The sequence below is a fragment of the Phyllobates terribilis genome, unplaced genomic scaffold, assembly GCF_046119375.1.
Source record: "Phyllobates terribilis strain yellow unplaced genomic scaffold, ASM4611937v1 Scaffold_4__5_contigs__length_816908805, whole genome shotgun sequence".
Classification (NCBI taxonomy): Eukaryota; Metazoa; Chordata; class Amphibia; order Anura; family Dendrobatidae; genus Phyllobates; species Phyllobates terribilis.
The window spans coordinates 621,029,020-621,173,198 of NW_027362764.1; the positions used below are offsets into that span (position 1 = coordinate 621,029,020).

The window sequence follows — 144,179 nt, forward strand, 5'->3', positions numbered from 1 at the left end:
TCTGTGTGAACTGTCCATGGAGTTGAACATTTTTGATTGTCGCTAACAGCTGCACTGCTGGAACACAGGCTGAAGGTTATGACCACTAGCAGACAACTAACTAACAATCTAACTGTCACTATATGAGTGGTCATAACCATGCATACCTAAGTTACTGCAATGCCCTGCACATGGGGTAAGCGACATAGAGAATTATAAGAATTATAAGAACTATACAACATTTATAATTGGAGATACTTGGTAATATTATTATTATTATTATTATTACATCTACTAAATAATGGGATATAATCTTGGAGATGAGAAGACTCCTTTAAATGACTTCTGGTCAGTAAAGGATAACCTATCGGTAGTTGTATCATGCTGGTGGTTGGTCAGTGTTAATGGACCCATAGAGTGTTATACAATTGTGAGTATGATATAATTTACACTTTGGTTGTAAAGAAGATTGTACTTAAAGCTCCTACGTTGCATATAACTTGAACATGCAACTTTTGGATGCTCAAATTTTTACAATTATTTACTTATGTATGTTTTCGTTTACTCGTTTAAATAACATAAAATTAAGAAAATGTGTTCAAGGCTTCTATTGAAATTATTTAGTTGATTTCAGAACAGACAGACAGCACCAAAGTTGCAGCTCAGTGAGGTGAATTTCCACAATTGAAATAGATTGCACATATTGCATTACTGTTAATGCTTTTGGCATGGGAAAAAAGTTAGTTCAGGGTTGGAATAAAAGATTTGGCCACAATACAATAAAAGCTGTGATTTTTTTAATTAAAGGTTTGTCTTGTAGGGAACAAAACCATGACATTTTGCACAATGTGAACTATTTTTCCCATGACAAATTACTCATGTACAAAATACCATGTATTTGCATTGCCTTGCATATGTTTTTTGTCCCACAGGTACCAATTTTACTAAACGATTGTGGACTCTGCAGCGCTATACATGAGATTTGCTTTTATTATTGAATCCACATTATTGTAATAAGTATTATAATGCATATCTAAGATTTTATATATATATATATATATATATATATATATATATATATATATATATATGTGGCACCCGCATAGAGCAAGGTAGCCAGGAAAGAGTGCAGATAGTTGGGGAGGCCTACAACTCCACCTGGCCAGGGGAGATCCTACTGCTTACAGACTGACCAGGCCCCTACTGCTAACCAGTACTCCCGGGAGGGTCTGCGTTATTCCATCAGTAAAGACCCTGAACTGCACCACACGTCTCTGTGTTTCATCGCCGCACCAGCACCATCAGTACTGGGACGCTCACACCATCACTCCCATCATCCACACTAGCTGCCCTGAGGCAATACTTCTCCCGTGGGGAGTTATCCCATACTTGGCTGCGCATACAACATCAGCCTCAGTGGTCTGCAGCGCAGGGGCGGTCCCCACTGACCGCAATCCACGGGTGGTGTAGTCGGACATTTGTCACATTACTAATACTGCCACTGGTTTGACCGCCCTGGGCACGGACCGGGTCACAGCCACGGAGGACTACAACCCCCAGCGATCCGGCTCCGGGTATCCCCTGCACAACACAGGCCCAGGGGCTGCGTCAACTTTGGCGTAGTCGGCAGGATCTCGTGCCCGCAACCACCGGGTACTGCGTGCCTGAAAAAGACTTTTATACTTACCTGTGGTGAAGTTTCCCGTCGTCCGGAGTCGTTTCCCGCCATCGGACGCCATCTTGGACCGTTTCCCGCCGTCTTCTGCCGTCTTCCCGCCATCCGCAGCTGCTTCCCGCCATCGGACGCCATCTTCAGGACGCCGCGCGGGAAGAAGAGGGACGTGGACGCCGAAAGCGCGCGAGATCCGAAGCTCCGCCCCACGCACCGACGCTGCGCAAGGTCCTGGAAGGGAGAAAGAGCGACGCTGACGTCATCGGAGCGCGACGCCAGGTCCTCGACCCCGACGATTGACTGCGGAGCCGCGGCCTACGGAAGAAGAGCATCACAAGGTAGGCCACGGTCCACTAGGGGGGAAGAAGGATGTCGGACACCGAGGGGAGCTCCACTGCCACAGCCACCGCCAGCGCAACCGCTGCAGCGGTCATGCCATTCACAATGCCCTATATCCCGGGGGCAACCTGGCTACCCCAGTACTCATACCCTAAGTGACTTTAGGGAAAAACTGGATAGCCTCTTCCAGGTATACCCCCTCATGAAAGAGCAAAAAGTAAGCATCTTGGTGGCCCAGTTAATCGGGGCAGCCCAAAGGGAGGTAAAGTCCTGGTCACCTGGGAAGAAGAGGACAGTCAGAGAGATACTAGCCCGTCTGAAAGACACATTTGACACCCGAACCTCAGCCGAGATAAAACTAAGATTTTACAGGTGCAAACAACGGGCACACGAAAGTATAAGAGACTATGCTCTAAACCTACAAGAGGCCCTGAGAGCCATTAAGCAGACAGACCCTGACAGTGTGGGAAATGAAGACAAGCTGTTGACCGAACAATTTATTGAGGGTCTACTGTGCAATGCCCACCAAACCCAGTTGCGGGCAATGGCCTTACAGGACCCTGACCTGGACTTTGCACAGTTCAAGGACAGAGCCATCCGGGTGCTCCGAGAACCGGCACCAGGTGGCGCTGTGACCCACAGGCGCCCTGCTATCACTTATCACCAGGACACGGCGCCCTTGTCTGCAGGGCCTGTGGGAGCTGATGCGCAGGCTTTGAACAATGACCCAGCAACAGACCTGCACCATCAGGTCCAAGAGCTGACTAAGAGCGTTGCCGCGCTAACCAGAACTGTGCAGTCTTTACAGGTCTCTTCTCCAGGAAAGATCCAGCTGGCATCCGGACCAGAGGACGTCCCGTGGCGCCGACTGAGGAGGACCCCACTGGCCAGAGGAAGACCCAGCGACAGATACAACGAGGACGGACAACCCATCTGCCGCCGCTGCAATCAACCCAGACATATGGCAAGGAACTGTCATTTAAACGGGCACAACCTGGGGTAGAGGGCCAACCCCCAGGCATAAGATCATCAGGCCCATCGAACTGGCATGACAAATACGTAGGGGGACGTCCGGTCTTGCCTGTGGTACTGGACGGCATTCCTATGAGTGCCCTACTAGACACCGGGTCACAGGTCACCACCATCCCGTACGTGATCTTTAAGCGGTACTGGAATGTCTCGGAGATAACCCGCTACCCAGATGACGACCTGAGCATTACCGCCAGCAATGGTCAGCCCGTGCCACAGATAGGATTTAAGGAAGTGACCATCAAGGTCGGTAAGGTTGAACTGCCGGCACAAGGACTGATCATTGTGGACATTGACCGTCGCGAGAGTCACCCAAAGATAACCCTAGGTACTAACGTAATTGAAAACTGTCTTGCAGAGGTGATTCTTATTTTGCAACAGGTTGCCAAGAACGCCAGTTCCAGCCAGCAGCGTGTGCTCCAAAAAGAGATCCGGGCACTGATGAAGCGGCAACAAGTGGAACTATCTGGTGGTGAGATAGGTAGCGTGAGAATGTGTGACCCGTTCCCTATTGCCATGCCCCCGAAAAGTGAGATGATGATTTGGTGCCGGGCAGCTATTGGTCTAAGAGGTAGAGACTACCAGGCAATGGTAGAACCCATCTACTCAGACAGTAGGCCCACCATTTTGACAGCACGGGGGGTGGTCGATGTACGCCATGGGAGGGTGCCCGTCCGCATCATAAATATCGGGGAGAGAGAAGTATACCTGCCCCGGTATGCCACGCTAGCCAAATTGTTCACCATCAACCAGAACTCTGTACAGGCCGTGGAACCCTTGCCTCCATCTCAACCAGAGGAAGGTAACGGCTCTAAGTAACCAATGGAGGACTGGTGTCAGCAACTGCATTTGGGTACTGACTCCACTCCCTCACACCAAAAACAGGGAGTCTATCGGGTGGTCCAAGAGTACGAGAGAGTGTTTAGTAAACACCCGCTGGACTTCGGGCGAGTAAAGGGGGTAGAACATCACATCCCCACGGGAGACCATCCTCCCATAAAGGAGAGATACCGACCCGTACCCCCTGCACACTATCAACACGCCAAGGGGATGCTAAAAGACATGAAGGAGGCTGGGGTAATTAGGGACAGCTGTAGCCCCTGGGCAGCTCCACTAGTCTTAGTGAAAAAGAAAGACAACACCATGAGAATGTGTGTAGACTACAGGAAGGTCAACCGTATCACACACAAAGATGCGTACCCATTACCAAGGATAGAAGAGTCCTTAGCTGCATTAAAATCTGCTAACTTCTTCTCTACTTTGGATCTCACTAGCAGGTACTGGCAGGTTCCTGTAGCAGAGGCGGACCGGGAGAAGACCGCATTCACCACCCCGATGGGACTCAGCGAATTTAACTGTATGCCGTTCGGGCTCTGCAACGCACCAGGAACCTTCCAACTGTTGATGGAATGCTGTCTGGGACACCGGAACTTCGAGACGGTCCTATTATACTTGGACGACGTTATCGTCTATTCCAAGACCTATGAGGACCATCTGGAACACCTGGCAGAAGTGTTTGAAGCCCTGGCGAACTATGGCCTAAAGGTAAAACCCTCAAAGTGTCATCTACTGAAGCCAAAGGTACAATACCTGGGACACGTGGTGAGTGCTGACGGAGTGGCTCCCGATCCTGACAAGATCACCGTGATCAAGGACTGGCCAAGACCATCCAGCATAAAGGAAGTGCGGCAGTTCCTCGGGTTGGTAGGCTACTACCGAAGATTCATTCCCGGTTTTACCAAGAAGGCAGCTCCTATGCAGGACCTCCTGATAGGCCAGTCCAGGAAGGCCAAAAACCAGAAGCCACCCTTCAAATGGGAAAAGCTGGAAGAGGAGTCCTTCCGCCAGCTGAAGATGGCCCTCACAGGGGATGAAATCCTGGCGTACCCTGATTACAGCCAGCCCTTTATCCTCCACACGGACGCAAGCAACATCGAGCTAGGAGCCGTACTGTCCCAGATCCAGCAGGGGAGAGAACGGGTAATGGCTTACGCCAGCCGAAAACTGCGACCCATGGAAAGAAACCCTGAGAATTACAGCTCGTTCAAGCTAGAGTTCCTGGCAGCGGTGTGGGCAGTAACCGAACGTTTTAAGCATTAACTTGCCTCTTCCAGGTTCACCGTGTACACGGACAACAACCCGTTGACACACCTGGACACTGCAAGACTGGGTGCCCTGGAGCAGAGATGGATGGCCCGCCTGTCCAATTTTGAGTTCACGATCAAATACCGGGCAGGACGCTCCAATACCAACGCGGACGCCCTGTCCAGGATGCCAAACCTACCGGACGAAGGGGAGGATCCAGAAGAATTGGAAGAGATCGAACTCCCTGCGTTTCACCGTCATGGGATTACCCAGTATTCCCACCGTGTGAGGGGCCAGCGATCCGCTACGTTCAACCCCTTACCCCACTACAACTGGGCGGAGACGCAAGACAGTGACCCTGCAGTCCGTCTGGTAAAGGAGATGCTGACCCAGGCTGATGCCCGCCTGGACCCAGATGCTCCAGAAGAGACCAAGCAACTGTGGACGGAAAAGAGCAGACTGTTTCTCTATAAGGAGAAGTTGTGCCGCAGAATGGTCAATTCCCGGACACATGAACTGATCTGGCAGGTGGTGGTACCGAGACGGGACGCAGCTATGGTGCTGGAGGCCTACCACAATGGGGCAGGGCACTTCGGATGGAAGAAGCTGGAGTTCCTGCTGCGTGAACGGTTCTACTGGATAGGCATGAGAGGAGCCATTGAGAGGTGGTGTAGAGACTGTGGACCGTGCAATCTAAGAAGAAGGGACCGTGCCAGCCAGAGGACTCCCCTACAGCCCATCATCACCAGGCAACCGCTGGAACTGGTCGCTCTGGACCATGTTAAACTGGCTCCAAGCAGAAGTGGGTATGTCTACGCCCTAACCATCGTGGATCACTACTCCTGGTTCCTGGTGGTGGTCCCTGTCAAAGACCTGATGGCTCAGACAGCAGCCAGAGCCTTCCAGCTGCACTTCTTCCGCCCACACGGGTACCCGGACCAAGTGCTGACGGACCAAGGACTAGCCTTCGAAGCGGAGGTCTTCCAGGAGTTCTGCAACCTGTATGGCTGCAAGAAGATAAGAACAACGCCCTATCACCCCCAAACCAATGGACTCTGCGAGAAAATGAACCAGGTGGTGATAGATCTGCTAAAAACATTGCCCCTGGAAGAACGCAGTCTGTGGCCTGAGAAACTGCCCGATCTGGTGGACCTGTACAACCACATCCCGGTAGGTTCCACCAACTGTACCCTGGCTTACCTAATACGAGCAAGACCTGGTAAGCTGCCTGTTGACCTGGATATGGGAGTCCTGACACCTGAGGACACCTCGCCAGAGGCAGACTGGGATACAGAACAGCAGCAGCAGTACCGGAAAGTACAGGAGAGCGTCGAGCGAAGTCTCTGTCAATCAAGAGAAAGGCAGGAGAGGACTTATAACCAATATGCTCCCGCTGTTTCCCTGGTACCTGGAGAGTAGGTCTTGAAAAGAAAAAGGCGGCTCCATAAGTTGGACGACCAGTGGGAAAAGGACCCGTACACCGTACTGCCCTCAAGCCACAATAATCCAAAGGTGTACGTCATCAGCAAGGATGGAGGAGAGACCACAGCCACTGTCTCCAGAGACCACCTGAAAAAGTGCCCCGAGAAGTTGCAAAGCACGGATGAAGATCAGGAAGACCCTCAACCCGTAGAAGAAAAGGAGGAAATGATCAGCACCGTACTCGGAGACTTTCCCCGGTCCTGAACACAAGTAAACAACGCTATCGTGGTGCCCGTCCTCACCTTTCTCCAGCCAGCCCCTCAAGTGCCTACAGAAGACCAGGTAGAGCTGGAAGAACAGCCGGCCCAGGGGGCAGAAGAATCCACACCAGCAGCCCAGGAGAATCAACCCTCTGCTAGTAGTGAGCCTGCCGTGCCCCTAGTGAGCCAAAGAGTGCGCAGACAGCTGCCCAGCTTGCCCATAACACCTCCTACACCCTGTAGTGCAGGACCAGTTAGTGAGCTCCGTAGGTCCACTAGAGTCGCTAGAGGTCGGATGCCCGCTCGCTGGAAAATCTAAGCTAATGCACTGTAAATTTACCTGTTTCTTGAAAATGTTTATGTTTTTTGTTGTTGCCTGTTATTAATTATGTTTCTCAGTTACCCTGCAGATTTATTTGGACTAACAGGTTATGGACACTGGATAACCGGAACAGTTTTGTAGATAGTTGCACATTGTGCCTCTTGCGAAGACGGCCGCAGAAGAGAAAACCTGTCTGGCGTGGCCTCCTTGAGGCCCGAAGTAGTTAGCTTCAGCCTTGCAGCCACGCCCAGGGCCAACGCAAGGGGTTTGCTTTGGACAGGTCCCCTACTTCGCTTAAAGCTTCACCTTGGGTGACATGGACGCCCTCTTGTTTCACAAACTTCACCTTGGGTGATATGGACACCCGGTTACGGACACGCCGTGACCTTTAAAGAACTAAAGCTTCTTGTAAATATGTTATTGTATTATTGTTATACCCTGCATTTATGTTTCTTTAAAAATATGTTTAGTCCCGGAGTACTAAAATTTACTAGGGGGGAATGTGGCACCCCAGGGGTCTGGTTGCCACAGTAATAGAAATATTATGTCTGAGAGCAAGTGGGAGGTTTCTCTGGTCAGGAGCCCTAAGCATGCAACACGGCCCACCCAGACCTGGGAGGGGAGGAATCTGCCCTTATAAACTGGGTCTGGGGCGGGATTAGGACAGAGACAGAGCCTGCAGAACAAGTAGAGCAGTCAGAGCCTGGAAAGGGAAAGTGACAACAGGAGCTCTGTAGGAGCAGGAGCAGGAGTGCCAGAGGCTGGAAGCTAGAAAGCTCGCCTTGGCTGAAGACACTAAACCCGGACACGGAGTCCGAGGCTGTGGGGACATCCAGGTCCAGCAGCAGAATCCAACCGGCAGGGGATTCCATGTCCTCTGGCCATAGAAGCCCGGAGGCACGGTCACAAGCAAGGGACCAGCCCCGCCATCGTGAAGCGGAGGCTAACGGAAGGCCCCAAGTCACCGGCCATACGGGTAAGCACCACACGGTATACTCAGGGACGTGGGCTACTTCTACCCGCATAGAGCAACGTAGCCAGGAAAGAGTGCAGATAGTCGGGGAGGCCTACAACTCCACCTGGCCAGGGGAGATCCTACTGCTTACAGACTGACCAGGCCCCTACTGCTAACCAGTACTCCCGGGAGGGTCTGCGTTATTCCATCAGTAAAGACCCTGAACTGCACCACACGTCTCTGTGTTTCATCGCCGCACCAGCACCATCAGTACTGGGACGCTCACACCATCACTCCCATCATCCACACTAGCTGCCCTGAGGCAATACTTCTCCCGTGGGGAGTTATCCCATACTTGGCTGCGCATACAACATCAGCCTCAGCGGTCTGCAGCACAGCGGCGGTCCCCACTGACCACAATCCATGGGTGGCGTAGTCGGACATTTGTCACATTACTAATACTGCCACTGGTTTGACCGCCCTGGGCACAGACCGGGTCACAGCCACGGAGGACTAGAACCCCCAGCGATCCGGCTCCGGGTATCCCCTGCACAACACAGGCCCAGGGGGCGCGTCATATATATATATATATATATATATATATATATATATACATATATATATACAGTACAGACCAAAAGTTTGGACACACCTTCTCATTTAAAGATTTTTCTGTATTTTCATAACTTTGAAAATTGAACATTCACACTGAAGGCATCAAAACTGTGAATTAACACATGTGGAATTATATACTTAACAAAAAAGTGTGAAACAACTGAAAATATGTCTTATATTCTAGGTTCTTCAAAGTAGCCACCTTTTGGTTTGATGACTGCTTTGCACACTCTTGGCCTTCTCTGGATGAGCTTCAAGAGGTAGTCACCGGAAATGGTCTTCCAACAATCTTGAAGGAGTTCCCATAGATGCTTAGCACTTGTTGGCCCTTTTGCCTTCACTCTGCAGTCCAGCTCACCCCAAACCATCTCGATTGGGTTCAGGTCTGGTGACTGTGGAGGCCAGGTCACCTGGCGTAGCACCCCATCACTCTCCTTCTTGGTCAAATAGTCCTTACACAGCCTGGAGGTGTGTTTGGGGTCATTGTCCTGTTGAAAAATAAATGATGGTCCAACTAAACGCAAACCGGATGGAATAGCATGCCGCTGCAAGATGCTGTGGTAGCCATGCTGGTTCAGTATGTCTTCAATTTTGAATAAATCCCCAACAGTGTCACCAGCAAAGCACCCCCACACCATCACACCTCCTCCTCCATGTTTCACGGTGGGAACCAGACATGTAGAGTCCATCCGTTCACCTTTTCTGCGTCTCACAAAGACACAGTGGTTGGAACCAAAGATCTCAAATTTGGACTCATCAGACCAAAGCACAGATTTCCACTGGTCTAATGTCCATTCCTTGTGTTCTTTAGCCCAAACAAGTCTCTTCTGCTTGTTGCCTGTCCTTAGCAGTGGTTTCCTAGCAGCTATTTTACCATGAAGGCCTGCTGCACAAAGTCTCCTCTTAACAGTTGTTGTAGAGATGTGTCTGCTGCTAGAACTCTGTGTGGCATTGACCTGGTCTCTAATCTGAGCTGCTGTTAACCTGCGATTTCTGAGGCTGGTGACTCGGATAAACTTATCCTCAGAAGCAGAGGTGACCCTTGGTCTTCCTTTCCTGGGGCGGTCCTCATGTGAGCCTGTTTCTTTGTAGCGCTTGATGGTTTTTGCAACTGCACTTGGGGACACATTCAAAGTTTGCCCAATTTTTCAGACTCACTGACCTTCATTTCTTAAAGTAATGATGGCCACTCATTTTTCTTTACTTAGCTGCTTTTTTCTTGCCATAATACAAATTCTAACAGTCTATTCAGTAGGACTATCAGCTGTGTATCCACCTGACTTCTGCACAACACAACTGATGGTCCCAACCCCATTTATAAGGCAAGAAATCCCACTTATTAAACCTGACAGGGCACACCTGTGAAGTGAAAACCATTTCCGGTGACTACCTCTTGAAGCTCATCAAGAGAATGCCAAGAGTGTGCAAAGCTGTCATCAAAGCAAAAGGTGGCTACTTTGAAGAACCTAGAATATAAGACATATTTTCAGTTGTTTCACACTTTTTTGTTAAGTATATAATTCCACATGTGTTAATTCACAGTTTTGATGCCTTCAGTCTGAATGTACAATTTTCAAAGTCATGAAAATACAGAAAAATCTTTAAATGAGAAGGTGTGTCCAAACTTTTGGTCTGTACTGTATATATATGTATATAGTACAGACCAAAAGTTTTGACACACCTTCTCATTTAAAGATTTGTCTGTATTTTCATGACTTTGAAAATTGTACATTCACACTGAAGGCTTCAAAACTATGAATTAACACATGTTGAATTATATACTTAACAAAAAAGTGTGAAACAACTGAAAATATGTCTTATATTCTAGGTTCTTCAAAGTAGCCACCTTTTGCTTTGATGACTGCTTTGCACACTCTTGGCATTCTCTTGATGAGCTTCAAGAGGTAGTCACTGGAAATGGTCTTCCAACAATCTTGAAGGAGTTCCCAGAGATGCTTAGCACTTGTTGGCCCTTTTGCCTTCACTCAGCGGTCCAGCTCACCTCAAAGCATCTCAATTGGGTTCAGGTCTGGTGACTGTGGAGGCGAGGTCATCTGGCGTAGCACCCCATCACTCTCCTTCTTGGTCAAATAGCCCTTACACAGCCTGGAGGTGTGTTTAGGGTCATTGTCCTGTTGAAAAATAAATGATGGTCCAACTAAATGCAAACCGGATGGAATAGCATGGCGCTGCAAGATGCTGTGGTAGCCATGCTGGTTCAGTATGCCTTCAATTTTGAATAAATCCCCAACAGTGTCACCAGCAAAGCCTCCCCACACCATCACACCTCCTCCATGCTTCACGGTGGGAGCCAGGCATGTAGAGTCCATCCGTTCACCTTTTCTGCGTCGCACAAAGACACGATAGTTGGAACCAAAGATCTCAAATTTGGACTCATTAGACCAAAGCACATATTTCCACTGGTCTAATGTCCATTCCTTGTGTTCTTTAGCCCAAACTTGTCTCTTCTGCTTGTTGCCTGTGCTTAGCAGTGGTTTCCTAGCAGGTATTTTACCATGAAGGCCTGCTGCACAAAGTCTCCTCTTAACAGTTGTTGAAGAGATGTGTCTGCTGCTAGAACTCTGTGTGGCATTGACCTGGTCTCTAATCTGAGCTGCTGTTAACCTGCAATTTCGGAGGCTAGTGACTCGGATAAACTTATCCTCAGAAGCAGAGGTGACTCTTGGTCTTCCTTTCCTGGGGCGGTCCTCATGTGAGCCAGTTTCTTTGTAGCGCTTGATGGTTTTTGCAACTGCACTTGGGGACACTTTCAAAGTTTTCCCAATTTTCCGGACTGACTGACCTTCATTTCTTAAAGTAATGATTGCCACTCGTTTTTCTTTACTTAGAATTTGTCTTATGGCAAGAAAAAAGCAGCTAACAGTCTATTCAGTAGGACTATCAGCTGTGTATCCACCTGACTTCTGCACAACACAACTGATGGTCCCAACCCCATTTATAAGGCAAGAAATCTCAGTTATTAAACCTGACAGGGCACACCTGTGAAGTGAAAACCATTTCCGGTGACTACCTCTTGAAGCTCATCAAGAGAATGCTAAGCGTGTGCAAAGCAGTCATCAAAGCAAAAGGTGGCTACTTTGAAGAACCTAGAATATAAGACATATTTTCAGTTGTTTCACACTTTTTTGTTAAGTATATAATTCCACATGTGTTAATTCATAGTTTTGATGCCTTCAGTGTGAATGTACAATTTTCATAGTCAAGAAAATGCAGAAAAATCTTTAAATGAGAAGGTGTGTCCAAACTTTTGGTCTGTACTGTATATGTATATATAAGTGCATCTCACTAAATCAGAATATCATCAAAAATTAAATTTATTTCAGTTCTTCAATGCAAAAAGTGAAACTCATATATTAGATAGAGTCATTACAAACAGAGTGATCTATTTCAACTGTTTATTTCTGTTAATGTTGATGATTATGGCTTACGCAGGATAAATGTGATCCCAAATGTTCTGTACCCCAAAATGTCTCGAATAAAAGCTTCTACTTAACCCACAAAAAATAAGTCCCCACTCAGGTCCGTTATCTGTCAACAGAAACATAGGGGGTGTCCACATTACTGGTAGAAGAAAGGTTCTAGAAAAGTTATGTGGCTCCCACCAAAAGAAATCCAGTTAAATCTGCACTCCCAAATCCAAATGCCCCTTCTTCCTGAGACCAGTGTGTCTAAACTGCAGTTAACGTTCACATGTTTGGCATTACTGTAGCAAGGAGAGCCCACTTAATTTACTTCATGCATGTTTCGAGAATCACGAGCTGAGCACAATGTACGGGCAATGCAATGTATGGGCACTGCAATTTACGGGCACTACAATGACATATTTGTATTTTTACTCTGCAACGTCCATTGCTGCTTGTTTCTGGAAAACAACCAGGAGTCAAAGTCATCACTACACCCGTAGATGAATTCCCAGAGGGGTGTAATTTCTAAATTGGGGTCAACTGAGGGAGGTTTCTGCTCTCCTGGCACTTAGGAGCTCTGTATATGGAGTCCACAAAGTATTCTACAAGAATGTGTTCTCCAAGAGTAAAAAAGCGCTCCTCCCCTCCCGAGTCTTGCTGTGTGACCAACCAATACTGTACAGCCACATATGAGTATTGCCACGTTCTTTAAAAATTGTGTAACAATTTATGTAGTCATTTTTACCTATTTCCCCTTGTGAAAATGCAAAATCTGGGGCTAAAATAACATTATAGTGGTAAAAATATAGTTTTTTTTTCTCACCGCTCCATGGTATAACATTTTTTTAATCACATGTGGTGTCAATATGCTCACTGCAGCTCTAGATGATTTCATTAAGAGGTGTAGTTTGTAAAATGTGGTCACTTATGGGAGGTTCTGCTGTGCTGACACCTCAGAGGCTCTGCCAAAGTGACATGGCACCCTCAAACCATTCCAGGCAAATCTGCACTCTGATATGGTACTCATTCCTTTCTGAGCTTTGCACTGTGCCTACAATGTGGTTTTTGATCACATAAGGGGTATTACCATACTCAGGAGACATTGTGTAACAAATGTTGTGGCCCATTTTCTCCTATTAGCCCTTTTGAAAATTAAAATCTTTAAGCTAAAACAACATTTTAGAGGAAATAATGTAACTTTTCATTTTCACAGCCCAATGTTATACTATTCTGTGAAATAATGGGGGGGTTTAAAATGCTCACTACACCCCTAGAGGAATTCTCGAGAGGTGTAGCTTCCAAAATTGGGTCACTTGTGTGGGTTTCTGCTGTTTTGGAACCTTGGCGGCTCTCCAAATGCGACATGATGTTCACAACCTATTCCAGATAATTTTGCTCTCCAAAACTCAAAAGCACTCCTTCCCTTCGGAGCCCTGCTGTGTGGGCTATCACTTCACTCCAGAAAAATTGCACTTACCCTTACCATTGTGAAAATGAAAAATTTGGGGCTCAAACAACATTTTTTGGGAAAAAACATAATTTAAAATTTTCACGGTCCAATGATTTAAAATTCTGTGAAGCACCTGTGGGATCAAGATGCTCACCACACCTCTAGATAAATTTGTGAAAATATAAAATTTGGGGCTAAAGCAACAATTTGTGGTAAAAATGAAAATTTACATTTTTTCCTTACACATTGTTTGAATTCCTGTTATGCACCTAAAGAGTTAATATACTTCTTTTATGTGGCTTTGATAACCTTGAGGGGTGCAGTTTTTAAGATGGTGTCACTTTTGGGTATTTTCTGTCATATAGGACCCTCAAAGTCACTTCAAATGTGCTGTGGTCCCTAAAAAAATAGGTTTTGTAAATTTTACTGGAAAAATGAAAAATTGCTGGTAAACTTTTAACATTCTAACTTCTGAACAAAAAAAAAATGTTTTTTTTTAGAAAAAGTACAAGAAATTGGCACTTCCACTCTGTTTCCAGGATTCTTCAATACGGTTTGTTAAAATGCCAAGATAAAAACACAACGCGTTTCGGCTGGGTCAGCCTTCATCAGGTGATAGCTCAATACAGAAACATGCAGCTTATTTATACCTTTTCAATGCTAGTAGTGGGTGGTGCTCTTTTGCATAACAATTACTTTCAGAGCACCTGTCTTCACTTTTTCTTTTTTCTATATGTGTGTGTATATATATATATATATATATATATATATATATATATATATACTAGATGGTGGCACGATTCTAACGCATCGGGTATTCTAGAATACCGTGTTTAGTACATGTGACTGAACTATGTCACACTGTGACTGACAGAACGTATTCATTAAACGTGACAGAGGTACATCACACACTGTGACTGACAAAACATGCTCAGTACGTCATGGGCAGTTGGTGAGTCACATGACCACATGGGCGGAGTCAGCCCTGCTATCTCCCGACGGTGGCGTACTTATTTTAAATCCCGCGGCAATTGGCCGGAGAGCGTGTTTAAATTTGGCCGGCGGCCGCGACCAATCAGCAGAGCGGTGTTTAAATTTGGCGCCAACATCGCTGATTGGCCGCGGCCGGCAGCCGCGACCAATCAGCGAACCGTGTTAGTGAGGACCGGGGAGTGGCGCTGCCTGTGCGGGTACTTCCACTGCGAGCAGCCGGGAGATGACTGGCTAGTGCCGGTCATCTCCCGGCTGCATCGCTGCTGACCTCCATGCGGCTACCGTCGGGAGATCAGCGGCTAGGGCCGCTGATCTCCCGACGGCAAGTGTGAAGGGAGGACTGGGGAGCGGCGCCGCCTAGGTCGCCGGTCGGGGTACTTCTGCTGCGAGCAGCCGGGAGATGACCGGCTAGCGCCGGTCATCTCCTGGCTGCATCGCCGCTGACCTCCGTGCGGCAGATGAGCCGCTAAGGGCCACCATCTTGTTCTGAAATCCCACGTCGCTGATTGGCCGCGGCCGGACCAATCAGCGACGCGGGATTTCCTGGACGGACAGACAGACGGGATAAGCCGATTATATAGTATATATATATACAGTACAGACCAAAAGTTTGGACACACCTTCTCATTTAAAGATTTTTCTGTATTTTCATGACTTTGAAAATTGTACATTCACACTGAAGGCATCAAAACTATGAATTAACACATGTGGAATTATATACTTAACAAAAAAGTGTGAAACAACTGAAAATATGTCTTATATTCTAGGTTCTTCAAAGTAGCCACCTTTTGCTTTGATGACTGCTTTGCACACTCTTGGCATTCTCTTGATGAGCTTCAAGAGGTAGTCACTGGAAATGGTCTTCCAACAATCTTGAAGGAGTTCCCAGAGATGCTTAGCACTTGTTGGCCCTTTTGCCTTCACTCTGCGGTCCAGCTCACCCCAAACCATCTCGATTGGGTTCAGGTCTGGTAACTGTGGAGGCCAGGTCATCTGGCGTAGCACCCCATCACTCTCCTTCTTGGTCAAATAGCCCTTACACAGCCTGGAGGTATCCCAAGGATATATGGAAACTTTGGTGTAGTAGTTTTTGTCTGAAAGAATATTCAATGCCTATTTCACATAGTCCTCCCTATCTTGTATTACCCCCCCCCCACCTTGTCCGCTTGTCTGATTACTAGCGTTTGTCTGTAGTGTTTTTAACGTTCTCCTCTCCCCTTTGTTCAAATTGTCAGGATCCCCCGCAAATGCATCTAACCTCTCAAATTCTTCCATTACCAGGGAATAAAAAGTCTCCAAATTGTGTCCCCTATGATGTAAAGGGTAGAAATTGTATTGGGGGTTGAACCTCTTGTTGGATAGAGGAGAGGGCTGGAGATACAATGCAGCATCTGTGACAAATCATCAATACTCACTAGTGAGTTCAATTCCAAACAAAGAAATATGGTCCAAAAAATTAAACAAAATTACTCCAACAAATAGCTTAGCAAAATTGAAAGGTAGATAAAAAGGGAAGCAAGCCCATGGATACTATTTGACAATAAACTGGATAAAACAAGTATATGAAGAATATATAAAAAATAGGAACATAATTTAGTTTATTAATTTATCAATCATCCTGTTTTTTATACAAAAAATTAAGAAATAAACAAAATCCAAACATTTATAAAGGAAGAAAAAAAGAAGAAAGAAAAACAACATCACATCACCTATCCCTTATGCAAAAGAGATGGTTTGTATAAAATTCATGTCTGTAATAGAGCTGTATTAGTATTTTATAAAATAATATATTTTTTTAAATAAACCTTTCAACACTATATATATATATTGTGGTCAAGGGCTGGCTATGGCAAATGTTAGCCTGGGAGGCAAGCACACAGCGGTGGCCCATGAGTCGCGGCTTATCATTATCATATTTACCTCTGGCTGCTTCATAAATTAGAGGTAACAAGGCTTTAAAAAAAAACTAAAATTGGTGTGATATTGGGATGGCACACACCTATGCAATTACAGATAGTTTGCTGTCTGTAAGGCTATGTTACACATTGTGTTTTTTGATGCGTTTTTTTATGTAAATTTTTTGCTGCGTTTTACAGTACCAGCAAAGTCTGAGATTCCAGAAATCTCATGCACACACCTTGGTTTTTGTGTCATCTCATCAGTAATTTGTGCTTTGCATGTTTTTTTGCAGAATAGAGCATGTCATTTCTTTCAGCTTTTTTTCACCCATTGGAAGTAAAGGGTGGTGAAAAAATGCTGAAAAAATGCATCAAAAATGCAGGTATCAGGTTTAGCAGCGTTTTTTGTGCCAAAACCTGATGAAATAGAATGAGATTTTTTTTTTCCACTAAACTTTATGTACATGGATAAACAGACAAAAGGACAGTGAAAAAATGCAGCAAAACCGCAGCCAAAAAAAACAAGCAAAATCCTGAACAAACCTTCCTGGCAAGAGATTAGGTTGTACTGCAGAAAAAAAAACCTGAAAAAACACCTAGTATGAACATAGCCTAGCAAAGCAGAACATGAATAAAACACTTTTCTGTAGGTATGCAGAGGCATCTAGGAGGGTATAAAGGGGCTGTAGGAACCCTGTTTACATGCATTTAAAGGTGATGGGCAGGGTTTATAAGGTATAAAACTGGTGACAGGTTCCCTTTGTTCCTAGGAATCCTCATTCATGATAATTGTAAATGGACAATAACTAAAGAAGGTCTGTCATCCTCAAAACTCAATTTAAACTATTTAAACAGCCATAGAAGGACTTAGTCCCATATAAAGAAAATCAGACATGTAGTGTAGATTTCACTTCTTTTTTTATTTCATATGCAAATGAGGTTGCCTCAGTGTACTGTTGGTGTGGCCAAGGGCTCACACACCGCTCCGCCCTCTCGATTAGCATGTCTCATACCTCCTCTTAGCTTGATTGACCATACGCGTCTGCCCAGAGCAAGCACTGCCTGAGTTGAATCCTTTCCCTTTCATCTCTGCATTGACACTGCAAGAGCCCAGCTTGGGCGCACACCATGTCAGTGCGAGTGTGCGCACACCATGTCAGTGCCGGTGTGTTTTCATCCCCCTCTCCCTTCTGCAGTTCCTATTCACTGAACTCAAGAATCACATAGTAATGGGTGGTTGATGAAGAGAGGTGAGAGGGATGAGCGTGCACCTGCACTGACCCAGAGATTAAATTCAGACAGTTCTCGCTCTGGGCAAGTGAGCTCTGTCAATCGAGCTTAGAAGAGGTGCGCAGCATCGTGACTGAAGGGGTGAAATAGTGCACTGAAACCTTAGCCATGCCAAAGGTGCACCGAGGAGTCCTCATTTACATTTAATTTTTTTTTTTTCTGGAAAAACTAAAAAAGTGAAATCTATACATCAGATTTTATAGGGGCTATGGACCCTGTAGAAATGTATAAGTAGCTTAAGTTGTGTTTTGGGGGTGGTAGATTTTCTTTAAGCAGGATATATACAGTTAGGTCCATATATATTTGGACAGAGACAACATTTTTCTAATTTTGGTTCTAGACATTACCACAATGAATTTTAAACAAAACAATTCAGATGCAGTTGAAGTTCAGACTTTCAGCTTTCATTTGAGGGTATCCACATTAAAATTGGATGAAGGGTTTAGGAGTTTCAGCTCCTTAACATGTGCCACCCTGTTTTTAAAGGGACCAAAAGTAATTGGACAATTGACTCCAAGGCTATTTCATGGACAGGTGTGGGCAATCCCTTCGTTATGTCATTCTCAATTAAGCAGATAAAAGGCCTGGAGTTGATTTGAGGTGTGGTGCTTGCATTTGGAAGGTTTTGCTGTGAAGTAAACATGCGGTCAAAGGAGCTCTCCATGCAGGTGAAACAAGCCATCCTTAAGCTGCAAAAACAGAAAAAACCCATCCGAGAAATTGCTACAGTATTAGGAGTGGCAAAATCTACAGTTTGGTACATCCTGAGAAAGAAAGCACTGGTGAACTCATCAATGCAAAAAGATCTGGGCGCCCACAGAAGACAACAGTGGTGGATGATCGCACAATAATCTCCATGGTGAAGAGAAACCCCTTCACAACAGCCAACCAAGTGAACAACACTCTCCAGGAGGTAGGCGTATCAATATCCAAATCTACCATAAAGAGAAGACTGCATGAAAGTAAATACAGAGGGTTCACTGCACGGTGCAAGCCACTCATAAGCATCAAGAATAAAAAGGCTAGACTGGACTTTGCTAAAAAACATCTAAAAAAGCCAGCACGGTTCTGGAAGAACATTGTTTGGACAGATGAAACCAAGATCAGCCCCTACCAGAATGATGGAAAGAGAAAAGTATGGCAAAGGCGTGGTACAGCTCATGATCCAAAGCATACCACATCATCTGTAAAACACGGCGGAGGCAGTGTGATGGCTTGGGCATTCATGGCTGCCAGTGGCACTGGGTCACTAGTGTTTATTGATGATGTGACACAGGACAGAAGCAGCCGAATGAATTCTAATGTATTCAGAGCCATACTGTGTGCTCAGATGCAGCCAAATGCAGCCAAACTGATTGGTCGTTGTTTCATACTACAGATGGACAATGACCCAAAACATAAAGCCAAAGCAACCCAGGAGTTTATTAAAGCAAAGAAGTGGATTATTCTTGAATGGCCAAGTCAGTCACCTGATCTCAACCCAATTGAGCATGCATTTCACTTGTTAAAGACTACACTTCAGACAGAAAGGCCCACAAACAAACAGCTACTGAAAACCACCACAGTGAAGGCCTGGCAGAGCATCAAAAAGGAGGAAACACAGCGTCTGGTGATGTCCATGAGTTCAAGACTTCAGGCAGTCATTGCCAACAAAGGGTTTTCAACCAAGTACTAGAAATGAACATTTTATTTACAATTATTTAATCTGTCCAATTTCTTTTGGTCCCTTTAAAAACAGGGTGGCACATGTTAAGGAGCTGAAACTCCTAAACCCTTCATCCAATTTTAATGTGGATACCCTCAAATGAAAGCTGAAAGTCTGAACTTCAACTGCATCTGAATTGTTTTGTTTAAAATTCATTGTGGTAATGTCTAGAACCAAAATTAGAAAAATGTTGTCTCTGTCCAAATATATATGGGCCTAGCTGTATTTTTTAACTGTAGTAAAGCATGGTTCGCTGTGCTTTTCTACACTTCTAAAATGTATTAAAAATTATACATGTACTCAGTGTAAAGGTGGTGAAATGTAAGTATAGGAAAGAAAAAATCTGAGACTATTAATTGACAGTTTAAGAAGAGATCTATGATAATGTAAAACTCTTCTTTAACTGTGACTTACCATAATAGTCTCAGATTTTTTCTTTCCTATGCATTAATGAAGTGCGATATTTACATTTGGGGACATATAGTTCTAAAAATGTAAGTATAGGTCTACTGCATCTGACCATTGTAGAATGACTCTGCAAAGCGGTAGCTCTGAATAACCTGTCCTGTATGACATCTGATGTCTGTATACACTACCGTTCAAAAGTTTGGGGTCATTTAGAAATTTCATCCTGGTATGCATTTCTCCCTCATCCCCCAATCCTGGTATGTATGGCACCCCTCATCCCCCAATCCTGGTATGCATGGCACCCCTCATCCCCCAATCCTGGTATGTATGGCACCTCTCATCCCCCAATCCTGGTATATATGGCACCTCTCATCCCCCAATCCTGGTATGTATGGCACCCCTCATCCCCCAATCCTGGTATGCGTGGCCCCCTCATCCCCCAATCCTGGTATGTGTGGCCCTATCAGTGCACACACAAAAAAATAAACACTTATACTCACCTTCCTTCCTCACCTCTGCTCCAGCACTGAGTCCTGTCTGCCAGGCAGCTCATGTCGGCATCTGAGCCGCGCGCGCTCTCAGATGCCGAGGTGAGCTGCTGCTGCAGGCATATTCACTCTTCTCCACGCCGGGACTATGGGCATGGAGAAAAGTGAATATGCATTCTCTTTAGTAGCGGGTATTGTCAACAGGAGCCGCGTCTCAGCGCTCCTCCGTGTTCGCTACTAAAGAGAATGAATATTCATTCTTCTCCACGCCCATGGGAGTGGAGAAGAGGGAATATTCATGTCCCATTAGCAGCGGTAACACATGGTAGCTGCTGCAGCGGCTACTGCGTGTGCACCACTCCTCCGCCGCCGCAACCTCCCTCCCCCCCATTACTCACCTATCCTCCTCGTTCCCCCGCTGCTTTAGGGCCCTCCCAGCTCACGGGCCCCATAGCAGTGGCATGGCCTGCTGCCACTGGCGGTACGCCGCTGCCTTGAGGACTTACCTAGCAGTGGTGGCTTGCACAAAGTGCGTCTGTGACTGCGCTTTTGCTGGTCCGATGGGAATCGCTAAAGAGTAGCTATTCCTGCGCATAACATAAGTAACCTCATTTTACAAACTACACCTCTCAATTAATTCATCTAGGGGTGCAGTGAGCATATTGACACTACATGTGCCAGAAATGTATACCATTGGGCGGTGAAGAAAGAATAATTAAATTTTTACCTCTACAATGTTGTCTAATAGGAAAAAATGGACCTCAGTTTCTTGTGCAATTTCTCCTGAGTGCGCCAATGCCCTACATTTAATCGGGAACTACTTTTGAGGCACAGTGCAAAACTCATAAGGGAAGGAATGCCATAATTTAGTGCAGATTGTATTGTTATGGTTTGACCCAATGGGAGAACACACTGCTTCTTTGTGTAGCATCATGGGAAAGTCTAAAGAAATCAGCCAAGATATCAGGAAGAGAATTGTGGACATGCACAAGTCTGGCTCATTCTTGGGTACAATTTCAAGATACCTGAAGGTGCCTCGTTCATTTGTACAAACAATCACACACAAGTACAAAAAAGATGGGAATGTCCAGCCATCATACTGCCCAGAAAGGAGACGGGTCCTGTGTCCCAGAGATGAACGTGCTTTGGTCCGACATGTGCATATCAACCCAAGGACAAAAGCAAAAGACCATGTGAAGATGATGGCGGAAGCTGGTAAGATTGTGTCAATATCCACAGTGAAACGAGTACTGTATGAACTTGGGCTAAAAGTCCGCTCTGCCAGGAAGAAGTCATTACTCCAAAAGAAACATAAAAAAGCCAGATTAATGTTTGCAAATGCACACAGGAACAAAGACCTTAAGAGACATTTTGGAGACGTATCCTGTGGTCTGATGAAACTAAAATTGAACTTTTTGGGCATAATGACCATTGTTGGGTTTGCCAGGGACTGGTGCACTTCACAAAATAGATGGCATCATGAGAAAAGAAGATTATGTGGCAATACTGAAGTAACATCTCAACATCAGCCAGGAAGTTAAAGCTTGAGCGGAAATAGGTCTTCCAAATGGACAATGACCCGAAGCATACTGCCAAAATGGAAACAAAGTGGCTTAAGGATAACAAAGTCAATGTTTTGGAGTGGCCATCACAAAGTTCACTTTTCAATCCTATTGAAAATTTATGGGCAAAGCTGGAAAGACAGTTGGGAGCAAGGCGACCTACAAAACTGGATCAGTTACACCAGTTTTGTCCGGAGGAATGGGCCCAAATTCAGACCAAGTATTGTGAGAAGCTTGTTGAAGGATATTCCAAACGTTTGACCCAAGTCATTCAGTTTAAGGGCAATGGTACCAAATACTAATGAAATGTACTTTTGACTTTGCAGTAATAAAAATGCCTTAAAACATTCTCTCTCTCTCATTATTCTGGCATTTGGCAAATATTAAAAATTATGGTAATCCTAATTGACCTAAAACGAGAAATGTTTATTCTGATTTCATGTCAGATATTGAGAAAAATATGCATATGTGTCTTTTTTATTGTGTATGTAAACTTCTGGTTTCAACTGTAGCGAGTGTTGGGCTTAATCAGTCCTGAATTTTTCCAGCCAAGTAAAAAGGCTTTCTTTTAAGTATGTAAATGTGAAAGGTCACCTATTCTCTGTTAGCCAATGGTGGATATCACAACCCTCTTTTCCTCCAGTTTATCCTTTTACCTTTCATGCTATGAAGCAGAGACTTTATGATGAAAAACTGGAATGTGGGTTTGGAGGTCTTAATGCCTAGAAAAAAACTAAGGCTGGTCTATGAACATTTTCCTGAGCCAAAAAAGTAATTGGGACTTTGGCCAAATAAAATAAAAAGTCTTGGCTATATTTTTTTTAACCATTAATTCACACTTGATTAAATACAATTCACACTCAGAAATGTCTCAGCAATATACTTTAAAATCCTAAAAAGCCACAGAAGATAACTCAAAAATAAGTCTGTCTTCTAAAATAATCGAAACAATGAAAAAGTATTGTGCAGGCTTAATCAATTAGTATTGAAAGTTCCAGAGTTCTCAAAGTCATTGAGTATTAAATGGAATGGATACAGCACAAACTTTCCTTGGGCAAGCTTCACTCTATGCTGTCTTTATTAGGGGTTCATTTATCATCCTAATGAAATGAAGAATAGAAAACAAAAAGTGGCCCATGATATTGAAGTACTGCATATAACCAGGCTCTCAAATGCAGAGTATTTATTCTACTCACAAAAGATCCACTGTCATGTAGTTCACTGCCCGACTTATGTTTCACTAGATTGCTTGATCAGGGTGTGGTGAAACATTCTACAAGTTTGAGCCTTTTAATTAGTTCTTTGACCACACACTGTTTCTCTCTCACAATGTTGAGAAAAGTGCAATGCACATTGTTGTTAATTGTGTACAGCAGTGTAGGAAAGTGCATGAGAAATATGTGTGCATAATATTAGTGGTTCCTAAACAAGGGAGATTGCGTGTTAGAATTTACTTGTACAATACATCACAACTGCAACCAAGTATATTTAATGAGAGGCATCAAGTATTCGAATAACCCCATATGCATTACATTTTAAAAATCCCACTGATATCATCAGGATTAGTTGAATAAGGTGAATGGGTAACTCCCAATTCTCGCCTGACAAATTGTAATTTTGTAATTGCCTAATCAGTTTGTGATTTGGAAACTAGTTGCAGACCCCAAAAAAGGGAACATTTCTCACTCCTGGTTGAGAAGCCATAACTTCTTTACATTTAAAACAGTGCAACTGTTTTGTCACCAGAAACAAGTGGATAATTTTTGGACAGATTGACAAAAAGCCTTTGTAATTGCCTAATCATTTTCTGCTTATTAATCATTGTAACCGTCAAAAAGGGAATTTTTTTTTCACTCCATGTTCAGAGGCCATTACTTTTTCACATTCAAAATAATACAGTTCACCCGTTTTGTCTCCAAAATTAAAGGGATAATTTTTGGAAAATGTATAAAATTGCCATCGCTTTTTCATTTAGCAAAGTGCAAAGCTCTTACGCCCCAAACAAGGATAATTGTTGTACCCAACCATGTGAAAATTCCACAACGTCTTCTGTTTGCACAACCTACCTATAACAGAAATGCATGCATATGCCCCCCAAAAGGGATACATTCTAGACCATTTATACAATTTAGGAAGCCAAAAAAGTATGATGTTGCTGTGTGTTGTTAAATGTGCTGCTGGTTACCTCTAGTCCGTTTTCCCCTAGCAAGATAGGTTAAAGTCATTTGTACATTGCATTTGCATTACAGAGCTAAAAACATGTTCATTTGACTCCAAGAGGAACTCAGCGTTGTTCACATATTTTTCCAGAAAATTAGAGGCACTTTAATTATGCGATTGACACAAATTTATTCAGCCGGGATTGAATGTTGGTAGAAAAATTGGCAAATTTAAATTTCAAAACATTCGCTCATCTCTCGGTAGAAGGTATTTCATAATAGCTAGGATCTCTTTAATAAGATCTTTGGACCAATAATTCAGCTTCTGTGATGCTATGATGATCACATGAATACATTCAATTTGCTTTTAACTATGCTTAAAATAAATATGTTGTGCCAAGTTTGGAAAATATAAGTTCTCTTGTGCTGGGGGTCCAACTATTGGGCCCCCCACTGATCCCAAAAATGGGGTTCTGAAGAGAATGTCGAGCATGCGCATCTTCAATTCATTCATTCTCAAGATAGCCGACCACTGTGATCTCCTTTCTGCAGCACTCCACCCCATTCTAGCAGGACTCTACAGGACCCCATTCTCAGGATCAGTGGGGTACCCAGCTTTCAGATCACCAGTGATAGGGACGTTATTTCCCATCCAATCTTATTTCATATAGTCGTCCAGTCTAAGGTTGTGCCCCCATGATCGCAATCGGGAGCTTGACTTTAATGATAGTAAGCGGTGCCCATGCTCGGTTGTTTAACCCCCTACATGCAGCGATCAATAGCGACCACAGTATTTAGGAGGCTAAGAGAGGGAGGGGGCTCCCCCTCCCGTACGATCGGCATCCCTGAGACGTCATTGCGGGCTGCCCATCGCTACCGTGGCTGCCTCCAGGTCAGCCAGCTATGGCGTGCCTGTTAGACCATGCTAAGAGCATGGTCTAAAAGGCGTTCTGTCAGTGTCTCACTGACAGGGATTATGCATTGCATTGCAATGCATTATACCAGCGATCAGAGTAATAAAAGTTAAAGTTGCATAGAGGGACTAAGTAATAAAGTATAAAAAAAAAAGTTTTAAAAAATTGTAAAAATATTTTTGTTTAAAAAATCACGAAACCAATAAAAAAAAAAGTGAAAAAATATACAAATTTATGTAAAAACAAAAATAAATAAAAAAAAGTATACATAATTGGTATTTCCGTGTCTGGAATGACCCAATCTATTAAACTGCCACACTATTTAACCCCTTCAGTGAACACCGTAAAAAAATAAATAAAAGTGGCAAAAAACTATCCTTTTTTTATCAAACATCCGAAGAAAAAGTGGAATAAAACGCAATCAAAAGACGAATATAAATAAATATGGTGTCGCTGAAAATGTCAACTTTTCCCGCAAAAAACAAGCCACCATACAGGTCCATCAGTGGAGAAATAGAAAAGCTATAGCTCTCAGAATAAAGCGATTCAAAAACAATTATTTTTTCCACACGCAGAACAGCATAAAAAAAATCCATAAACAATTCTTGAATTGCTCGTTTCATTCTGCCGCCCAAAAATCGGAGTAGAAAGCAATCAAAAAATATGATGTGCCCGAAAATCTTCCCACGAACAACAAGACTGTCGGCAGAAATATAGAAAAATTATAGCTCTCAAAATATGGTGATGCAAAAACTTTTTGTAAAAAGAACGTTTCATAGAATGTGATAGCAGCCAAACATAAAAAAACTATATAAATCTGTTCTCTCTGTAATTGCACCGACGAGAAGAAAAAAGCTGTCTTATCACTTACACCGCATGAGGAATGATGTAAAAAATAAATAAAACCAATTCCTGTCCTGCTGTTGATTTTTTATTCTGGCTCCCAAAGATTGCAGTAAGGTTCAGTGCACATTTATCCTGCGCTCTACGCTGAGCGCTTACACCCGAGTTTCCATGTAAATCTCTGAAATACATTATTCAGACGGAACCCCCGGCGGAACATTCCCTATAATGAGGCAGATGGAGACACATTGGCCACCGTCTGGCCTATGATCCAGTGGTGTCCATCTTTTTAGATGTCTTTTTAGGCGTGCTCAAAAGCGTGGTCGGCTAGAGTTTTTTGCACCTCTGAAAACTTGGACATCGCTAAACAGAGGCCAAATGGAGTCTGGAGTAACTTCGCCTGCCTCGTTATTGAATGGATCTGTTGGCGGTTTCATCTGAATCACGTGTTTCAGATATTTAGATGGAAACCCTGATGTAAGTGCTCAGCAATAAGCACGGGAAATGCGAACTGATCCAAAATGTTCTCTACCAAAAATGACACCACTAAAAGCTTCAGCTCAACCCACAAAAAACAAGTCACCACTAGGGTCCGTTACCTATTAACAGAAATATAGGGGGTGTCCAAGTTACTGGTAGCACAAATACTCTGGAAAAGCGGCATGGCTCCCGCCAAAAGAAATTTAGTGAAATCTGCGCTCCTAAAACCAAATGCCCCCCCTCCCTTTGGAGCCCCACAATATGCCTAAACTGCAGTTAGCATCTACGTGTTTGACATTAACGCAGTGAGGAGAGCCCGCTTAATTTATGTATGTGTGTCTCCAAAAGCTGGGCACAATGTATTTGGTACTACAATGGCATTTGCAATTTTCACTCTGCAACTTCCACTGTGTGTTTGTTTCTGGAAAACCTCCATAGCGTAAAAATCATCACTACACCTACTGTATAGATGAATTCCCAGAGGGGTGTAAATTCCACTAAAGGGGGGTTTCCACTGTTTAGGCACATCAGGGGCCTTGCAAACGTAGTCCACAAACTATTCAAGAAAAATCTGCACCCCAAAAGTCAAAATAGCGCTCCTTCCCTCCCGAGCCTTACCGTGTTGCCAAACAGTACTGTATAGCCTTATATGGGGTATTGCCACGTTCAGGTAAATTCTTCATCAGAGGATGGGATAAAATTCTGTGACTCACCTGCGGTGTCAATATCCTCACTGCATCACTAGATGTATTCCCAGAGGGGTGCAGTTTGTAAAATGGGGTCACTTGTAGGAGGGGCCTGCTGTTTTGGCACCACAGGGGCTTTGTCAATGTGGCATGACGCCCGCAAACCATTCCAGCAAAACCTGCATTTCAATACGGTGCTCCTTCTCCTCTGAGCTTTGCACTTTGCCTGAAAAGTAGTTTCCAAAAATAGGATATTGGCGAACTTGGGAGAAATTACATAACAATTTATGTGGTTCATTTCCTCCTAATAGCCCTTTTGAAAGTTAAAAACTTGGGGATTTTAGTGGAAAAATGTTATACCCACAGATGTTACACAATTCTGTGAATTATCTGTGGGTTTAAAATGCTCACTACACCCCTAGACAAATTCCTCAGGAGGTGTACCTTCCAAAATGAAGTCACAAGTGGCTGGTTTCTGCTGTTTTTGGCACCATAGCAGCTCTTCAAATGCAACATGGCGCCTGCAGTCTATTCCTGCCAAATCTGCGCTCGAAAAGTCAAATAGCGCTCCTTCCCTTCCGAGCCCTGCCATTTGCCAAAACAGTTGGGGCATCTGCATACTCAGGAGAAATTGCACAACAAATTGTATGGTCCATTTTCTCCTGTTACCTTTATGAATATAAACAATTTGGTGAAAAGCAACATTTTTGTGGGAAAATATGAGTTTTTTATTTTCACAACTTAACTTAATAAAATTGTGTGAAGAACCTGTGGGTTCAAGGTACTCACCACATCTCTTGATAAATCCCTTGAGGGGAGTAGTTTCCCAAATATGTTCACTTTTGGGAAGTTTCCACTGTTTAGGAACATCGGGGACTCTGCAAACACGACATGGCGTCCGACATCTACTGCAGCCAATTTTGCACTCCAAAAGTCAAATGGTTATCTTTGCCTTTCAAGCCCTGCCGTGCATCCAAACAGTAGTTTTCCCCCACATTTGGGGTATCGACATACTCGGGATAAATTGCACAACAAATTGTATGGTCCAATTTCTCGTGTTACCCTTGTGAAAATGCAAAATGTGGGGTTAAAGCAACATTTTTGTGGGAAAAAGTAACATTTTAATTTTTTTCCTTCCATTTTGCTTTAATTCCTGTGAAGCACCTGAAGGTTAATAAACTTCTTAACTGTGGTTTTGAGCACTTTTTTGAGGGGTGCAGCTTTTAAAATCGTGTCACTTTTGGGTATTTTCTGTCACATAGGCCACTTAAAGTTACTTCAAATGTGATGTGGTCCCAAAAAAATGGTTTTCAAAATTTTGTGTGAAAAATGAGAAATTGCTGATGAACTTTTAACCATTCTAATTTCCTAACAAAGAAAAATTATGTTTAAAAAATGATGGTTATGTAAAGTAGACACGTGGTAAATGTTATTTATTAATTATTTTTTACAGCATGAATAACTGGTTTAAGGATATAAAAATTTAAAGTTTGAAAATTGCTAATTTTTCAGCAAAATTCCGAAATTTTCACAAATCAACGCAAATCATATCGACCTAAGTCACCACTATGATAAAGTACAATGTGTCACAAAAAAAAAATCTCAGAATCACTGGGATCTGTTAAAGAATTCCAGAGGTATTACCTCATAAAGTGACTGTTAGGTGTCAGTCTGGTGCTGGATTTGAAATGGGTCCAGGACCTCCTGTGGTCTCCCATTTCAGTCCAGCCAGGGCTGATGCTGCTCAGCATCACTGTCAGCCCCAACGCCTAGCTGATCCGCCAGCACTGTTTGTCTCCCAGGTAGTTGTGCCTAGCAATGTTAAGCCTGGGTTGCAGAGGGAGACAGGGCTTGTGGAATCTAAGTCCAGGATTTGCCGCACTGAGCATGTCCGTGACTTGGCGGATCATGATTGGTGGGTTGGCACCCACCTGACCTGGTGACCTGGCATCGCTTGATTGGTCCACGGGTAACGTCACCAATGGCGCGTCGGTGGGCAGGGCTTAATCTTTAAAAGGCCCGCCCACAAACATGGCGACGCGCTCAGATCATTTGAGCTGGCTGTTTGTGGTGTGCACGCTTACTCTTGGGCTCCTCATAGAGCCATAGCTTTAGTTAGGCAGGTTAGAAAAAGTCTGTTCCGCCTGTGAGCTATATAGAGCGGGTTTGCTCAGTCCGGTAGCACGCCGGCTGAGTGCTCGAATACCTGGCGGGAATCACACCCGCACACTAGCGCCATCTCCTATAGCGTAGCGCCTGTATCGAAGTCAGGGCTACTGCTTCTCCTACGGTCACACGTCTCCCTGCGGTTCTTGGAGATTGTGTGAACCGTTATACTAGCGCCAAACCCCATTGCGTAGCGCCTATATCAAAGACAGGGCTACTGCTTCTCCCACGGTCGCACGTCTCCCTGCGGTTCTTGGAGATTGTGCGAATCGTCTTACCCTTCCGTGTGCATTAACACGAAGGGTTAAGATAGTTGATAGGTGCGTCGCCGGTCGCTCTCCCTCCGTGCAGTTAACGGAGATAGAGCGTACCGCTTTACCCGTTCCTGTGTGAAGAAACACTGAAGGGTTTTACATTTAAGTTGTCGCTTGCCTTTCCACCCGGAAAGTGTTCGGCAGCAGTCCTCCAGGCTGCATCGCGGACCCCGGGGTCGGTTGCGTTCCATTAAAATAAAGTTGTCTGCAACCGCCCTCCTAATAGTGACACTGGTCAGAATTGTAAAATTTGGCCTGGTCAAGAAAGTGAAAACAGGTTGGGGAGTGAAGGGGTTAAAAATTGTTATTGGTAGAAAACAGGACTTGTGCTGATGAGAATAATAATTATCATTCTGTGTGCATGAGGGTGTGGCTGGCCTGTCTAAACAGGCTAATAAACAACTGAATGTCAGCTTGCATGTAGTCGATTGGCAGTTGTTTAACGGCCATAAATCGGGAAATAAAACCTACTCTTACATAAAAACTAAAAATCTTTCCAATAACTTTTCTTGAAACAATGATAACTCTGAAGAAGATGCTATGTTTAATTGCAGGAGTCATTATTAGGAGAGGCGCTTTCAGTAAGTTTGTAAAGTTTCCTGAATTAGCATATGCAGTTTCTAACTCAATATTGGCCAAAAAGGAAGTATTATTTTTCCAATCCCATGCATGAAGGTACAGGCAGGCTAATACAACCTGATGAAGGGGAAATTAATATCGCCTTCTTCTTTAGAGAGTATACGTCTTTCCAACAATACTATGAACTTTCTATTTCCCCCACAGCAATAACTTATAATGTAGCCAGTAAAAAAACAACCTATATTTTTATTTAGAGGCGTTTACCCATCAATGAAGGGTCTCCCATCTCTAGGTGATTCTCTTAAGAGGGACATAGTTTAATATGTAAATAATCTCTGCTATTCTCATAATCTTGACCCTCTGAATAAATTACCTGACGTTCTAAATTCCTTTAATATTGTCCAGTTTCTGATGGTTGTTTCATCAAAATTTAAAACTTTTCTTGAAGGTTCTAAATAATTCAGCATTGAGTGATATAAAATCAATGTTGATGCACAAGATTCTTCTTTTTTTTTTGCTGGACAAGGCACTTTTAGGGTCAGCGGTGTCTAGGTAGGATCCTACTCCATACACTCAATTATAAAACAGAATCTAGTATGCATATTGGTGCTTTGAAGAGGACCTTTCACCAGTTTGAAGTTAAACTGGCCACATCAAGGAATAGTGACTGCACAGTTAAATAATAAAAAAAAATAATAATTTCTCTTTTCCGGAGATATTAGCTTGTCAGAATTTTCCAATTTATATTTTTAAAATATTTAGAAAACCATGTAAAGTCATGATAGTCATACTTTCGTATATGACTATCATTTCCTTTACACTTCACAAATACTTGCTACTTTGTGTTTGTACAGGGTCGGACTGGGGTGCCTAGGGCCCACCAGGGGAACTGACTCTAGGGGCCCACACTACAGCCCACCATAAACGGTTTTATTACTTGTTATGCTTTTCTATAATGCACTATAGTTACATGATTGGCCGCGGTGTGGAGTACCAAGCGGCAGGACTTTGCTCGAACAGTCATTCCGTACTGCCAGAGTCCCTTTAATGGTAACTTGCCACCTTGAAAAACGCTATTTATCTGCAGATATAGGGGTAATCTGCAGGTAAATAGGGTTTAAAGCCTGGTTAGACGGTTTATTGGAAAAGCGTTGGCTACACGGAGAAAATTACATTTTATTCTCCCTGTCACCACTCGCTTCCTGTTATTGGGTCGGTGCAAGGAGGCAGACATTACAGTCACCGCGAACTACAAAGTGAGGGTGCTGCAATAACGTCCGGCACCTTGATTGTGACACTTCCATGGAGCCCAAGCTCAGGCTGAGCTTCATTGAATGACTAACTGCCGCAGTCAGTGATTGACAAGGGCACTTAAATACTCAAAACAGCAGCAATCAAGGCAAGCTCTGATCACTGCTGTTACAGGCAGACGCCGGCTATGTAACACAGCCGACATCTGCCCGGTATGGAGCAGGCTCAGCTCCTGAACCCGCTTCATACAAGCACATCCCAATGGTGACAGTTATGACAAGGTTAGCTAATTTCACTTGTCTGTTCCTAAATGTGGAAAGACAAATGGAATTCCCTAACACATGTGAAAGAGACCTAATAGATTTAGTAAAGGTGCCTCAAGCATATGAATGTTATTACACACCACAATGCACAGTTACATACACACATCTTACAAAAATACATATTATTCCAGACACGCAGAGGCGCACAAACACACAGACACGCACAAACACATCAGTACATGAATACATCATCTGAACCACCATCAATTGTAATGTCAGGTCAGACCCATATATCTTTGTATCGCATAAACCTACAACTCCCAGTATGTAATTAACAATAGAAATACTGGGAGTTGTTACCAGTCATCATCAGACTGAGGACCATACAGGAACCACAGTACTGATGAGACACAGGCAGGATCACAAATGAACATTTACATCCAGGTATCTTACCTGAGACTTCTTCTCTGATTAGAGTCGTTCTCTTTCTGTTCTTCCTTTTGTCCAGTCTCCATGATGGCTTTTCTCATCCACAGCTCGTCTCTGCAGACTTCCATCTTCTCCGGTCTTCTGCAGCACATCCCCACACGATGCCCTTAAAGATAGCAGAGTTATTATAATGCTCCTGAATAAAAATATCTACACTGAGCCCCTGAATAAACCTAACTCTTACAATGCTCCCTGCACAAAACATGACATACACTCTACCCCTCTTATGGTACCTGCTCTCCACACTGTCCTCTCCTTACCATACTGGGCCCCCTGTTCACACTGTCCTCTCACACTGTGTCCCCCCTATACTGCCCAGTCTCTATACTGTGCCCCTTAATCACACTCCCCCTCCTCAGCATACTGTTCCCTCCTTTCTGTGCCCTCACACTGTTTCTCCCATACTGCCGTATCTCTATACCTTCCCCCACACTACCTAGTCTCTGTGCTGTGTCACCTCACACTTTTCTCCCTCCATACTGTCTCCTCACACTGTTCCCCCACTCTCCATACTGTTTCCTCATACATCCCCCTTCCCCATTCTGTTCCCGCACCCATTCCCACCCCTCCTCTAGTTCACCATACTGTTTCTTCACACATCTCCCCATTCTGTCTCCTAAAATTTCTCTTCCATCTCTCCCCAAATATAATAAATCTTCAGAAGACCACACAGACATGCAGAAGCACACTTACACACACGAAAACAAGCGCACACAGACATATACTAAGGGCTCTTTCACATGTCAGTACGTGACAGTTTCCACACGTACCAGAGACATTGGTACACGCAGACCCATTCAAATGAATGTGCACATGTCAGTGTGTGTCCACTTTCCACAGACCATGTGGTGTCCGTGGGCAAAACACGCTGACATGTCTGTTTTTTACCTGCTGCACCTCCCGCAAAACGTCCTGCACACTGATGACAGTTAGCGCTGTTCCCAAGCACCGGGTGCTGAGCGCTGCCCTCATCATAGATCCCTGCCGGCGCTGCAATCGGCAGCAGCAGGGTCAATGATGAGCGTAATAGTCTACTCCCGCCGTGTCCAACTGTAAAAATAGGAATAAAATAAAAAAATCCTTATACTCACCTCTCCTAAGTGTCACCCAGTGTAATCTGTGCAAGCGCTCACGCCGAGGAGAATAACTCCTGCAGCGAGTGGACCCCGGAGCTGCGCTCAACAAGCGTTGCCCTGTCAATCACTGAGCGCAGGTCCGGGGCCCACTCGCTGCAGGAGTCATTCCCCTCAGCGTGAGCACTTGCACGGATTACAGCAGGTGACACTCAGGAAAGGTGAGTATAAGGATTTTTTTTATTTTATTCCTATTTTTACAGTTGGACACGGCGGGAGTAGACTACTACTCTCATCATTGACCCTGCTGCTGCTGATCGCAGCACTGGCAGGGATCTATGATGAGGACAGCGCTCAGCACCCGGCTCTTGGGAACAGCGCTAACTGTACACTGATTCCCAAGCGCCGGTATGTGTCACATGGATGACACACAGGTGGACACATATCTCCAGTCACATAAATATCAGGACATGTGAAAGAGCCATAATATACACACACAGATACACATACTCACAGAAATGGGGACACGTACACACACAGGCAAGCACACACAGAAATGCACACGCAGTCATGCACAGACACACTCAGACAATCACACACAAAAATGCAGACACGCAGGGAAGCACACACACGTGTGAAGACACATATACACACGCAGACATGCAGGCACTCAAATACATACACACAAACACATGCTGGCATATACACACACTACACACACACACATGCATGCAGGCATATACACACACACGCATGCAGGCATAAACACACCACACACACGCACACATGCAGGCATATACACACACTACACACACATATGTAGGTATATACACACATACACTGTACACACATGCAGGCATATACACACACTGTACACACATGCAGGCATATACACACACACACACTGTACACACACGCAGGCATATACACACACACACACAGGCATATATATACACACACACACAGGCATATACACACACAGGCATATATATACACACACACAGGCGTATATACACACACATGAAGGCAGCATATACACACAAATTCATCAAATTCATACAAACACACACAAATATTACACTACCTGTACTGTACAGACGCGCTCCTAAGGCGGGAGACTGCAGTGCAGGGCGCACTGTGATGTCACTTTTAGCAGACGTGCGGCCCTGTCTGCTGAGTGTGACGCTGCAGTGCAGCCCCTGCTCTGCTCTTCGGCTCTCCTGCTCCCAGGCCCCTCCCGCTACTGTCCTGGGCATCGCGGCGGTGAGAGTGCGTGCGCACGCCCTTAAAGGGCCCGTGACCACTTTTTTTTTCCTTTTTTTTAAATTCTCCTCTGTATTCTCTGCAGGGGGCCCGGGACCCACCGGGAAATTTCCCGGCACCCTGCCAGGCCAGACCGAGCCTGTGTTTGTATATCACATAAAATACATCTAAGTTTGTGGGCATAATATGAATAGATGTGGAAAAGTTCATGGGGTATGAATACTTTTTCGAGTATGATGCTGATGTCATCACACTGCTGCCGGGGCTGCAGAAGCAGAGGAGACGTTGGGCGATCCATGGAGGAGCCGAAGCTTAAAGGTCATGTTATTTTAGATGCGGGTACGGGGGAGGACAGGGTAGTGTAACTACGAGGGCACATAATATGGCAATTTGCGACATTATGGGGGACATTGTAGAGCAATTAGGGACATTATGGGGGACGTTATTATGGAGCAATTTGGGACATTATGGGGCAATTTGGGCAAATAGGGAGGATTGTGAAAGGGAGCATGGTATAGTGAGGAGTAGTGGGGTGGGGGGACTTGGAAAGGGGCAGTTTGGAGGATATATGGAAAGGGGGGATATTATGGAGAGGGGTTTTGTGGGGGATATATTATACAGTGTGGGGGGATATTTTGGAGAGGGGCAGTGGGGGGTATATTATATAGATGGGGCAAAGTGGGGGGATATTTGGAGGTGTGTGTGTGTGTGTGTGTGTGTGTGTGTGTGTGTGTGTGTGTGTGTGTGTGTGTGTGTGTGTGTGTGTGTGTGTGTGTGCGCGCGCGTGGGGGGGGAGTATTTTGTGCAGGAAGCACAGTGAGGGGAAATTATTTATTCAGGGGAAGAGCATGGGAGATAGTTTTAGTTATGGAGCAGTATAATGATACTTTTGTTTTTAAGGGCACAGTGTCAGGATGTGCTGCTGAAGAAGATTAAGAGGCAAGTCTAGAGAGGGAAGCTCTGGGCATGAAATCTCATCATGGCGTCTGTGCTACATGTAGACAAAAGGGATGGGAATGACTCCAATCAGAGAAGATGTTACATATAAGGTGCCTGGATGTAAATGTTTTTTTGTGTTACTGACTAAGTCTCATCAGTGCTGTGGTTTCTGTATGGTCCGCAGTCTGATGATCGCGGGTAACAACTCCTAGCATCTCCTTACCATTGTTAAGGACACACTGGGACTTGTAGGTTCATGCAATACAAATGTATATGGGTCTGACCTGGCATTACAATTGAACACTGTTCTAAGTTTGGAGCTGCATTCATGTACTGAAGGAGATTATTTTGCTGCATACATGTATTGATGGTATTTGTGGTGCTTCTTTCAGGTTCTGACGATGTTTTTGGCACTGCATTCATGTACTGATGGTATTTATTTAGCTGCATTTATGTATTGACAGTGTTTCTTGCATTGCATTCATGAACTGACGGTGGTTCTGACATTGCATTCATGTACTGATTGTATTTATTTAGCTGCATTTATGTATTGACGGTGTTTCTTGCACTGCATTCATGTACTGATAGAATCATAGAATGTCAGAGTTGGAAGGGACCTCCAGGATCATCATGTTCAACTCCCTGCTCAATGCAGGGTTCACTAAACCATCTCAGAGACATGTCTATCCAGCCTCTGTTTGAAGACTTCAAATGAAGAACTAACCACCTCTCGTGGAAGCCTGTTGCACCCATTGATCACCCTAACCCGTCAAAAGGTTTTTCTAATATCTAATCTGTATTTTCTCCCTTTCAGTTTCATTCCATTGCTTCTCGTGTTTCTATGTGCAAATGAGAATAAGAATTATCCCTCAACACTGTGACATCCCTTCAGATAATTGTGGACAGCTATTAAGTCTCCTCTTAGCCTTCTTTTTTGCAAGCTAAACATTCCCAGATCCTTTAACTGTTCCTCATAGGGCATAGTTTGCAGTCCGCTCACCATCCTGGTATGATGGTATTTCTAGTGTTCAATTCATCTAATTAAGGTGGTTCTGATGCTGCATTCACATACTAATGGTGGTTCTGGTGTTGCACTCATGTAGCAATCCAGAACATGTTTCATGGCTGTCAAAACTTAGATTTGAGATTATGAGGAGGATTTGGCAAGTTTCTGCTCCAAAAAACTCAGTTTAACTTAGTTGATTTTTTTTTTTTTTTTAGCAGAAACTCTACAAATCCTTCTCAAATACTCAAAATATGGTTCTGGTCATGTATTAATGCACCGATGGTGGTTCTGGTGATTTATTCATGCAACTACCCCTTTAAAAAAATTGCATCCCTTGGGATTGGTTCAGTATGGCAATGTGGCCCTTGGACCAAAGAATGTTGTGCACCTGACATACCCATTTCCATACTGGGCACCCTCTTCACAGTGTGTCCCCCTTAAAGGGCTCAGTCTCTATACTGTTTCCCCTAATCAAATTTCCCTCCTGGCTGTGCCCTTACCCTGTGCCCATCACACTACTCACTCTATTCTGTGCACTCACACTTTTCTCCCCCCATACTATCTCCTCACACTATTTCCTTCAATAGTCTCCTCACGCATTTCCCCCTTCCTCCTCACATATTTACCCCCTCGCTCTCCATAATGCCTCCTCACACACACATCCCAATTCCCCATACTGTCCACACCCATCCCATCTCCCTTGCACCACATACTGTGTCCGCCTACATTCTTCCCCTCACTCCCCATACTGTCTGCACCATCCTTCCAATTCTATATCTGTATACATTCCCCCCTTCGCTTCTCATACTGTCTGCATTCATCCCCTCCCTCGATCCCCATACCCTCCCTCACTTTCCCATACTGTATCTGCATACATTCCCCCCTTCGCTCCCCATACCGTGTCCAGACCCATTCTATCCATGTACATTCCCCCCTCATACATGCCCCCCCACTACTCATAATGTCTTTAAATTTCTCCAGCTCCCAATATTGTGTCTGCACCCATCCCTTCCTCCCTCCCCAAACTGTGTCCTCAAATCTTCCCCATCCCTGTTACAATAAATCTTCGGTGTCTTCAGTTCCACTGGAGCACTTACCACCAATGTTGTTTGCGCGGTCGGCAAATTATGTGATCACACTGCTAACATGACCTGATAACACTGCTTACGTCGTCCTGACCCGGCTTCAATTGTACTCGCGTCTGAAAGATGCAAGTACAATTGATCACTGGGAGCTGGCGCATTGCACCCTGTCAGAGGCGGCTGTCAGCTTGAATAATAAGCTCTAGAGGCAGATTATCAGGGCTCGTGCAGACAACTGTATTATTGGTTGCAAATACGAGTGCAATTCATTTTCCACTGATTGACACAATGGAGAATTTATTTTTCTCCATCTTCTCCTCAGTGTGCTCCAATTCGCTCATCCGAGAGAATCAGATCACACAACGCTGACACTCTGATCAGAGTGTGGATTGTGTAATCGACCAGATTCTCTTGGATAAGAGAATATAGGGCGGTCCGCCCTCAGGGAGCTCAGTGTCCGTCCGAGAAATCTTAACAGCTAATTTACATATAAGAAAAACATGGATCTCTCTGGAATAAAACACAGATATCAAGGTATCATTTTATTCAGCTTCCTATATAGCCGGTTTAGGAGGGTTCATCCTACAGACAGATTCCTGTTAAAAGTGATTAGCAGGAAGTGAGCAGACAGCCGCGGCTCTCACTTCCCGTTCGTTACATATATATGTCTGAAGGTGAGGACAGGGACCCGGCACTGATTGGGCTCAGGGCTCACCTGACATAACCTCATGTTAGCCCCGGGACAGCGAGTACCGACATGGGAGGGGAGTATAATCTTTTTTTTTATTTTAACAGGGCCAAACATGGGGAATGAGAAGGGATTGTCCCAGTAGTGGACAACCCCTTGAAGAGTTTACCCCTTTTTACAGTCAAGTATCGTGTAGCCTGCAGCAGTATTCTTGTAGTCAAAATGATAAGACCCTGACGAACCCTAATGGGTCTTCTTCAATCTGCTGGTTGGCAGATATGTCACAGCATTATAAATGTAAGCCTTGTGCCAATGTGATCATAGCTGTAGGACAATGACAAAAGCCAACCAACACACAACACACACAAAAACCACACCATTAAAGAGCCAGGCACATGTGTATATGTTATCTAAACCATTCTGTAATTTTATTGATTTTGTGGAGTTCACATATTTTGTACAGCAAACACTGTAGGCCTCGAGAAGCTGCAGCTCTATTGTTTAAAATAGCAGCAAGGTATCTTTTAATATCAGAGAATCTGGACAATAAATAGTCTGTCTCTTTGGATGTAAATGCTCAACAACATGTCAACCTGCTGCAGCTTCGTATTGTGATTGCTATTTTACAGAGCTTATACACAAAAATATATATGCAATCTTTTTGTCTATATTTATACAAATACAACAGTAGTTTGTGAATACATTGTAAGTACATTTACATGATAAGCAACACATATTCCCATATCTCTTGATAACTTTTTTTTAAATGCAAGATACAATAAAATTCAGTCTGGAATGCAATTTCATCCACTTTGACATTTAAAACCTTTTATTGTATAAACTATTTTTTTTTTTTAGCACTTGTAAATCCAAAACATGTTTTTTTTTTCCCCACTGAATAGAAAATATCAATTTCATCAAGAAGTCAGAAGAGATTTATCTGTTCCAAAAGGTTTTCAAAATACAGAAATGCAAATGGCACTTCCTAATATACAGTGTGATCTTCACTCTACACTATATATTCTGTCCATTTTCAATTATTGTATATTTATTTTAGTGAACTAAAATCTGGGTGTGTTTGAAGAAAAAAATATATATATAAAAATTGGCATGTTTGCCGCCTTTTTTTTTTTATTTAGCTTTTTGCTCTTTTTTTTTCTGCAAGTGCATATTAATACGCTGTGGTGTTGTACAAAGTTCAATAAAAGGGTAAACTAGATCACAGTATAAAAATATATCATACAACTATTGCTATAATAAAATAGTCCTTTTTCTATGGTAAAAATACATCTGTAAGTGAAAGGAAGGTTGTAGCACCATTAAAGAACGGTTTCCCTAGTTACATTAGCAGCATGATGATCCGATAGAACAATATTGCAGGAGTGTTTTTGAGAAGATAAACATTCATTCTGGTTGCATTGTACCAATGAAGCTTATACTGAAAATGTTTCCACATGATTAGTAACAGTATGGTCACTTCCATGACAAGAAAGCATCTCAAGACACGTTGCCTTCGACCGAGGCAAGACAACACGGCAGCCTTTTAACGACCACCATTTGTTAAATGAGGTTTGCCTGATGCTCATCAATAACAGGTCTATAGGTCTGAAGAATGATGGACAAGCAATTTATTGAACTGGTAAATACCTAATATAGAACCAATCCATTAACATATGTTGGTACTTGTCCATTAGATCCTAGCGTGACGTGAAATAATTCACATGGGTGGAAAATGTACTTTAAGAAGAAAAAAAAAAAAGAAGAAGTTGGTACTTGTGTTTGAGGTAAAGTGGTGTTTCATTCTTAAGTGATGAAAACATGGTTTATAAATACATTATGGCAGGTATCTTTAACAGGTTACATCCTTTATAAAGAGAGAACTGCTGTGCAGTTACTTAGGTTCTTTTAATATTTTATATTTTTAATATTTCATGCTAAAAATAAGTGCATACAAAAGGGTAAAACTAGAGGATAGTAGACGGATAATTTGGAGCTTCATTTTGGTCAACTCAAATGTACATATGCAAGATTAAAACTATGCCTTAAAGGGACTGTCGGCACAGAATGACTGTTCAAACTAAAGTGCAGGCTCTCGGTGAATCATGGCGGGGCCAAACATTTAAGTGCACTTGCTCACCTGCTGGTTTTCCATCCATATCTGAGCCGGAGCTGTCAAAGTAGAAGAGATGGTGGAGATGGAAAGAAAACGAGCAGGTCGGAAGGTACATTTAAATGTTTGGCCATGCCATGATGCACTGAGCACCTGTACTTACTTTGAACAGTCATTCTGTGCTGACAGAGTCCCTTTAAGGGCACATCACCCCCTCACTCGTCTTTGATTGGCAGCTTTGGCTTGAAAAGAAGAATGGCAAAGATAGGGGGAAAACAAGTAGGTGGGAAGGTGCATTTAGATGTTTGGCCACACATAGGGTGCACTGAGCGCCAGTACTTGGTTTAAACAGTCATCCTGTGCTGACAGAGTCCCTTTAAAAGCATTGTCTGGTTAAGACCACCCCTACCATTCTGATAGATTGGCCAACAATGTGCCGATTGTGGAACGGCCAGTATAAGAGCTGACTAGTGTGCATTTTCCCTGCCCGTAGAATATCGGTAAGTGCCTCCTAAAATCTAATGGGTATGAGGTCGGCATGGCTCTCTCCTGACAGTTACAATTGGTTGGGGAAAAGGGGATAAAAATGTTTAGTTTTAACATGCCTATTTTTTTTTTTTTAATGGGAGATACGGACAAAGGTGTCTGACAGCAGCTCATCACCCATTTTCTATAAATGCATTTCTAACACAAACATTAATGTTTATGGGGAAGTCATGTATGGAGCCAGTTTGATAAATGAGCATTTATGTGACAGATAACAGTTGTGTATGTTTAATAAAATGTTCCTATTGTAGTGGGGGCATGTGTAATGGTGGATACTTTAAAACAAAAGAATACAATAGCATCTGATTGTTTTTGCCTTTTATGCACTTCATGTAATGTTAAACATGTTGGGGAAATATCGCTTGCGATGATCAGAAGCTGCTTTTGCACAAGGAAGTTTTCAAATGTTTAAAGGGAATCCGACAGCAGGTTCTTGCTATGGAATCTGATAGCAGCATGATGTAGAGACAGAGCCCCTGATTCCAGCAATGTGTCACTTACTGGACTGCTTGGCGCAGTCTTAATAGAATCCCTGTATTCTCCAACGTAGCCGTAGCAGAGCTAAGACTTCTGGGCTGTGTATAACCCCGCTCACACCCCTGACTGGCAGCTTCCTGTGTACACTGTGAATTGTCAGCAAGTAGCCAATCAGTGGTGGGGGCGTGGTTTCACAGATTAGCCTGACTTGTCTGCACATGTGACCTAGTCCTCTAGTGATAATCTTCTACTGGTAAAACATTGATTGTATTGAAACTACAACACACAGACTAATAAGTGACACATAGTTGGAATCATGCTCTCTTGCTCTATTTTATGCAGCTTTCAGATTAAATAGCAAAAACCTGCTGACATATTCATTTAAGAAAAAACACTTAATGTTCTTAAGTAAAAAAAAAAAAAAAAAAAAGGTAAAGTCCCCCTTTCATGTCTCTAAGATAACTTGTATAGTACAGGTGTATATAGCATTCAATAGCTGACTTTATTTAGGTTTTGTGATGTAATGTGCTGATAAAAAAAAAAAAATTCTGCAAAGGTTTCTCCAATAAGGACCACTAGATTTCTACTAAAGATCACGTGGTCTATACATTTGTATTTGGGGGAGGAAGAGGGGGAAGCCCAGTTAAGACTGTAGTACAGAAGCAACTAGGTGGCAACATGCAACTTGTAGTGTCATAGATCCAAAACATGCTAAAATTGCTTGTGCATGCCTCCTTATATTGTACTGAAGAAGGCAGAGTGTCTTGAAATGTATAATAGTTATCCGTAACCACTGAAAATAGCGATAACACTTGTGTGATTGGAATCCACTGAGAAATTCGGCAACGCTCCACAAGTTTCTCTGGCAGCAAAACTGAAAAAAATAAAAATAAAAACAAACAAAAAAACCCCAAAAAACACAGATAGAGACATTGGTTTGTGCAATATAGCAAACTGATAAGCAAACACTGTAAATAAAGTTGTACCTGTGTTTATCATTTTGTACACAAAGCATTATTACTAAAAGTCCTACATACTTTTCATCTAATGGAAACTGAACACATTATTAAGAAAGAGTCTATAATAAAAAGCATTACCCTAATTTTTTCAAGAAAAAAAAAAAAGTTTCATTGTTTTTAGCTTTTTTTTTTTTTTTAAACTTTCCCAAAAAGTGCTATATCTCAAAATATGTGTAACCAAGCTTAGTTATTTATTTATTTTTTTTTTTACAAAATATTGGCCTATGACACACATTAAGCTAACTAGTAAATGATTCCGAAATTAGGTCTTCTTAACATTCATATCCTCAATGCAAAAACAGCTCTGGCTCATGTATCACTCAGCATACGATAATGCAAAAAAAAAATAAAGTACTGGCTAAATGAATTAAGTCATTGTAATCCACAAATTAGAGCTTGGCCATGCAACAAACGTACAGAATAGCATAGAAGAAAATATGGCGATTAACCCTTTCTGTAATGGACTCATCCAGTGATCCTATAAGTATTAGAATGCATGTCCACTACTTAAAAGAGGCATAAGTAGACAAGAAAAAAAGTTATTGGAAAATAAAAATATGGATATGATGCAGAGTGGGGCTAATTATTAAGGCATTATGAAATTAATTGCTTAGATATTTTTCATTTAGGGTAAGACAACTGTTACATAGCCCACCTTAAGCCATGATGACCTATTAAAAAGGTTCAACATATTGTCTTTTTTTTCTGAATGAAATACAATTCTTTGAAAGAAAAAAAAAAAAATATTCTTTGAATAAAAATGCAACAATTTGGCTATTTATTCCTTTAAGGGCATTGGCGCAAGTTTTATATATATATAAAATATATATACATACAAATACATAAAAAGTTCTATATCCACATAGTAACTGTAACATAGTATACTATTATAATATAAATATATGGCACTTTTTATTTTATTTGCCCCCCCCCAAAAATCCAATATAAAAGGCCATGAAGCAGACACGTGGAAACATTTTTAATTTAGCCCACATAAAGGTGGCATATAAAAAAAAATGTTTTTTTTTAATTTTTTTATGAGATCTGACTAATATCTGGATACAAATAAATGGGAATGAAAAAGAGTCTGAAACTGGGAAATATTTGTTATACTCTAAACCATCTTGTGCACAAAAAAATAAAACAAATAAAAATATACCTAAAAACCTACAATTATTAATTTCAAACAAAAATACCAAGCACATATCACAATGTGTACTATGTAGAAATTAAAGTACGAGCAGTAGGGCAATATGAGCACGTATTACCACAAGAAAAAAAAAAAAACAAAAAAAAAACCTTCCTGCAAAATGGTTACTAACAAATATTTCAGATATTCCCTTCTATATTTTATTTTTACTTTGAAAAAAAAAAGAAAAAAAGAAAAGAGGCAACGTTGAACACTACTTGCTCAATGAAGGCCTTTAATTTGTTTCATAGAAACTATAGGATGAAGTTTTAATCAGAGCTGTGTGTGCAATTCATAAGCACAGATTTTCTTATTTTTGTCTTTTTTTACTTTTAATTTTTGCTTTAAAAACTCTGAAACACAAAAAGCTATTTGCATTTTAAAAATACTATTCCTACTATATAATGCCTTTAAGAGAAAATACTGTTAGACATACACTGAATATTTACAGTTACAGGAAAAATATAGCTAAAACGTCTTACTAAGAAAATAAAATGGAAATCTTTAAAATTTCCATAACGTTTATATTTATGCCCTGCCACATTTCATCTGGTATGCATTATTATATCTAATTTATTTTTTATATATATATATATATTCATATATATTAACCATGTAACTCTTCGGCTATAGACTCTGTTTTTCTTCCTAATGCCTAACAGATAGCGGAGCATGTTGATGGGGCATGATATAACAGTTACCAAGCAAAGTGGTGTAAGCAATATGCTTTTACGCAACTCCATCGAGTCCTGATTTGAAATCTTGGTAATGAGAAAAAAGTATATTATATTATATTATATATATATATATATATATATATATATATATATATATATATATATATATATATATATATATATATATATATATATATTTGCAAGTGCTGGCAGCGTATATCTGATGAATGGCAGTACAGTACCATTCAAAAGGATAGTCGCATAGAATAAAACATATATAGGTATAAAGGACACTGGCTTATTGAAGGCACATATGTAGTAGTCAAATACTACCGGTTGAGGCATTTTCATACAATCTTCGGGCAAAAATTGGTATTTAGAAAAAAAAAAAAAATTAGATTTAAAAAACAAGGCACACGAGAATTTAAATGCCAAACGAGGGACGTGAAGAAAAAATTTTGCCGAAGAATTAAATTCCTAAATCTGTTTCATGCAAAAGTGCAACCAACATTTTACAAACGATTGTATTGCATAATACTGAAGTTGCTTGCCGGCCGAGTGCATATCATCCCTTACATTTTGCCAATTGAAAAAAAAAAAAAAAAAAAAGAAAAAAAAAAGGAGATGGATTTGACTCATCACCGCTGATATTAAAGTATAGTAGGTGTTTTCATAAAACCATTGAATTTTCGGCCACAGATTCTTCTTCACGTGGAATTTCACTGCTAGGAAGTTGAACCCAAAAGATCTATTTCTACAGGTAAAAACAAAAATGAAAACCAAGACACAGCTGGCAGTATAAAATACGACCACATATAGTAAGGCGTCTAATACCAAAGTAAACAATTAAGACAATGTACTGGCTTAACGAGATTGTTAATGAATAGACTATGAGAGGTGTTTCAAAAGCCGTTTCATTGGCACTAAGATTAAAAAAATAATAATAGCAATCCATTGTATTTAGTCCTACTGGAAAGCTTGATGAAATCGTGGCAATGTCGTGGTTGTATTTAGGTTGCTTGTAAAAGCAGAGGATAGTGAGTGTAAAGAACCAAAACATATATTATTGCTCGGGTCTTGAGGATCCTGTGCTTGTGGGGGCAGCTGGGCCATTGAAGAACTGGCCTCCTCTTGTGAGTATCCCATTCCTAAACTCCCAATGGATACAGGCGCACTGTAAGGTGGACCATTGGCTGGTATGAAATTAAACAGCTGATTAAAGTCCAATGAAGATGTATTAAGGGGTTCGCTAATCGATACAGAACTTTTAGAGAGGGATACTCCATCAGAACCATCATCTAATGGCCCTACTTGAGCCAAACCTAACTTAGATGATGACGGAGACTCCTGGGAGGAGGGCGTCATGCCACTTTGCAATTCCATAAGGTAACTTTCAATCTCCACTTTCAATGGTTGTTCCTTATCGGGCATTGAAACTGCATATGAGGTAGAGTTGAGTGGATACTTCAGCGAAAGCTGGTGAGAAGGATGGACAGGATCCATATCTATAGGGCATGGCATGCCTAAAGACATTGGTGGAGCAACCATTTGGTGTGTTGCTGCAGAACTCTGCATGGACTGAATGTGTGTGTTATAGAGGTTCAACTGTAAACTGTTTGTAAATGGCTTTGATGTCAGCTCACTGGAAGATAAGGACATCACGGGAAGCAGCTCATCTTTTATAGGAACACTGCAGGTGAAATGATCCAACAGATCCATAGGTTCTGTTTTCACTTTCAGCAGTTCTTGATTGTGACTTTTCTTCATATGACGGGTTAGATGATCCTTACGCCCAAACCTCTGTGCACAATACTGACATAGGAAGTCTTTTCTCCCAGTGTGCACTACCATGTGTCTGCGGACGTCTTTGCGGGTGTAAAAGCGACGATCACAATGCTCGCATTGGTGTTTTTTCTCCTTAACACCACTGGAAGATTTGCCTGCATGGGTCTTTAGGTGCTCTAGCAGCACCACTGTGCTTTCAAAAGTCTGCAGACATACTTTACACGTGAGGTCTCCACTTGTAGCAGCGTGCAAGGCCAAGTGACGTTTAAACCCCAGCTTTGTATTGTAGTTCTTCCCACATTCGTCACACTTAAATGCTTCTTTGTTGGGATCATGAGTATGAAGGTGATTCTTTAGGTGATCTTTCCGGTGAAACATTTTCTCACAATAATTACACTTGTGGGTTTTCTCTGGAGAATGTGTAGCCATATGCCTTCAAATACAGAGAAAAATACATAAACAACTAATCAAAACGAAGCAGAAAAACATCAATTTGTATTAGAAACTTTTTAAAGGGAACCTACTATAGAAGTATGGGTGCAGATTTCTTTATTGTAACAATGTGCTTTGCTGCAGTGTTGAAAAACGTACTTTTAATCTGAGACATACATTTGTAAATGTAGACGGACTAGTCCTGCCTCTGATCATCTCATCACAGCTTCCTAAACGTGACTGCCAGACGGCATAATGTTCCTATCCTACCAAAAATTGTATGCAGACAGTCAATCATGCCCAAGGCAGGACTAGTTTGGTGGAAGCAATTCCCGCTAAACTAGTACATCTTCATTTGTACATGTAATTCTAAAGATGAAATTTACATTTGTCAAATACTATAGAATTAGTATTGCACATAAAAAACCTTGACAGATTAAAGAAATCTGCAGACATCACGCTATAATAGCAGTTAGGGACAATCAGGGGACCTGTCAGGTTTCCTTTAAGGCACAGTTTTACCCTTCAGCATCCTGTTTTTCCTTGATAAAATCTTAATATATTGACATTTGAAAGATAATTCAATGTACAGCTTGTAAAGGCTGAAAGTGTGCAGAAACAAATTAAAAATACTGGGCAATACTAAAAAAAAAAAAAAAAAAAAAAAAAGAAGAAGTAATTGTTGTGCCAAAAGTATTGGGTTTCTCCCTACCTCCAAACACAGACTCATTCTGGTATCGTGTTTTAAAGTTGTACCAGGTTCATACGCTGCTAAATATCTCATCACAGTACTTTTCTCCTCAGGCCATGTGCTAAAGGGTTGGTCCAAAACTACTGTCTTTTTCCATTAACAAGACGCACCGAAACCTAAAATGCACCCCAAGTTTAGAGGAGGAAAATAGCTTAAAAGTTTTTTTTTTCCGTGCGTCTTACGGTCCAAATACAGCTTACTGGAGTGTGGCAGCGGTGGAGTGGGGTCATCGGAGGCAGGAGCAGGGTCACATTTACATCATTTGACAGCAGGAGTGGGGCGATGCTGTGGGCCCTGGGCTAGGAAAAGGGGGGTGTCCCGGCGGTGCGAGGCAGGAGCAGAGTCCACGCTGCACACATTGACCTCCTGGCAGTCTACAGTAAAATTGCACTGGAGGCGGTGCATGCGCAGATTGAGATCTCGACTCATCACTGAACAGAGATCTAAATCTGTGCATGCGCCGAAACCGCCATTTTTCTTAAGCCCACTGTGAGGTCAGTGTGAACAGTGGGGACTCCAGCCTAGCACCGCCGTGACACCCCCTCCTCCCAGCCCAGGGCTCGCGGTATCGCCCCATTCCTGATGCAGTCAACTTCCGGGAGCCGTGACCCTGCTCCTGCCTCCTGTGACCCTACTCCACCACTGCAGACCCCCCCCTCCTCCTGTAAGCTACATTTCGACTATGAGACGCACACCCATTTTCCTCCCAAATTTTTGGATAAAAAAGTGCATTTTATAGTCTGAAAAATAAGTTACATTTTATTTTAATCCTAAGTCTCCCTTGTGGGGGTGGCGCTGGCCTTTGCTCTCTCATTCCCTTCTTATAATGTGTAAGGACAGTGCACTCTGTTGCCAGCTTGTCAATTCTGATCAGAGCAGGTGAGAAAGCACACTGTCACTGTGCACCGAGAGGAACAGTGCACAGTGACAAGATCCTACTGAGCAGCCGTCTGAATTGACAACTAACGCATGCTCATTAGAGCAGAGACTTGCCCAGCCGCTGAAGCAGGCGTCACTGATGATGCTTTGTTACAGGATGTGGGCAGAGGCTGCGGCAGTGACGGCAGCTTCTGCCCGATGACGACTCATTTAAAGTATTCCAGCATACACTAGGATTCTCAAATAAAGCGTTATCACAAAGAAAGTAGTAAAAAAAAATAAAGACGTCGTTAGAGCATAGTGAGGGAACGATAGAGATTTTTTAAATTTAAGTATACTGGAAAAAAAAGATTAGATTATGCCAGTAGATAAAGATATAGAAATAAAATAAAATTTAGTTTCGGACCACACCTTTAAGCACATTTCACTTAACTGTATATGAAACTTAAAGTGACCCTCCATCCTAACAATGAAAATGACAATACATTTTTCAGTCATTGCCTAGTGCCCTGCTTGTCTCCTCCGCTGAGATGGACATTCTGGTCTTCCTGCACCCAAGATGGAAGTTGGCATGAGGAATGCATTGTAAGTCTGAACCTCGCCTCCTCCATATTTCAGATACTGTGGAGGCATGGATTAGACCTGCCACACCTCCCTGTGCCAGCAGTTTCAATGGGGGAGCCAGTGGGAGGGCACCAGGCAGTGTGATTATACATGAGAAATGTAGGGAGGGTCCCTTTAACAAACTCCCTTATACTGTACATAGTTGAGCCATAATATTATTTTAGCTCCGGTTTCTCAACTCATCATACATGTACTATTTTATAATATGTCTTTTTATCTGGCAGAGTGGCTTTTGGACCTTACATACCAAAGACAAAGTAAGCCTGCTAGCACTAAACTCTAATTAACGACAACTCTGAGGGTAGGCACATGAGTTAAAGGGGTTATCCGGCCTTAGGCTACAAGTTCGCAGTCACTATGCAACTGCAAACTTGTGAATCTTCAGAGCGCGCACACTGCATGCTGTGAGGCTTCTCCACTGCTGGGTGCGGCGGACACGTGACCACAAGTATGTGATTTGCATACATCTGGTCACATGCCGACTAGATGGGGGCGGCCTTGATCAATGCAAGTGTATTGAGAGAGGCTGGACAAGTCTAGGCAGAATGTGGTTGGAAGTACGCAAATTGAATACTTGCGTTCACCTGACCGCCAGCTCCCAGGACCAGAGAATTCTCATAGCGCACAGTGCGCGCGCTGTGAGGATTCACAAGTCTGCAGTTACATAGATTGATTGTAGACTTGTAGCCCAAAGCCAGATAACCCCTTTAATTACAGGCATTTCATTCTAATATATCCACAAAGGGCACCCGAATGAGACAGAGTTCAGAGGTACAAGGAGTTCCCAACACTTTAATCTTTAATGTAAGTAGAAAGATAAATAAGAACGTATACCTTAATAATTTGTATTTAGAAACAAAGGCCTTGGTGCAGTCTTGTTGCGTGCACTTGTAGGGCCTCTCTCCTGTGTGAGTGTAAGAATGGACTTTTAATTTTTCAACACTGTTAAATGCCTTGTCACACAGTTGGCAAGGGAAGTTTTTTCTTGGTTTTGTTTCACCACGTTTACGCTTCCCTGAAGGGATTTTCTGGGTATCTCTTACTTCTGTGAAATCACCCGGAATGACAGTGGCCATCGCAGCCTAAACCAGGCCTTCTTGTTGGACAACTGGCAACTGCCCAACTCCACTAAGTGACAGCGTTTTTGGTGGCTTCGCAAGTTCCATGTGGTCGAAAAAAAAAACAAATTGGGACTGAAAAAAGAAAAAATATAAAATAACTATGATATAATGGAGCTGTAAGCTAAGAAATGCTGCTGTAAGCATTAGAAAAAAAAAGAAACCAATAAAAAAGAAAAACTTACACATACACACAGAATTTTTGGTTCCAATCAAAGTATTATAATGTATTCATGATTAAGATACTACACAAGTTTGGTAATGCTAATGGTTATAAATACATAGACTTGTAATACAATACCATATTTATAGTTCTCAAAAGGCATTACACATGGCAAAATAGCTAAAGCTCTCCAGTATCTATCTAGGCATCGACCAAACACTAATCCATCCAACACCTATTTCATTGGATTCCGCCATAAATGTGTATGTTTATTTCAATGTGGAAAAACTGTTGACTCAAGGTGTGTTTACACTAGCCGATCATCATAAATGAATGTTCCTTGGATAATCGGCCATTGTAAACCGGCTGCCAATCACCTGACAAATGAGCAAAACACTCCTTAGTAGGGTAAAATTATTTTTGAGCCTGCTTAAAAATAATCGTTCTCGGCAGCACATATTTCTATGTAAACAGGACCCATGCTTCTGAGAACAATGAAAGTCTATGTGCCCAGAACAATCTATTACTGATCTTTCGGTGCGTATCGAAAAAGTGGTTGGTCTGTCTAAAAAAGCAATTAAATGACTGACAATTAGAAAACATGTAGCTGACCAGTGGTCGTTTAATGCCACAAGTTGCCCTTTGTAAACGAGCCTTGGAACCTATAGCTGGATCTTATCTCACATGGGAACAATGGAATAGGTATTTTACTACCTTTTAGTTTATGTGTATAGCTAGATTTAAATATATTGTTAAATGCCCCAAGACTAGTGCAGCAAATGATGTTGGATCACTTTAAGGCTAGAAAAAAGGCAATGGCTCTAAGGCCGGCCCAAGAGTGCTTATTTGACAGCTACGCTTTCTAACCACCACACTCTGGTGGAATCTGTCTGACAAGCATGTGGTTGGCATGGGGGAGGCAAGTAAGTCGCTGGCAGACTCTTCTGGCAGTAGATTACTTTCATTGAGAATAAAAGGACTGGGCATGTAGAAATCCAACATCACTATTTTCTCCCCTGACATTTGCCATCAGCGGGAAATCAGGGGATTTTATACACATCAGATGGTCGGATGGACCCGCCAAAATCATTGGGTATGGTTGACATTGATTGAACATCTATGGCCAGCTTTTGATGCCTAGAAACCAATCCAGAACCGCTCACTTACTGGAGGCCTTTGAAACCATGTTTAAAATTTTCCATTAAAAATTAACAGAGCTTTGTTTAGTGTGTTAAATCCAGAGATTATAAAAATCTCATGAGTCAGAGCTATAGAGTTTTGTGAATCAGCAAAAGTACAAAAGTTTAAGGACTATGATGTGATCTACCAATAAAACTCCATGACATGTCAAAAAAGGTCAAAGTGTAAAAACCGCAACAACATGATGTAAACAGATAAAAGACACGTAAAAATATAGTGGTGGTGTGCTGTGTGGGCAAAAGAAGCAGAATAATTGATTGGCAGTTGTTCCTAGAGCAGCTTATTCCTAGGTGCTTGTAGGGGCACCCAACTACACATAAAGATGCCTGACATCATGCGAGTTATCCTACAGTTGTAATGTATTGCATTTTATTTGTATTAGCCATATACTACTTATGATGCAATATAAAATAAAGCAGAAGCAAAATGAAAAAGACCTGATGCAAATAAAATTACTATGATCGTGTATTTAAGAAAGTCTATAATAGGTAATCTATTAGGGTATGCGCACACGGTCTTGCAGCCAAAGAGTTTTCCCAGGCGAAGCTGCTTTCCCTCTATACTGTTAAAAGAGTAACCCGGTTTAATTTTTATTTCATAAATCAATAGTACAAATGAAAATAAGCAACTTTGTAATATATCTTATCAGAGAAATCTGCTTCTTTCTCCACCAAAATTGGTCATTATCAAAATTCAATTCAATTCTGAGGTAAAATCTGTCAGCAATGGGAAAGTCTGTCTTCACTGAATACAGATTTTACCTCAGAATTGAGAATTTTTATAATGATCGATCAAAAAGAATTGGATTTCTGTAATAACATATTTCAAAACGAATAAAATTTATTATATAGGTTGGAACATGTACACAGCAATGTTGTCTTGACATGGCTGTACATTATGTACATTTTAGAAGGTTCTTTTGCAACGTATTTTCAGGCGAATTCTCATTGGAAACTGCCTTAAAAAAAATACGCCGTGTGCACATACCCTTAAGGGTACCTGTACAGGAGCAGATTTTTATTATTTTAAGCTTCTTTATGAAGTTTTTCAAGCCAAAAATAGGGGTGTGATCAACATTAGCAGTCATCTACACTTTCTTCCATTTTAGGTTATACTCTTGATTTTGGCTTCAAAAACGGCATGAAAAAAACTGAATAAAACCTGCTGTGAAGAAAAGCTGACACTTCTCATTAAGTAACACTTAAAAAAGTATTTTCTCTTAGCTCTGTATTGTGTGGTTCCTCTGGTTAAAACTTTTGGAATAAACGGACAACTGGATGTTTCAATTTTTCTGGCAAAAGGGGTATTCCCATACCAAAATTGGTACCACCTTGAGATGGCCTTATTTATTCAAGTGGACTTGATTTATACTCTAATTCTACAAAAATCCTTATTGTCCAAAATACGGATTTATTCTCATTTGCTAGCAGCCATTTTGCTGAACCACAGAGGGCTGACAAAAGGTTAACAAAAAGAACAAAAACACAACTAATACGCCCCTCATCGCTCACCTCTATGGCCACCCCGATATGATCCTCGGCGCTTCTTACCATTGCTGTGTGCCGATTCCGCAGCCCTCTTCACTGACATCTCTGTGTATGCATGTCATCACAATTTATCAATAAGCATGCTCAGGGATCCCAGGGCCTGGTCACAGCCACATGTCCCAGTGTGATGAGGTTTCAGCATGGGGTAGTGGTAAGAAGAGGTCCCCAGGACTATTAGGCTATGTGCCCACGATGCGGAAATGCTCTGGATTTTTTCCTGAGCGTTTCTGCATCTCCCTGGCAGAAAAAACGCATGCGGATTGTACATGCGGATTGTACATGTGTTTTCCTGCCAGGGACATGCGGATGTGAAGCGTTCTTCACTTGCATTTCCGCATGCGGATTGACAAGCGCTTTCCAGGCGATTTTAGCATCACTTGGAAAGTGCTTGACAAATTGGTCACACTATATAAATCCATGCAAACAGCATGGATTTATATAGTGTGACCGAAAGAATGGTAAAAAATAAATATTATACTTACCTTCTGATAGCCTCCGGTGTCTTTATTCGATGCGTCTCAGCTTGCTGGCAGCTCGCGGTACACTAAAGGACCTGCCGTATTCAGCGGTCGCGTGACCCGTCACATGACTATGACGTCACCGCAGGTCCTTGAGTCCACCGCGATCTGCCGGCAGGCCAAGACAAAGACACCGGGGGCCATCAGAAGGTAAGTATAAATGTTTATTTTTTATTTTATTCTTTTTTTTTTTTTTACAGGTTCTATGCTACCCGTGTCCGGAGGAGAGTCTCCTCTTCTCCAGACCCGGGTACCATCCGCACATTGAAACGCATGGATTCCGCATGTACAGATGCAGTGATGCGGATTCCATGTGTTCCAATGCAAGTCCATGGCGGCGAAAACTCAGAGCTTCCGCAAAATAATTAGTAGTGCTCCGTATTTTTCCGCAATGATAATCCGCAGCGGAAATTTCCGCAGCATGTGCACAGCACATGAGGATTATCATTGGGGAACATTTCAGACCTTCTACCAAGAGTTTTTTTAAGTGTTTCTGCAGCGGAATTGCCGCTGTGGAAACGCTTAAATGCATCGTGGGTACACAGCCTTAGAGGGACAAAGAGCAGCAAGGGTGGTCGGTGAGGTGAGCAGTGACGTATTAACTGTTTCTTTTTCTACATCTTACGATTATTCTGTTGTGGGGTTTATCCAGACCCTAAAGTATAATATGGGACATTCAATTCGGGGAGAATAAATTCACTGCGAATTGGAATTCAATTTAAAAATCTGCGCAATTCACCAAATTTGAATCTCGGCAGATCGGCTCATGTCTAGTACCATCCCTTTGTCAATATATCCATTCATTTTCAAGATATTAGAGGAACAGCATAACACAGTGTTCCAATGACAGTATTTAGTAAAACAAACATATTCGGAGAGGTGACTTTGAGATTCACTTTAATTGGCTGATTTTTGGATCTCATAAGAGAAATTAGCTTCATGGGTTTCTGTCACATTTGGTTGAGTATCATTGTTCTCTATCATAAAGGGTTAAAAAAGTCCTCAATAGTTATGAAATACTATCCTATTTAGAGAAATAAAAATCATACTTAAAATTTTGTATTTGGATAAATTCCGATGCATTCACACCTGGATTCGCTTTAGCTGGTTACTGGTCTTAACCTGTCCCGCTAGCACTTCTTGGAGGAGACCATACGGTAGAAGTTTCCATTTTCTTAGATCTGTAAAAGGAAAATAAGAACACTTTATATATTGTAAAAAAAAATATTCATTAAAGCAAAGCTTTACAAAACGCAGAATGTCTATTATTAATAGTCATCTTAAAACCACATAAAAAAAGAATGTTAGACAGAAAATAGCCACTTCAAGTCCTGTCACAATGAGGTCATTAAACGAGTGTAAAAGCACATTGGCCATTAAAAGAAACCAACAAGATACCCACCTGATTTCTTTTTACCCTTGTGCAGGGACACACAATTTTTACAAGCTGCAAAAGCCATGATCCTGTCTGAAACTCAATATAAAGCAATGCCTTTCCTTTAGAAGCTTGGTAGTTAACATGTTAAATATTGTGCGATATAGATCATACATACATACATACACACACACACACACAATGGAGACGATAAGTATTTGATACACTGTCGATTTTGCAAGTTTTCCCACCTACAAAGAATGGAGTGGTCTGTAATTTTTATCGTAGATACAGTTCAACTGTTTAAAAAAAAATCCAGAAAAATCACATTGTGTGATTTTACATATTTCATGCAATAAAATGCAAATTAAGTATTTGATACAATAGAAAAACAGAACTTAATATTCGGTACAGAAACCTTTGTTTGCAATTACATAGGTCAGACGTTTCCTGTAGTTCTTGACCAAATTTGCACACACTGCAGCAGGGATTTTGGCCCACTCCTCCATACAGATCTTCTCCAGATCTTTCAGGTTTTGGGGCTGTCGCTGGGCAACATTTAGTTTCAGATCCCTCCAAAGATTTTCTATTGGGTTCAGGTCAGGAGACTAACTAGGCCACTCCAGGACCTTGAAATGCTTCTTAAGGAGGCACTCCTTAGTCCTGGTTGTGTGTTTCAGGTAATGGTCATGCTGGAAGACCCTGCCACAACCCATCTTCAATGCTCTTACTGAGGGAAGGAGGTTGTTGACCAAAATCTAGCGATACATGACCCCATCCATCCTCTCTTCAATACAGTGCTGCCGCCCTGTCCCCTTTGCAGAAAAGCACCCGCTAAGTATGGTTTCCCCTCACCATGCTTCACGGTTGGGATGGTGTTCTTGGGGTTGTACTCATCCTTCTTCCTCCAAACACAGAGGGTGGAGTTGATATCAAAAAGTTTTATTTTGGTCTCCTCTGACCACCAACCTTCTCCCATGCCTCCTCTGCATCATCCAATTGGTCATTGGCGAACTGCAAACGGGCCAGGACATGTGCTGGCCTGAGCAGGGGGAAACCTTGCGTGCCTTGCAGGATTTTAATCCATGACAGTGTAGTGCATTACTAAGGGTACTGTTTGAGACTGTGGTCCCAGCTCTCCTCAGGTTATTGACCAGGTTATTCCATGTAGTTATGGGCTGATTCCTGACCTTACCCCACAAGGCGAAATCTTGCACGAAGCTCTAGACCGAGGAAGATTGACAATCATCTTGTGTTTCTTCTATTTTCTAATAATTGTACCAACAGTTATTGCCTTCTTACCAAGCTGCTTGCCTATTGTCCTGTAGCCCATCCCAGCCTTATGCAGGTCTACAATTTTGTCCCTGGTGTTCTTAGACAACTCTTTCGTCTTGGCCATGGTGGAGAGGTTGGAGTGTGATTGATTGGGTGGACAGGTGTCTTATACAGGTAACGAGTTCAAACAGGTGCAATTAATACAGGTAATGAGTGAAGAGTAGGAAGGCTTGTTAAAGAAAAACTAACAGGTCTGTGAGAGACAGAATTCTTGCTGGCAGGTAGGTGATCAAATACTTATTTCATGCAATAAAATGCAATTTAATTTTAAAATCATTCAATGTGATTTTCTGTTTTTTATTTTTAGATTCTGTCTCTCACAGGTGAAGTGTACCTACGATAAAGAATCACAGACCTCTTCATTCTTTGTAGGTTGGAAAACTTGCAAAATCGGCAGTGTATCAAATACTTATTTTCCCGTGTGTGCATATGTATAATATATTATACACACACACACACACACACAAAAGATACTCAAAAAAGTGAGAATTGTCTATTTACATTTTTTTTATTCAGAACTTGAAAACAGTAATCCCCTTAAAAATACTGTCCATCAGATGATTTGCACTTGTCCCCAATGGTTTTTCCACTGTTCTAAACATTTTTATATTCTTGAGAACTAATGCTGTTAAGTGCCTCCAGCTATTTTTTCTTAACCTCTTCTACAGCCTAAAAACACTTTCCCTTTAGGTTTTTCTTCATTCTTGGGAATAAGAAACAGTCACAGGGGCCTAGGTTGGGCAAGTAAGGGGTGTGGGCATAACCACGATATAGTCTTAAAATAATAATATATATTTAAAAAAAAAAAAGTCAAGGGGAAACATTGAGAATAATCAGGGAACCATTAATTAGGCTATGAACACATGCTGAGTATTTAGTTGCAAAAATTTCTGCAAGGTTTCTGCATCTCGTCAGCAAAAACGCTACGGAAAAAAATGCTTTTTTTATGCGTTTTTGTACAGCAATGAAGGCTTTTTGGAGCTAAAAAATATATGAAAAAAGAAATGTGGGACATCACTTTAACCCTTGGATTACCGTCAGACCTGAGGTGAGTATATTGGTTAATTTAAATGATTAAAGAATGTGTCTGTTTTATTTCAAATAAAGTGTTTTATTCTGTGTGTGTTTATTTAACTCTTTACTTACAGGTTTAGTAATGACGCTGTCTGACTGACACCTCTTCATCATTAAACCTATGGCTTGGCGTCAGCAACACCTCCTAATCCCATTCAAATATGAAGTGCCATTTCTGGGGTAGCTGAGGGCTGCTATTTTTAGCCTAGGAAGGGGCCATTAGGCCAACATGTTCCCTGGCTATTAATAACAGCTCACAGATGTTTGGTTAGCCTTCATGGCAAGTCAGGAACCAGCATCGCTTTAGAAGCAGCATATCTTCTCTGCGTCCAAAACGCTGCGTTCTAATGTCGCACATGTTTTGTCAGTACATGCGGATGCACCGCATGTAATGACATTTCAATCTGTCAAAATCTGCTGCAGAGACTTGCGTCTCCGCGACAGAAAATGACATGCTGAGGGTGAGTTTACACAGCGCCAAAAACAAGTACAGTGGGCATGGGGTTTCCTATAAACGAAATAAAATGAAAAATGAAATTAAAAAAATGTTGTGGGCTCCAATGTCCTTTTCATAACCAGCAGAGGGAAAGCCAATCGCTGGGGGCTGATATTACTAGCCTAGGAAGGGGCCATTATCCCAAAATGTTCCTTCACTATTAATAGCTGTTTGTTTAGCGTTTCCTAGCTAGATTACAGGGAAACCTCAGAAAAAAAATTAAATGTAGGGTCCCCCTATAAAATCTAACCAGCAAAGGCTAAACAGACAGCTGTGAGTTTATATTAATAGCCAGGGAAGGGGCCATGGATACTGGCCAACTCCGAGGTTAATAACATCAACCCTGAGGAGCCCCAGAAATGGCGCATCCATGAGATGCGCCAAATCTGGCGCTTAGCCTCGCTTTTCCCACTTGCCCTGGTGCGGTTGCAAGTGGGGTAATAGGGTTGGTGGTTCATGTCACCCTTGTATTGGCAGCTGACATGAAGCCCAGGTTAGTAATGGAGGGAGTCTATAAAATGCCCTCAATTACTAACTCCATAGTAAGAGTTTTGAAATAAACACACGGCCTGAAAAAATCCTTTATTTGAAATAAAAATCCACATTGTTTTAATCATTTTTTTAAAAATAAAAAAACACAGTATACTCACCTGATGCCTAATCCCCTGTAAAAAAACAGAAAAAATTAAGACGTAGTTACTTACCGGTAACAGGATTTCTCTGAGCCCATGACAGCACCACAGAGAGAGAGGGGATCCGCCCTTCAAGAACAGGAAACCTACAGATAAAAAGGGCGGTACCTCTCCCAGAATCAGTTGTTTACAGAGCACAAGAGGACCTTCTGGTTATTACACCAAAAACAACGTCATTGTCATGCTTATCAGGAACACCTTGTGATTAAAACAAAATTAACAAATAAGTGTGCTCATCAAGCGTGCAGGGAGGGAATATACGGGTGCCATCATGGGCTCAGAGAAATCCCGTTACCGGTAAGTAGCTACGTCTTTCTCCCTCCCCCATGACAGCACCATGGAAAGAATTGCATAGAATTGTATACTAGGGAGGGACAATCGCCTCCAGAACGCTTCTCCCAAAGGGGAGTTCAGAGGAAGAAGTTAAATCCAAACCATAATGTTTGTAAAAGGTAGAGGGTGAAGACCATGTCACCACCTTACATATTTGCTCTATGGAGACATCATATCTTTCCGCCCAGGAAGTTGCCACTGCTCGGGTTGAGTTAGCTCTTATACCATCCGGAGCAGATCCCCCACTTGAAGAGTATGCCAGAGAGATAGCGTCCCTTATCCACATCGCCAACGTACCTCTTGAGGCTTTTAGCCCCTTTCTAAGACCCTGAAAACAGACAAAAAGAGCCCTATCCTTCCTACACTCTCTTCCTTTATTTTTAGGATTAGGCAAAAGGATGGTAAAATAACCTCCTGGAACCTATGGAATCGAGACGTCACCTTAGACAAATAGACTGGGTCTGGCCTAAGAATAACTATCCTCCAGGATCTGTGTAAAGGGAGGGCCAGCGGATAGGGCCTGGATATCGCTGACCCTGCGGGCCAAAGTCAACGCTACCAACAATGCTGTTTTGAGGGACAAATTCTTAAGAGAAGATTTATCTAAAGGTTCAAATGGAGGCTTGAGTAAGGCTAACAGGACTAAATTTAAATCCCAAGGTGGTACTCTCTGATTAATGATGGGTCTACATCTAGTGGAAGCTTTTATGAATCTAGCTACCCAGCGATCTTCTGCTAAATTATAATTGTACAGGGCCCCCAATGCAGCAACCTGGACTTTCAGTGTAATTGTGGCTAAACCTTGTTCTAAACCATTTGTAGAAACTCTAAGATCGCTAGGATAGGAATCTTCCCTTTGGGATTTGCCCCTGAAGTGGAAAGGAATTTTCTCCAGGTTTTCCCATAGGCTCTAGTGATGACACGTTTTCTGCTCTGGAGGAGAGTAGAGACCAGATTCTGGGAAAACCCTCTATCCCTCAGGAGAGTCCCCTCAAATTCCAGGCTGTCAGGTGCAGATTTGATACCTGGGGATGACAAACTGGACCCTGGGAAAGAAGATCCGTAAGCTCCAGGAGCACCCAAGGATCTGTAATGGACATCACTCTTAGCCAATAAAACCATGTTCTTTTTGGCCAAAATGGAATGATTAGGATTACCCTGGCCCTGTCTGCCATGATCTTCCTTAGAACAGCAAGTATTAGGATGACCGGAGGAAAGGCGTAAGCTAGGCTGTGATCCCATGGAATCATGAAGGCACCCAGAGCAAAGGGGTTCCCCCCTGGGTCTATCAAGCAGAACTCATCTACTTTCGTCTTTAGACTGGTGGCGAAGAGATCTATTACAGGAAGACCCCACATCTCCATGATAGGGGGAAAAAATGGACTGATTCAGCACCCATTCGCCCTGCTTTAAAGGAGTCCTGCTTAAGAGGTCTGCCTTCTGGTTCTCTGTGCCCTTAATGTGGAGTGCTGAAATGGACATGAGATTTCCTTCTGCTAACTGGAAAATTAAGTCTGTTACCGCCATCAAAGTACGGGTACGAGTTCCCCCGGGTGATTCAGATAAGCTACCACCACCCGGTTGTCTGAAAACACTCACCTGATGACCCCGAAGAGTGTCTAGAAATTCTAAGAGGGTGAACTTCACTGCCAGTAGTTCCTTCATGTTTGAGGAAACCGATCTGAGCTCCTTTGACCAGACCCCCTGAGCTATTTTGTCCCCCAGATGAGCTCCCCATCCGCTGGGACTTGCATCTGTAGTGAGAGTCTGAGTAATCCTGCTCACCCATGGAACCCCTCTGGATAACCTGTCTGTCTCCAACCACCAACCCAGAGAGAGAACAGCCTTGCCGGATAGAGTTAACTGCCCTTTTAAGTGCCCTCCTAGGCAAATCTCTGCATCCAAAACTTCCCACTGTAACCCCCTGGTGTGGATTTGGGCCCATTGAACTGCCGGTGTGCAGGAGGTCATGGAACTTAGAAGGGACATCGCCTTTCTCAGAGTCATCGAGGGGAGATCTATCACTCGGGACATCTGGCTCATAATCTTTAGTTTTTTCTCCTCTGAAAGGCGGCATTCTTGTTTCTCAGAGTTCAGTAAGAGACCCAAGAACTTCTGCACTCTTTTTGGCTTGGTTCTTGATTTTTTCAGGTTTAAAAGCCAACCTAACCCTACTAAGGAGTTCATGACCTCCTCTAGCTGTTCCTTGCACTGCTGTATGGAGTAACCCATAATCAAAAAATCATCCAGGTATGGGACAATCAGGATGTCTCACTCACTCAGATGTGAAATTACTTCTGACACCAACTTGGTAAATACTCTGGCGACAGCCAGACCGAACGGTAGAGCTGTATCCTGATAGCGTCCGGTCTAGTCTTTGTGCATGGGGACGTGATAGTAAGGGTCCTTCAAGTCCAGAACGGCCATAAAACAATCTGGAAACAAGATTTTTATAGCTGTCTTTATTGTCTCCATTTTGAAAGTTTGAGATTCCAGTGACTTGTTCAGCTTCTTTAAGTTTATAATCGTCCTGAATATACCATCTGGTTTCTTCACCTGGAACATCAGGGAGTTGAAATCTTCTCCTCTTTCCCATAGGTGGACTTCCTGTAGGACTGCTTTGTCTAAGAGACCTAACACCTCCTGTTCTAGGGCTAACTGCTACTTTACTGAGGTCCGTAAGGGAGTTACTAAAAAGTTTTGTCTGGGAACTGTCATGAAATGTAATTTTAGACCTGATTTTATCAGGCCCAAAATCCAGGCACTGCTGGAGATCCTTTCCCCGGCCGGAAGAAAGAGGGATACCATTCCTCCCACCTGGGGAAAAACTTCATTGGGAGGGCTTCCAATTATCATTGGAGGGACCCCCAAACATGAATCCTCTGTTCTTTTTCCTCCTATCTTCCCATTTATTTTGCTCTTTAGGGGACTTCCTACAGATAAACCTCCTAGTCCGAAAAGATCTTTTATATGATGGGATGGAGAGTGTGGGAAAATGCTTTTTATGATCCCCTGCTTTATCCAGAATGTTGTCTAGAGTGGGGCTGAACAAATAATCACCCTCACAGGGAATAGAACATAACTTGGACTTTGTCTAAAAGGTCCCCCGGCCAGCACTTAAGCCACAGTGCTCGTCGGGCCGAATTGGAAAAGGATGCGGATCTGGCTGCCAACCTGACGGAGTCAGCTGAAGCATCAGCCAGAAAGGCAGCCGCACCACACATTAAGGGGATGGTATTCAAAACCTTATCCCTAGACTTATCAAGGAGCTGGGACTCCAACTGACTAAGCCACACCATAAGGGACCTAGCCGTGCAGGTGGCGGCAATAGTGGGTTTGAGCCCACCCATCCCCCCTCCCCGAGGCTTCCCAAGATCCCTTCAAGAAGGAGTCAGCCTTCTTGTCTAGGGGATCCTTCAGTACTCCCATATCCTCGAAGGGAAGGGCAAATTAGCAATGGCCACTTCTAATTTTGGGGCTTTTTCCCAAAAAGAACAGACAGGGTCATCAAATGGATATTTCCTTTTAGGGGGTAGAAAGATTCTCTTTTTCTGGTCAGTCCCTTTCCTTTTTAATTAGGGACCGGGCTTTCTCATTTAGTGGAAAAGCTCTAAGTTTTTTCTGATGCAACCCACCAAACATGATGTCTTCAATGGATTTCTTTGGATGTGCATCTATCAGCCCCATAGTGGATCTTACTGCTTTAACCAAACTATCGGTTTCATCTATGGAGAAACAATTCCACCCACTCTTATGTTCCTAAGACGAGGAAATATGCGAGAAGAGCTGGAAGATTGACCCCCCCATCGTTCTCTGAATTACTGGATGCATTAACGGGGGAAGTGGCACTACTCTTTATGCTTCCTATTTTTACCCCCTTGAAAAGATCTAAAGGTATTCTCCACCTATGATCTCACTATCAGATGAAAATCTTGGGGTTTCTTCAGAGATCGTCTGCTCTATGCAAGAACTGCAGAGCCTTTTTACGTATTACGTATGAAGCGGGCAGTTCTTCAGGGCAGAGGGCACAAATCCTGTGCTTAGTCTTGCCTGTGCTTTTTCTTCCCTAAAAAAACAAAAAAGGGGGGGCCTAATTAAAAAAGGTGAACATTCACGGAGATCTCTTACCAATCTGACGCAACCAGGAGGGGGGGGGTACCGGGGTAGGTGAAGGAACCAGGCCTGCCGAAGGATCTCCTCTGGAGGTTGAAGGTGCGCTAGAACCTTTGCTATGCTGGGTAGACCTTCCAGATCTTCTGCTCCCGCTGCCATGACCATGGTGATGTGAAGGGTCCTTGCGTGGTTGGGATGAGGGCTTCTGTAGCATGTATAGCATCTCCAAGCGCTCCATGCTCTCTTTTAAAGCCTCCACCATATTTCCAAAGAAACATTTTTTTTTCTTCTTTCCCGGCTCTGTGCCGGGTCAATTCCAGTCACGCCCCCATTGCCGCGTCATGAGGGAGCGACTTCCGGTGCATGCGCAGATGGTACTCCCGGAACCAACAGCATGGTGCCACGGCTGCGCTTCTCCGCTCACCCTGTAGGCCCACTGGGAACTGCCTGGTTCGGACCAGCCAGGCCTGGATCTTCTTTAAATGTAACTTTCTTTCTTTCTTTATGCAGGTACCGCGCACTGCAGGTCCCCAGTCAAGGACAGGAAACCAACTGATGCGGCGAGAGGTACCGCCCTTTTTATCTTTTGGTTTCCTGTCCTCAAAGGGTGGATCCCCTCTCTCCATGGTGCTGTCATGAGGGAGGGAGAAAAACAACCATATCCCTCACCTGACCGCTGTGATGAAATAATCCAGAGTGTTCCACGAAGATCTGGGTCACTTCTAGAGCAGTCACATCCGAAATCACTGATGTGACTGTTCTGTGTCAGTGTATAGCCTGCTTTCCTCTAGAACTGTAATCACTCCTGTGTCAGTGTATAGTGCTGAGCTGCCGGGAGACAGGTCACCGGAGTTCAATTAGCTGATGAGCCCCGATGTCCTCACTTACGGCACCACTGTTGTGTGAGAATTTTCTCACACAGCGTCGGTGCAGTGAGGTCACCGGAGCTCATCAGCTGATTGAACTCTGGTGACCTCTCTCGGCAGCTCAGCGCTATACACTGCCGGAAGCGATCACGCTCCTGTCAGTGTATAGAGTGCTGACGGGTGATCGGATCACCATGGTACACTTGGGATTACGGCGGATAGGTGAGTATAATGTGTTTTTTATTTTAACTTTTTTTTTTTTTTTTTTTTTTTACACTATGCGCACAGACCCCAGCTGAAGACTGCTCCCATCAGCGGCAGCAGCCGTAGGCTGATGGGAGGACTACTCTTTCATCAGTCGACACCTGTGACCCGCGATCAATTCTTTGTGCGTTTTTGACCTATTGACTTCAATTGAGTCAAATACACAGCAAAAAATTGCAGCAAATCTGCAAATATTTTTATTCCTCAGACTGTAAGCTTGCGAGCAGGGCCCTCACTCCTTTCGATATGAGATATGCTTATTCTGTATTATCTGTACAAGTCCCCCCTAAAATTTGTAAAGTGCTGCAGAATATGTTGGCGCTATAAAAATAAAAATTATTATTATTATTATTACCACCTGTTTTTTTGCTGCGGATTTGACTGACTCAAAGTCAGTGGGTGAAAATCGCGGCAAAAACGCACAAAGAATTGACATGCTGCAGATTTAAACGCAATGACAAGCCTGACATGAAAATGCCTGATCATGTGCACAGCACTTCAGGATTGTCATTGCATTAGCTGGCACAAGCATTCCCTAGCGTTTTTGGCCCATTTGCGCACAGAAATATCGCCGCGAAAAAGCACCGTCTGCACACAGCCTGTTATAGCACAATGGATATCTACTTTACCTACGGTGATTTTTGAAAAAGGACAATTTCTACATGCCTCTTTCTATCCCATTGATCATTAGAAACCCCCTAATAGTACTGTACTAAAAAAGACAAAACAGTATTCTAAAAGTGATATCTTTATTCGGTAATCATAAAAGCTATATTTGAAAGTCTTTGGACCACAGAAGCATGGTATCATGCTATTTTTTTTGCTACACACTGGTTTTTTAACTTTTATGAATTCTTCAAAAATGTTTAATTTCTCTGCATAAATTGGACCTAAAACGATAACATTTTCACACAAGTCCTAAAAGTAAATAAAGAAAACCAAATAAATCAACAAGTTATTATTTATTATTATAGTGCCAATCATTCCATGACGCTTTACATGTGAAAGGGATATACATAGCACAAACAATTACAATAAATTTGAACAATACAAGTATGCGACTGGTACAGGAGGAGCGAGGACCCTGCCCGCGAGGGCTCACAATCTACAGTAGGTGAGGGTAGAGCTGGTCGTGCAGCGAATGGTGGAGCGAGGGTTACTGCAGGTTGTAGGCTTGTGGGAAGAGGTGGGTCTTCAGGTTCCTTTTGAAAGTTTCCATGGTAGGAGAGAGTCTGATGTGTTGGGGTAGAGAGTTCCAGAGTAGGGGGGATACACGGGACAAATCTTGTATACGATTGTGGGAAGAGGAGATAAGAGGGGAGTAGAGAAGGAGATCTTGTGAGGATCAGAGGTTGCGTGTAGGTAAGTACCGGAAGACTAGGTCACAGATATATGGGGGAGACAGGTTGTGGATGGCTTTGTAAGCCGTGGTTAGGGTTTTGAACTGGAGTCTCTGGCAACGGGGAGCCAGTGAAGGGATTGATAGAGGAGAGGCCGGGAATAGAGGGAGGACAGGTGGATTAGTCGGGCAGCAGAGTTTAGGATAGATTGGAGGGGTGCGAGAGTGGTAGAAGGCAGGCCACTGAGCAAGAGGTTGTAGTAGTCGAGGCGGGAGATGAGGGCGTGCACTAGTGTTTTTGCAGATTCGTGGTTGAGGAATGTGCGGATCCGGGAGATATTTTTGAGTTGGAGTCGGCAGGAAGTGGAAAAGGCTTGGATATGTGGTTTAAATAAGAGGTTAGAGTCCAGGGTTACCCCGAGGCAGTGGGCTTGCAGGACTGGGGAGAGTGGACAGCCATTGACTTTGATGGATAGGTCAGTTGGGGGGGTTGAGTGAGATGGTGGAAAGATGATGAATTCAGTTTTGTCCATGTTAAGCTTTAGAAATCTGTCAGAGAAGAAGGATGAAATAACGGACAGACATTGTGGGATTTTGGTTAGTAGGGAGGAGGTATCGGGTCCAGAGAGGTAGATCTGTGCGTCATCTGCATAGAGGTGATACTGAAAGCCATAGGACTCTATGAGCTGTCCCAGGCCAAAGGTGTAGATGGAGAAGAGCAGGGGTCCTAGGACTGAACCCTGAGGGACACCGACAGAAAGGGGGCGAGATGAGGAGGTGGTGTGTGAGTGGGAGAAACTTAATGTCCTGTCAGTTAGGTATGAAGAGATCAAAGAAAGGGCCAAATCCGTGATGCCAAGGGATGAGAGAGTCTGTAGTAAGAGGGAATGGTCCACTGTGTCAAAGGCAGAGGACAGGTCCAGGAGGAGGAGGACAGAGTAGTGTCGCTTGGATTTGACAGTAAGTAGGTCGTTGGTGACTTTAGTCAGGGCAGTTTCAGTGGAGTGGTGCGGTCGGAAGCCAGATTGGAGGCAGTCAAAGAGTGAGCAGGAGGAGAGGTGGGAGGACAGTTCAGAATGGACATGTTGTTCCAGTGGTTTTAGGGGAGAAGGGATATGGGGTGATAGCTAGACAGAGGATGGTCAAGGGATTGCTTTCTGAGGATGAGTGTGATAGAGGCATGTTTGAAGCATGAGGGGTAGACACCAGTTAGTGACAGGTTGAAAAGGTGGGTTAGGATTGGGACTAGGATAGTGGTAAGGTTAGGGATGAAGTGGGACGGGATTGGGTTAAGTTTGCAGGTGGTGAGGTGTGATTTGGAAAGTAAAGAAGAGAGTTGATCTTCCGTAATCGTGGAGAAGCTGGTTTTGGAGGAGGAGGAGGATTGAGTAGGGGCTGTGGGGACTTTAGGCAAAAGCTTTGCCTGATGTTATCAATCTTCTGCTTGAAGAATGTGGCAAAGTCTTTGGCATAGAGGAGAGGGAGGAGGTAATGGGGGATGGAGGAGAGAAATGAAAGTTTTGAATAGCTGTTTAGGGTTGTGAGACAGGGAGGATATGAGAGATGAGAAGTATGTTTGTTTTGCTACAGTAAGTGTGGACTTGAAGGTAGTGAGGGACTGTTTGAATGCAATGAAGTGCTCGTTGGCATGGGACCTTTTCCATTTCCGCTCAGCAACCTTGGAGGCCCTTCGCAGTTCTTTAGTCAGGTTGGTGTACCAGGGTTGCCGCTTGAGTGGGCGAACTGTGTATTGTGTGAGGGGGGCGACCGAATTGAGAGTTACAGCTGTTGTGGTGTTATATAAAAGTGGCAGCAGCATTTGCATCGTGTAATGAACATATCCCTGTGAGAGGGAGAAGGGATTCAGAGAGTGAGTGTAGGTCAAGGTGTTTGAGATTTCTGTGAGGGTGTGCAAGTTTGTGGAGTGGGGCTTGAGCACCTGGAGAGGAGAGGGTAGAGAATGTGAGTAGGTTGTGGTCAGAAAAAGGGAAAGGTGAGATAGGAAACAGAGGTGGGTGAAGAGGAAGTCCAGTGTGTGGCCATCTTTGTGAGTGGGGGCAGAAGACCATTGAGCAAGGCCGAAGGAAGAAGTGAGGGAAAGAAGCTTGGAGACAGATGAGTGAGAAGTGTCAATGGGGATGTTGAAGTCACCCATGATGATAGTGGGGATTTCAGCGGAAAGGAAGCAGCCAGATGGTGAAGTGGTCAAAGAAGGTGGTGGCTAGTCCTGGGGGGCGGTAAACGACGGCCGGTTGGAGGGGGAGGAGATGCGCACACAGTGCACTTCAAAAGAAGGGGAGAGTAATGGAGGGTGGCAGTGGGATATGGGTGAAGGAGCAGTTGCTGACATGAGAAAACCTACTCCTCCACCATGCTTGCCATTGGAGCGAGGGGTGTGAGATAGATGAAATCCACCGTACGAAAGTGCAGCTGGGGAGGCCGTGTCAGAGGGTGTGAGCCAGGTTTCGGTGATGCCGAGATTAAAAATATTAGGACTTAAGTCATAAATTGAATGAGGAAAATTATCCAATATCACATGTCTTGAGTGGCAAAAATATGTGAACCTTTGCTTTCAGTATCTGGTGAGCCCTCTTATGAAGCAATAAAACTGCATCTAAATATTTCCGGTAATTGGAGTTTAGTCCTGTAAATAAGCTTGTAGGAATTGTAGCCCATTCATCCATACAAAACAGCTTTAACTCCGTTTTGATAGTGGGTTTTCTCCTATGAATTGCTTGCTTCAGGTACTTCCGCAACATTTTTTCTAGGATTGAGTTCAGGGACTTTGACTTGGCCATTCCAAAACATTAACTTGATTCTTCTTTAACCGTTCTTTCGTAGAATGGACTTTTATTTGTGGTTTGGGTCGTTGTCTTGTTGCATGACCCACATTCTCTTGACATTGAGCTCATGAACAAATGTCCTCCCATTTTCCTATAGAATTTGCAGGTAAAATTCAGAATTCATTTTCCACCAATGATAGCAATCCGTCCTGACCCAGAAACTGCAATACAGTATCAAACCATGGCAACCATGGTATTTCACAGATTGTATGTGGTTGATATGCTGCAACGCAGTATTTTTCCTTTCTACAAACATAACGCCGCTTAGGCTATGTGCCCACGATGCAGAAATGAAGCAGAAAATTTCTGCAGCATTTCTGCATCTCCCTGGCAGAAAAAACGCATGCAGATTGTGCATGCGTTTTTCCTGCAGAATACATGCGGATTCACATGCGTATCCACATGCGTTAACGCATGCAGACTGACAAGCACTTTCCAGGCGATAGCATCACTTGGAAAGTGCTTGACAACTAGGTCACACTGTATAAATCCATGCAAACAGCATGGATTTATATAGTGTGACCGTAAAAATAAAAAAATAAAGCTATACTTACCCCCGATCCCCCGCCGCGTGTGCTGTCGTGCTCGTCCTGGCTTCTTCTGGGTTGCCGGCATATCGCGAGACAGCCTGCGGTCACATGACCGTGACGTCATCTCAGGTCCTGGAAGGAGAAGCGCTGCAGGGGCCGCCGGACAGGTGAATATAAACTTTATTTATTATTTTATTCTTTTTTTCACAGGTAAAATGGTACCCAGGTCTGGATGAGAGTCTTCTCTCCTCCAGAACTGGGTACCATCCGCACATTGAACCGCATATAATGCGCGTGTACAAATGTACAGACGTGCATTATATGCGTCTCAATGCAAGTCAATGGCGGCAATTCCGCTGCGCTTCCGCAAAATTAATGAACATGCTGCGGATTTATGAGCGCTGCAGAAAAATCCACAGCATGTGCATTGACATTACGGAATGCCATTAGGGACCATGGGGTGCGGATTACCATGCGTTTTTAATGCGTTTCCGCTGCGGAAATTCCGCAGCGGAAACGCATGAAAAACGCATCGTGGGCATGCAGCCTTAAACTAAAAGTCCCGATTTTGGTTTCAACCATCAACAAAACATTGTTTCAATATTCTTCTGGCTTCTCTTGAAGACCTTTAGTAAACTGCAGATGGGCAGCAATCTTTTTTTTTAATTTTTTTATAAAGCAGTGGCTTTCTCCTTGTAATCCTGACATACACACCATTGTTGTTCAATATTCCAAAGACATACTGATAGGGAATTTAGATTGTGAGCCCTAATGGGGACAGTGCCCATAATGTCTGTAAAGCGCTGTGGAACTAATGGCGCTATATAAATTAGTAAAATAAATAAATAAAATATCCTCCTAATGGTGGACTCATAAATATTAAACATTGACTAATGTGTGAGAAGCCTTTAGTTGTTTAGAGGTTACCTTCGGCTCCTTTGTGACCACAGGACAACCCCTTTAAAGGTACACATAATTTTGCCACTGAGAGTACAGTGGGTGCAGAAAGTATTCAGACCCCTTTAAATTTTTCACTCTGTTTCATTGTAGCCATTTGGTAAATTCTAAAAAGTTCATTTTTTTCTCTCATTAAAGTACACTCTGCACCCCATCTTGACTGAAAAAAAACAAATATAGAAATTTTTACTAATTTATTAAAAAAGAAAAACTGAAATATCACATGGTCATAAGTATTCAGACCCTTTGCTCAGACACTCATATTTAAGTCACATGCTGTCCATTTCCTTGCGATCCTCCTTGAGATGGTTTCTACTCCTTCATTGGAGTCTAGCTGTGTTTAATTAAACTTATAGGACTTGATTTGGAAAGGCACACACTAGTCTATATAAGACCTCACAGCGCATGTCAGACCAAATGAGAATCATGAGCTCAAAAGGAACTGCCCAAGGAGCTCAGAGACGGAATTGTGACAAGGCACAGATCTGGCAAAGGTTACAAAAGAATTTCTGCATTACTCAAGGTTCCTAAGAGCACAGTGGCCTCCATAATCCTTAAATGGAATAAGTTTGGGACCACAAAAAGTCTTCCTAGACCTGGCCATCCAGCCAAACTGAGCAATCATGGGAGAAGAGCCTTGGTGAGAGGCAAAGAAGAACCCCAAGATCACTGTGGCTGAGCTCCACAGATGCAGTAGGGAGATGGGAGAAAGTTTCATAAAGTCAACTATAACTGCAGCCTCCACCAGTCGGGCCTTTATGGCACAGTGGCCCGACGGAAGCCTCTCCTCAGTGCAAGGCATATGAAAGCCCGCATAGAGTTTGCTCAAAAACACATGAAGGACTGCCAGGCTATGAGAAATAAGATTCTCTGGTCTGATGAGACATAGGTAGAACTTTCTGGTAATAATTCTAAGCGGTATGTGTGGATAAAACCAGACAGTGCTCATCACCTGCCCTATACAATCCTAACAGTGAGCATGATGTGTGTTTTTCAGGTGCAGGGACAGGACGACTGGTTGCAATTGAAGGAAACATGAATGCGGCCAAGTACAGAGATATCCTGGATGAAAACCTCTTCCAGAGTGCTCTGGACCTCAGACTTGGCTGAAGGGTCACATCCCAACAAGACAAAGACCCTAAGCACACAGCTAAAATAACAAAGGAGTGGCTTCAGAACAACTCTGTGACCATTCTTAACTGGCCCAGCCAGCGCCCTGACCTAAACCCAATTGAGGATCTCTGGAGAGACCTGAAAATGGCTGTCCACCAACGGTCACCATACAACCTGATGGAACTGGAGAGGATCTGCAAGGAGGATTGGCAGAGGATCCCCAAATCCAGGTGTGATAAACTTGTTGCATCATTCCCAATACGACTCATGGCTGTACTAACTCAAAAGGGTGCTTCTACTCAATACTGAGCAAAGGGTCTGAATACTTATGACCATGTGATATTTCAGCTTTTCTTTTTTAATAAATTTGCAAAAATTTCTACATTTCTGTTTTTTTCAGTCAAGATGGGGTGCAGAGTGTACATTAATGAGAAAAAAAATGAACTTTTTAGAATTTACCAAATGGCTGTAATGAAACAGAGTGAAAAATATGAATACTTTCCGCACCCACTGTATATTGAATAATTTTCTGCATTTAAAAAAAGGACAAGGTCTAAAATGTTTGACTCACTAATTTTATATAGATTTTTTTTATCTAGTTTTAGGACTTGTGTGAAAAGCGGATGTATGTTGTATCAAATTTATAAAGAAAACTCTGAAAGGAGTCACAAACTTTCAAGCATCCCGTATACATGTGCACTTTTGTTTACAGTACTGTGCAAATTTTTAGGCAGATGTGGAAAAAAAATGTTGCAAAATAAAAATGCATGAAAAAAAATCAATTCTTTTCAGTACATTTGCACACAGTTTTTGAAGGCAGGGAGGTTATTCCAAACATCTTGGAGAACTAACCACAATCATCTGTGGATGTAAGCTTGCACAAAGCTTTCTGGTCTTTTCATGTAGTCGTTAACAGACTTGATGTTGACATCAAGACTCTGTGGAGGCCATATCACTTCCGACACTCCTTTACACTAAAGATAGTTCTTAATGACATGGATGTATGTTTGGGGTCGTTATCCTGCCGCAGAATAAATTTCGAGCCAGATATCTCTGTAATGGTATTGCATGATGGGTAAATATCTGCCTGTATCTGCCTCAGCATTGAGGACACCATTAATACGGATTATATCTCCATTTGCTGAAATGCAGCCCCAAAACTTTCAAGAAACCTCCACCATGCTTCACTTTTGCCTACAGACACATTATGGTACAGTTCAACTGCACTACTGCAAGTTGCCTTATGTTCTAGCCAAATATTTCAAATTTTGATTCAGTTTAGAGAGCCTGCTATCATTTTTCTGCACTCCAGTTCCTATATTTTCATGCACATTTAAGCCGCTTGGCCTTGCTTCCATGTCAAAGGTATGGCTTTTGGCCACAATTCGTCCTTGCAGTCTTCCTCGTACCATGCTTCTCTGAACAAAAGATGTAGCAAGTCCTGAGCTGATGGCACTGCTGGACACCTTCCAATTTTGAAGGAAGGGAAGTAAGCATGATGCGTCTTTCATCTGCAACACTAAGCTTCCTTGGCCGACCAGTGTGTCTATGGTTACCAATGTGTGTCCACATGCTGAGAAACATACAGGCAGATACTTCTACATCATGCAATACTACCCCTAATGGTATTGCTGCTTCCCACAAAAATATTTCAAAAAAAAAAAAACAAAAAACCCCCCACTAACAATAAAGCAAAACGCTGTATGTAAGACCAGTCTTCAGGTAAATCTATCTTTAATTCTTTCCAAGTAATAGGCAGAGTTATGATATTATGGACTAGGGAACTTTGAGGGTGTTTCTTTATGAAGTTACGCTCATTTGTAGTACAAGGTTAGTATATAAAGGGTTTAAAAGTAAAGTGGCTTTTTCCACTGTTGCTTTGAGGGTATGCTGCAGACTTTCAATTCTCATCATGCCTATTATGTTGCAAATTTGCAATACAAAGGGTCCAATCCATCAAATTCCCAGCACAAAAATGTGCATGTTAAAACATGAAGATTTTGACTTGGATTCACAGCAAAATCACAAATGCATCAATAGCATTTAAAAATGTGTGCCAAATGAAATGTTGGGTGCAAAGAACTTTATGACATGAGCAAAATAGTCTCTAAAGTAGAGCAGCACAAAATCAGTCAATTTAACTGCAGGTTGACAAACCACTGCTCATCTGTCATGCCTGGCCATGTTTACTACAACCCTATAGTTAGCACATATTAAAGCAGGGTGGATTTGATTTAAATCTAACTGATTTAAATCACGATTTAAATCACGATTTAAATCACTAGTCAGTAAGGCTTGATTTAAATCAGTGATTTAAATCAAAGTTTCTACCTAAACTAGTTCTTGCTACTTTAACATGCAAGTAGATGAAGATTTTTAGAATCACTTTTTATATTACTTTTTTCTCCCCAGTTTAATGGGTTAATCATTCATATTTGGACACCACTGTTCTGTTGTACTTAGGAAGGAGAAAAATAATCCTGACCTTAATAACAATTTAAATAGATTTATTCAACTGAAACAATAACAACATTACAGCATAAGTTATTTGCTTAAACAAACATCCATGTTTGTTAACTAATTTGGCTAAACAAAATATATATATATTTTAAGAAACTTAGACTGTCAGCCCAGCCGACACATGAAAAACTTAAATACTACTGTCCCTGCTGTCCTCTGTAGCTCACTCGTCGTCATCTTCATCATCATCTTCTTCTTTGTTCTTATTCATAATCTGGAAAAGAAAAACAAGCTTTCCTGCTTTATTGGGTCTCAACCGATTTCTCAATTTAGAATGAATGAGTCCAAAGGAAGAGAATATTCTTTCAACGCCTGCAGAAGAAGCTACTGCTGTTAAAAGTGAAATCATTACTTGAACAGTCTCTAAATCCAAGCGCTTAAGTGACTTCCACCAGTTTACTGGTGTGACCTTCCTTAAAATATCTTCAGCAAACATATATTTCTTGAATGGTTCCCCCTTAGCTCTGAAGTTTATTATAGTTGGCATTAAAGATGGATGATTGCTGGATACCCATGTCATAGCTAACTCCTCATCATCAGCACTTAGGTTTTGACCCTGATATTGGATATTGACAATATTTGCCAAAAAATGAGCTGGAGTCAGTGCTTGTCCCATTCGTTTGTTTACTGCTTGTAATTTAATTCTGTCCATGTGTAGTTCTGTTTTTAAGTGTTCACTCAGTTCCTTCCAAATTTCAACAGCATCCGCAATAAAACAGCTATTTTTCTGTATTTTGTTTAAAGCTTGAGAGATGGGTTTCAGGAAGCTCAGCATATGTTCAACATTTCTCTTAAGCCCAATGTTGAGGATTTTGGCCGTGACAGTGCCATCTATTTTATCTCGATTTTCTTCACAAAGTGTCATCAGAATAGGCCAGTTTTTGATATACTGCTCAAAACAGTCCACCACAGAGTTCCATCTAACATCTTGTGGGAGCGTTAGCTTGGTTCCACCCATCCTTTTCAGAGCTGCTGCAGCAAAATGATTATTACGGAAGTATTTAGCAATTTCAACAACATTAGCCTTTATTTCTGGAACACTTAAGTCTTTGGCTAAGAGGTGCAGCAAATGAGCACTGCAACCATATGTTATTATATAAACAATAGAAACGAATTCTATGATAATGTAACATCCACATATTTGGTATTACGGGTACTCTACTGTATAACACATAGCCTATAAAGAATATAGAGTATCTACCCAAACAGAGACAATTCTTCAATGATATATAAATGATATTAAAACATCAAGATTTATTAGAACATTTAAAAGACATATCAATATAGATAAAAATAGCAGGCCATCAGGGGTTGAATACACACGAACAGTGCAGCAAACAGAAGTAAGTCCTCATGGAGAGATCTGACCAAGAATACACAGGCTTGCAAGGTGATGTGTATTTGTTACGAATCAAGAATAAATTACATACATGTACAACGAGGTACAAAATTACAAACTGTAGAGCCACCAAAAACACAAGCCTGCAAAACATCAAAGGTCAGTAAGAAAGCCTCACTATGTACTCAATAATCACGTGATCATATTGCTGATCACACAAACAAGTTTGTTTGTGAGGCTCACCCATGCAGGTATAGGGACCAATAGCAGCACTGAAGCCCCGACGCGCGTTTCGCGTTGCTTCTTCGGGGGGCAAACCTCTGGAAGAGCATGGCATTGTGAATGTTACACATATACAGCCTTTATTCTACTGAGTTAAACAACTCAGCTTTATCTCATGATGGAAGAACCTTTGGATGGTAAAATATTTTCCTCAAAAAGCAGTTTATTGAAAAAAATCCGATTTAAATCAAAAAAATCCGATTTTTTTGATTTTTAAAAAAAAAACATTGATTTTTATCCACCCTGTATTAAAGTATGTGCATATTTTAAAATGTCTGGAAATACTGGAACTTTTAAAGTGTACATTGTGCTTGTAATGCTTACAATACCCCTTTCCAGGGTAATTCTTCAGCACTACTTTGCTATGAATAGTTTAGATCGAGCTAGCCATCTCACATTTCTCATCAGGAAATGTTTCACAAAAATGAAAGGAACTAGGTCTTTTGTTTTTTACTAAACAAAAAAATATTAAAAAACAGCTAATAGCTGGGGGGCATCTTGTTTAAAAGGCACCCTCCCCAATAGGGGCATTTAATTAATTAGTGTGTTAGTATTGCAACTAGTGAGTTGTTAGGTCCCCAGGTCCTGGTGTGGCCAGTGTCCTGAACCTGAGTCACTGCTCCTTGTATGGCTAGTACTGAACAGAGCCAGAGTCCGTGTCAGTAACTGTTCTGCAGAGGATCCAGAACCTAGTAGTCTGAACGGAGGCCGAGTCCTATCCGTGTCTGCGTACCTTACCTCTGGGGTCAGCAACTGTATTACGGGGACTGCCTAGGAGTGGTACCTGGCGGCAACCTGCAGCTCAAGCCTGACTCCACTATCAGGATCTCCAGTCAACACCAGGTAGCTGCTTAGCTACACCCCTCCTAGGTAAGCCCGTGCCTGTGGCCCCATGCGCCACGAACCATGTGCGCCACCTGCATGCATAACAGTTTGCAATGAACAGATCAGTGGTATATGTTAAACTATCATTCGTGTCATTGTTTGGATCCAATGCTTCCCAATGGAACGCAGCCCAGGGCATCATGCTGTCTTTGCAGGCTCATCTTTTACCCCATAGTGCATCCTTGTAAAATCTTTTCCTCCCTAAATAATATGCACAATTGGCCATTCACATGACTTAAAAAGAGCGATTCATCAAACTGCGCCACCTTATTTTATTATTCTATCATCCAGCTTGATGCCCATTGAAGATGCTTTCAGTGGTGGGCACAGTTTAGAATAGGTCCTTTGACCAGTCTACAGTTACACAATCAAATACACAGCAAGTGGAATTTTCTGTACTAGCCCGTATTAACTTCTTCAACAATTTACTCTTCAGTAGGGATCAGACCAGATGGGCTTGGTCTTCACGCCTTATTTGGAACAATAAAAAAAAAACCTTGGGAGTCCATCACTCTGTTGTCAGCTCACTGGCTCTCCATCTTTGGACTACTTAACAATTGTAACATCCCTGGCGGCGTGCTGGCATGGCTTCCCATCTCCCACCATGCAAGACCGCCGACTTACCCACCAGTCCAGGCAGCGCACTGTGTTCCTCTACTTGCTGTGTACATGTCTCTTGTCTGCGGGCCTAGGGCGGCGGCGCCAGAACTTCCTGAGTCTTACAGGAACAGTGCGCACAGTCCTAATCTGTCCCCAGCCTATTGCTGTGAGCACTGGATACTTAAACCACCTCCACCCATTGAGAGGTGCCTGAGTAACACTTTCTCTCAGCGTGTTATGTGCAATCGCTTAGTTGCCAGGTCCTGTCCTGTATCTATCCTGTTCTGCCACCCTGGGGGCTGAGTACCCAGACCTGTACCTGTGTCCTGTATCTAGTCTGTTTCCACCATCCCGGGGAATGAATGCCCAGACCCATACCTGTATCCTCGCTCCTGTGTCCGTTCCTGTCTGAACTGTATCCTAGCCCGTTACTTGTTTGCCTCTATGTCTGATCCTGCCCGTTCTCATGTCTGTTTAAGTACCTTTTTCATATCCTGCAGTGTCTGTACCAGAACCTATCTCCTACCTGTCGTCTCTATACTTTAGTTTGTGTGTCCACTTGCTACTTCATGGTAAGTACCTTGTGTGTATCTGGCTCTGCTTGTCCCGTTTCCCTGCCCCTGTATCTATCTTCTGTGTTCTAGCAATCTTCCTGCGCTTTCCTGACCCTGTCTGTTCCATGTGAACAGACCCCTGTTCCGCCTGGCCGCGCTCTGCAGAATTCCCGCCTGGCCGCGCTCTGCTCCCGTCTGCACTGGTCCCTATTCAGCCTGTCTACCGGCATGCCTGCATACCAGCCGTGCCCGCCAGTACCTGCCTGCCTGCATGCCAGCCGTGCCCGCCAGTGCCTGCCTACCAGCCGTGCCGCCAGTACCTGCCTACCAGCCGTGCCGCCAGTACCTGCCTGCCTGTATACCAGCCGTGCCCGCCAGTACCTGCCTGCCAGCCGTGCCCGCCAGTGCCTGCCTACCAGCCGTGCCGCCAGTACCTGCCTGTATACCAGCCGTGCCGCCAGTACCTGCCTGCCTGCCTGTATACCAGCCGTGCCGCCAGTACCTGCCTGCCTGTATACCAGCCGTGCCGCCAGTACCTGCCTGTATACCAGCCGTGCCGCCAGTACCTGCCTGCCTGTATACCAGCCGTGCCGCCAGTACCTGCCTGCCTGTATACCAGCCGTGCCGCCAGTACCTGCCTGCCTGTATACCAGTCGTGCCGCCAGTACCTGCCTGCCTACCAGTCGTGCCGCCAGTACCTGCCTGCATACCAGCCGTGCCCGCCAGTACCTGCCTGCCTGTATACCAGCCGTGCCCACCAGTACCTGCCTGCCTTTCTGTATACCAGCCGTGCCTACCAGTACCTGCCTGCCTTTCTGTATACCAGCCGTGCCTATCTGCATTCCCGTTGGACCTACCGCACCTGCCGATGCTTATCTACATACCAGCCGAACCTGCCCGTTCCTGCATACCCTGGCATAGGTCAACAGCTGTATGACAGTTCTGCCCTGGAGTAGCACCTTGGCCACCCTCCCTCGTCCCTCCTCGGATCGCGGAGTCATTAAGCCGCCGTGCGTCCGGGGTCGGATCTGGCGAGGTCCCTAGTCACGCCCCTCCAGGCACTCCTCGGTTCGTGGCCCAGTGAGACCACAAACCATGCTCACGCCAAACAGTCCAGGCGTGAGCGTAACTGTTTGCTCAGGCCATGGTCCCTGTTGAGTTCCACAGTCCTTCGCCCTCGGAGACATTTGAATCCTGATCAGGCGAATATACGCGTCAATAAAATGTTTTTTTTCCGAGCTGAAGTCCAGATGATTTTTGCACCAGCCCAAATGGAGCTATCTGCACTAGTTCCTGCAAATCCACCACGGTACCATGAGGATCCAAAACAAAGCCGTGCGTTCGTAGAGCAATGCATGCCGCATTTCAAGTTCTATGCTAATTATTTTCCCACCGATAGGATTAAAGTGGCATTTTTTATGTCCTACCTAGCAGATGATGCCTTGAATTGGGTCTCCCCCTATAGGAAGCAAGGGATCCTATCATCTCTGACCTGCAGGCCTTATTGGTGGCCTTTCTAATGGTCTTTGATAACCCTAACCCTAAGTCTTCTGCAAATACTTCCCTTCCTAATATCCAGGAGCAGTCCAGATGGATGACGCACGCAGGTAGCCCACCAGTTCCCCAGCCTGAAGAGGCAGCTAACCGCGCAGAATCCACGGAGGATGACAATACTCAGCAGACAAAGCAGAATACTCCCCTTCCTAACCTCAAGAGGCAGTCCAGATGAGCGAGAAGTAGAGGATAACAGTCACGTCAGGTCCTGTACTCCCAAAGACCTGTTTCCCAGCCTGTAGAGGCAGCTACCCACGCTGAATCTATTAAGGTTAACCATTTTCAGCAGGCAAAGCTGACACCGGAACGCAGTCATAAAATCGGATTGCGGAATCACTGTGGTTGTATGGAACACCATAATGGTCTTTGTTCTGCGAAGTTTGGGCAGTCCCAAAGCCTCAGGCCAGTAGGAGAGGCTGCCTTGGGCGTTCGTGTTCCCTCTCCACAGATGACTGTGACTGTGGCAAGTGGAGGCCTCGGTTTAACTGGAAGTTTTGGGCTGAAAGCCGTGAAGAGTCAGTGTCTGATTCCCGTCCGACAACTCCACAATCCGGTTTCAGCATTGTCAGGGGAAGGACGAGCCCTACTCAAAATATGTCTGTACAAATTAAGCTCCAGATAGGAGCATTACACATGAAGATTACATTCCATGTGTTGTCTGGTATGCCCACAGTTCGTCCAGAGCCGAGAGCTCTAGTGCCCGCTCAGGTCTGGAGACCCTGCAGCATGTTTCTTGGTGGACTGCTGTGTTACAAGAGGTGTCCGGTCCCCAAACATTCAGGTCAGTCAGCAAGGTCTTCATCTTCTTCGCCAGATCTGCTAGTCACCGACTCGCTGTGCGCTGAAGTCTCCGAAGGAAGGGAAGCAGAGGCGCTGTCCCCACACAGTCCCGACGATTGTACCAATGATCTGGCTTCAGGTAACCCCCCGCCTCGTAGACGTGTCGTCTTAGAGACCAGACTAAAGACGGTCCCTGAGCAGGTATCTTCCGTCTCTAATAAGTCTGGCAAAGAGTATGTCAAGGCGATGGCTACCCCAAGTCTCTGCACCCCTCCAACCCGGCGGAGGACCTTCAGTTGTCTATTGAATCTATTATTGCTACCTAAGTCTATTGCTACCTAGTATTAACAAATTGAGAGAGACTTTCCTATGCCCTGTTCCTGGTACTTTGCCGGCTTCATCTGATGCAGAGGATGGCTTGATGGGAAGAAGCATCCTAGTCACCAAGATGTCTAGCTCTTTCCAGTGGACAGAGGAGGTAGTCTTTTTGTAGAGAAGTCTTGGGAGTCAATTGAGAAGGATCGGCCTCCAACTTCTCTGCAGAAAATCCTCGCGGGCTTGAAGAAGAGGGGGCGTAAGGGGGGTGGGGGTACTGTAACATCCCTGGCAGCGTGCTGGCATGGCTTCCCATTTCCCACCATGCAAGACCGCCGACTTACCCACCAGTCCAGGCTGCGCACTGTGTTCCTCTACTTGCTGTGTGCATCCCTCTTTTCTGCAGGCCAAGGGCGGCGGCGCCAGAACTTCCTGAGTCTTATAGGAATAGTGCGGCTCTGTGGAATTCGCGCCTGGCCACTCTCTGCTCCGCTCCCGTCCGCACCATATTTCACTGTTGGTATGAGGTTCCTTTTCTGAAATGCTGTGTTACTTCTATGCCAGATCTAATGGGACATACACCTAGCAAAAGTTCAACTTTTGTCTCTTCAGTCCACAGAGTATTCTCCCAAAAGTCTTGGCAATCATCAAGATGTTTTCTGGCAAAACTGAGATGAGCCTTTCTATTCTTTTTTACTCAGCAGTGGTTTTCGTCGTGAAACTCTGCCATGCATGCCATTTTTGCCCAGTCTTTTTCCTATAGTGGAGTCATGAACACTGATCTTAACTGAGGCAAGTGAGGCCTGCAGTTCTTTGGATGTTGTTGTGGGGGGGTCTTTTGTGACCTCTTTGAGGAGTAGTCATTGGGCTCTTGGGGTAAATTTGGTTGGCCAGCCATTCCTGGGAAGGTTAACCACTGTTCCATGCTTACGCCATTTGTGGATAATGGCTCTCACTGTGGTTCGCTGGAGTCACAAAGCTTAAGAAATGGCTTTATAACCTTTTCCAGACTGATTTAAATCTATTACTTTGTTTCTCATTTGTTCCTGAATTTCTTTGGATTGCAGCATGAAGTCTAGCTTTTGAGGATCTTTTGATCTACTTCACTTTGTAAGGCAAGTCCTATTGAAGTGATTTCTTGATTGAGAACAGGTGTGGCAAGGGAAATTGAACTCAGCTTCCCAAAGATGTGATAAACCACAGTTAAAACATAAATTAAGTGGAGGGGCTGGGCAATCACTTTTTCACACAGGGTCCTGTAGGTTTGGAATTCTTTTTCCCTTAATAATACAGACCTTCATTTAAAAACTGCATTTTGTGTTTACTTGTGTTATCTTTGTTTAATATTTAAATTTGTTTTGTGATCTGAAACATTTAAGTGTGACAAACATGCAAAAGAATAAGAAATCAGGAAGGGGCAAACACATTTTTCACACCACTGTTTATATATATATATAAAAACAAAAAATTTAGACTCTTACTTCTTGTCCTTTCAAGAAGTTTACTGCAATTTCCTTATCAGCAGGGGCAGGATTACAATGACCAGTAACACCTCTCTATACAGCTGATAACTCAGGATCTACCATTCACAAGAGTTGATGTTACAGCTCACCACTTCCCCTTCTCTTCACAATGACCTTTACAAATGCACATTAGATTGTTCAATATAAAACAGAAGGGTCAAAGTCTCTTCATTACTGTTAATGTTCCTTTAGGAAATAAACATGTACATTAAGTTAGATTGTAAAATAGCCCCAGTGGACAGTGTAAAAATTGCAAGATTTCTACTTTTTCTTTTCAAGACAGATCGGATTTGTGATCTAAGAAAACACAAACAGCCAAAATTTGAATAGAAAAACTTAAACACGAAAACCTGATTTAAACAATAGAACATTTTCTGATGACAGATTCCTTTGAAAGTGGAATTGGATAAACAACTATAACGAAAAATGAATAACCCCCTATATCCTAATCTGCCGTAGATGGTGATCACAAACTGTGTGACAAGTAAAGTAAAAAAGTCACTAGTAAACCACAGGTTACCCTAACAATTCTATGTCCATGAGCCGTGGATTTTTATTTTTATAGCATTATAATTTGTAATTGACGTTTAACATTTTAGTAAAACATATACATTAGAAGTAATTGCTAGACATAAGTTTTTTTGGCCAGAAATTCCCTTACTCAATCACCTCTCACTCCATTAACACGTTCAGCAAAACGAGGATATTAACCTTCATGGAAGAGGAAGGGCGAGAAGCTGCCAGATACCTCGGGTGCCACTTTTAAACAGGTGGGGTGCTGATAAACAATCATATAATCATGATTTTTAGATGGCATATTATAAAAGGTGTGGAAACTTAATGCTCAATTAAAATATCCACTGTATACAAAAGCTAGAAAACACTTTTTAGGGACAATTATACATATATTCACACTAGCAGCCAGAAAAACACAAGATAAAAAGAAGATCTAGCTTAAATGCAAAACTTACTAGTGCAAGGACATTTCTCATTTTGCCCAATTTCAATTATTTTATCTTTTTTTAAAATCACAACTGAAGCTTTATTTATGCTAAAAACATTTCTAAAACACATTTCAAGAATAACTGTTTTTTAATCTAAAACCGATGAGCATTTTGTACAATTAATCAAACCGAATTAGAAGTGAAATGGGGCATAAAGATAACTATGCGGAAATTCCTTCTAATTTCAATAAATATGTATTATATGACAAACACTATTATTTTCTAATATATGATCATCTCTGATAAATCTAGCCAGCATTAAACAATGCAGCTTCAAATGTTTTACACCGTCGGATAAAACTTTAGCATCTCACATAGACGTCTACCTAGAACTGGACGCTAACCAGATATCAGGACAGCTGATCCAGAACTAAACATATTAAATCTGTATTACAGCAGAAGTTCATGTTCACAGTTTTGACAACCTGTGTTCGTAGTAGCCATCTTTAACTCTGAATGATCATATCACTGAATAGTTTAGCAGAATTAAGAATCATTACCTTCTAAAAACTAGAGAAAAGTCTTAATGAGCCATCACATTCCAGAACAATGCAAATTTCTAGGTCATCTAGGAAAAACTGGGCGACAACCCAAACGTGAGCCGGTTTGGGTGCGACACGGCATCTTTGTAGAAATACAACGCAATAACAACTAAACCGGATATTAAAGAGTTCACAACAGAGAAAAATTAACCGACTTCTATTACCAGCAGATATATTTTAGAGCATTATACTATTTTAACAAGGTAATAGAATGACAGTATGAATGGAGGCTACCGTATATTATGGTATGCACAGAAATTACTGAATTGTTAAAATATTTAACACTCTCCATTGATTATGTATCCTACATTGTGCTTGTTCTCTGCTTTGCCATAAGTCAAATGAAAAAAACGTGGGTCAAAATACTAAAAGTCAAAAGACAGCCAAGAGCCCTTGTTCCTGAGCGCAAGAAGTTTAGGTCACAGCATAGCATCTTGGATATCCTAAACCAGAGGTTGACAAAATACTACAGACTTTAGGACCAATTTGGATCCATTCTGTAAGAATTTGTCAGTGCAGGCAAAATAACTCTATAGAGCATAAAAGAAAACAAACGATTAACACTTAACAAAAGACATGAGCGAATCTTCTGAAATACGAATTCGCTAGCTTCGCCAAATTTTTCCCCAAAATTGGATCCATGACACATAGCAAATACTGCCAAGCCTTCGATTGCCCTGAAAAGACAGTGTAACACTCTGAGGTCTACTGGGACTTTATCCAACCCCTTTCAAGCTCTTTAACACAAACACAGCCTTACTAATGTCAATATAACCTCATAATATATGGATATGGGGAAATATCTGGTGGTAACCAACAGCCTGTTCCTCACACACTAATCTTCACTATTCAGCAGTCGAACACACTATCTGTACAATTTCTTTAGTGTCTATGGCTTTTGTCATCTTCTCACTATCCAGAGTCACAAGAAAATGTCAGCTGCATTCCCTGCTTCTGTTTTTATACAGCCTATGATAGTCCCTCTGACTGACTGTCCTATCTCATATGATGTGAGAGCTGCAATACATTATGGGTGAAGCCTGACCAGCCACGCTTGAGGTCAAGTGAGCCTTCTCTGGCTGATGCAATGTTCTTCAATGAGTAAGATGGAAGTGGCCATGTTAGGCAAGTCACTCACAGGAAATGGAAAATTGTTAGGACTCACCGGTTTCAGCAAATTCCTAAAATTTAGACACAAATTCTATTTCCATTGAACTGATTAGTTGATCTCTATTCAGTAGCTATTTTCTAAGAATACTGATGCTGTATTTATTCAGTCCTGCTTTAAACACATTGTAGAGTAGGGAGAGAAAGTATGTTAGGAACTTAACATTTTTTAATGATACAAAATTGATCAGAATACAAAAGGATATATGTCCAGGATAAGTTATCTTTCATTCTAAATAAAGCAAAATTTTCACTTGAAAAATAACCTGGATTATACATAATGATAGAAAACCTGTCCAATCTGCATTTACTTAAAGCATTGCATTGGTTTCTCTCTGAAGGACATGACTACTTATAGCAAGAGCTGCATTCCGTAATGTAGTAATTGCAGCCTTCATGAAGAATATGGATTATCTGCAGTTATTCAATTATTTCATATGCTCATTTGCTATGCAGAAATAGATACCCTATTGATAATACTAATATTTTAATACTTTGGAATTTCAACAGCTCCTTAGTCTTATGCTTTAAACTTGTAAAATTGTCACAAAACAGTAAATGATTGCAGAAGAATGTTACTATAAAACTCCAATGCTTAAGTCCTAAATCAAAATATAATCTTATACCTTCATAACTGACTTCTGCACAATCACAATATTAAGTCTCTTAAATGCAAATTTTATCTGTTAATTTCTCAAGTCTTGATTCTGAAATCTGCTGAGCAGTTAGGAAATCAATGGATACTTAAATTAGTAAAACCTCCCTTGGCCCTAATAAAAAACCCCCACAAAACAAAGACTAACTAAAGAGTCACTAAATGATGAGCCCATCCTGACAAGTGTCCTGAGCAATAAATGTTTTTCATAGAGTAGCAAACTTTCAATAAAGTTTATAGGTAATTCCAACCCTCGTTGACATGCTTCAGAACAAATGTGCAGGTAGAAAGATGCAGATTGTAGTGGAAATTGTCATTTTACAAGGAGCAAATATAGCTGTCAGTAACAATATTGCAATCTGTAACAGACTGGCTAAAGTCTGGAAGTAGAGAGAAAACATCATATATCCCTTAGATATTAAAATATATCTAACAGGGTCGTAGTTGAGAAAATAAACAGATATTTTTCTATACAAATCAAAGCTCATTGAAATAGCATCTGTTGAATTAGCTTGGTCCCCATAGAGGTTCCTAATCATTCTTTAGCTATGGTACCCTTAACCACCTCTCAATAGTAAATCAATGTCTGGATCTTCTGCAATAGAGAAGAACAAAACAAAGATAACAGAGCAGAGTAGACCTCCTTCTAAGACACAAATAATTACAGAAAGTGTCTAAAACTGTATTTGCATAGGACTACAAGATTTTTTTTTCATGGGGTGACTATGTAGCTTACACAAATATTCAAAAAAATGTATAAGATAAGGAAGTAATAAGAAAAAAGCAAAAAAAAAAATACAACAAAGCGTTCTAAACAAAAGCAAAAAGTGCTGTGACCCTTCTCTACAGACTACAATTTATGGTGGCAAATTGTCTGATGTGACTCTGGGCAATTATTCACATGGTCTCATCAACACATCTATACAATCTTTTATTATCGTCCACTGAATATGAACATTCGAAAATCATTCAAACATTTCATTGATACATTTCTTACTATTATTCTGATTCGTAGGATAACCACTAAAATCTTCAGTGTCTTTTATTATTTTTTTTTTTAGATACAATAGTACATCAGTACCAGTTTATGAACATATATATGAGAGTTGGGAAGTTTTAGTTACATACTTTTCAATAGAAATAAAATCATATTAAAGTGTTAAGTACTGAACAGACACATTTGTTATACCCCACTGCTCAACAAATGTATTTTTCGCCTTACTTTATATATAAAAATGTATTTCTATGTGAGCAGAATCATGTACTATTCTAAGCTTCTTACATAACTAAAGAAATTCTGCATTTTGCTCTTTGTGGATTTAAAGCTCAACAATTTCTCAACACTGAGCTGCCATTATAGAGGAATATACATTATAAAAGAATTAATATTATGGGCACCATATGCAAACTTTCAGGACCCTTATGTAAAACCCCTACTTTTACTACTGTATGTTCTCTTTTAAGATCTTGGCACCCATTGTAAAGAGGTTTGATAAAACGCCATAAAACCCATATTATTTTATAGAGAACTGTCATCAATAAAGAAGCCACCCAGGATAAACTTCTATTCTTTAATATGTTTGTGAACCTACATTTTCACTTGCATATATTGTATTTTTAGACCTAAATTATAGTGAAGATGCTTGTTTCTGCCAGAGGAAATCATTTTCAGCATTTCACATAGACAAACAGTCTACTACACCTTTATAAGCTTTAAAAGGCTCAAAATTGTGTTTGTTTTCTCTGTCTGGGGAATAATAAATATGGGCACTGTATCAGCCCTCCCATTGCACTTGAATGCTATAAAATTCTTTAACTTAAGAAGTTTGGAGAAACAAGTTTTCCTTATAGAAAAGATCCAATACAACTATAAATGTGTTATTTGAACACAAATATAATGCTCAGTTGTGTCTTGTCTAGAGAGCCATACTTGGACTTTAGGTTTTTATTTGTCTTTTATCACTTCCAACTGCAATAACTTTAATAGTGTAAGATACAATCATGATCACTACAACTACTGATGCTTAGACAATGAATGACAAACAATAGCAAAAAGTACAATTTGCAGTAAACTCTTGTGCAACATATTAATAAAAAGAACATTATGTAAAGCGATGTACAAAAAAAATTATAATGATATTGGGAGCAGAATTTAACAGCTTTTATCTACATGCAATTTATTGTATAAGTATGAATATTTTTTTTACATTAGATTTCAGATTCTTAAATTAATAGGAATACAGATGAATAGACGTGATTTAGTAATGAACGATCAATGCTGCACAAGCCACAGAACGATTTAACAGGGCAATAAATGATCAACTAGTCTCCTTTACAAGAATATATTATATGCCTCAATAATGAGATGATTGCTGCTTTACCACAGAATAATGATAGTGTACAAAAGGAAACGGCTACATTTATTGGTAAAAAAAAATAAAAAATTACGTAATTAAAACATGTAACGCAAAGGACAATGAGGGACAGTTACAAGCGTCACATGATGCACAGATCTGGTTTCCAGTCCCTGTAGCATGACTGATAGGCAACTTTCCATGAATACAATGATGCCGAATGCCCCGCCCAGTGGCTCTGTGCTCCACTTTTTGCTCTACCATGTTGCAGCAGTGTCACATTACCAAACTCACACCACTATCTGATTGGTCAGGGAAAGCTGCAAATTCTCATCTGAACGCCACCAATCAAATCTGAGCTCAGATCTAAAATAGGTTCCTCATACCCTGAACAATCGCAATACACAGGACTAGAAGACAAACAATATGCCTCGGTGATCACCATAGATCCCATGTCTATTCTTTCTAGAAATGACAAACAATGCCTTATTTTATTCAACAACTTTACAATGTTTCGATATAAAATTCCTCCAATGTTCATTTGATCCAATAATAAAGAAAAAAAGAATTATTAGTAGACATTTCTTTACTCTCTAGTCTCTATTTCAATCTGGAAATTCTTAAGTCAATTCATCACCATCCGATAGTTTTAGGAGGCAAATGTAATGTACTAATGGGATCCTTTAAAACTTAAATTTGGTATTAAAGCGATAAGTTCAATATTTCTCTTATTTCAATTTGAATAAAGATGAAGATTAACACATTAAGGATAATATGTAACCATAGCAATTTCTAATTCAGGATACAGACAATATTGATTTAAACCTGTCTATAGCAAGTGGACAAACTGTAAAGATTTCATCAGAAAACATCTCAAATCCAACATAAACTGCTTAGAATAAAGCAAATAAATTGTTAGGCTAAATCTAACATTTTATCCAATTCTATAGGGCATCTCTCAATGTGGTTTGTATTGTAACAGACTCAAGAGTTATTTTATACAGGTCTATTATACTTTTACTATTTAAAACAACTGGATTTAGGAACCTCCAGCAAATTGATGAATCAATATTTAAAAACACAATATAATAACATGAGATAATTACAATAAAACAATCATTTATTGATCAAAGATAGGGCAACAATATTCTTAGAAAATCCTTTTTTGCTTTAAACAATTTCCAAAACAATACAATGCTTCCCGCCTGTACATATGATCATCATTTAGTCATGGTGCCTGTAATGCAGGTCACCTATAAATGGTTGCAATTAAAGGAATTGGAACAGGCCCAACTTCACATGGATATTTAAAACATGTCACTCAGTCAATACAAAGCACAGACAGAAATGTGTACACATTACAACACACAAAGGCTGAAACCAGCAGAAAAAAAAACCCTCAATGCAACATTGTTGCATCACCAAAGTAAAAGGAAGGAACATTGCTAACAGATTACTACCCATATAGATGGCGGCTATTTGGCATACTATGACGTGCAAACAAGGCTATAAGTTATATCCTTTAATGAATGGAATTGTTAAAGTTCAGCTGTAACTTCTTATAGATATTGAACATTAATAAAACACTTGGTAAAATTTATGGCATAAATGTTATAAACAACAACACAGAATAAATAAACGATACATTCAGGAAACCTTTTTAGAACGTTCATTGAAATATTATATTTCTATTAAATGTCAGAACTAATAATATACTTTTTTATCAAGTTTCATTACTATCTGTATGAATTCTTCTGAGCCATTTAAAGAGACAGTATAACGCATTTGTGATTAAGGTCACCAGGGTAGCATTGCTAAACAATGACATGGCTCTTAAGCGCTACACAGTCATATTTCAGCATTTTTACTTTGAAATATTATAAGCAGCACATCTGACCAGTTTTACATGCTTTTCGGTAAAACATGGGAGGCAGTATCCCCTGTCACTAGATTCCCACCAAGAACACAGAAGTTAATCATAATCTTTTTAAGAACTGAGCATCATACCAGTAGAAGAACCCAAAACAGTTTACAAAGAATAATTGGTTAATGCAACATAAAAAAAATACAATATGCAAATGTAACAGAGTGCATGTATCAATGGGGCATAAAACATGGATGGCACAGAATATACTGGCATTGTTATAGAGGGATTCACAGTAGCACACATGGAGCTTATGGTAGCACTTGTCCTGGATGTCTGGGATCACACAGAAGCAGTCAAGTGCACATGAGAAAGTTACATAATGTGAAAAAGATCCCCAACCCCAGGAGGGAGCAGCATCAGCAGCACCACATCTTGCAGACAATCCACTCTGCAGCTCATTCTGCAGACACAGGAAGGTTATTACAGAAGCTGAACAAGTAGCAGAGGATTGTTCCAGCAGGTGTAATGTAGCAGGGGCAGAAACATTAAACAAACACTTGAAGATGCCACTTTCCCCAGCTCACATCAGCTCAGACCTCCACTATCAAGAACACAGGCCGCAGCACAGCAATGCAATGGCTGAGTGTTTCACAGCAGCAGCAGCAGGGGTGGGGGGAGGCAAGAGCTTGCTTTGCAAAGATAAGTTTTTTTTTTAGCCTGTAGAAAAGTGACAAGGGAGATAATTTACATCACCTCCAAAAAAAACAAAACAAAAAAAAACACTTAAAAACACATTCATTAATTATTGCTCTTATGCCTGTACCTTGCCCAATCAGAGAAGTCCAGAGTATTACAAAAAAGAAATAAATAAAATTAAAACCCAACAGAGATCCTCACAATGAACAAAAAATTACCACGAAAAGCCACAACAGAAACTTTGCTCTCAGGTCTGAAACTTATATAAACTTTTCACAAGGGTAAAAAAAAAAAATGCAAAAAATATTTTTATAAAAAAACGAGCAGCCTCCAGTGACTCCTAAACAGCAGGGGGTCACCCGGGACCATGATCCATTCACAAAAACTCCCTACAGGAACCAATTGGAGATTTTTAACTATTTTTTAGGATTTTTATTTGGTTTCTGCCTGTATTCTCCCTCCATTTTGGTTGTTTATGATACTGACAACAAGCTGTCCCAGTAACCCGTCCTCCATCCCCCCTCTCTGCCAGAATCCAGGCACAAATCCACTTTCAAAGGGTTTTGGGGGGTATCTAGTGAAATCAGCGACCCCCCCTTAATAAAGAGGAGGGGGGCAGCCAGCTTTCCTGACCTAACCTAGCTCCTGCACCCCCCTCCTGGGAAGAGCAGGAAAGAGAGCAGAAGCCCCCGGGGGATGTGGATTTACACTGCACAGGGTGAAGGTGAAGCCCCCAGAGAAGCACCGTGGGAGGTTTGGGGACGGTGCGGTGTCCGTGCGATTTTTGGGGAATTTCTTGCGGATTTTTGCCCCTGCTCGCTCAGCCTTGCTCTCATGCCTTCCCCTCCTCTCCCCGCTCCCAGCTCCGCTCCTGCTGTCACAATATTCAGTGAAAGAAAAACAAAAACTTCCAGCAAACTTTTGTTTTTTTGTTGTCAAAGTTTACAGAACTTCTCGCAATTAGCTCCAACCCCCCCAAAAAGTGCAGGAAACCCCGGAACCAGGCGAAGTAATAACAAATGAGCCCCTTCTGCTGCAGATCTCCGCAGCCCTCAATCATTGCTTTATAAATACAGATTCGGACTTTTTCTCGGATCTTTCTCCCCGGGACTTTTCTCCCAATAAAGTCCGTGCACCCCGAGCAGAGGAGGGAGGGGGGTTCCGATAACTTTTTTCCTCCTCTCTCTTTCTCCCCCCTCCTTTTCTCGTCCCCCCTTTCCCATAATTTAAATAACCCTGATTTTTTATGCTTCAGAGGCGGCAGCTCCAGCCCAAACCCCCTGCAAACTCACCGCGGGAGCCTTAACATCCTTCCTGCGGTCGATTTCCGGGGTTTAGGTGCCTTTCCGATTTTTTAATAATTTTTTTCCCATATTTTTGCCTGGACGCTGCGGGCCTGGAAATTGTTTGCTTTCCCCTCTCTCCAGCAGCCATTGTAGTGTATGCGCTGCGATGCAGCCCAACTTGCCGCGGGAGACGCGCCCACCGCTATCCCCGCCTCTTTCTCCCTCCAGGTCACGCCCCTCGGCTTGATGCCTCCAAAGCCTCCACCAATCCGCTTTGCAGTGCTGTCACCGTATCTGCTTGTGATTGGCTACTAGGGACGTCGGTCATCTGCGAGCTCTGTTTTGAGGCGGTGCTGAGGCGGAGACCTGGGAGAGGCGGTGCCTTGTTTAATTGGGTGCGATAGCTGTCAGGTTAAAATTACTGTTAGTTGATAGGCTAGCCGAGATGTCAACGCTTCATGGGCGGGGCTTAGCTAGCAGGTTAGTATGTCCTACTACTTAATGGGTTGCGAGACTAAAAGTTGACGTATTTCGAATTGGAGTTGTCCGGCTTGTTAGAGGGTGTAGTTGTCACCTTCCAGGCCGGCGGTCTTGTCACCGGTCTCAGGGCCACCCGCGGCTGCTGGGACACAGCTGGGAGGTGAGTGCGGACGCTCCTCTGCACGGCTCCTCGCTGCACACAATGACACCCGGCCAGGCCATGTGTGCTGCTGCTGCTGCTGCACATGTCTCCTTCAGTCACAGCGCTGCCCTTGCTGCCTGTGTCAGGGTCATGACTCGTGGAGCTGCTCATGGCTGCTGTGTCCCGGCCTGGCCTCGCTGACAGAAGCTTGGTGCTCGGACGTTGCTGCAGGCTGTCCGTAGTCATGTCTGCCCCACACACCGACAGTGTCAGTGCTTGGCGCTGTGCACACAGGGGCCGGTGCGGTTTGTGCTGTGATCATGTTGGGTTTATTCTTATTCTTCATCATTTTTGGAAAGTTTATTATTTTCTTGGTGAGAGCTGATATTTGTCCCATGCTCCATCTTTCCGCCACGTCTGTATTGCGTGTGTGCGATTCTTCGTACCGCGAGGGTGGAGCAGACGCCGCCCCGTGTTCTGTCCTCTGGAATAATCAGAAGTTACGTTCTCCTTGGACTGCACCATCCGTGTTTATTGTCCTGCAGGGGGCGCCCATCCAGCTTAGCCCCCGAGGGCCGACTGTGGACAGTATATACATAGCATTCTCTATGCGCTCAGTAATCTCACCCTCCCCACATTTATCACCCAACTAAATTGCTGACCGGTGAGGTGAATGCTATCCATTACCCAGTGACATCTGTGGCACCCAGTGATCACTCAGTTCTTAAAGGGGCAATCTGACCCCACTCACTTCCACATTGGACGGTGACATCACATCTACAGATATTGTCCTATTCCAATGGAGAGATCAATGCACCATACCTGCCGCTCGTGTGTTCGAGCCGGCAGAGCTGTATAGATGTGAACTGCAAAAAACTGACCAGCACCTCCATATAGTGTGAACAAGTGCAAGCTGCAATGACTGCACAACATGCAAGTAAAAAAACAGCAACATGCTGTAAGGGCCAAGATATATGCACATACTGAAAACATGAGGCAAACTGCATTATTGCTAAATAAAATGTACTTACAAAAAATGAAGGTTCTTGGCACATAAATTGGCCAATTCATGTATGCCCATCAACCACGGCAAGGTGACCTTTCTCTGATGGGTACCTAACCTAATACTTATCAAACATGCCTCTCCCAGGCTATAAGCCTACATTTAAATGTGCAGGTAGGAACTAGCACTAATTGGGCAAGTGTGAGGATCTGAGCTAATTTGACAATGGCCTAATTGTGGTTAGACTGGGTCACAGCTCCTCTTGTGAGGTGATTACAGTATACAGTGGTTAGTACCAAAAAATGGTCCAAGGAAGAGCAATCTGTGAGGCAGGAAAAGGGTCCTGGGCACCATGACTTGTTGATTTACATGGGGACTGAAGGCGAGCTTAACCAGACATATACTAGAAGAGCTGCTGTAGCATGGGAAGTTAGATCTGGCTTTGAGAGAATTGTGTCAGAACACAGAGTACACACAGTACACAATATTAGCAAGAATAAAGATGTGATCAGCCCACCCATCCACGAGTGCACAGGATCCCAAATCCAAGGAAAAGTAGTCCATAAAAAGAAGGTAGTTGATCCAGCACTTCAGGTAAAATGCAGATTTTATTCCATCAGTAAAAACATGGTTCAAAGGAAAACCCACATCGTAAGGCCACAGCCCCACTATCAGTATTCGGTCAGTATGTTTTCTCAGGCGTGGGAGCCAAAACCAGGTGAGGAACAATCAGATAAAAGGTATAATAGAAACAAGTTACCAATTCTGCATTTATCACCTACTCCTGTTTTAGCTCCCACTCCTGAGAAAAAATACTGACCGAATACTGACCAAATACTGATAGTGGGGCCGTGGCTTTAAATGGATAAATGTATCCTCCGAGGAGAAAGTCCAAAGAGAAAAATTCAAAGTCCTGGTTGACGCGTTTCGAAGTGACACTTCTTATCCATAAGGATAAGAACTATCACTTCGAAACGCGTCAACCAGGACTTTGAATTTTTCTCTTCGGACTTTCTCCTCGGAGGATACATTTATCCATTTAACCATGTGGCTTTTCCTCTGAACCATATTTATACTAATGGAATAAAATTAGCATTTTACCTGAAGTGCTGGATCAACTCCCTTCGTTTTAGGGACTGCTACACAATATTAGGCAGCAGGGTAATGTTATTGCTGAAGGGCGTGCACATCACAGCCATACTGGGCAGACTTTGTTGAAGCAAACTTGGCCAATGCAGCTTCTTTAGTGCACTAGAGTCAACAGCTTAATTTAAGGTTTGTGCAGATATTTTCCAAAGGTGAAGAGTTATAGTTCAGATCTTAGGAGTATTGGGACTCTGAACGTTTATCCTGATATATACTTTTAAATGTATCACATTTACCATGTTCCTCCAAAAAAAAAAAAAAAAAACTCCTGGCGTTCTTTAAAGTTTCATTCAGAAGTAAGTTTTCACATACATTATATCCGAGTTTTGAACAGCCAAGGCACGTACCCATTTAAGTCTAAGCAGCTGTTCACGTGTGGCATGTTCTCATGAGCTATTTCTATTTATTTTTACTATTTAAAGTGGGTGTCCCCTACTTTGACAGCTCCTTCTCAATCCATGTGTTTTCCCCAGTAAAAGAATAACACCTATACTCTCCTCCAGTGTCGGCGCCATTTGAGCGGTCTTTGCACTTGCTTTCCCGAGATTCCTGCAGTCAATCAGCGCTGGCTTCACTCTCCTCTCCTTTGGTCGTAATTGACAGCTGGAGGAAGTGAGAGCTGTGGCTGCTCTCTCACTTCCTCCGGATGTCTGAAGGAGAGTGAAGACAGCGCTGATTGGCCTCCGGGATCGTGTGACATGTGTCTTATGAGCCCCGGGAGATCAATGCCGACACCGCTGGAATGGCTCAGTAGTTGAGTATGTGTAACTATTTTACTTGGGGGGGAGACAGGGATTGAGAAGGGGTTGTCAGAGTAGTGGACAACCTCGTTTAATAGGTAGGAGAAGCATAAAAAAAAATCAGTCTGAATGAGGCCTAAGGTGTAACTCTAGTTAAAACTGGTGTTCTGCCAGGATCAGCTGATATCATCAGGGGGGATAAGTGAGGGACATACTTCCAAAGCGGCTACCTTTTATCATAGTGGAAAGTCCCACTAATCCCCTTTACCCCTCCATGACGTCCATATGTCCTATAAGGTCTTACGGACAGCTATTGACTTTAATATAAGCCATTAACCTCAATATCCCTCTGTGTCATAATTGGGAAGGTATCTCTGTTTAGGCAGCTCCTGTGCTATGTTGGAAGTTATGGCTTAATGAAAAGTCACCTGTAATTCCATGTTGGAGCCATGTTGCATTCTGAAGTGACCGTCTTCTATACATCTTCTTTAATTAAAAATAAGCTTAGATTCCAGCAAAATTATTTCTGTATCCTGTGCAAGGATCAGCCGGTATGATTCTCCTCAGAGCTGCATAAATGTTTTGGGTTTATTTTCCAAAAGCTTTCCCTATATGTCCTGCAGGGCTGTGGAGTCGGAGTTGTGAAATCGGAGTCTGTGTCCGTTTTGGTGGAATTGGTATAAAATGGACCAACTCCTAAAATATATAATAAATTGGGTACAGTAGTTCAATGCAGTTTGTGGGGAATATTTTTTTATAAGAATTTGGGAAATTTATGAAATGTCCTATTCCTGATCTAAGGGTCTAGACTTTTAGCAGAGATGAATCTGTGCTGCAGTAAATTTATCACTTAAACATGAGCCATGTATGAGGGAGTCGGAGTCGTGGAGTCGGTGGTATGGAAACTGAGGAGTCTGAGTCGAGGTTTGGCTTACCGACTCCACAGCCCTGATGTCCTGACTGAGAATCTGGGTCATGGCTCCACGCTTGTCCTTAAAGAAGTTGTCCAGTACTTTATATTACCCCCCCAATGTATCCCCCCGGGGCCCCTAAGACTTTTTGTAATTACCTTATGTTGCAGATACTGCCTGTGAGTGGCACTATCAAAGGCTGCTCACAGGCATCACGTGACCCCACACTGACATCACGACAAGTGAGGCGTGACTCAGCGCTGGGGTACCCGTGGTGGCTGCTGGGTTGTGGGCGGTGTTACCCTACCTTGTCACACTCGGCATCCACCGAGCTCTTTCCCAATGAATGGGGAGAGGCAGAATGCGCGGTGGATGCCGGGTGTGACGCACAGGGTAACCCCGCCCACAGCCTGGCATCCACCTGGAACCAGGAGGACAAAGACCCCCGGCTGCTGCCAGAACTTGTCGTGACATCAGCGGATGTCAGAGCTGGCTGCAGCTGGGGGTCACGTGATGCCTGTGAGCGGCTAGTGATAGCTCCACTCACAGGCAGTAACGGCAACGTAAGGTAATTACAAAAATCCTTAGGGGCCCCAGGGGCTTCATTGGGGGGTAATATAAAGTACTGGACAGCCCCTTTAAACCACAAGTGTGACCTGGGGAGGACGGATATCTGGGTTACTTGGCATTGCTTCTGAGTTCACACATTTTGTGAAGTTAAAGAGGTTTTTAGACTCACACATTCATTTATTCTGTTTAATAATTTAAAACATTTTCAATTGCAGTTCTTTAAAATATTCTGAGGAAGAGTAAAAACACTGGAGAGGGGTCATAGCAAGTGTGTAATGGCAATATCCAGACATGGGAGCAAATTGTAAAAAAATATTCTAATTGTGAAATTTTTTATTTTATGGAAGAGTTTTAAAGTCAGTTTGAAATTATTTGATCTGAACATAAATTGTTTTGGTTTCTGTATCTGATTTGGGATACATTTGTTTTTCTGGACTAGCAATGGTCCCATTCTAAAACCCTAGTTAGCCTGTGTGCCCACGATGCGTTTATTAAGCGTTTCCGCAGCGGCAATTCCGCTGCAGTAAAGCTTGGTAGAAGGCCTGCCATGTTCCCCAATGATGATGCGCATGTGCTGTGCACATGCTGCGGAAATTTCCGCTGCGGATTATCATTGCGGAAAAAAACGCAGCAGTACCAATTATTTTGCGGAGGTGCTGCGTTTTCGCCGCCATTGACTTGCATTGGAACGCATGGATTACGCTTCACTGCATCTGTACGTGCGTAATCCATGCGTTTCAATGTGCGGATGGTACCCGGGTGTGGAGGACAGGAGACTCTCCTCCAGACCCTGGTACCATAGAACCTGTAAAAAAAAGAATAAAATAAAAAATAAATGATACTTACCTTCTGATGGCCCGCGGTGCGCTTGTCTTCGCTTGCCGGCAGATCGCGGTGGACTGAAGGACCTGCGCTGACATCATTTAGTCATGTGACGGCAGGTCCTTCAGTGTACCGCGAGCTGCAGGCAAGCCGAAACGCATCGAATCAAGACTCCGGGGGCCATCAGAAGGTAAGTATATATTTTATTTTTTTATTTTTTACCATTCTTTACGGTCACACTATATAAATCCATGCCGTTTGCTTGGATTTATATAGTGTGACCAAGTTGACAAGCATTTTCCAAGTGATGCTAAAATCGCTTGGAAAGCGCTTGTCAACCTGCATGCGGAAATGCATGTGAAGAACGCTTCACATCCGCATGTCCCTGGCAGGAAAACACATGTACAATCCGCATTCATTTTTTCTGCCAGGGAGATGCAGAAACGCTCAGGAAAAATCTGGAGGATTTCTGCATCGTGGGCGCATAGCCTTTAACTCTTTTCTGCACTTTTGAAGTTTAAGAATTTAATAATGAATATAGTCCATGTGTCGTTTTGTGGAAGAGAAGGTGTATAAAGGAACTAAACATTTATTTATTTATTTTTAATATTTATGCAGCATGAAACTTTGTAAATTACTTGATTAGGGGATTTGTCTTCATTTCTGTGTTTAGATATAAAAATATGCATGCATGCAAGCGGCTTCTAAATCCCTGCTTTCCCTCAGTCCATTTGCCTGCCTTAATCTGCAATGATATTAGAACTTACACATACTGGCAGTGAAAGGGTCAGCACCTGTGTCCTCCTCTGAGCCTTGTACTTATCTTAGGAGTTAGGGCTCATTCAGATGTCTGTTTTTTGGAGTATCAGGGTTTTAAGGCCCCGTCACACTTAGCGACGCTGCAACGATCCCGACAACGATACGACCTGTCAGGGATCGTTGCTGCGTCGCTATGTGGTCGCTGGTGAGCTGTCAAACAGGCAGGCTCACCAACGATCAGGGGAACAGCGACATCATGGAAAGAATCTTTCCACGATGTCCTGCTCCTGGTTACCAGCCTGCTGAAGCCGGAGCAGGCTGGTAACCATGATAAACATCGGGTTACTAGGGGCACACGCGCACCTAGTAACCCATTGTTTATCATGGTTACCACTCTGCTACGGTGAGCGGGAGGTTACCGCTCACTTTAGCAGGCTCGTAACCATGATAAACAACGGGTTACTAGGTGCGCTTGTGCTCCTAGTAACCCGCTGTTTATCATGGTTACCAGCCTGATCGCTGCTCCCGCTGGTCACACACAGCGATGTGTGCTGACCAGCGGGAGGGCAACGACCAAAACATGGTCCAGGACACTTTGCAGCGATCAGCGACCTCACAGCAGGGGCCTGATCGCTGCAAAGTGTCACACATAGCGACATCGCTGGTGAGGTCGCTGTTGCGTCACCAAAACCGTGACACAGCAGCGATCTCGCTATGTGAGACGGGGGCTTTATACTGATGGCACTTGTACCTATGATAGTGAATGGAGCCGTTCATTTGCCATGTCGGATTGTCTTTCCACCGCCTCTAACACTATGTCCTCACTCTATCTAAAACTGAATCTGTCAAAAACTGAGCTCCTTGTGTTTCCTCCCTCTGCTAACCTACCTATGCCTGATATTGCCATTTCCGTGTGTGGTTCTACCATTACTCCCAAGCAATATTTCTGCTGTCTTGGGGTCATACTTGATTCAGATCTTTCCTAAACTCCCCAGATCCGATCACTCGCTCGTTCATGTTGCCTACACCTCAAAAACATCTCTAGAATTTGACATTTTCTCACCTTTGACTTTGCAAAAACTTACTGTTGCTCTTATTCATTCTCTGAAAATCTCTGCTGATCGGTCTCCCTCTTACTAAACCCTCTCCAATCCATCCTGAATACAGCAGCCAGGATCATATTCCTTTCCAACCACTACACCGATGTGTCTACTTGTGCCATTCTTTGCACTGGTTGCTCATCTGATACAGAGGCCAATATAAATGTATCACTGTCACCCATAAAGCGCTCCACCCTACATCTCCTCCCTCGCCTGAGTCTACCACCCTTCCCGTGCCCTCTGTTCTGCTAATGACTTAAAACCAAAATCCTCAATGCCACCTATGTTACCTAGCCCCGCACTACTAGATGCATTATGTTAAATAGGAGGCAGGTCAGTGAAGGCACAGTGAGCTGACATAAGAGCATACAGATGAATATGTAAGCATAGCACCAGATAGAGCGCCCCCCACAGGCCGCCCTGAAGCAAGAGCATATCATTATCTCCAAATTGAAAGTAAAGATTACACAAGAACCACAGCACGGATTTAATCAACCAAGGTATCATATTAATCAGTGTCGCCCACCTGACAGTGTATGTAGTTTACTGAGCACAATCCTGCTGACAGGTGTTCTTTAATAGCCCTCTGTGTCTTACTTGTACAGATACTGGCTCGTGACTGGTTCATGCAGCATGATCTGCATACCATATTGGGTATATTATGGCTATATTGTACAATATAACATTTTACCATGTACCTTTCGTGTCTCCCCTATTTCCACATAGATTGTAAGCTTGCTAGTAGGGCCCTCCCTCCTTTTTGGTATCTGAGTTGTGTTATTCTGTAATGTCTTTATTGTCTGTACAAGTCCCCGCTAAAATTGTAAAGTGCTGCGGAATATGTTGTGCTATAAAAATAAAAATTATTAAATTATAAAAATTGATGATGCCATCCAAGTGCTGCCTGTGTTTCACAGACTGCTAGATTAAGAAACCATAGAGAAACTTTTTTTTTCTCATCCGAGAAAAACTGACGCAACTCTGACCAAACTTGGATGGTAAAAACTGACACTGACCACAAACTCTGATGAAACGCTGACAAAAAAACACTGATCAAACTAGGACTAACTTTCTCGTACAAGAAAATCACTGACTTCTGAATGAATGTATCCTGGTGCTGATCCCTTCACTGCCATCATCAGCACTCTGAATGAGTTTGTTCTCTTATCAGTGCATCTAAAGGCAGGCAAATAGACTGGGAAAAATCAGGACATGGAAGCCTTTTATATGCAGTTTTTTTTACAGGACTAATGACAAATCTCCCTAATAAAAAAAAAAATAAAAATTCATTTTCCATGCTCGATAGAAAAAAAAAGAGTTTAGTTTACTCTTTCTTTTCAATAATTTTTATTGAACTTTTTACGGTAAAATATGGGGAAGGAAAGTAGGGTGGAGGAAAAGTAAGGATAAAAGGAGGGAGGAACGAAAAATAAGGGAAATGGGGAAGGAAAAATTGAGGGAGAACTCTATTTATATAGTTGAAATGTTACATTTAAAAAAAAAACCTCCACATAATAAAGTCAACAAATGGGTACAGACAGTGAATTCCACATAGTAAGAAGAGTACAAAGATATGAGGTAATATCAAAACAAACTCAGAGGTTTAGTAAACTTTAGGGGAAAGCAGAAACCCAACAATCCCCCCTTTTTAATGTATTTCCTGTAGAGATTATTAATAATATCCTATCTAAATTCAAGTGATTTATCAAGTGAAATATGTTCAAGAATGTCTGAAAGTTTAGGTGGAGAAAAGCGATTTGAGTTTTTTACCACAGGGAAGATATGGTTTAAATTGTATGTGAAAGAGGGGTCTATATTTTCCATATTGATTGAAAGGAGAGCCATCTGTGAAATGATTAATTTTTTTTAAGTAATTTATAAATTAAAGAAGGTACTTGATTCCATAAATTTCGAATCTTTGGACAACTCCAAAATATATGGCGAAGAGTACCAGGATGACCACAGTTTCTCAAACACAAGGAAGAATAGTCTGGGCTTATGTGGGCTAACCTATCAAACATTTTGTAAAAGGATTTGTGCAGTAGCATGGAGATGTTGAAGGCGTAATAGAATTTAAGGGCATTCTCTCATTGATCTGGAAGAAACAAAATTTTTAGGTCAATTTCCCATTTGGGCATATAGGCATTTTTAACGAAAGTAGTGTCATTGTTGAACAATTGTATAGATTTCTTGTACTCCACACATTTTTTGGATTAATATTACTTAGAAGAATGCCTACTTTCAGATAAAGGAGATTTACTAATTAGCAGCTTTTGCACAAATTCTTTCAGTATCAAAAAGTGTAGAAAATCCATAGCCGTGAGGCCATGCTTGATTTTGAGGTCTTGAAAAAGGTAAAAAGTTATCTCCGTTGTGTATCTCTGATTTTTTTGAGACCCGAGCAAAAGCTAAGGTGGTGGGAATTAGAGATTTGTTCTGCGATGCAATGGAAGACAGAGAGATTCTTAATTTGATCAAATTTTTTAGTTCTTTTGCTGGGTTTTGCCAATTTTTTCCAATCGTTTACAATGGTTTGGAAGATGGGGTGGGTTGACTCCTGGAAAGATGAGTTAATTAAATGATTATATAACAGATCCTAAAGAGGAAAATTGCCATTTTGGGCTAATTCCAATTCTAACCAGGAGGGAGCAATATCTTGCCCTAGCCAGAATACACTTTGTTTAATTAAATTGGCTAGATAATGGGCTGTTAAGTTAGGAAGACTCAAACCTCCATTTGATTTGGGTTGTAAAGATAGACACATTTTTAGGAAGGATGAGTATCTTAATTACCATTGTTTCCTACCTAGGACAAGTCTGAATTGCCAAAACTTCCTAAGTTTTTAGATATGATTTTGATAATGGTTTCCATATTAGAAGAAATCATGGATTTTAATTTTTTTGGTAGTTATACGTAGGTATGAAATTTCTTCATCCTCCCAACTAAAAGACGAGATTTCCTTTGTTATTTTTCAGTGTATCATCCAGGTAAAAGTGTAAAATTTTAGATTTGGCCGAGTTGATCTTAAAATAAGAAATAAAAAAATAAAAAATAAGAAAGGGTCTGAGAGTGACAGAAGCAAATAGTTGGCGAATAAGCCAATCTTAAAATGGCGGGTTCGAATCTAAATTAATTTGATATTTTTATTAAGGAAAGTAGTCTGTAATGTTTTACCTGGTTGGGCTACCCTTTCGATTTGGGAATCAGAATAATTGTAGCTTCAAGCATTTCTGCTGGGAAAGAACTCTGATCAGAGGCCATATTGAAGACTTTGACAAGATGAGATGCTATATGTGAGCTAAAATTTTTAAAATACTCGTTATTTAAGCCATCCGGCCCTGGAGATTTCATTACCTTCAAATTTTTGAATAGTATATAACATCTTTTAGAGACAGGGACTGTTAAAAGATCTAAGTCACTTTGTTTAATTTTAGGGAGATTGATGCCTGAGAGAAACTTGTTAATGGAGTATTCCTTCGGATGAGTGGAGGAAGAATCAAATTTTAAGTTACTTTTGCTGAATATTATTATAATTTATGTATCTGCTATATCCTTAGGGTGAAATTTTCTCTATCCTTTTAGAGGATGTTATTCTATAAATCCTACATTTGAGTCAGTTGTGTTGTAGACGTTGTGCCATGTATCTTGTCGGTTTGTTAAGCGACGAATAAAAATTCAATTTTGAGGTTTTGATGTAGGAATCATGTGATGAGAATAATTAATTTTTAAGCTCTTGTCTTGGTTTCAGAATATCAAGGTCAACATTTGGGGAGAGAGAAGTAAAGAAGAGATTCAATCGAATCTTTGCTTTAATTTGGGATTGAAGCCGCTTAATTTTTTCACTTTTTTTCATATGTCTAGAAGAAAGTTGCATCAAGATTCCTCGGACTGCCTTATACATATTCCACACAGAAAAAGGGTTTATCTTTTCAGATGAATTTTTGGCAAAGTAATTTTTAGTGCAGTTTAAATTTCAACTTTATATTGGGGAATTTGTAAAAGAGTGGAATTACATTTCCACATTAAATTATTCTGCAAAACGGGACCTAAAGAAATTTGCCCTAGAACCAGAGAGTGATCCGAAATAGACCTGGGGAGTATTATTACTTCTTTAAATTTAGATAATGTGAAAACCTCAGTAAATAATAAATCTATGCGAGAGGAAGACTTATGGAAATCTGAAAAATGTGTGAATTCTTTAAATGAAGTGTTGATACAATGAAATACGTCAAAAAGTTCATTTTTATTAAGTCAGTTGTGTAAGGTTGGAGATAAATGGCGAGTAGCGAATGTTGAATCCATATGGCAATCGGTCACCAGATTAAAGTGTCCGAGAAAAATTATCTCTCCCTTTCTAATAGTTTGAATCTTTTTCATTAGTTTATTTAAGAATTAAAGATGTCTTTTATTGGGGGCATAGACATTGATGATGGTACTTAGCTGTTTATTGAGGTAACAAACTAAAATGTGATATCTCCCCTGAGAGTTGCAATATTCTTCCACCAGTTTAAAAGGGATAGAGTTTTTGATGATAGTGGCAACCCCTGCCTTCTTTTTAGTGTTAAGGGACTAAAAAATGAGGGTTGTTTCTATGGTAAAATTTAGGATGCTTGTCTTTGATGAATTTGGTCTCCTGTAAGCAAATCAAATCTGCATGACTATTCTATCTCTCTTCAAACGATATATCTCTTCTTTGGGTTATTCAAACCTCTAACATTGTAAGTTAACATTTTAGTACTCATAGTATGTAACAATTCCGTAAGGATTATAGGAAAAACCGTAAAAGATTATGGAGGACTATCATAACAATAACCTAAATAAAAAAAAAACAAGAAATAATAATAATAATAAAAAAATTAAATAACAAAGATACTATAGTATGTAATCTGAGATAACTACAAACGAGAGTCCTCCCGAAGGAACCCAACTCACCGGTGGGTTCTCTTCTTTTTTTTTTGTGGGGGGGGGAAGCGTGATAGAGGTCCTTAAAAAAAACATCCAGAAGAGTTTAAGAAGACTATAACGGAACAAGAAACAATAAGTTTCAAATTACACAAGTATTATGATACAAAATTAGTCCTATTGAGTATTCAAAGCAAACAGTAAATACAAACATCAGAAATAATTTTGAAGCAAGTCTATGTAGCTTAGGGCAAAGGTAGGTCCAGGGCCTAATGATGAAGCCATTTTTAGATGAAGCTCACGATAGAAAGTCAGAAGGTAACGATCAGGTAGTGAACCTTTAATAATATTAATTTTGTTTTACACATCTAAGTGAATGGAAAAGAAAACCAGGGAGATGCAAATCTACCTTAATGTTTAGCTTTAGGGACTGAGTCATCCTGTAAAGAAGAGATGAACTTCATCCCTTCTTCTGCTGTGAAAATAGGCATAGTCTTTTCCTTGGAAAAAAACAAAAGTTTAATTGGAAACCCCCCCCATCTATATGGGATTCCCATATTCTTCAAAGTGGCAGTTACTTATTTGAATGATCTCTGCGCGTCAATAGTGTCTTTGCACAGGTCTGCAAACAGGCTGTATGGATCCGGGAAGGATTTTTTCTCTTTAACCCCTTAAGCCCCGCAGGTGGTTTGCACGTTAATGACCGGGCCAATTTTTACAATTCTGACCACTGTCAATTTATGAGGTAATTACTCTGGAACGCTTCAACGGATCCCCCTGATTCTGAGATTGTTTTTTCGTGACATATTGTACTTCATGATTGTGGAAAAATTTCTTCGATATCACTTGCGTTTATTTGTGAAAAAAACGGAAATTTGGCGAAAATTTTGAAAATTTTGCAATTTTCAAAATTTGAATTTTTAAGCCCTGAAATCAGAGCGATATGTCACACAAAAGAGTTAATAAATAACATTTCCCACATGTCTACTTTACATCAGCACAATTTTGGAACCAAAATTTTTTTTTGTTAGGGAGCTATAAGGGTTAAAAGTTGACCAGCGATTTCTCATTTTTCCAACAAAATTTACAAAACCATTTTTTTAGGGACCACATCACATTTGAAGTCACTTTGAGAGGTCTTTATGACAGAAAATGCCCAAAAGTGACACCATTCTAAAAACTGCACCCCTCAAGGTGCTCAAAACCACATTCAAGAACTTTATTAACCCTTCAGGTGCTTCATAGGAATTTTTTGAATGTGGAAGAAAAAAAATGAACATTTAACTTTTTTCACAAAAATGTTACTTTAGACCCAATTTTTTTTATTTTCACAGGGGTAACAAGAAAAAATGGACCGCAAAATTTGTTGTGCAATTTCCCCTGGGCACGCAGATACCCAATATTTGGGGAAAAAACACTGTTTGGGCGCACTATAGGGCTCGGAAGGGAAGGAGCGCCATTTGACTTTTTGATTGTAAAATTTGCTTGAATAATTAGCGGACACCATGTTGCGTTTAGAGAGCCCCTGTGTGCCCAAACATTGGAGCTCCCCCACAAGTGACCCCATTTTGGAAACTAGACCCCCCAAGGCACCTTTCTAGATGCATAGTGAGCACTTTGAACCCCCAGGTGCTTCACAAATTGATTCGTAATAATGAAAAAGTGAAAAAAAAAACACTTTTTCATTTTTACGAATCAATTTGTGAAGCACCTAGGGGTTCCAACTGCTCACTATGCATCTAGATAGGTGCCTTGGGGGGTCTAGTTTCCAAAATGGGGTCACTTGTGGGGGAGCTCCAATGTTTGGGCACGCAGGGACTCTCTAAATGCAACATGGTATCCGCTAACAAATTGAATGGAAAATCGGCTCAAATTGTTAGCGGACACCACATTGCGTTTGGAGAGCCCCTCTGTCCCCAAAGTTTGGAGCTCCCCCACAAGTGACCCCATTTTGGAAACTAGACCCCTTCAGTGTACCGCGATGTGCCGGCAGCCGGGACGGTGAAGCAAGACTGCGGGGGCCATCGGAAGGTAAGTATAGATTTTTTTTATTATTATTTTTTACCATTCTTTGGGGTAACCGTATATAAATCCATGCCTTTTGCATGGATTTATATAGTGTGACCAAGTTGACAAGCACTTTCCAAGTGATGCTAAAATCGCTTGGAAAGCGCTTGTCAACCTGCATGCGGAAATGCAACTGAAGAACGCTTCACATCCGCATGTCCGTGGCAGGAACATGCATGTACAATCCGCATGCGTTTTTTCTGCCAGGGGAGATGCAGAAACGCTCAGGAAAAATCCAGAGCATTTCTGCATTGTGGGAACATAGCCTTATATTTGAATGAAAGGCGTATAGCTGGGGAATTAAAATTCAACTGCAGAAAAATAGCTACACCTCATGAGTACTTTCAAAGCAGATTTCCATCAAGTTCACTGTAAATTTCAGAGGATACTAATAATTATAGAATAAGTAGAATGAGTCAGCAAAAATTTCCTTGAAGGTATTTAGAAGGATTTACTTCCTGATTTTAGAGGGATGTGGATAAAGCATAAAGTAACACAATAATAACCTCCAGATCAAGTTAAAGAAGTTATTTCAGCTATAAATTTGTTTGTATAAGAATGGAAGTCCCAAGTCACAATGATTTCTTGTGCTATAGAAACCTTATAAGGCAGAAGTGCTGAGGTACTATAGAAGTCCCAAATATGTTTTCAACCCACAATCTCTGGCCAGACCACTAAGAAAAAAAAGTAAAAATTGTACATTCACACTGAAGGCATCAAAACTATGAATTAACACATGTGGAATTATATACTTAACAAAAAAGTGTGAAACAACTGAAAATATGTCTTATATTCTAGGTTCTTCAAAGTAGCCACCTTTTGCTTTGATGACTGCTTTGCACACTCTTGGCATTCTCTTGATGAGCTTCAAGAGGTAGTCACCGGAAATGGTCTTCCAACAATCTTGAAGGAGTTCCCAGAGATGCGTAGCACTTGTTGACCCTTTTGCCTTCACTTTGCGGTCCAGCTCAACCCAAACCATCTCGATTGGGTTCAGTTCTGGTGACTGTGGAGGCCAGGTTATCTGGCTTAGCACCCCATCACTCTCCTTCTTGGTCAAATAGCCCTTACACAGCCTGGAGGTGTGTTTGGGGTCCTTGTCCTGTTGAAAAATAAATGATGGTCCAACTAAACGCAAACCGGATGGAATAGCATGCCGCTGCAAGATGCTGTGCTAACCATGCTGGTTCAGTATGCCTTCAATTTTGAATAAATCCCCAACAGTGTCACCAGCAAAGCACCCCCACACCATCACACCTCCTCCTCCATGCTTCACGGTGGGAACCATGCATGTAGAGTCCATCCGTTCACCTTTTCTGCGTCGCACAAAGACACTGTGGGTGGAACCAACGATCTCAAATTTGGACTCATCAGACCAAAGCACAGATTTCCACTGGTCTAATGTCCATTCCTTGTGTTCTTTAGCCCAAACAAGTCTCTTCTGCTTGTTGCCTGTCCTTAGCAGTGGTTTCCAAGCAGCTATTTTACCATGAAGGCCTGCTGCACAAAGTCTCCTCTTAACAGTTGTAAAGATGTGTCTGCTGCTAGAACTCTGTGTGGCATTGACCTGGTCTCTAATCTGAGCTGCTGTTAACCTGCCTTTTCTGAGGCTGGTGACTCGGATAAACTTATCCTCAGAAGCAGAGGTGACTCTTGGTCTTCCTTTCCTGGGGCGGTCCTCATGTGAGCCAGTTTCTTTGTAGCGCTTGATGGTTTTTGCAACTGCACTTGGGGACACTTTCAAAGTTTGCCCAATTTTTCGCACTGACTGACCTTCATTTCTTAAAGTAATGATGGCCACTCATTTTTCTTTACTTGGCTGCTTTTTTCTTGCCATAATACAAATTCTAACAGTCTATTCAGTAGGACTATCAGCTGTGTTTCCACCAGACTTCTGCACAACACAACTGATGGTCCCAACCCCATTTATAAGGCAAGAAATCCCACTTATTAAACCTGACAGGGCACACCTGTGAAGTGAAAACCATTTTCGGTGACTACCTCTTGAAGCTCATCAAGAGAATGCCAAGAGTGTGCAAAGCAGTTATCAAAGCAAAAGGTGGCTACTTTGAAGAACCTAGAATATAAGACACATATTTTCAGTTGTTTCACACTTTTTTGTTAAGTACAGTGGTGGCCAAAAGTATTGGCACCCCTGCAATTCTGTCAGATAATACTCAGTTTCTTCCTGAAAATGATTGCAATCACAAATTATTTGGTATTATTATCTTCAATATGATCACTTCACCCTTAGATGAATTCATTGAGTGGTGTAGTTTATAAAATGGGGTCACTTATGGGGGGGTTCTGCTGTTCTGACACCTCATGGGCTCTCGTAGTGGGTCATGGCACCCGCAAACCATAAGGGTATGTGCCCAAAATGCAGAAATTTCCTGAGCGTTTTTTCCTCTCCCTGGCAGAAAAAAACGCATGCAGACTTTACATGTGTTTTTTTCTGCCAAGGAGAAGCGTTTTTACATCCGTTTATGAATGCATTTTTTTCAAGCGCTTTTCCAAACTATTTTGAGCATCACTTGGAAAAGGGCTTGACAAGTTGGTCACACAATATAAATCCATGCAACTGGCATGGATTTATGTTGTGTGATCGAGATTTCTGCTTAAAATACTGCACCTATAGTAAAAAAAAATAAAATAATTATAAAGTAAAAAAAAAAAAAATACACACACACACACACACACACACACACACACACACACACACACACACACACACACACACCTCTCCGGCGGCCCCCGGTCTGCTCCAGGCAGCATCCTCTCTTCTTGGCGGCCCACGGTGTACTGGCAGGACCTGTGGTGACTTCATTTAGTCACCTAACCGCTGACGTCAGCGGTCGCGTGACTATCAGCTGACTAAATGACATCACCGCAGGTCCTGCCAGTACACCGCGGGCCTCCTGGAGCAGACCGAGGGTCGCCGGAGAGGTGTATATGAATATTTTTTTTTTTATTTTTTGCTATATAAATATATATTTTTAACTTGCAGGTACCATGGTACCCGGTTTGGAGGAGAGTCTCCTCTTCTCCAGACCCGGGTGCCATCCGCGCATTGATCCACATAACATCCGCATGTATACATGCGGATATTATGCTGTTCAATGCAAGTCAATGGCGGCGATTTCACCGTGAAATCGCATGATAAATGGTTGTGCTGCGGATTTTTCCGCAATGATAATACGCAGTGGAAACTTCCACAGTATGTCCACATCACATGCGGATTATCATTGGGAAACATGGCAGACATCTTAACAAGCGATTTTAATGCGCTTCCTCAGCGGAAATGCATTAAATCCGCATCGTGGGCACACAGCCTAACAGTAAAATCTGCACTATAATATGGCGCTTCTTCCCTTCTGAGTTTTGCACTGTGACTCACAAATGGTTCCCGATTACATGTAGGGTATTGGTGCACTCAGGAGAAATTGCACAACAAACTGAGATGTTCATTTTTTCCTATTGGCTCTTATAAAAATTAAAAATTGTGGGCTAAAATAACATTTTAGGGGTAAAATATGATTTATTTTTTCTTCACCTCCCAATGGTATAAATATCTGTGAGGCACATGTGGTGTCAACATCCCCACTGCTCCCCTAGATTAATTCATTGACAGGTGTAGTTTGTAAAATGGGGTCACTCATGGGGGGGAAGGTCTGCTGTTCTGGCATCTCAGGGGCTCTGCCAATGTGACATGGCACCCTCAAACCAGTCCAGCAAAATCTGAACTCCAATACGGCGCTTCTTCCCTTCTGAGCTATGCACTGTGTCTCAAAAGTAGTTTCTGAACACATGTGGGGTATCTGTCTACTCATTGTATGGTCCATTTTGCTCCTGTCACCCTTGTGAAAGTAAAAACATTGGAGCTAAAAGAACATTTTTGTGGGAAAAATGTATGTGTCATTGGTTTTTTTAATTTATTTTATTTTCACAGCTCAACTTCTGTGAAGCACCTGGTGTTTCAAGGTGCTCACTACACATCTAGATACATTCCTTGAGGGATCTAATTTCCAAAATGGCATCATTTGTGGGGGGAGTTTCCACTTTTTAGACACAGCAGGAGCTCTCAAAACCCGACATGATGTTTACAATGTTAACAATCCAAGCCAATTTTGGATTCAAAAAGTCATACCTCATAAATTGACAGTGGTCAGAATAGTAAAATTTGGCCTGGTCATGAAGATGAAGGGGTTAAATTTTTTTTTTTTTTTTTTTATAAAAGTTGCTTAGGTTACCTGACAATTTTTACTGAAAGAAACTTGATGTCCCAGCTCCTTAGAATGAAATCTAGCATTTATTTAGTCCATTTAAAAAAAAAAAAAAAAAACATTAACAAGCTCCTAAAATGTCACCCATGTGAGAAGCATAAGGCGACGTGTTTCGATCGCAATCCTGTGACCTTTATCTGTGCCAGGCTCAGCCATTTAGTATCTGGTGACCAATAGAGGTGTATGGACAGTAACAGAATGTTAATAATTTTACATATGAAATAAAAGCCTAAAAATGTGATTGAGGTGTAGACTTCTGGTTTTAATTCTAGAGGTATTTGTTGAAAGAAACATTACTTGTTTAGAAATTCCAGCCATTTTTTATCCAAAGTCCTTTCCGTTTCTGAAGCTCATAAGTAATTGGCAGTTGAGTGATGAGCCAATCTAATCCGTACCTTGTCCATCCACTTCTGAGCCTGGTATTAGCCCCACTGTGGCCCAGTATGGATTGTCTTATTATTTCATTAACCATTTAAAAAGATAAATCTCACCTGACCGCAACACAATTGAAGATATGGCAAACCATCACAGTAGACAAGTTTTTAGCAATGTCTGTGTGTTCCAGACTTCAGCCGATCATTTGATGCAAATTGTTTGCATCTGACTATTAAATATATTATTTAAATTCATTTTTATTGTCCAATCAGTTTTGAGACTGAGAAAATGGAGGCAATATGTGTATTTTAAAAAAAAAAGTGTAATTCCTAAGCAGTTGGTGGAATATTTTTGTAAACCTCTTAAACTAATGCCGGAAGTCCACACTAGAGTCTCATCTTGATGGTTTGTCCATTGTGCTGGTAAAGATTGATGACATTTTCATAATTTAGGCTTTCTGTCACAAAACCCGCTCATTGATAGCTGTTTTCATAATGTAGATTTTTTTTTGTATCTATTCTTTTCACTTACTGATCCTAGCTGAGACATTGGAGTTTGAAATGTATGGGAGGTTTTTATATTTACATGGTTTTTGTCCTTAATCTTTTGGTGTTTTTTCTTACTTTTTATGGAGGGAGGTAGTTTTGAGGCACTTAAACTTTTATAGACACTAATGTGATTTGAAATTTGAGAGTTTTTATTTATTTTGTTTTAGTTCTTGAACAAGATGTCTTCACAAAGAAACATGAGAGCTAGTGATATCAATCCATGTTTGGAGGTTGGTTGAGATCTTTGTATTGAGATGTTTATACTGCTGTGACTCTCGTAGTAGTAAATTATCTATATCACTCTAACAATTGAAATAATCACCTGTTTTTTACCCCCTGGTAGTCTTTTCTGCTCTTTATTTAGAGGGGTGTTCTGGCTTTGCTCACCTCAGCATTGAGGGGGGAGTGGGGTCATTGATGGCACATCTACTGATACTTGGCTAGTATTTTGCACCTGTCCTAGAATAATAAAGGGGCAAGTACATGATACCTGCCAGTCTCACATGAAGGCAGTGAGTATAACTTGATGGGACATCACTGGCTGCACTTGTGTAAAAATGAGCAGAGCTAGAGTACCCCTTTATTGCTTGGTTACACACATCTGATTATCTGTGGTCTGTTTAGAGGAAATTTGCTGTATTTAAAGCCGTTATAAATATTTGCAAAATACAGACCTCCGATAGTAATGGAATCGAGAGCAGACGTCATGTTCATTTACTCAGTGGTTTTGTACCTGAATGAAAGTTACCTTGTGAATAATGAAGTTCTTTCCAATCTCTCTTAAAGGAAACCAGTGCTTCATCAAAGTGCATGGATCAAAACAACTACCAAAGAGAACTGTGTTCTTTATATTTTCAGAGATATAAACAGTGTCGGAAGTTTTGGGTAAGTTCAGATGTTTTAAAGGTAATCTAAAATATGATGTATTTTATATCCTATAAATGGGAATAAAAATGTCCTGTTTTGTGTGTATGTACACAAATGGTGATTAAAGGACAAAAAAAATAGGTACAATATACTTAAGTTGGGGGTTTGCTCTTCTTATTTCTATTAAAGAAAAATATGACCATTTTGTGGTGCTGGTCTGTCTTGTGGTACTTCCACATTGGCTTTATTGGGGCTTCCATCTGATGCACTGCAAAGACAGGGTTTGAGTGTAACCCCGGATGGGGCTATACACTTTAGTGGGGCAGAGGGAGGCACTTTATGCTCTGTCTGCCTCACTAAAGTCAATGGCCCCATCGAGGGGTTACATCCGAGTCCTGTTTTTCAGAGCTTCAGATGGAAGGCACACAAACCCACCGATGTGTAGCCCAAATGCAATGTGATACTGGCCTTAGAAACGCCACTACACGTCAGTGGAGGTTGCTGTGTATTTGTGAGGCTAGTTGTCATTTTGGTCACCTTTTTATATGTAGCCACCACCATTTTATTGGACTCCTTCCATTTATTATACCGAGCCTAGTAGCTGCTGCCTTTACTGATTAGTGTGAGATGTCAGCAGCAGCAGAGAGGTTGACAACATCTGTGTCTATCAGTCTGAATGGATGCAGATTGACCAACGTTCACAAAGGATTATCCAGTGATGTGGAAATGTAAGTACACCAGCCTCAGTGGGTCTATGATCTATTCAGTAGTATAGAGATGGTTTTGTAAAACCTGGTGCCGGATCCGCTTTAGGCCGTGTGCTCGCGAAGCATTTTTGTCTTTTGTGTATTTTCACAGTGTCTTACAGTTCCAGCAAAGTGGATACGATTTATAGAAATCTCCTGCGCACTGAACTTCTTTTTTACGCAGCGTAAACTCGTCTACAGTGTGTGTGTTTCAAATCTGCCAACTTGTCAATTTCTCTTGAGGGTGCGTTGAGTTTTATCTGCAGATTTTTCCCATAGACCTGCATTAGATGTGGAAATCCGCAGGTAAAATAACCACACATTTTTAGTGCATGTTTGCCACAGAAACATAAAAAATGCATATAATCCGCACATGGCTGTATCAATAAAGTTTTGACAAAGCCAAATACCAGAAAGCGTCAAAAACAAAGCTGCTTTGTTTAACACCTTACTGGCCTGGGGCATATTAGTACACCCCAGGCCATCACCCCCATTTCACTGAGGGCTCCGGTGCTGAGCCCACACTGAACCGGGCACATGTCAGCTGATTATTACAGCTGACATGTGCCCGCAACAGCTGCGGGTGAAATCGCAATCCACCCGCGGCTGTTAACCAGTTAAATGCCGCTGTCAATCTCTGACAGCGTCATTTAACAGCGCCGTTCCGGAAGCGCGTCACTTACCCCGCCCATCGGTGACCCCGTCACGTGATCTCGGGTCACTGATGGGTGGGCATGACAATCCTGGGTCTGCAGCAGACCCCAGTGGTTGTCATGTAAAGATCGCTATGAGCGCCACCTATTGGTCGGCGCTCATAGCACAGCAGCAATTCTGCTACATAGAGGTGATCTGTTCATCACCTCTATGTAACAGAGGCGATCAGACAATTGCGCTTCGAGTCTCCTATGGAGACTATTGAAGCATGCAAAAAGTGTGTGTGTGTGTATGTATGTATATGTATATATGTATGTATATATATATATATATATATATATATATAATATATATATATATATATATATATATATATATAATATATTAGTTTAAATCACCCCACAAAATAAACCCCACATACACATATTTGGTATCGCCACGTTCAAAATCACCCGATCTATCAATGTAAAAAAAGAATTAATCCGATCGGTAAACGGCGTAATGAGAAAAAAAACTCCAGACGCCAGAATTCCTTTTTTTTGGTCGACGCAACATTGCAATAACGGGCGATCAAAACATTGTATCTACCCCAAAATGGTATCAATAAAAACGTCCGCCCAGCGCGCAAAAAATAAGCCCTCACCCGGCCCCAGATCCCGAAGAATGGAGACGCTACGGGTCTCGGGGAAAATGGTGCCTTTTTTTTTTTTTTTTCTTTTTAGCAAACTTTGGATTTTTTTTTCACCACTTAAATAAAAAAGAACCTATACATGTTTTGTGTCTACGAAATCGAAATGACCTGGAGAATAATGATGGCAGGTCAGTTTTAGCATCCAGTGAGCGTGGAAAGAAAAAAAACAAAAACCAACTGTGGAATTGCATTTTTTTTGCAATTTCACCGCACTTGGAATTTTTTTCCCTTTTTCCAGTACACGATATGGTAAAACTAGTAATGGTATTTAAAAGTACAACTAGTCCTGCAAAAAATAAGCCTCACATGGCCATATTGACCAAAAAATAAAAACGATATGGCTCTGGGAACAAGGGAAGCAAAAAACGAAAATGCAAAAACGGAAAATCCCAAGGTCGTAAAGGGGTTAAAGCTTAACATATCAACGAGAGAGACAAAAAAAAGAGAAAAAAATGCAAGTAACCTAGTTTACATAATAGGTGAAGAAATGGTGCAGAAAATCTGCAACATCAAAAACTCACCAAACACTGATTGTGGGAACGTAGCCTTTTAACACACTTTTGAGTGTGTAGGTAAAATGTGCTCTTAATTGCCTCAGTTGCAGGAGGCTCCATTGATGCTACTGCTCGGGATTCCCATAGATCAAACCAGGCAATCCTTATACTGTGGTATTATGCATTAAGGCTATGTGCCCACGATGCAGAAATGCTACATATTTTTTCCGCTTTTCCCTGGCAGGAAAAACGCATGCGGTTTTTACATGCCTTTTTCCCGCCAGGTAGAATCGTTTGTCAAGCGTTTTTGCATGCATTTCTGCACGCGGGTTATCAAGCGCTTTTCCAAGCGATTTTAGCATCACTTGGAAAAGTGCTTGACAACTTGGTCACACTATATAAATCCATGCAAACGGCAGGAATTTATAGTAGTGTGGCCAAGTTAGTTAAAAAAAAAAGAATAAGAATGGTAAAAAATAAAGATTATACTTACCTTCCGATGTCCTCCCGGTGTTTTCTCCGCTGCGCCCGGTGTCTTGGGCGTCTCGCGGTGGTGTGAAGGACCTGCGGTGATGTCATTGGGTCATGTGACAGGTCACATGACTGTGACGTCATGGCAGGTCCTTCACAACACCGCGACCCATACAGCAGACCAGACGGAGGGGAGAAAACACCGGGAGGACATCGGAAGGTAAGTATAATCTTTTTTTCTTTATTTTAAATTCTTTTTTTTAACAGGTTCTATGGTACCCAGGTCTGTATGAGTCTCCTCTCCTCCAGACCTGGGTACCATCCACACATTGAACCGTGTGATATCCGCATGTACAGATGCTGTGATGCGGATGTCACGCGGTCCAATGCAAGTCAATGGCGGCGATTACACTGCGTGTCCGCAAAATTATTGGCATGCTGTGTATTTTTCCGCAGTGATAATCCGCAGTGGAAATTTCCGCAGCACGTGCACAGCACATGCGGATCATCATTGGGGACCATGGGGCACGTATTACCAAGCGTTTTTTAAGCGTTTTCGCTGCGGAAATTCCGCGGCAAAAACGCTTGAAAAACGCATAGTGGGCACGCAGCCTAACACATTGTTCTAAAGGTGATACGTCAGTTTCTGCAAATAAGATAAAACTAGATTGTAGTCAAATATTTTGGGTTGTTTGGATGGAAAATTGGCAGTTCATTTTTTTTCCCCCTCAATTTCTGAACTAAGTTCTTTCTGCTCATTGTGTCTGGTTATAGCTAATCTACATCCGTAAGGCCTTTTTCAGATGTCCATGGTTGTATTCATATTTTTCATGGATAGATCATGCACCCATTATAGTCTATACGGTCACTCTTTTGTAAACTCAGTGGCTTGTTCATTTTTGATCCAAATCATGGTTCAAACTTGTCAACGCAAGTCTATGGGTCTGTGATAAACGTGGACATCACAACGATGGCATCTTAGTGGCATCATTGTGGTGTCTGATTATAACTGTTTGCTAGGAGAAGCTTGAGAAATCTCCCATTAGTGTTTTTGTTTTGTTTTTTATAATACAAGAGAAACTGATGAAACACTGGTGGCAATAACTGATTGGAAGTTGATCAATTTTTTCACATATGTAAGTGAAACCCAAGATGTAATTTCTTACTTGGCCATTAAAAAAAGGGTATTCCCATCTCCAAGATCCTATCCCAATATGTAGTGTGTATAGTAGTAATAATAATAATATTAGCAAATACCTCCAATTATAAATGTAGTATAGTTTTTCTGTTTTGCTATGTCGTTTACCTCATGTGCAGAAGACGCGCCCCCCTGGGGCCGTGGAGTACTCGGCGCCGGGCGGTCAGTAACAGGAGAATAAAGTTTTGGGGATAAAGTTTCGTGACGCCACCCGTGGTAAGCGGCTATAGGCGGCCGCCGCTGCTGTTCAGATCCACTGGGGCTGTTGGTGACGCAGCAGAGATGGTTAAGCTCTCCACGGGTAGAGCTAGGCCCCAGGGCAGTTAAAAAGGTAGCTTTGTTGTTGGTGTATTGCAAGGCAGGTGACGCAGCAATTAAGTCAAGGATACAGCGGGGTGCAGTCTTCAAGTTTTTACTCACAGTTCTTATGATGTTCCAGGTTACAACTGCCAGCAGGTAACAGCCCACCGAGTCCTGTGTCCTCGGGGAAGTGATCCAGCCAACTCTCAGATAACTTGGGTGCACTTGATCGGGACCCCCTTCTTGTGTACCTTTCCCGGGTTGTCTCTCTCTGCGCTGGCTCTCGCCCTGTGCCTCACACACAGTGTCGCGAGCCAGTGACCGCGTGCCTGGTCTGACGACGTCCTAAATGGCCACCTTTTCAGCGAATGTGTGTGGTTTTGGCTACGGCACTTAGAGATACCGCAGCCTCCAGTTTGCTAGCTGAGTCTCGCAGTCCTCCACTAGTCTGGGGCCGGTCCCCTACTGCGACCTGATCCCTTCTCCTGACTACGGTCAGCGTGAATTCTGGCGCACGGGTGGACTCCGCACTTCCTGTGCCCCTAGGATCCCTTGTCTGTCTCTGGAGCCCTTCTCTGACTTACTCGCTCCTCTCGTTCTCTCTCCTACTGGGCCCCTCTGACTGGGACGTCACTCTGTCTGGACCCTACTCCTCAACGGTCCTCACTCACTGGGCCCTTCTAGATGTTTCTATCTGTCTTTTTATACTGTCTGTCATGTGACCCACGTCACTAACTGTCACTCTACGTGGTCCCCTCTAACTTCAGTCCTTCCTTGTGTGCTCCCCTAAACTACTTCCTCCACCCACCTCCTCTACCTAGTTCCCTCCTCCAGACAGAGACTGTGCTCTCCCTCAGGAGCAATCTCGCCCTTCCCTACTGGCGTCATGTGGTGTTGGATGTGGGTGTGTGGGTCCCGGGTAGTGCTCCCTTCTTACCCGAGAGTTGGGGTACCACACCCTTGGCTGAGATGCAGTACCTCTGTGGCGACTGGACCCGCAGGGGCACCACACAGACATTGCAGGACCTTAGGTATTCATGGTTACGACCACTAGCAACTAGCTAACTGTCACTATGAGTGGTCGTAACCATGGATATGTGGTGCCCCTGCGGGTCCAGTTGCCACAGAGGTACTGCATCTCAGCCAGAGGTGTGGTACCCCACTCTCAGGTAAGGAGGGAGCACTACCTGGGACCCAACCACTCACATCCATCACTACACCATTCCCTAGGGAGGGTCCAGATAGCTCCTAAGGGAGAGCACAGACCTGGTCTTGTCTGAAAGGTGGAACTAAGTAGAGGATGTGGGTGGAGGAAGAAGTTTAGGGGAGCACTGAAAGAAGAGTATAAAAGTAAGAGTAGAAACATCTAGAAGGGGTCCAGAGGAGTTGAGAGGAGTTCAGTGAGAAGTAGAACCCAGTCAGAGAGGCCCAGGAGGAGAGCGAGGAGAGAAGACCAGAGCAGTGAGAAGGGCTCCAGAGATGGAAGGGATCCTAGGGGCACGGCGAGTGCGGGATGCCACCTGTGTGCCCGAGTTCACACTGACCGTGAAGGGATCAGGCCACAGTAGGGGACCGGCCCCAGACTAGTGGAGGACTGCAAGACTCTGCTAACAAATCGGAGGTTTTGGTATCTTCATGTGCTGTAGCCAAAATCCACACACATTCGCTGAAAAGGTGGCCATATAGGACAAAGGGGACAGAGAGGATGTCGCCCCCAACAAAAGACCCGGGGTCACTGGCTCGGGACACTGTGTGTGAGGCGCAGGGCTGGAGGACGAGAGCCAGCGCAGAGAGACGACCTGGGAAGGTACACAAGAAGGGGGTCCCGATCAAGTACACACAAATTATCTGAGAGTTGGCTGGATCACTTCCCTGGAGGACACAGGACGACGTGGGCGGTTATAATCTGGCAGTTGTAACCTGTAGCATCTTAACAACTGTGAGTAAACACTTGAAGACTGCACCCCGCTGTGTCCTTTACTTAATTGCTGCGTCACCTGCCTTGCACATCCCCAACATCCTAAGCCTCCTATTTAACTGCCCTGGGGCCTAGCTCTACCTGTGGAGAGTTGAACCATCTCTGCTGCATCAGCAACAGCCCCAGTGGATCTGAATAGCAGCGGCGGCCACCTATAGCCGCATACCACGTGTGGCGTCACAAACTTTATTTCCCTAATTGACTTTTCTTATTGACCGCCCTGGGCCACGGACCGGGTCACTACCCCAAATAGAACCAACCGGCCTGGCTACCGAGTACCCCATGGCCCCAGGGGGCGTGTCAGATACCTAAGGTCCTGCAATGCCCTGCACATGAGGAAAGACATAGCAAATCAGAAAAACTATACATTTCTAATTGGAGGTATTTGCTAATATTATTATTATTATACCTGCTACATATTGGGATGGGATCTTGGAGATGGGAATACCCCTTTTTAAGTCTAATTAAGCAAACTGTCCTTTCAGCACTCTGGGGTATTGGAAGAATCCCTTCAGGATTCCATGGGACACCGAAACCTAGCTGAAATAATATGGTTATTTGCTGATCCTACTGGTTTAGTAAAACAGCAGGAAACCTGGGTATTGTGACTGTAATACCATGCACCCTTATTACAGGCAGGTAAAGGCAGCCTAGCTACCCATTTAAAGGGGCTGCTTTCTTCTCCTGAACAAACACTGACCATATACAAGTCATGCAGCTTTCACTTAATGGCCTGTACACACTGTCTGCCTCACGGGGATGTGCTGCTAACAACAGTGATAAAGTGGCCTGAATGAATGATCTTATCGGCCGATGAAGGAGCGCTCATCCCCAATTTTACCCTTGTATATGAGTCTTTAGGTCTTTATTGTTCCCTTTCTATTTTGCATCAGGATTGTATCCTATATAGTGAGGCCATGGCCTTATATTTTCTCAATCAGTATTTGGTCCGTATTCGGTCAGTATTTTTTCTCAGGAGTGGGAGACAAAACCAGGATTGGGTGATAAATGCAGAATTGGTGACTTGTTTCTATTATACCTTTTCTCTGATTGTTCCTCACCTGGTTTTGTCTCCCACTCCTGAGAAAAAATACTGACCAAATACTGATAGTGGGGCCGTGGCCTTATGGAGATTCACACTTCCTCTATGGCTTACAAATACTGATGTAAAACACTGACCAAAGTATAGCAATGTGCATACTTGGGCTCGATGACCTTGGATTATCTATAATCCTGTTATACATGGTAGGAGCATTAATCTTAGACATCTTTTATTGCAGCACACGATTATGATGAAAAGAAGAGGCGATGGTGTGAGTCCTGCAATGCCCACTGCCGATGAAAGGAAGCAAATCCTGGCGTCTCTGGATAAGCTGCCGTACTGAAGGACCATTTGCCTTTTTCTTGCATTTTATCCTATTTCATTTGCTTTTTACAAGATTTATTTTTTTTGTATGAGGAAAAGTTTTAACATGTGCAATTAAAGCACAGTGTATAACGTCGTTATGTGTGACTTACAATCTGACAAACACCTATAGGCCAAGTATACAAGCATCGCTCAGCATGTACTTGTTTTATTTACGACTGTGTTTACATGGTGACTTTTCTATAATTATTGTAGGTAATAATGCTGAAATGTTCCCAAAATATCTGTCTGTATGAGATGAGTAGTATAGATGATGGTTCTAGTAATGACATACAGGATCTCCAAATGATTCTAGCTGAATCCAATCCTGTAACCCAGCAGTTGTATTCAGGTTGTGCATTATGTTCTATAGGTGGGACTATGGGGCAGATTTAGAAAAATTGTCTTAAACCCCCACAAAAAGTCTTTCTTGTCCATAGTAACCAACCACAGCACAACTCAATTAAAGTTCCCAGGACAAGAGACCTAATCACACCCTGTGTGTAAGGACCTCAATCAAGCCACATAGGGCAATGATGAAACCTATAGAAAGATAGTATAGACCTCTCCAGTACTGGTAGTTGTTGGGTAGGATACTCACCTTATATTATGGGAAACTTCCCAGCCGGCGGTGATGAGGAGACCGGCGTGTGCTGCACTGCCCTGTGGCAGAGGAGCGGGTCACAGGAGGCAGGAGCAGAGGCCCAGAGGTAGAAGTTGGAGCTGGGGCTAACACTGTGCCCGCTGATAAAGAGAATGAATATGCGCTGCTCCCCACGCCCCTAATTCCGCCCACCCCTCTGCACTGAAGCTGGCATGGAGAGGTGGGCAGGACTATGAGCGTGGGGAGAAGTGCATGTTCATTTTCTTTAATACTTCCTATGTGCCAGGCAGGGATCTGCAAAAGTGGCAGCATTTCTTCCGCTAGAAATGCTACTACAGACCCTAACATTTCTGGCAAGATACATGGAGCCGCATGCCATTGAGAAGATGCACCAAATTCATTAAGTGGCATGCGCTGAATTTGGAGCGTCATACTCCCAACAAGCCCTTCATTTAGACACTGTCTGCAAATTTGCAAATACATTGTCTTCAATAAAATGGCTCCGTATAGCGCGGTATGCATGAGATGACTGCGGCACCATTTTATTGAAGTAATGTACTACAACATCAACAAAGCAGTGCGCATGCACCGCTCATCACCACTATCTCTATGACCGGCGCGTGCGCACCACTATATTGATGTTGTATCTTACTTCAATAAAATGGCTCCAAAGTCAGCGCGTGAGCATGCCGCAATCTCCGGCGCCGTTTTATTGAAGACACTGTATATGTGAATTCGCAATCGGTGTCTTAAAAAGAAAATGGCACCTGAAATGTACCAATAAAAAAATGCCTGCACCCGGGTGTAGAACGGGTTCAATAGCTAGTGTTATAATAGCACGTCTGCTCCGATCCCACAAAAGACATTCTGTAGCAAAAACTGCTACAAACGTTAATTCTAACTTTGTTAGAAAGGTGTCGGACCACACAGTGCATCATAACTATAATAATAAATAATAATAATAATAATAATAACTTGTTGTATAGTCACAGATCAGAGTCAGAGGTCCTATACTGACCCCTGTCTACAGCTAAAAGTGTTCATATTAAGCATGTACACATCAGAACTGGAGTAATTGAAGAAGGTGGCTTGGGCTAAAGAATTGTGTTATCTTTAACACCACATGTGTTAAAGGATTTAGAAGATCTGTTATCTTCTTGGTGCCAGATATGGCAGGACCTCTTCAGAGGTTTTGTGGCGCTCATACCACAGTAAGAACAACACTAAGGGAACCTATATAGTAGCAGGAAGATGCCTTTAATGGTATTGCAGATCGTTGTAAACCACCACTTCACTAACTGGAAACAATATCTTGAGTGCTTGTCAACTAGGTCACACTATATAAATCCATGCAAAGAGCATGGATTTATATAGTGTGACCGTAAAACAATGCTTAAAATAAAGCTATACTCACCCCCGATGCCTCGTCGTGTGCTGCAGCGCTCGTTCCTGTCTGGTTCCTGGCTGCCAGCATTTCGCGAGACACAGCGGTGAAGGGCCTGCGGTCACATGACTGTGACGTCACCGAAGGTCCTTCAGTGCTGCCGGCATGCAGAGAGCCGTCGGAAAGGTGAATATAAACTTTATTTGTTATTTTATTCTTTTTTTCACAGGTAGAATGGTACCCAGGTCTGGATGAGAGTCTTCTCTCCTCCAGAACTGGGTACCATACGCACATTGAAACGCATATTATCCGCGTGTACAAATGTACAGACACTTATTATATGCGTCTCAATGCAAGTCAATGGCGGCCCTTCCGCTGCGCTTCCGCAAAATTAATGAACATGCTGCGGATTTATGAGCGCTGCAGAAACCCTGCGGAAAAATCCGCAGCATGTGCATTGACATTGCGGAATGCCATTGGGGACCATGGGGTGCGGATTACCAAGCGTTTTTGATGTGATTCCGCTGCGGAAATTCTGCAGCGGAAACGCATGAAAAACGCATCGTGGGCACGCAGCCTTAAGGCAGCTTTTTTTTCTGAATTCAAAATCTGCTGTCTTGGCAGTAAAAACACAGCTGCACTTTTTTTTTTTTGCATGTTTGCTTTTATTATTTTTATTGCTGTTATTTTGGATTAACGTGTGATTTGCATACAGTACATGTTTTAATAAAGTTAGTTTATTCACCAAAAATGCAGCAAAACCTGTTTGCTGTGCTTTTTGCAGCATTTTCACATTTTCTCATTGCTTCCTATGGGTGAAAAAGAGCTGTAAAAAATGCTGATAGCATTGAAATGCAGCAAATTTAAAAAAACACTGCAGTTCCCATGTTCAGCAGGAAAAAAGTGTGCGCATGAGATTTCTGTAATCTCGTAGCTTTTGAAGGTGCTGTAAAACGCAGCTTCTTTGCAGAAAAAAATTCAGTAAAAAAATCTCTTCAAAAACTGTGTGTGAACTTGGCTTCAAAAACTGTGTGGGAACATAGCTTTGCAGTACTATTAGAATTGCATCCTACAGCGCTGTAACTTGGTTTACTTTCGCCTTGCGCAAAGTTAATTTGCTGGGCACTCTACAGTACTTAGTTACTCCTCCCCCACTATTTGATGACCCTGCAGAATTTTCTTCGATTCCAATTTTTTTGCAGCTGCAATCCAAACAGCTGCAGTGGAGTCAGCACAAGCCATTGACCACATGGTGAATTGGTGGCTGGCACTGTTGTCTTGTTGCAAGACTGGGGAACTAGTAGTCCAACTGATATATTAACTAGCTTCCTAATAAACTGCTTCTAGTGTGTGTGTGTGTGTGTGTGTGTGTGTGTGTGTTCCACTGAGGACAGCACTGTAATATGTTGGTGCTATATGAACAAAAAGAAATACTTACACATGGCCTAATCATTTTTCCTGATTTTGTAGAATCAATTTGCCTGTTCTTTTTTGACATTCACTAAAGTTGAATCACACGCCTGGATGTCCGAGGCATTCCAATGCCAATGCCACTGAATCTGACATGGAAATCGCCAAAACTCGAAGAAAAAGACTGACTGCTCCTGCCCTGTGCATAAAAGACCATAGGGACTGCATCCTTGCATATGGACTGTCTGTATGCATGAGCCTGTTTACTACTGAGCCAAATGCGCCAGAATTTGTAGCACAAATTGCGTTAAAAAAGTAAGCGTGCATTGCCTGCTCCAATTCTATTATGGATTTTAGACGTTTTTGCTTCTCCCTCAACAACTTTGAAAAGTGTCTAAAAAATATTGGGTTATCTGTAAATGTGTAAATGATGTGGTGGTGGTGGTAATAGAGAGAAGTAACTAACATCGCACTCCACTGTGATTGTTTTATGTTTTATTTTGGTTCTTTTTGTCTTAAATTGTAAATCTCTTCCAATGTTTAAATCATTTTCTTATAGGGAACCTGAAAGCAGATACATGCTGCTTCATCCCTGTCTATATGATTTCAGCCATATATGTTCAACTTTGATATTCTGCGTGTTTCATATGTGGCAGAGTCACTGGTGAAGTATGTGAGGGGAGATATGTTTCACTACGGCTACGAGCCTCAGTGAACTGAACCTAGAAGTCTTCCACTCCTGCCCAGAGGGTCGAACGGGTGGTGATTGATAAATTCATGCACTTCCTTCCCAGGTCGGTACAGACTTGGGTTGCCCAGGGTGACCACCAGAACGCGGACGGCCTAGTGGAGAGGTACCAGATGGTTGAGAAATCCCTCGGGAAACCAGACATAGTCACCTTCCCGTAATGCGATACCCAAAAGGGGGCAGGTTCACCACGGAGGGGGTTTAGAGCCTACAACTGGGGAGAGTCCCTCTTCCACTGAAGCTGCTGCAAAAGCATGTTAAGGATGTGGTCTGTTGGTGGTGTCAAAATCTTGGACACATAGCCGCCCAGTGTCATATGTCCCCTGAGCCAATGGACTGCATCCTAGGCAGACTGTTCCTATTATGCTTATCCAGCCTGCAGTGTGGACTGTCAACCCGCAAGGCGTGTGCTGTGTCCATTAATGGAGTAAAGGTGCTTGGATTGTTAGACTCCAGGTGTCTGGTGACCCTAATCAGAGCTACCCTTCCCCACCAATTGGTCCCTGCCAAAACCGTGGGCGTTCGGTGCATACATGGGGACGCCAAGGACTACCCTGTGGCCAGAGTGACAGTGGGAACAGACTGTGGTGCCCAGTTCCACGAGGTCGGGGTGGTCAAGGATCTGATAAATCCCATCATATTGGGGCACAATTTCTCTTTGTTTTGGGAAAAGCGAACTGTACTGAGTCGCCTGGACAAAAGCTAGGTCCCTAGGGAAGAACACCCGTCAATCTGAAGTGGATGAGTTGTGAGCCTGTGACTGAGGAGGCTGACCTCCCTGAGTTAGAAATGTCCAGAGAGAACTTTGGGACTGCTCAAGTTCGGGACCTGACCATAAGGGGGGCATTTGACCAGGTTTCTTTCTGTAATTGGGTTGCTCAAGAGCCGGGTACTGACACCAGATAAACCTACTTTGCAGTTCAGGGGGAGTTGTATCGGGTGACCAAATTAAGGGGTGATGAGGTAGTGGAACAGCTCTTAGTTCCAGGGCCATACCGGCTGAGGGTACTAGATATTCACATGTTCTGGGGGAACACCTAGGGGTGGAGAGAACTCAGGAGAGGATTTTGAGGAGGTTTTATTGGCCAGGGTGTTACCGGGAGATCCTAAACTATTGTAGGTTCTGCCCCACCTGCCAGATAACCTCTCCCACTTTCATAGTCCTCTAATCCCGCTACCTGTGATCGACGTCCCCTTTGAAAGGATTGCCATGGACCTAGTGGGCCCCTTAGTTAAATCGGCATGGGGCCACCAATACATCCTGGTATTCCGCTACCCAGAAGCGGAACAACTAAGGAACTTATCGAGTAAGAGCATAGCTCGGGAACTTGTCCATTTATTTGCCAAGACCGGACTGCTGAAGGAGATGCTTACTGACCAAGGAACCCCATTCATGAGCAAGGTAATGAAGGAGCTGTGTAAGATCCTCCAGATTGCCCAGCTGCGAATCTCCGTTTTCCAGCCGCAGACAGACGGCCTAGTGGAGCGCTTTAATAAAACCTTAAAAGCGATTATCAAAAAGGTCGTAGAGAAGGATGGTCGTGACTGGGACTACCTGCTACTGTTCCTGCTCTTCTCAGTAAGGGAGGTTCTGCAAGGCTCTACTGGATTCTCCCCATTCGAGCTACTGTATGGATGATATCCACGAGGGCTCCTGGATATTGACAAGGAAACCTGGGAGGCCGTGGTTACGCCCCACATAGAACATAGAAGGCATCATAGAATATGTCGCCCAGTTGCAGGAGAGAATGGCGAAGGTGATGCCTATCGTGAAGGTGCATCTACTTCAGGCACAGGAGGCCCAGGCAAGGGTCTATAACCGATCAGCAAGGCTGAGGCAGTTCCAGCCTGGGGACAGTGTTCTAGTGCTAATCCCCACTGTCGAGAGCAAGTTCCTGGCCAAGTGGAAAGGCCCGTACGAGATGGTGGAGAAACTCAGTGAAGTTAATTATAAAATTCACCAGCCAGGCCGAAGAAAGCCGCACCAGACTTGCTCAAGCCGTGGCGAGATCGGGAACCCATGGAAGCTCCTTGCCTGGGAGCCGGTCCTGAAGCAATGGTGGAAGATGTCACAATAGCGGAGGCTCTATCGCCATCCCAGAAGCAACAGTGTCAAGAACTGCTGTAGCGAAATAGTGACCTGTTCTCAGAGTTGCCAGGGCAGATGCAGGTGGTAGACACGATGTGTTGACGGAGCCGCATATAAAAGTGAACCTGAAGCCCTATAGGATCCCTGAAGCATGCCGGGTGGGTTCTCAACCGAGGTGAAGAGGATGTTAGACCTTCGGCATGATAGAAGAGTCAAAGAGTGGATGGTTGAGTCCCATCATTCTTGTGCCAAAGCCTAATGGGGAATGGAAGTTTTGCAATGACTACCGCTGGCTGAATGAGGTATCCAAGTGTGACGCATACTCGATGCCCCGCATCGATGAACTTATCAAGAGGCTTGGACCTGCGAGGTATATTACCACCCTTGATCTGACGAAGGGCTACTGGCAAATCCCCATGTCCCAGAGGGCCAAGGAGAAGACGGCGTTCTCAACACTTCATGGGTTTTTCCAATTCACACGAATGCCTTTCAGACTGCAGGGGGCCCGAGCCACCTTCCAGAGAGCCATGGATCAGATCATAGCCCTACATAAGAAGTATGCCGCAGCCTACCTTGATGACATTGTAGTCTTGTAGAGTGGGCTAGTTATCTGCCAAAGGTACAGGTAATTCTGGATTCTCTGAGGAAGGCGAGATTTTCTATAAATCCAAAAAAATGTGCCATTGGGAAGGAGGAGGCCAAGTACTTGGGCTATGTTGTCAGGCGAGGCAAAATTTAAGCTGCAAGTCAATAAAGTCGAGGCAATCCAGAACTGGCTGTAACCGCTCTCCAAGAAGCAGGTGAACTCGTTTCTTGGAATTGTGGGGTATTACCGGCGGTTTATCCCAAATTTTGCCATGAAATGGAGACTGCATTCCAACATCTGAAGCTGGCACTGTGTAAGTAGCCGGTTCTGGTTGCACCAGGCTTTAATAGAGAATTCGTGGTCCAGACAGACTCTTTAGAAGTTGGCCTAGGAGCCGTGCTCTCTCTCGAGATAAATTGGGAGGAACATCCCATTCTCTATCTGAGCTCTCTTCCTGCGAGAAAAACTACGCGATAGTGGAAAAGCGGGCAGGGAGAAGCCGCTGAGGACACGCCTGTCCAACTAGTCTTCCATGCGACTTGATCCCCGGCGGCCATTAAAGTATACTTTTCACTGAAACGCTGCAGCATTTCAGAGGTTAACATTCCTGGGGGAAATCAAGCAGCCATTGTCTGATACATGCTGCCTGTGGAACGGGCAGCCGGTATCGCTGTCAGGTTCCTTTTTAAGACTGAGGCCCACTTTATCACGACTGAGCCTCATAATGAATTTTAGTTGCGTTTTTCCACCACTAATAATCTAATCCAGTCGGGCACTGGATTACATTTCTGTAGTAATATAGACCACTTCTCTGGCTGCGCAGGACTTTATACATGGTTTGTACACTCCTATGTTCAGTGTGATGAAGGGGACCTGCTCCCCGAAACACCTTACTAACATTTTAAATAAAGGAAAAAATTCTTTAAGTCGCTGCTTCAGTGAAATTACCATCTGTTGTACAATTTTGCAATCTCATTTGTTGATACGTCTTTTTTGCATTTTCTGCATACCACAATATCATAGATTCTATTGTTGAATGTACAATATGTCCCTGATAGTCTTTGACAAAGGATCCTGTACTCGAACATCAGGCAGCAGCAGCATCAGGACCTCTCATATCACTATGTGTGTGATACATGCAGTTAGTTTTTATCCGTTGCGAAGGTACCTGTCCACCCCCACTTGATGGATCCTATTCAGAAACTTTTTACTTATGTTCCACCCTAGTAAAATTGGAATTAGGCCTGATTTTGCACCTTCCATTTTTGGATGATAAATTGAACAGTACTCTCTGAGATGTTCAGAGCTTGGGCTATTATTTCTTATGACCTAACCCTGCTTTAAGGAAATAGGAAAAAACCTGGCACTCTTATGTGGATATAAAATAAAAAAACAACTTAAAATCATCCATCACATGGAAAGGAAAGCAATTCTGGCGCGTTATGAGTGCAATATGTGGTTTTAGTCGTAGCATAGTTGGTAGTGTTGAGCGAGTATGAATTGTTAACCGTTGAATTGTTATTTGCAGCGTCCTCGGCATCGATAAGTGTCGCCGCGGCTGCATGTTTCACATCTGTCATACACCTGTGACACATGCTGGGATTGTCTGACAAAATTTACGTATTATAGTACATATAGAGGAAAACCTGTTACTATATGATATTGAAAAAACTGCCTGATGAATAATATTTTCTTTGTTGCGGTATTTTAATAATGAATTGTGTTTTTTATGAGAAACTATGTTTTTAGGACGACTAATAGACCATCTTTGGTAGCCTCTTTGAGATAGACGTGTTTTCTAATTTTTTACACTCAGTTTTACAGTTGCTATTATTAGAACAATTTTGCTTAATTCCCCTACAGGTATGTTTTTTGTTACATGTTTTGAGTGACAGGATGTTGGCAGTAAAATTGTGTTCCCTGCCATGGAAGTGGAAACAATTTTATGACAAATCACTTCAAATTGGGTTTGGGTCTCTGGTTATTAGGTTTGGGCCAATTATACACCATGTCCGTCTTATAGTCTTGCATATCTCGCATGAATTTAGATTGTTTAAGGTGTGTGATGGATGCTTCCAGTTAAATTATTCTGGATCTTTAAATGGGTTGATGGGTCCAAATCGATAAGTCTGCAGATCGGACGGTATGTATGAGTTATACATACTCACGGGCAGTGGATGTAGCCTCACTCCTATGCACCTGTATTGATGAGGCCACACCCCGACTAGTGACGCGGCTGTCCAGTGTGCCTGGGAGTATGTATAACTCATACATACCCCCCTGTCCCGGCTCAGAAACCAGCGAATCCCCTCAGCACGCAGTTCATGCTCTGGGGGGATTCATAAGTCTGCAGTCACACAGACTGACTTATCGATTTGGACTGGATAACCCCTTTAAGTCCAAATCTTTAAAAACAGTATTGCTATCTGATGGTGGCATGGATGTCTAGATATCTTTTATTTTAGATTGCAACTCCACCAGTTTGAGCTCCGCATGTGTAATTAGTTCAGTCAGTTTAAGTGAGCATTCACTTTAGTTTAAATCCATCAGAATAAATAATAGATGGGAATTTGCAAATTCTCAGACGTCTGAGGATCATATTGCTCTCCTTGTATTTAATTAAATTGTTGTTAAATCCCACTATATCTTGAGTTCCTGTACACTCAATTTCTCTAATTAAGCCATGGTCATTTTGACATTTAGAATGTCATGCGTAGTATCTGACCTGTTGTCAAAAATTAAGGCCTCTTGTTTAAAACTATCTTTATAATTAAATGTAGATGAAGTATGTGAAGGATCAGAATCTTATTCCATAGTATGTGGATTTGAAATACCTGGATTATTGTTTCTGGTGCCTGTCATTGTCATCAACTCCTCGGAGCAAGGCAACCGAAGACTAGTAGCAAAGCAGGAGGACATCCAGCTCATCTAGGGTGCAGGTGCACGGATCCAATACGGAATCGCTCACAGTAAGGAAATAGGAAAAAATCCAGCACTTTTATGTGGATAGAAAATATAAATCCACCTTTTATTTAAAAAAAAAAAAAAACAACAACTTATAAAATCATACAGCACATGGAAAGTTATCATGATCGTTTTTAATTGGTCTGTTACATGTATATGAATCCAGTATTGAGCAGGGGGGTGGACAATATGACACTGGAGGTCCCTTCCAACTCTAACATTATTCTATATATATATATATATATATATATATATATATATATATATATATATATATATATATATATATATATATGTGATCAGAGATATGCCAGCTTTGCTATTGCTAAGAGCGCGTATTGCATTCAAAATGCGTCAGATTTGCTTTCTTCTCCATGTGCTGGATGATTTTATAAGTTGTTTTTTTTTAAATAAAAGGTGGTTTTATATCTTCTAGTCACATAAAAGTGCCATATTTTTTCCTATTTCCTTAAAGCAGGGTTAGGTCATAACAAAAATAGCCCAAGCTCTGTTCAATCTATCAACCAAAAATTAAAGGTGCAAACCTACCAAGACATGGCTGTCCACCTGAACTGACATCCCAAGCTAGGAGAGCACTAATGAGAGATGCAGCCAAGAGGCCCATGGTCACTCTGGAGGAGCAGTAGAGATTCACAGCTCAGGTGGGAGAATCTGTCCACTGGACAACTATTAGTCGTATACTCCACAAATCTGGAATTTAAGTAAGAGTGGCAGGAAGAAAGCCATTTTGAAAGCAAACCATAAGTCCCGTTTGCAGTTTGCCAAAAGCCATGTAGGAGACACCACTAGTATGTGGAAGATTGTGCTCTGGTCAGATAATACCCAAGTAGAACATTTTGGGCTAAATGCAAAATGCTACGTGTGGCAGAAAACGAACACTGCACATCATCCTACCCATCAAACATGGTGGTGGCAGCATCATGCTGTGGGGATGCTTTTCTTCAGCAGGGACATGGAAACTGGTCAGAGCGGATGGGAAAATGGATGGAGCTAAATACAGGGCAATCCCGGAAGAAAACCTGCAAAAAACGTAAGACTGGGTCGTAGGTTCACCTTCCAGCAAAACAACCCTAAATATACAGTCATGGCCAAAAGTATTGAGAATGAGACAAATAGTAATTTTTCCAAAGTTTACTGCTTCATTTTTTGTATTGGCAATTTGCATATACTCCTGAATGTCAAAGAGTGATCAGCTTAACAGCAATTACTGTACTTGCAAAGTCAATATTTGCCCAGAAAATGAAGTTTAACCCCCAAAACACATTTCAAAATCATTGCAGTCCTGCCTTAAAAGGAGCAGCTAACATCGTTTTAGTGATTGATCCATTAACACAGGTGTGGGTGTTGATGAGGACAGGGCTGGCAATCAATCAGTCATGATTAAGTAAGAATGACATCACTGGACACTTTAAAAGGAGGCAGGTTCTTGGTATCATTGTTTCTCTTCAGTTAACCATGGTTATCTCTAAAGAAACACGTGCAGCCATCATTGCACTGCACAAAAATGGCCTAACAGGGAAGAGTATCGCAGCTACAAAGATTGCACCTCAGTCAACAATCTATCGCATCATCAAGAACTTCAAGGAGAGAGCTTCCATTGTTGTCAAAAAGGCTCCAGGGCGCCCAAGAAAGACCAGCAAGCGCCAGGACCGTATCTTAAAACTGTTTCAGCTGCGGGATCGGACTACCAGCAGTGCCGAGCTTGCTCAGGAATGGCAGCAGGCTGGTGTGAGTGCTTCTGCACGCACTGTGAGGCGGAGACTCTTTGAGCAAGGGCTGGTTTCAAGGAGGGCAGCAAAGAAGCCACTTCTCTCCAGAAAAAACATCAGGGACCGACTGATATTCTGCAAAAAGTACAGGGAGTGGACTGCTGAGGACTGGGGCAAAGTCATTTTCTCTGATGAATCCCCTTTTCGATTGTTTGGGACATCTGGAAAACAGCTTATTCGGAGAAGAAGAGGTGAGCGCTACCACCAGTCTTGTCTCATGCCAACTGTAAAGCATCCTGAAACCATTCATGTGTGGGGTTGCTTCTCAGCCAAGGGAATCGGCTCACTCACAGTCTTGCCTAAAAACACAGCCATGAATAAAAAATGGTACCAGAATGTCCTCCAAGAGCAACTTCTCCCAACCATCCAAGAGCAGTTTGGCGCCCAACAATGCCTTTTCCAGCATGATGGAGCACCTTGCCATAAAGCAAAGGTGATAACTAAATGGCTCATGGAACAAAACATAGAGATTTTGGGTCCATGGCCTGGAAACTCCCCAGATCTTAATCCCATTGAGAACTTGTGGTGAATCATCAAGAGACGGGTGGACAAACAAAAACCAACAAATTCTGGCAAAATGCAAGCATTGATTATGCAAGAATGGACTGCTATAAGTCAGGATTTGGTCCAAAAGTTGATTGTGAGCATGCCAGGGAGAATTACAGAGGTCTTGAAGAAGAAGGGGCAACACTGCAAATACTGACTTGCTGCATTAACTCATTCTAACTGTCAATATAACCTATTGGTGCTCATAATATGATTGCAATTATATTTCTGTATGTGATATAAACATCAGACAAACACTAATAAAAACCAGAGGCCAGCAGATCATGTGAAAATATAATTTTGGTGTCATTCTCAAAACTTTTGGCCATGACTGTACTGTCTGCGCTACAATGGAAGTGTTAGATCAAAGCATATTCATATGTGTGAATGGCCCAGTCACAGGCCAGACCTAAATCTCATTGAGAATCTGTGGCAAGACTTGAAAATTATTGTTCACTGATGCTCTTCATCCAATGTCACTGAGCTAGAGTTAGTTTGCAAAGAAAATTGGGCAAAAATTTCATCCTCTAGATGTGCAAAGCCAGTAGAGACATACCCCAAAACACTTGCAGCAGTAGTTGCAGTGCAAAGTGTTCCTATAAAGTATTGATTCGGCGGGCTGAATACAAATCCACGTCTCAATTTTCAGATTTATATTTTTAAAATAATTAGAAAACCATCTATAATTTCCTTTACATTTCACAAATACTTTGTGTTGGTAGATCCCAATAAAATACTTTTAAGTTTGTGGATGTAAAGTGAAAAAATGTGGACATGTTCACATGGTATGAATACTTTTTCAAGGCACTATATCACCTCTGGAGGTGGCCAGACATAAACAGTGTACTGAGCGGCCGCTGCCCGGAACTACAGATCAGCTCCTATTCACTTCCCTATTTTATTCTTATTGTTTGATGGAATAACGATAATACATGAAACTGTGGGGAAATTTCCTAAATAATAAAATGATTTTACCTCTTTATATTACCTCTTTATATTACCTCTTTATCTTACTTGAATGGTTAATTTAACTATCGATCCATAGAAGCAGCACCAGCAAAAAAGGTTCCTCCAATATATAAATAAGATAATGGAGGCAGCACACCAATTGAAAATTAGAAAAAACTTAACCTATGATATTAATAGCCCATATTGACGCCATTATGGGCTAATAAAACCACAAGTATTTTCTATTTTTCAAGTGATGTGCTGCCTCTATCTGTCTATTTTAGTTTTCAAGAATAATCTTTCTCACACTTACTGTATAAAGAGAAAGCAGGTCCTTTAGTGGTGGTCATTTTATTAATTAGCCACTAGATGGCGACATAGCTCTTTTTGCTAATCTATGATATTAAGTAATCCCTTACATTTTGCTAAACGTAACATCTGGTGAAAGTAGTTTAATTTGCATGGTCCTATAGTACTGTGCAAACATTTAGGCAAGTGTGGAATAAATGTTGCAAAGTAAGAATGCTTTAAAAAATAGAAGTGTTAATAGTTTTGTTTTTTTTAATCACTGAATACAATTGAAAGTAAGTGAACAAAAGAGAAATTAAATCAATATTTGGTGTGATCACCTGCAGCATTCCGGTGGCAAGAGGAGGTAAGCGCTATACTTACCTTCTCTGCCGGCGTCCAGCGGCGTCTGAGTCCGGTCCCGGATGTTGCCATGGTGACCCGACGTCATCATGACAACATCCGGGACACCAGGAGGCAGGAAGTTGCTTTGGTCATGCGCAGTGCATGACCAAAGCAACTTCTCCCTGTGCAGCGCTGACAGGCTGCATGGCAAAGGAAGCTGCTGCTCTCTATGCCTTGCAGCTGATCAGGCTGCAAAAAGTGAAAGTTCCATAGTGGGACAATGTGAACAAGTAATAAAAATGTCAGAAAGTGGAAAAAAATAAATAAATTGTAAAAATATGAAAAAAAATAAAAATAATAATAATATAAAATATATATATATATATATATATATATATATATATATATATATATATATATATATATATAGTACCCATAAATAAATAATCTTATGAAAAAAAAAAAAAAAACAATAAAAGTACACATATTTGGTATTGCCGCGTCCAGAACAACCTGACCTATAAAACTGTCCTGCTAGTTAACCCCTTTAGTGAACACGATAAAAAAAATCAATAAAAAAACGAAGCATAAAACTATGTTTTATCATCATATCGTCCAACAAAAAATGGAATAAAACGCGATCAAAAAGACGAATATAAATAAAAATGGTATCACTGAAAACGTCATCTTGTCCCGCAAAAAACAAGCCGCCATGCAGCTCCAACGGCCAAAAAATAAAAAAGTTATAGCTCTCAGAACAAAGCGATGCAAAAACAATTATTTTTTCTATAAAATAGTTTTATTGTGTAAAAGCGCCAAAACATTAAAAAAAATATAAATGTAGTACCGCTATAAACGTACTGACCCAAAGAATAAAGCTACCTTATCAATTTTACCACACACAGAACGGCATAAAAAAAAACCTCAAAAAAACAATTCCTGAATTGTTGGTTTTTGTTTATTCTGGCTTCTAAAAATCAGAATAGAAAGCGATCAAAAAATGTCACATGCCCGAAAATGGTACCAATAAAAACGTCAACTTGTCCCGCAAAAAACAAGCTGCCACATGATTCTGTTGGCCGAAATATGGAAAAATTATAGCTCTCAAAATATGGCGATGTAAAAACTAGTCTGCAAAAAAATGCGTCTTTTAGTGTGCGACAGCTGTCAATCATAAAAAAACCTCTATAAATCTGGTATCGCTGTAATCGCACCAACCCGAAGAATAAAGTCGTCTAATCACTTATACCGCACGAGGAACGGCGTAAAAAATAAACTTTAGGGTTAGGGTTGTGCTAGGGTTAGGGTTGTGCTAGGGTTAGAGTTGTGTTAGGGCTAGGGTTGGGGTTGGGCTAGGGTTAGGGTTGGGCTAGGGTTAGGGTTGTGCTAGGGATTGGGTTAGGGTTGTGCTAGGGTTAGGGTTGGGGTTGGGCTAGGGTTAGGGTTGGCCTAGGGTTAGGGTTGTGCTAGGGTTAGGCTAAGATTAGAGTTGGACAAGGGTTGACCTAGGGTTGGGGTTGGGATTTTTTCAGAAGTAAAGAAAAAAAAATGACGATATGGCGACTAATGTTGAGCGCAAGTGCTCGCTACTTGAGTTTGCATCGGGTGCTCGGGTATGCACCGAGTATAGTGGGTGCTCGAGTGACATTCTCGAGTCTCCGCCCCAAATGTTTTGCAGCTGTTATACAGCCAAAATAACCTTGCGGGGATTGCCTGCCATGCACGAGCGATCCCCGCATGGTTTTTTTTGGGTGTCTAATAACCGTGAAACATGCTGGGCGGGGACTCGAGCATGTCACTCGAGCACCCACGATACTTGGTGCATACCTGAGCACCCGAAGCAAACTGAAATAGCAAGCACTTGCACTCAAGACTAATGACAACTTATTCAATATGATGACCTAATGTTATCAAATTCTGTGTTGTACCTCTGGGTTCAAAATGTTCACTATACCCCTTGATGAAATCCTTGAGGGGTGTAGTTTTCAAAATGAGGTCACTTGTGGGGGGTTTCCACAATTTAGGCACATCAGGGACTCTCCAAAGGCGACATGGCATCCGCTCTCGATTCCAGCCAATTTTGCGTTCAAAAAGTCACACAGTGCTCCTTCCCTTCTGAACTCTGCCGTGCGCCCAAACACTGTATTTTCCCCACATATGGGGTATTGGCGTACTCAGGAGAAATTGCACAACAATTTTTGGGGTCCATTTTCTCCTCTTACCCTTGTGAAATTAAAAAATTGGGGCTAAAAGATAATTTTTGTGGAAAAAGTTTGATTTTTTTATTTTCATGGCTCCATGTTATAAACTTCTGTAAAACACTTGGGGGTTCAGGATGCTCACCATACATCTAGATAAGTTCCCTGAGGGGTCTAGTTTCCAAAATGGTGTCACTTGTCGGGGGTTTCTACTGTTTAGGCACATCCGCTAATTATTCAAGCAAATTTTACATTCAAAAAGTCAAATGGTGCTCCTTCCCTTCCGAACCCTGCCGTATGCCCAAGCAGTAGTTTTCACCCACATATGGGGTATCGGCTTACTCAGGAGAAATTGCACAACAAATTGCATGGTGCAATTTCTCCTGTTACCCTTATGAAAATGCAAAATTGGGGGCTGAAAAACATTTTTGTTGAAAAAATGTGAAAATTGTATTTTTACGGTTCAATGTTATAAACTTCTGTGAAGCACCTGGGAGTTCAGGGTGCTCACCACACATCTAGATAAGTTCCCTAAGGGGTCTAGTTTCCAAAATCGGGTCACTTGTGGGGGGTTTCCACTGTTTAGACACATCAGGGGCTCTCCAAACGCAACATAGCGTCCGCTAACTATTCAAGCAAATTTTACATTCAAAAAGTCAAATGGCGCTCCTTCCCTTCCGACCCTGCTGTGCGCCCAAACAGTATTTTTTCCTCACATATGGGGTATCTGCGTGCTCAGGAGAAATTGTACAACAAATTTTGGGGTCCATTTTTTCCTGTTACCTCTGCTAAAATAAAAAAAATTGGGTCTAAAGTAACATTTTTGTGAAAGAAGTTAAATGCTAATTTTTTTCTTCCACATTCCAAAAATTCCTGTGAAGCACCTGAAGGGTTAATAAACTTCTTGAATGTGGTTTTGAGCACCTTGAGGGGTGCAGTTTTTAGAATGGTGACACTTTTGGGTATTTTCTGTCATAAAGGCCCTTCAAAGTCACTTCAAATGTGATGTGGTCCCTAAAAAAAAAAATTTTTTTTTTTTAAATTTTGTTGTAAAAATGAGAAATCGCTGGTCAACTTTTAACCCTTATAGCTCCCTACTAAAAAAAAAATTTTGGTTCCAAAATTGTGCTGATGTAAAGTAGACATGTGGAAAATGTTATTTATTAACTATTTTGTGTAACATATCTCTCTGATTTAAGGGCATAAAAATGAAAATTTTAAAAATTGCACAATTTTCAACATTTTTGCCAAATTTCTGATTTTTTCACAAATAAACGCAAGTGATATCGAAGAAATTTTACCACATTCATGAAGTACAATATGTCACGAAAAAACATTCTCAGAATCCGGGGGATCCGTTGAAGCGTTCCAGAGTAATTACCTCAGAAAGTGACGGTGGTCAGAATTGTAAAAATTGGCCTGGTCATTAACGTGCAAACCACCCTCGGGGGTAAAGGGGTTAATATTGTCCGCTATGTTCCCAGGGCCGGCTCCAGGTTTCTGTGGGCCCTGGGCGAAAGAGTCTCAGTGGGCCCCTTTAGCACATACCATGATTCATGATGCACAGAAACCACAGAGAAATATATATATATATATATATATATATATATATATATATATATATATATATATATATTACAACTTCACTTATTACATTACATGAGTGATATTTATTGTAAATTCTACAATAGCTCAGAAACCGGCGAATCCTCACAGCACACAGTGCAGACCGGACAGTATAGTCCTCCATATAGTATAATGGACCCCATAAAATGCTCCATACAGGATACTGGTCCCCATATAACGCTCCATACAGAATACTGTCTCCCATAAAATGCTCCATACAGGATACTAGTCCTCATATAAAGCTCCATACAGGATACTGGTCTCCATATAAAGCCCCATACAGGATACTGGTCCCCATATAACGCTCCATACAGGATACTGGTCCCCATATAAAGCTCCATACAGAATACTGACCCCCATAAAATTCTCCATACAGGATACTGGTCCCCATATAAAGCTCCATACAGGATACTGGTCCCCATATAACGCTCCATACAGGATACTGGTCCCCATATAACGCTCCATACAGGATACTGGTCCCCATATAACGCTCCATACAGAATACTGGCCCCCATAAAATGCTCCATACAGGATACTAGTCCCCATATAAAGCTCCATACAGGATACTGGTCCCCATATAAAGCTCCATATAGGATACTGGTCCCCATATAACGCTCCATACAGGATACTGGTCCCCATATAACTCTCCATACAGGATACTGGTCCCCATATAATGCACCATACAGAATACTGGCCCCCATATAACGCTCCATACAGAATACTGGCCCCCATATAACGCTCCATGCAGGCTGTTCCCCCCTTATAGTGCCCCATGCAGGATGTCACCCCCCTTATAATGCCCCATGCAGGATGTCACCCCCCCTTTTAATGCCCTATGTAGGATGTCACCTCTCCCCCCTCCATATAGTGTCCCATGCAGGATGTCACCTCCCCCCCATATAATGCCCCTTGCAGGATGTCACTCCCCCCCCTTTAATGCCCCATGCAGGATTTCAGACCACCCCCTCCCTTATAATGCCCCATGCAGTATGTCACACACCCACCCTCCTTATAATGCCCTATGCAGTATGTCACATACCCACCCTCCTTATAATGCCTCATGCAGGATGTCACTTCCCCTCCCCCTCTTATAATGCCCCATGCAGGATGTCACTTCCCCCTTCCCCTCTTATAATGCCCCATGCAGGATGTCACTTCCCCCCTCCCCCTATTATAATGCCCCATGCAGGATGTCACCCCCCCCCTCACCTTATAATTAATGCCCCATGCAGGATGTCACACCCCCCCCCCTCCCTTATAATGCCCTATGCAGGATGTCACCCCCCCCACCATATAATGCCCCATGCCCCCATACATGAAAAAAAAAAAAAAAATCCAATACTCACCTCACTTCTTACCTGCTGCTGGCGCTGCTCCAGACTCCAGCGTCGCCCGCGTCTTCCCGTTCTGCACTGTGACAGGTCAGGAGAGAGCGCGCGCGGCGTAAAGACGTCACCGCGCCCTCTGACCTGAGACGTCACAGTCAGAGGACGCAGAAGACGCTGCGGAGGCACGGGGAGGGGTAAGTATTGTGCCGGCTGCCGGGGCCCTGAGCAAGCGGGGGGTGGCGGGCGCTGACACCGGCACCGCATCGCTCATGGGTCCCATAGCGTGGCAGGTGCCCAATGGCAGTGGGCCGCTCCGCCTGCTCAGGGCCCCGGCACTTGCCCGGGTGCGCCGGGTGCTGACGCCGGCCCAGTATGTTCCCCTAAAAAGTAATAGTGGCCCCTTAGCAAATAAGAATTCCTGAAGTGCTTCAGCAAAAGTAATAATGCCCCCTAAGTCCCCACCATACTGCAAGAATGAATCAGTTTCCTGCATATATAGTAATAACATCCCCTGAGCCCCAATAAAATAAAGTATTAATGACCCTTGAGCACCACAACATAAAATAATGATAGCCCTAGAGTTCATACAGTAATAATACCCATGAGTCCCTCCACATATACTAATAATGCCCCTGAGTTCTCCACAAAAATTAATAGTGCTCTAGAAAATAATAATAACAAAAAATAAAATACATATATTTATACAGCCCCCACCCAGTATGATGGCCCCCAAAGCTGCCAGCACAATGAGCGCACCAGTGTAGGTGGAGCATCACGGTGACATCATTGCGCCGCATGCATTGGTATCCTGATGTCCTGTGCATGCTCCTGCCATTCTGTAGGCCCCAGGCCTAAAGCGACTTGTGGCATACAGAACTGACAGCAGCAAGGCAGGGAAAACATGACTCACTGCTCTATCGCAGAGTTCAACTGTACAGTTCAGAGTGGTGGTCACCTCGGACGAGCCCCACTGAGTGAGTGGGCCTGGGGCTCCTGCATGAATTGGGGAAGAATTCTGAGACTGTAGTAGTCAGTAGCAGTGGAATTCTTGTGATGAATTTGGAGAAACCACTTCTTATATTAGTTGTGTTCAGAGATTTAAATTGTTCTTGTTTCTTAGGTTTATAAGCAAAATTTTAAATTTTTCTGCTGTTTGTAATAAACCAAATTTGTAATAGGGGTGAAATAATTTTTATTGCAACTGTATGTCCTGTGACAAAATGCTAATCCTGTAAATTACCGGCTATAATTGAGTGATTTCATGTTTATACAAGGTTGATAGAAATAGTTACCTGTTGGTGAAGCGCTGGTGAGCTGAGGATCAGGACTATTATCCCCATCTCTCTATTTGAGAGCATAGCTCCATCTTGTGGAGTGCTAAAGTTATTACGTTATTACTGTTTTTTCACCATATTTACTAGTAATTACCAACCTTATTACAGTGAGAAAAGTCCAGGAAAATGTATTCAACTCCGGATAATCACTACCTCTATTTCTGCATGAAAAATCTCAGTGAAGAGATGAGAAAAATATTGTACTATGTTTGACTACAATAAGTGAGATGTAGACTTCTTTGTCAAGCTTCCTCAGCAGACAGAAATCAGTTTACTATCTCTACTGTAGAAGTGACAGGTCTTGCTGTGTTCTGGGCATTTCTTAAACAGGTTTAAATGGAATCTGTCAGTAGGATCAACCCTCCTAAGCATAAGGGCACGTAGGTCATGGAAAGCTGAAAAAAGTGATACCTTAATATCAATAGGAGGCAATGTGTAGTACCCTGCCGCGGCCACAATCAGAAGATTGAGTAGGTCCGACATCGCCACCACAGAGAACAGCTGATCGGTGGGGGTGCTGGGTGTAGGACCCCGGCCGATCAGACATTGATCACCTAGCCTATGGATAGATCATCAATGAAAAAGTAGTGGACAATCTCTTTAACACATCAGTGTTTTAGTCCGAATTTGGCATTAGTTTTCTAAGTCAAAATGATTTGTGGGTAGAGGTGTGAATCCTCCTAGTATACCTTCTCTCAGTAGGTTTTATTCCTGATTTTGGCTTATAATTATTCCTGCAAAATACTGACAACATTTCTGCCATCTGATTGAGGCCAGATGTAGTACTTTATGGTGGGCTGATGTTACATTAAAGTGAACAATGCAGTTGATAAGATATATTTTTTTAAGGTCAACAATTTTGGGTACACTGATAAACTTATGGGAAGTGGAGAATGAGAAAAAGCTATTCTGCAGTTGTTTTCTGGGATTTATTTTTACGACGTTCACTGGGCAGAATAACATCCCAATGCTCATTATATTTTTGAATTTTTCCTTCGATATAGCTTTATAAGGCGCGTTTCAGACGTCCGGATATTTCCGGTACTGGAAAAAACACTGCCGGAGATATCCCTGCCGGCCCTGCGATCAACGCGAGCAAGGGACAATGATGAGAGTAGTGTTTTGCTCCCGCTGTGTCCTGATTTAAAAATAAGAATAAAATAAAAAAAATCCTTATACTCACCTGTCCGAAGATGTCCCCCGCTGTAATCCACCTGACTGCTCACGCCAAGGAGCCGGGGAGAATGACTCCAGCGAGCAAGCCCCAGATCTCCACTGAGCTCACCGAGCGGTGTCCTGTCACTCAGGGAGCTCAGCGGAGGTCCGGGACCTGCTCGCTGTCGTGAGTCATTCTCCCCGGCTCCTCGGCATGAGCGGTCAGGTGGATTACAGCGGAGGACATCTTCAGACAGGTGAGTATAAGGATTTTTTTATTTTATTCTTATTTACACCAGGACACAGCAGGAGCAGAACACTACTCTCATCATTGTCCCTTGCTCGTGCTAATCGCAGAGCCGGCAGGGGACAATGATGAGGGCAATGTTCAGCACCCGGCGCTTGGAAACAGCGCTTACTGTACCTCTGATTCCCAGGCGCCGGTATGTGTCACACTGATGACACACGGATGTCATCTGTGTGTCATCACTGTGCACGTGTGCGGTACGTGTTTAAACTGACCCATTGTCTTGAATGGGTCCATGTGATCCATGCTGCAAGAAAAACACGAACATGTCAGCGTGTTTTGCCCACAGACACACGGTCCGTGGAAACACACTGACATGTGTCAGTGCATGTGTCAGTGTCTCCATTACGTGTGGAAACTGTCACCAGGTACTGGACACACTGACGTGTGAAAGGCTCCTAAGGGTGTGCTGATTGAGGAGTAGCTAGCTTTTATTAATACTATTTTGGAATATAGAAGATTTTTGTTACCTTTTAGTTCTGTTTTGGAGAGAACCAAGAACAGTTATTCTGACATGTATTCTTTATTTTTTTTTTCACGGCGTCCACGATGTGGGCTAATTCTTTTAATTATATAGTATGTGTCATTTCAGATGTGGACATGCCAATTATATGTACTGTAATTTTTCTTCTTTTTGTTTTATTCCTATAACAATACATTGTGTAAGGGGAAAAAGAGTTTATTTTCTGCAAAATATTAAATTGTTTTACAGTCATAGTCCCACTAGGGAACGTCACTCTGTGATCCTTTATATAGCTTTCATATGACACTGCAGTGCTTACTTGTTGCAATATATTATGCTTGTCAGGTTGTCATGTCCATCGTCAGGTGGAAACTAATAGGTTTGGATACATGGGATATCTAGAGACTTATATTGCGTTGTTAGGAGTTCATCATGTTAGCTGAAAAATCTGGTGTGGAATACCTAAAAGAAAGGCAGCCATAGGAGAAGAGAACATGGTGCAAGGATAGGTGAGCAACACATTCCAGCAACAATAATGAATGACATGGTGTGAGAAGGGCTTAAGGTATGCATATGCATTATATTTAATATACAAAGTGACATATAGCTGTCAGTTTGTACAATACTGCTATCAATCCTGACACGTATAGTGACTGAACACAAAGGGGCAGGTTCATCAAGACTGTAGTAGTGCTCGCTCGTGGTATGCTAGTCTTGATAAAGTACAAGAGGCGCTGAATTAATTGAAAAGCGCATGCCATTTAATGAATTTGGTGCCTCTTCTGAGTGGCGTGCTCCTCCGTACACCTCCAGGGCTTGAAGTAGCATTTCTGCCATGCAAAATGATAGCCGTTTTGATGAATTGGACGGGAGGGTGTGCCCATTCCTTGTCCTACAATGTCTTTCCCCCAGCTCTGCCCATTTCAACTGAGCCGATTCAAACTGTCGGGAAAACGCCAAAAGGACTTTTCAAAGCTTTTACACCACTTCTGTGACTTCATTGGGTCCTCCCTTATTCTATTTTTTTTTTCAAATACAAGCTCCACATTGTTCCATGTTACTGTATATTTAGACTGATCGGCACAATATAGGATACGGCCGTTCAATGCATTCACACTTGGATTTACTCTTCATGTGGAATTTGTTGGTACAAGACGCATTCTGCAAGTAGTGGCCTGGGCAGCGCTTCAAAGTGCACATGTACCAGCATTACATTACATCTTTTTTTCTTATGGACATCAAATTGGCGAGTTTATCTTTGGTTGACTAAACATACACATTCCACTGGCTGCTCCATCATTTCCTGTGGCTGGAGCTGAAACAAAACCTTTCTGTTCTGCTCACATTGTTCTGATTAACAAGTCTCTTTGATACTGAATAATTCTGAATGCACAGAAATGTAGCACATACGTCTATGACTTCTCAATAATTGGCTTTATACATTTGCTGTTAGAACTCTTTTTATGCTTATCATTAACAGCACAACTCTGGCCGTACATCTGGTTCTCATGAAGTTTACGCTACTTTCTACCTTCTCGCTGTTCCTTGGACGAGTCCCTGAGAACAATTTCCTTGACTCATTCATAAAAAGTGTTTTTAGTCCAGGCAGCCGTGTGCAGGGAGTTCACGAGCGCTGAGTGCTGCAATTAGAAACATATAGGATATTGTTAGGAAGTATGTGAGTAATCACTGCAGCCAACTAAACTACCGTGAAGGACTCCTGGTTTATAAATATAACCCACAAGCAATTTACGGCCGTTTACGTCTAGGACACTTGGCTTGGTTCCCTTCTTCCCAAACTTGTAAATGGGTTCATCCTTTAATGATAAAAGAGGAAACCTATTAAATTCTCATTAAAATCCACTGAGGAAAGCATTAAAAGTGCAACAACTACAATGTACTGACCTTCTGCTTTTTACTATTATTTTCAAAGAGAAACCGTTGTCAGAACAAGTCTATCAAATCTGAACAAGTCAAAGCAATTATTACAGTATTAAGCAACCTCCTAAAGTGCATGTCGAGGGTGCAAAGACACAACTCATGACTTCTGATTCAAATGGTCACATATTAATAAGACAGAGATCACTAAAGTTACATTGGCTATAATTTAGAACATTTTTGACATATGACTATTCTCTGGTCCATTGTAACTTATAACCACATTTACGTTACCGTGTCACAAAGTGCTGATAATACTGGACATGATTAGTAAAACCCCTTAAAATGTCCTGAATCAGTACAGATTGGAGGACAATCAGCACTGCTTTATTATTGAAGTGCTTTGACCGATAGTATCACTTTTCTGCAGTTCAGTAGTCAGTGTGACAAAGTCACTGTCAAAGTACTGGCGGGGAGATCTGTATCACTGAGGCTGTTAGCTTCAGTGATATGAACCTAGAAAAATGCTCCAGCACATTAAGTGCTGAGAGGGGTTAATCGGCCATGTTTAGGGCTAGGTTGATTGAACATCTGTAGAGTGGATGGGAGGCTGTTCAACATATCTCTGCCCCAGGGTGGGGTCCAGAGGATAAATACACATCCTTCTGGCTGATTCATAGTTGGGTGTGTCTGGAGATGTGAGCTCCAGAGCTGAATGTTTGTGTTAAGGAAAGCTGAACCTTTATATGTTAGTTCCTTAGCGGGCAGATCCCCACAGCAACACAGACTGTGCCATACGTTATGTTTTGTTTTCTCGTTAGCCCAGAAAGGCTGTGTTTATTTTGCTAATGTTGCACTTTTTTATGCCATATATTTAATAAACCTGTGTAAGATTTAAAGCGTCAGCGTTCCTGTGTCTACCTCTATGTGCAGCCGAGTGAGCCGATCTACCACATCAGCTACATGTAATTCATCAGCCATGACTGTATGATCAGCGAGGGTCTGACTTCTGGGCCCCCATCAATTCTGAAAACAGTGGTTTATTACTGCCTCCCTTTGTAATTTTTCCCTGTATGGTAGTGCTTGGGACCACCTGCCTGTGGGACCACCCTGAAATTTCCTGCAGATCAGGGACACCGAGGGCAGCCATGGAGAG

General features: G+C 42.4%; 2 protein-coding genes across 3 annotated transcripts; one reads left to right on the top strand and one right to left on the bottom strand.

Annotated features, from left to right (window-relative positions):
* Window positions 1-44,270: 44,270 nt before the first annotated feature.
* On the bottom strand, window positions 44,271-90,599 carry PLAG1 (PLAG1 zinc finger). Of its 2 annotated transcripts, none has more exons than XM_073676734.1 (4): window positions 90,387-90,599; window positions 54,217-54,308; window positions 49,416-49,774; window positions 44,271-46,328 (listed from the first exon to the last, which is right to left on the bottom strand). In XM_073676734.1, exons 3-4 carry the CDS (start codon window positions 49,655-49,657, stop codon window positions 45,077-45,079), a joined length of 1,494 nt encoding a protein of 497 aa, XP_073532835.1. In that variant the 5' UTR covers window positions 49,658-49,774; window positions 54,217-54,308; window positions 90,387-90,599; the 3' UTR covers window positions 44,271-45,076. The 2 variants fall into 2 exon arrangements, with proteins under 2 accessions (XP_073532835.1, XP_073532834.1); XM_073676733.1 differs by having other exon boundaries at window positions 54,177-54,308.
* A 262-nt stretch (window positions 90,600-90,861) lies between these two features.
* Window positions 90,862-119,129, top strand: CHCHD7 (coiled-coil-helix-coiled-coil-helix domain containing 7). The gene is made up of 4 exons (XM_073679318.1): window positions 90,862-91,020; window positions 110,396-110,458; window positions 111,015-111,113; window positions 118,908-119,129. Exons 2-4 carry the CDS (start codon window positions 110,408-110,410, stop codon window positions 119,010-119,012), a joined length of 255 nt encoding a protein of 84 aa, XP_073535419.1. The 5' UTR covers window positions 90,862-91,020; window positions 110,396-110,407; the 3' UTR covers window positions 119,013-119,129.
* Window positions 119,130-144,179: the final 25,050 nt, after the last annotated feature.

Excerpts from the sequence above, each read along its gene's own strand:
- PLAG1 (XM_073676734.1), bottom strand. The coding sequence starts at position 49,657 with ATGGCCACTGTCATTCCGGGTGATTTCACAGAAGTAAGAGATACCCAG. Across the intron at positions 46,329-49,415 it reads TCTAAATACAAATTATTAAG|GCATATGGCTACACATTCTC; the intron begins GTATACGTTCTT and ends CTGTATTTGAAG.
- CHCHD7 (XM_073679318.1), top strand. The coding sequence starts at position 110,408 with ATGTCTTCACAAAGAAACATGAGAGCTAGTGATATCAATCCATGTTTG. Across the intron at positions 110,459-111,014 it reads ATATCAATCCATGTTTGGAG|GAAACCAGTGCTTCATCAAA; the intron begins GTTGGTTGAGAT and ends TCTCTCTTAAAG. Across the intron at positions 111,114-118,907 it reads AACAGTGTCGGAAGTTTTGG|CACACGATTATGATGAAAAG; the intron begins GTAAGTTCAGAT and ends CTTTTATTGCAG.